The sequence below is a fragment of the Lynx canadensis genome, chromosome D4, assembly GCF_007474595.2.
Source record: "Lynx canadensis isolate LIC74 chromosome D4, mLynCan4.pri.v2, whole genome shotgun sequence".
Taxonomy (NCBI): Eukaryota; Metazoa; Chordata; class Mammalia; order Carnivora; family Felidae; genus Lynx; species Lynx canadensis.
Window position 1 is genome coordinate 72,633,551 of NC_044315.2, and position 144,179 is coordinate 72,777,729.

General features: G+C 38.5%; 2 protein-coding genes and 1 pseudogene across 2 annotated transcripts; 1 reads left to right on the plus strand and 2 right to left on the minus strand.

Moving 5' to 3' along the window:
• Window positions 1-17,177: 17,177 nt before the first annotated feature.
• KIAA1958 (KIAA1958 ortholog) lies at window positions 17,178-97,970 on the plus strand. Its single transcript, XM_032595624.1, has 4 exons — window positions 17,178-18,368; window positions 58,582-58,665; window positions 85,096-85,268; window positions 96,820-97,970. Exons 1-4 carry the CDS (start codon window positions 17,198-17,200, stop codon window positions 97,624-97,626), a joined length of 2,235 nt encoding a protein of 744 aa, XP_032451515.1. The 5' UTR covers window positions 17,178-17,197; the 3' UTR covers window positions 97,627-97,970.
• On the minus strand, window positions 36,387-37,153 carry LOC115499656 (annotated as a pseudogene).
• Window positions 97,971-120,530: 22,560 nt separating the features above from the next.
• On the minus strand, window positions 120,531-140,154 carry LOC115499458 (INTS3 and NABP interacting protein). The gene is made up of 5 exons (XM_030293368.1): window positions 140,017-140,154; window positions 138,793-138,875; window positions 124,756-124,858; window positions 122,283-122,373; window positions 120,531-121,168 (listed from the first exon to the last, which is right to left on the minus strand). Exons 2-5 carry the CDS (start codon window positions 138,815-138,817, stop codon window positions 121,073-121,075), a joined length of 315 nt encoding a protein of 104 aa, XP_030149228.1. The 5' UTR covers window positions 138,818-138,875; window positions 140,017-140,154; the 3' UTR covers window positions 120,531-121,072.
• Between the last annotated feature and the right edge of the window lie 4,025 nt (window positions 140,155-144,179).

The window sequence follows — 144,179 nt, forward strand, 5'->3', positions numbered from 1 at the left end:
TAAGAACCATATGATCCTGTCAATCGATGCAGAAAAGGCATTTGACAAAATACAGCATTCTTTCTTAATAAAAACCTTCGGGAAAGTCGGGATAGAAGGAACATACTTAAACATCATAAAAGCCATTTATGAAAAGCCCTCAATGGGGAAAAACTGAGAGCTTTCCTCCTGAGATCAGGAACAACAGGGATGTCCACTCTCACTGCTGTTGTTTAACATAGTGTTGGAAGTTCTAGGATCAGCAGTCAGACAACAAAAGGCAATCAAAGGCATCAAAATTGGCAAAGATGAAGTCAAGCTTTCACTTTTTGCAGATGACATGATCTTATACATGGAAAACCTGATAGACTCCACCAAAAGTCTGCTAGAACTGATACATGAATTCAGCAAAGTCGCAGGATACAAAATTAATGTACAGAAATCAGTTGCATTCTTATACACTAATAATGAAGCAGCAGAAAGACAAATAAAGAAACTGATCCCTTTCACAATTGCACCAAGAATCATAAAATAACTAGGAATAAACCTAACCAAAGATGTAAAAGATCTGTATGCTGAAAACTATAGAAAGCTTATGAAGGAAATTGAAGACACAAAGAAATGGAAAAACATTCCATGCTCATGGATTGGAAGAATAAATATTGTTAAAATGTCAATACTACTCAAAGCAGTCTACAAACACATTCTATGCAATCCCAATCAAAATTGCACCAGCATTCTTCTCGAAGCTAGAACAAGCAATCCTAAAATTTGTATGGAACCACAAAAGACCCCGAATAGCCAAAGTGGTAGTGAAGAAGACCAAAGCGGGAGGCATCACAATCCCAGACTTTAGCCTCTACTACAAAGCTGTAATCATCAAGACAGCATGGTATTGGCACAAAAACAGACACATAGACCAATGGAATAGAATAGAGACTCCAGAATTGGACCCACAAAAGTATGACCAACTAATCTTTGACAAAGCAGGAAAGAATATCCAATGGAAAAAAGACAGTCTCTTTAACAAATGGTGCTGAGAGAACTGGATAACTATATTAATTTTTTAATTCCTTTGCACTTTTAGGGAAATAGTCTCATTCCCTCCTTCTTGTATGTTTTCTAAAACAAATGTTCTGGCTCCAAATTAGAGAGTTTAGTCCTATTACCAGTACTCTGAAATTTAAGCCATTTTGATATCTATTAAGGATTTCTAAAATATTTTATTTTATGAGCAAAACTAGATTATTAACATTCCTAACCCATGTCACTGACTCATCATCTCATCTGGAACAGTTATACCACTTGCAGTACTCACCATGCTTATTCCTAAAAATGAGAGTCAGAGTGGAGGACTAGTAGTATGATATATACTTGGTAGCTTCAAAATTTTATTCCCAGGAGCAGATGTTTCACAATAATAAGAAAGACCTGTCTTCCCTTTTACTGAGAATCAGTAAAGATAAAAAAATTAATTTATATATTCTATAATTATGTCCATATATAAGAATTATATAATTGTCATCCATGTTTATAAAGTTACTAATACGTTTAAAATGTTAACTTAAGGTTTATCCACTATGCATAAAGTACATCTCTGTCTGAATGTTTCATTTTTTTCTGCAAGCTTTAGAAGTGTAGCAATAGTATAAACAAGATGCTTTGTAAAACCTAGTTATTTTGGAAACCAGTGGCCAGAGATGAATTTTTAGAATTGAACCTGCCCTGTAGATTCCTGTGCATAGAAATGTGAGGACGTATTGGAGTCAAGGTGACTTGCAGGATTTGGACTTCAGCAGCTGAGGAGGTGGTCATGCCATTTGTTAGGATATTAATTTGGATATTAATTGTCAGGATATGTACCTGATAACCAAATTCATAGGGATGGCTGAAAACATCATCTAGCGAGACAGTCATATGAGCAGACTGCCAGGACCACTGATAAACTCTAGTTTTAAAGGTCAAAAAGATGAGCCCCAGCAAAGGACACTGAAAAATGGCAGAGTATGTTAGAAGCTAAGCAAAGAGACAATTTCAAGTGAGACAGAGAACAGCTGTTTAAACTGCTGAGAAGCCAACAGAAGAACTTGAGTATCAGTTGGAAGTTCTTGATGTGGTTATTGGTGATGTTGGTTAGAGCAGTTCCAGTGGAGAATGGAGTGGCATGCTTATTTCCTGCACGGTTTTCTGAAATCTGGGATCACCCTGTCTTAAGTTTATTTACTGAGGTGGGGCTGTATTTCCAGCAGCATCTAGGATACAGTCTTCATTATAAGACACTGCTACTCAAGTCTTGGAAAATTCTATCAGGAAAACGAAGGTATGTAATTGTAAGGTAGCTAAGAATGTTAACATCACTCACTTTGAGATAGAATTTTCAGTTTTTCTATTGACTATACTTCTTTGAGTGGACTGTAAATTATGAACCAACCTGTCAAATCATGTTCATTGATGGGAAAACCACTTTAAAATGTGATTGAGGGGCACCTGAGTGGCTCAGTCACTTAAACGTCCCACTTTGGCTCAGGTTGTGATCTCGCGAGGTCATGAGTTCAAGCCCCGTGTCGGGCTCTTTGCTGATGGCTCAGAGCCTGGAGCCTGCTTCAGATTCTGTCTCCCCTCTCTCTCTGCCCCTCACCCACTCACACTCTGCCTCTGTCTCTCTCAAAAATAAAGATTAAAAAAAAATTAAAAAAAAAAAGAAAAGAATGTGATTGATTAATACTACTAGGCAACACATATGGAACAGTTTGTATGAATGGAATGCCACTAATTTTAATCCTTTTCTAATAGTATATACTACAAACTTCTGCACAGTATAAACTATAGAAATTTAAAACATGAATAATTGGGAATTAAGAATTCTTAGGTATTTATGGGTATTTTGTTGCATCAATATTTTGAAAGCATTTTTGATATAATATCAGTATCGAATTATTCACTAAAATTAAGGTGTTTGTTTTCCATGACAGTAGAAATTTTGTTAAAAATTATTTTTTTAATGAAATTTTTTCTGGCAAATGCATAATTAGCTTGCATGACATAAACGTGATTTCTACTGGATCAGTCTCTCAAAGAGATGGTGAGCAGCATTTGTTAGGAGAGTGTAGGTGAACTATGGTGGGATGGATAAGGCAAGTAGTACTTTGGAAAGTTTCGTCTTTTATCCTGACCTCTGTCTGGAGTGCTAGAATGTTTCATAATAGTTGCTCAGGGTGAGTATATAATGGAATTTCAGAACCTTTCTGAGGCCCTTTGCTTGTACTTTTTCTTCTACTTGGAAGTTTCTTCTCTCCTTCTGCCCTTTCCTCCTTCCATCTGTGAATTCTTACTAATTTTTCAGCTCTTAGCTTAGTATATGTGCTGCCGAAGCGAGCACTTCAGCTCTTAGCTTAAATACTACTTTCTCAGAGGCTTTCTCTGATCCCCCAGAATAGAACAAGTCTCTCTAGTTTTATGCTCTCTTAGCATTCAGTGGATTGTTTTTTGCAGAATTTTTGTCAAAATTTCAACAGAATGATTTCTTGTGTAATTAGCTGTTTCTCCCATCCCACCTGCCTCCTTCAGTTCCACATAGGCACAGATCATGGCTATCTTGTTCATGACAGTATTCTAGTGCTTAGTGGCCTTAATGTCATTCAGTATTTGTTGAAAGAAAGGATGCCACTGAAAATACCATATGATTTCTCTTAAAAGAAATTCTGGGACCAAAGTTTTAAGGTGGCTGCACAATAGGTCCTATGGCTGCTCTAAGGCCTATTTGCATGATTCCTAGGGATGTCTGGGTAGCTAGGCCTTGTTCTGTTATGCTGCTCTAAATTTAGTGGGTACTTTGATGAATCTTTGTTATTCTAAGGTGTCTGAGAAAGTTAAATGAAGACCTTATTCTTGACTGAGTATACCACTGTGTGCTCTCTGGGTCTCATGCCTTCACAAGGGTACCATGCCAAATTGTGTGTTATATTGTAGACCATCGAAATGGGGAAAAGAGTCTGATTTTAGGTGAACAATTATCAGGTGATTATTCTAGGCATTTTACGGTACGAATTAATTTAATCCTTACAGTAACACTATGATGTTGGGATTATTCTTAGCATAATTTTACAGATTAGCAAACTAAGGTACAGAGAGGTAAAGTAACTTGCCCAAGGTCACAGCAAACGGCAGAGTTAGGATTTAAGTTTTGTCTGTCTGGCAGCAGAGTCCCATGTACTGTCCCATCTTACATGGAAGTGGTCCCTCATACACATCCAGGATAGTCTGTATACAGAACTTCTTCAGTTTTACGCATATTAAGATAGGGCTTGGGGGAAAGCAGTTGAGTTTGTAGAAAGTTTCATGTGACCCTCATCTTATCACACTTATCTGTAATTCTACCAGTGAGGCCCTTTTGGGAGACTCAAAAGCTTTTAACTCTATCAGTCATGGAGAATGTTGCTGATACTCTGTTTTCTGCCTGATTGACCTGATTTCCTTCTGTAGCCATCCTCCCATAAATCTTGTTTTGATTTACCAAGTCTCATCTCTCAGGTAACCTGAACATTGACACTTGCCAAATGGTGTCTGTGCAATCACAGTTTAAGTTCATAACCTTTCATTCCCTTTCATCTTAATTTCTTATATAAATGTTCAAAGAAATAAAAACATAGGGAGAAAATTGTCACTGCTGAGATACAGGAAGGTTAGCCATGAATTGGCTAGGTAATATGCCTCTTTCTTCCCCCCAGTAACCCCCATCCAGCTTTGAGTAAATCCCTAAATAATCTCAAACTCTTTGAGCTCAGAGTTCATGGAGCTATTGTTAGTGTTATTTTGTATATTCAGTTTTTATTTTCTATGATTGTGCAGAAATGTTCATAGCTGTTTTGTATTTGCAGTTTTCTTTCTTTCTTTCTTTCTTTCTTTCTTTCTTTCTTTCTTTCTTTCTTTCTTATTTTTAAAATTTATATTCAAGTTAGTTAGCATATAGTGCAATAATGATTTCAGGAATAGAATCCAGTGATTCATCCCCTACATATAAAACCCAGTGCTTATCCCAACAAGTGTCCTCCTTAATGCCCTTTGCCCATTTAGCTCATCCCTCCACCCACAACCCCTCCAGCAACCCTCAGTTTGTTCTCTGTATTTCAGAGTCTCTTATGTTTTGTCCTCCTCCCTTTTTTTATATTATTTTTGTTTCCCTTCCCTTCTGTTCACTTGTTCTGTATCTTAAATTCCACATATGAATGAAATCATATGATATTTCTCTTCCTCTGACTAATTTTGCTTAGTGTAATACACTCTAGTTCCATCCACGTTGTTGCAGATGGCAAGATTTCATTCTTTTTGATTGCTTGGTGATACTCTATCATATATATATATCACATCTTCTTTATCCATTCATCTGTCGATGGACATTTGGGCTCTTTCCATACTTTGACTATTGTCGATAGCACTGCTATAACCATTGGGGTGCATGTGCCCCTTTGAAACAGCACATCTGCATCCTTTGGATAAATAACCTAGCAGTGCAATTGTTGGATTTTAGGGTGGCTCTATTTTTTGAGGAACCTCAGTACTGTTTTCCAGAGTGGCTGCACCAGTTTGCATTCCCACCAGCAGTGCAGAAGGGTTCCTCTTTTTCCACATCCTCGCTAGCATCTGTCATTGCCTGAGTTGTTAATTTTCGCCATTCTGACTGGTTTGAGGTTGTATCTCATTGTGGTTTTGATTTGTATTTCTCTGATGATGAGTGATGTTGAGCATTTTTTCATGTGCCTGTTAGCCATCTGGATGTCTTCTTTGGAAAAGTGTCTATTCATGTCTTTTGCCCATTTCTTCACTGGATTATTTGTTTTTCAGGTGTTGAGTTTGAGAAGTTCTTTATAGTTTTTGGATACTAGCCCTTTATCTGACATGTCATTTGCAAATATCTTCTCCCATTCCATTGGCTGCCTTTTAGTTTTGCTGATTGTTTCCTTAAATCATTTCTTTTATCAGTCTCTTTATGCTCATCTATATATCCAACTATTTGATACCTCCTTTTGGGTGTTTTATTTTATTTTATTTTTTTTTTTTAAATTTTTTTCAACGTTTATTTATTTATTTTGGGACAGAGAGAGACAGAGCATGAATGGGGTAGGGGCAGAGAGAGAGAGGGAGACACAGAATCGGAAACAGGCTCCAGGCTCTGAGCCATCAGCCCAGAGCCTGACGCGGGGCTCGAACTCACGGACCGCGAGATCGTGACCTGGCTGAAGTCGGACGCCCAACCGACTGCGCCACCCAGGCGCCCCTCCTTTTGGGTGTTTTAAAAGCACCTCAAAGTAACATAACAAAAATCAAACCTTTTCTCAGTGGCCAAGTCAGAATCTATAACTTCTTTCTTCCTCTCACTACCCTTATCCAATCTTTCATCTTCTACCTCTTACTCAATTTTCAAGTATGTCCCCTTCTTTCCATCCTTCTGCTACTATCCAAGGCAGGTTACCACTATATCTTACCTGAATTGCTGCATTATCTTTCCTGACGGGATTCCTGCCTTGCAGTCTTGATCTCTTCAACTATAATCAGAATTATGATTCTAAAGTCACTTCATTACTTACAACCATGTAATACTTTTTAAATTATCTCTATAATAAAGTCAAGTCTTGTACATGATCTAGAAGACCATCATGATCTAGCCCTTCCCTACTTTTTCAGACATACTCCCCACCCCAGAGTAGAATTAGCCATTATCCCCATATATGGAACTTCTGTTGTACCACATTCAATTACTTGACTTACGTACTAGTCAACTCTCAGTTTCTTGGAGTCAAGAACTCTGGTCTTATTTCTCTTTATTTTTGGAATGCCTTACACAGTGTGTATTAGGTTTCCTAGGACTGCCCAACAAGTACCACAAGTGAATGGCTTAAAACAACAAAAATGAGGGGTGTCTGGGTGACTCATTTGGTTAAGCATCTGACTCAATATTGGCTCAGGTCGTGATCTTGCCATGGTGAGATCGAGCCCATGTCAGGCTGAGCTCGCACTCTCTCACTTTCTCAAAATAAATAAACTTTAAAACAACAACAACAACAAAAATGTATTGTTTCATAGTTCAGTCTAGAAGTCCTAAATCAAGGTGTTGGCAAAATCATGTTCCTTTTGAAACCTATAGGGTAATCTTTCCTTCCTCTTCCTAGCTTCTAGTAGTTTGCTGTCAACCTTTGGTGTTCCTTGGCTTGCAGCTGCATAACTCTAATCTGTGCTGTCACATGGCTTTCTCCCTGTGCCTGTCTTCATGTGGCTGTCTCCTTATAAGGACACCAGTCATAATGGATTAGGGACCCCGTTTACATCTGTATGACTTCATGAAAACTTAACCAATTACATCTGCAATTATAGGTTATTTTTTTTTTAATATTTATTTTATTTTGGGAGAGAGAGAGAGAGATGGGGAGGGGCACAGAGAGAGGGAGAGAGAATCCCAAGCAGGCTCCATGCTGTCAGTGCAGAGCACGATGCGGGGCTTGAACTCATGAACAGTGAAATTATGACTTGAACCAAAATCAAGAGTCATATACTTAACCAACTGGGCAACCTAGGCGCCCCTGTAAGTTATCTTATGGTCACATTCTGAGGTACTGGGATTTAGGACTAAAACATATCTTTACGGCGGGTGGGGTGGCACAAATCAGTCTATAACACAGTGTTTAGCATGTAATATGTACTTAATAGATGTTTACTGAATTGAAATATAAATGAAATACATGTTATATATTCATGGTATAGAATTAAAACTTTTTTATATTATGATTTTTTAATTTACTAGGTGCGAAGTATCTTTTAGATTTGTCTGTTTCCAAAAATTACATCATGGATTGCATGGTACTTATAACATTTGAAAATTAATAACTGTATTAAAGTAAAAGCAAATATCATATAATCTGAATTATTTATTTGGTTTCTTGTTTATTTTTATTTTTATTTTTTAATGTTTATTTTTGAGATAGAGACAGACAATGCGATTGGAGCAGGGGTAGAGAGAGAGGGAGACACAGAATCCAAAGCAGGCTCCAGGCTCTGAGCTGTCAGCACGGAGCTCGACGCGGGGCTCGAACCCACAAACCACAAGATCATGACCTGAGCCGAAGTCGGACACTTAGCCCACTGAGCCACCCAGGTGCCCCTGAAATCTTTATTTGTAAGCTCACTTTTTTAAAAATGCTTCTTTATTTTTGAGAGAGAGAGCATAAGCAGGGGAGGGGCAGAGAGAGAGAGAAAGACAGAGAATCTGAAGCATGCTTTGCGCTGTCAGTGAAAAGCCTGACGTGGGGCTCGAACCCACAAACTGTGAGATCATGACCAGAGCCAAAGTTGGATGCCCAACGCACTGAGCCACCCAGGTGCCCCTGTAAGCTCACTTTTAATGTTTGTGCTAATTTATGTAACTTACGTATACATTTTTTAAAATAATAGATGGGTCTTACATTTTGGAAAGCACATTTCAGGCCTCAGTAGGAATAAATATCCTTTCCCTGTCCTTTCACTGTGGTTTTAAAAGTAGTATCTTCTGGGGCGCCTGGGTGGCTCAGTCGGTTAAGCATCCGACTTCAGCTCAGGTCACGATCTCGTTGTCCGCGAGTTCGAGCCCCGCGTCGGTCTCTGGGCTGATGGCTCGGAGCCTGGAGTCTGCTTCCGATTCTGTGTCTCCCTCTCTCTCTGCCCCTCCCCCGTTCATGCTGTGTCTCTCTCTGTCTCAAAAATAAATAAACGTTAAGAAAAGTTTTTTTTTAAAAAGTAGTATCTTCTTTCTGTACATTATTATGCATTAATGTTGAAACTTTTTTCTTCAGACTTTTTTTGGTAAAATTCCAGTTGTTTGAATATTTTCTATATGTAGCATATGTAATAAATTGCATCCTTTAATGAAAATATGGGAAAATTAGGATTGTATGATCTACTTTTTAGATTCTAAGAGTTGTAGTTAATGGAATAATAAAGTAGGAAGTATATGTCATTCTCAGTAAGTAAGAAAAACATAGAAACCTTGTCTCTGGCTTTTTAAAGGAGCTATACTTCCCATGTTTTGTTTTTTCTTTTGTTTCTAGCTTTGTTCATCACTGGTCTGTTAGTTGAGACATCATCAGTGCTTTTTAGACCATACCCACATTTCCTTAGATAGCAATGAAAATTACATAGGGGATCTCCTGAAAGAAGGTAGCAATGTTGAGTGTGTTTAATTTTGATGGATACCTTCTTCATCTCTGGATTATTTATATTCCATTAGCAATTGATGGAGTCCAGTTTATCAAATTTTTTATGGCTCTTGCTTTTTGCAACCTAACAAACCTGTGCCTACCCCAAGGTCACAGATACTAAAAAAATTCTTCTGGAATTTTTTTAGTTGTAGGTTTCAGATTAGGTTTAAGGTCCATTTTGAGTTAACTTTTTAGATTTATTTTTGAGAGAGAGAGAGCCAGAGTGTGAATGGGGGAGGGGCAGAGAGAGAGGGAGACACAGAATCTGAAGCAGGCTTCAGGCTCTGAGCCGTCAGCACAGAGCCAGATGTGGGGCATGAACCCACAAACCGCAAGATCATGACCTGAGCTGAAGTCTGATGCTTAATCAACTTAGCCACGTGGGGGCTCCCATTTTGAGTTAACTTTTATGTGTGTTTTAACTGAAGGTTTTGTTTTGTTTTTGTTTTTAATGGCTGTCTAATTGATTTAGCATCGTATTTTGAAAATTTTTTCCTCTCCTATTGAATTGCCTTTGCCTTTGTTGAAAGTCAATTAACCAAATATGTGTGGGTCAGTTTCTGAGCACCCATTCTGTTCCATTGATGTATGTGTCTATTCTTTTGTCAGGATCCCATGATCTTGATTACTATAGCTTGAAATTATTCTAAGCCTCAAAACCAGGTATAGTGAGTCCTCCAACTTTATTCTTATTTAAAGATTTTGCTTTGGTTATTCGAGATCCTTTGCATTTTTATATAAATTTTAGAATCACCTTGTCTGTTTCTTCTAAAAAAGCCAACTGGAATGTTGATTGGAATTGCATTGAATAGATATATCAGTTGATAATAATACCAACCTAACAATATTGAATCTTTCAATCCACAAATATAGTATTTATCTGTATTTATGTCACATTTAATTTCTCTAATCAGTGTTTTGTTGTTTTTAGTTATAGAAGTCTTGGACATCTTTTGTTAGATTTATTCCTAGGTATTTAATACTTTTGGCACTACCATAAATAGAATTTTTAAAAATTTAATTTTCTAATATTTTGTTGTTAGTATGTAGAAAATAATTGATTTTTAAAACTATTAATCTTCTATCTTACTACTTTGCTAATAAATTCATTTATGAGTTCTAGCAGTTTCATGAATTCTCTGGAATTTTCTACGTAAACAGTATCATCTACATGTAAAACAGTTTTATTTCTGTTCTAATTTTTCTACCTTTTATTTCCTTTTATTGCATTATTTCAGTGGCACTGACCTCTAGTATGATGTTGAATAAGTGATGAAAGTGAGCATTCAGAATACTGATCTAGGGAGAAGATGATTCAGCCTTTTACATTAAGTTTAATATTAGCTGTAGATTTTTTACAGCTATCCTTTATGAGTTTGAGGAAATTCCTACTAATATTAGCTTACTAAGAGATGTTTCAGGGTTTTTTTGTTTTGTTTTTGGTGGGGTTTTTTTTTGTTTTTGTTTTTTTTGTTTTTTTTTTTGGGAGAGAGAGAGAGTGAGTGGGGGAGAGGGGCAGAGGAAGAGAGAGAGAATCTTAAGCAGGCTCTATGCTCAGCGCAGAGCTTAACATGGGGCTTGAATCCAGAACCCTGGGATCATGACCTGAGCTGAAATCAAGACACTCAACTGGCTGAGCCACCCAGGTGTCCCTAAGCATTTTTAATTGTAAATGAATATTTAATTTTGTCATGTGCTTTGCATCTTTTGAGATGATCATGTGGATTTTTTTCTTCTGTGGACTGTTAATATGTTGAATTATATTGGTGGAGTTTTGAATGTTCAGCCAACCTTGCATTCCTAGGATAAGTCTTACTTGGTCATGATGTATTATTACCCATTTTATATATTGTTAGATTCATTTCGGTAATGTTTTGTAAGCTTTTTTTTTTTTTGTATAAAATAAGGATGTTTGTCTGTAATTTTCTTTATTGTAGTACCTTTCTCAGGTTTTTGTTATTAGGGTTATGTTGTTTTCCTCAGACAAGTTGGGTAGTGCTCCCTTCTCCTATTTTTTGAAAATATTTGCGTCATTTTCGTATTATTTCTTCCTTGAATGTGTGATAGAATTTATCAGTGAAATATTTTTTTTGGAGAGGATTTTTTTTTTAGCATTCAACTTCTTTTATAGTTATATGACTACCAAGATTTTCTGTTTTTTCTTGTGTCAATTTTATCATCTATCAGCAATTGACATTTAGTGGCATTCCAACAACACCACACTAAATCCTTTGAAAGGTTCAGAATCTTATAAAAAAAATTTTTTTTTTAATGTTTATTTTTGAGACAGAGAGAGACGGAGCATGAACAGGGGAGAGTCAGAGAGAGAGGGAGACACAGAATCCAAGGCAGGCTCCAGGCTCTGAGCTGTCAGCACAGAGCCTGATGCGGGGCTTGAACTCACGGATGGTGAGATCATGACCTGAGCCGAAGTCGGATACTTAACTGACTGAGCCACCCAGGCGCCCCAGGTTCACAATCTTATAAAGAGAGAGACTATAATGGCTGTGGGCAGATTGTTGGAACTGAAGTGAGGTGAAAGCCAACTAGACATTCACTGGTATTTGGCTGGTATTTGTTGGTACTTTGTCAGGTTTTCTAAGAATGACATAATCTTTTCATACCCCCCCCCCTTTTTTTTTCCTGTAAGAAGTTTTTCTCAAACTTTTGAAAGAAAAACATTTTCATGGACTGTCCTTAGCCCAGTGCTGCCTTAAGTCATTTTTGTCATAATGTTATTTAAATATGTATAAACATAAAATTTATGCTTATAGTTCTGAGACAGCTGTAAACCAAAATAATCACACAAATTCAACCAAAGGTAAACTATAAAACCAACATAAACTCAAATTAACATTAATGTGATAGGAAACCAGATTGGAGACAATATCTTTCTACTTTTATATCAGAAGCAGTGTAGTATGTTAATTTTAAGAGCATAGGTTCTGGAGAAAGACTAAGGTTCAAACTTTGGCTCTACCACTACTTTGTTCAAGTGACTTAGTTTACTTATTCATAAAATGAGGGTAATAATTTAGTTAATTTATTAGGAGTATTACTATAGTTAGGATATTGGTATGTCAAGTCTTAGAATAGTGCCTGGAAATTAATAATGTCCAATAAGTATTAGCTGTAATAATAATTAGTTTCATATTACTGAAACCTTAATGATTGGTGTTGGATTTAATAGTAGAATGTCTGACTCTATATTTAATGGGTTTCTGATTTGGCTTTAATAGTATGAATCCTAATACATAGAATGTTTGCTTCCCTAAGTTAACATATAAAGTGTTGATAATAACTTTATAGCTTTGTTTGCAAATTTAGGGTAACCAGATCTCATACTTAACCTAAACTCGGCTAGTCAGGGCTCTTTGAGTTTGTTTTTAATCAAGTGTCACGTGATAACTCCTAATCCGTGTGCCTAATCCAATCATAGCCCATATGAATATGGGAAAATACTGTCTGAAGTTATTTTTAATTCTTGAAAATGTAGAAAAAGCATCGTTTTTCAGCATAGAGCTTATCATCAGACTGTTGAAGGAAATCAGTAGGTTCTTGAAAGGATTTATTTTTAGCACCTTGGAAATACCCTAATTGTCTTATTGATTCTATTTTTATTAAATTTAGAATATATTGCAGCATATTGATAGTTATTCCTTGGCAGCTTGGACTCAATCCATTTAATTACCCTAAATATCAGCTAATTATGCTCTCTTATAACTGTATTGGTTAACATTGGTTGCCTGGCTGAAATATATTAATAGTGATACTGGAAAAATATTTTCACTTTATCATACTCAAGAAAAGTTTAAGAGCCTCTTCATAAGATTGCTAGTGAATTTCAGAATGTAATAAAAGTGACTTCTGATTACTGTCTATTGATTCTTAAAGGTTGGTTATTATTATAGAATTAAGTGGATAAGCTTTTAACAAAATTTGAAATTTTATCTACTTTGTCTTTTATTATAATTTTTTTTCCGGCTTGTGGGACCTTCAGTAAAGGTACTTATTTTACTACTGTAGCTTTTACTTATACAATAAGTTCTTTGGAGTTCTACATGCTTATACAATTTTATGTTTGGATTCTGTCACATTTTTATCTGTTTGAACTGTTACAACGTCCTTAGTCAAATATTGTGCCATAATGTATGTTATTTTCTTTCTATGAACATATATATTTATTTCAACTCCTTTTTATTTTCTCATTACCCTGTGACACTTAAAGTGGTATGTTGCTTCACCATCACATATGCCATTTTCATGACGTCAAATCATGATTGCCTTTCATCTGAAAATTAATGCAAAAGAGAAGTTTTGTATTTATATCTGCTAAAAAGGAAACAGCATGAATGGGTTTCCCAACAAATTGGAAGTTGAGTCATGTCACTTTAGGTGATTATGGACAATAATGTGAGTATAGATGCAAAGGCAATACTCGGATGTAATGTGATTATTTAGATGACTCATGATATGCTTAAAATAATCATATTTTTATAGAATCAAAATAAAACATTTTGGAATAGAATTATAGACTTCCCAAGAATTTATTTGTGGAGTCCAGTCTGAGAAACAATTGTACTGGGGCATGGTGCAGAGAAATTGAAGGATTCTGCTCTGAGGTTCCAAAAACCAGAGATGAATGTTATTTTTTGTGTGTCAGGTAGTAGTTGAGTTCAGCTGTATGTAATTAAATACTCCAACAACAGTGGCTTAAGCAAGGTAAGGTGCTCATCTTTCCTTATGTAATAAAGAGTCCTAGATAGTCCAGAGTTGATGTCATGGCTTTATGATGTCAACAGGGACCCAACCTCCTTCTGGCTATTCTCTCCCATCTTTAAGTTCTTATTTCACGCTCCCATTATGGCCTCTATTGCCATATGGAGCTCCAACCATCATGTCCTTGTTCTAGTTGGGAAGAAAGAGAAGGACAAAGGGCAAAAGAAAAAAAGGCAAAAACTGGACAAGTCTGTTTTTCAGAAGGCTTTCCCAAACCCCACTCAGTGGCTTTTTTTTTTTTTTTTACATATTATTGCCCAGAACTGTGTTATATGACAATTCCTATTTCAAGGGAAGCTGGGAAATATGTTTTAGGTAAGCATATTGCTGCCCCTACAAATTGGGACTTTCTGTAAGGAAAATGAGAGAATGGATACTGGGTAGGCAAATAGGCTCTGTCATACCAATTAAATATAGACATTAAGAAACTTAAAAAACAAAAATAAAAAACCTCAGGCCTTCTTGCTTTATATGTGTATGTGTGTGTGTGTGTGTGTGTGTGTGTGTGTGTGTGTGTTTATTTTTGAGAGAGAGAGCGCGTGAGCAGGGGAGGGGCAGAGAGAGAGGGGGACAGAGGATCCAAAGTGGGCTCCATGCTGATAGCAGCAAGCCCAGTGCGGGACTTGAACTCAAGAACCATGAGATCATGACCTGAGCCAAAATCAGATGCTCAGCCAACTGAGCCACCCAGGCGCCCCTTTCTTTTTTTTTAATTTTGTAATTTTAAGTTCAATATAGTTAATGCAGTTTTATATTAGTGTTAGATGTACAATATAGTGATTCAGCAATTTTGTACATTACTCAGTGCCCATTGTGTTAATTGTAGCAGTCTTTCTCTTTTCTCTGCATTTTTACTTTAAAGTTATATGAAACAAAAATAAGTCCCTAAATTCCTAAAGTATGAAGGGAACATAAAGATCATATAGTCCTGACATTTTAGCTTAGAGGTAATCTATGATTTGTTTGAGGCCACAGACTCAGGTTCCAGGACTAGAATTGAAGTTCCCAACTCCTATGCCAATAACTGTTCTTTCCATTTACTGTGCTGCTTCTTAAAATCTGGTTGCTCATGTATTAGTCTTCTGTACACAAGACAGCCGTGGTTTGGTTATACCACTGGCAAGAAAATCCTCTGTTCCCTTCAGTGATTACAATAAAGTGATAGGAGATTTCTTGTTTCTTATTTGAGGGTCTTTGAAAAAAGATTTTTTTTTAATGTTTATTTATTTAGAGAGAGAAAGAACTTGAGGAAGGGAGAGGCAGAGAAATAGGTAGTGAGAAGCCTGATACGGGACTTGAACTCACAAACTGTGAGATCATGACCTGAGCCAAAATCAAGAGTCATATGCTTAACTGACTGAGCCACCCAGGCACCCCTTTATTTGAGGGTCTTATGTGTTCACTTTGTTAGTGTTGATGGCACTGCCAGCATTTATACATTTATTCATTCATTCTTCATTCATTCACTCATCATTAACAGTAGATTATAAATTCTTAAGAGCAGGACCATATCGTATTAATCCCCAAGTAGGCCCTCATTGATGAATGCAAAATTATAGTTCCTGTCCTCAAGTAATTCTCAGTCATGTTTGGGAAACAGACAAGAATGTCAATGATAACAGTACAGAGATAACTCAGGAGATGATAGATGCACAAGTGAAAAGAATTTGAATACATTTTTGAGGCTGAAAGAAGTTCTGGAAAGACTTCAACAGGAGGTGGTCTCAAGTTCAGTTTTGAAAGGATTTTCCAGATGAATAAAGAAGAGGGCTGCATATCAAGACAAAGAACAAATTTTTAGAGGCCTAGTGGAGGGTGAGAAACTTTAGCGAAGAGGAGACCATAAAAAAATGTGGGGAAATCCCATACTAGTAGGAAATGAGGTTTGAGAGGTTGGCTGTGGTCCTGACCACATCACAGAGGCCTTATAACATGTGAAAGGTTTCACTTTACCTAACTCTACTGATGAGGTGCCATGGAGATTCAAATGTGCCCTTTTCTATGACCACCTGACATTATAGTTAGACCTTGGTACCTCAGTGCAGAGCCCACCTACACTGAGGCACCACTTGTTACTCACAGCTACAGATGAACAGGACCGACTAACCACACATCAAGATCCTTGTTCCTCCTTCTCCACGCCCCTCATCCCAGTTCTCCCCAGGATCTCCCTTTTACTTGACCTTTCTAATCACATGCAGACTCCACGTGCCCCATTTTACTTTTCTTGCCCATCATCTTGTCCTCACTCTTACCCAGCCAAGGACTCATAACAAGTGATTCTTTCTGAAGTCTGTCCAATAAAGAATAGTTTATTCCTATTTGGTAGTTGGTTATCCTAGGGTGCCCAGGAGGCTCAGATGGTGGAACACACCAGACCCATCTTTTACCTCTAAATTGTGACATGAAAGGCAGTATTTCAGGAATTTCAGACAGCAAGGAGGCAGAAAGCCTGTTCCTAAGATTTGGTTAGAGTCCCGGCACCTGGCCCACCCATCCTTGCTTCTGATCTACAGACTGCCTGGAACCCAGATCCCAGCAGGTGCACTCTAGTGGCTCTCCTCCCAGTCCATTCTCCTTTCTCTATTAGACTTTTCTTCTGCACTTCAGCGCTTGATTCTTTCCTTGGACTCTTAGTTGCATCATTGCTTTCTGGTGCCCAGCAGAGGATTGACTTCCCTTCTGTAACTCATCCTAGAATGGATCTCAGCCTTTGTTGGTTCTGCCTTCAGTAATGAAGTTTCTGATGGCAGAGTGTAAAGTTGGAAGTGCATTTTCTTGGTTAATACAAGTAATGCATACATTTTACTCTTAAGGGGCTGACTAAGCCTCTTTTTGTGACTTTGGAAGTAAAATGTACCATGACAAACCTCACCTCTTTTTTATTGCTTGTTTTTTTTTCTTTCCCACATTTTTTCTTATGCAGATATTACTTTTTATGTAGATATTATAACATTGAAGGAAACGGACAAAAATCTTCTTGTTTCACAGCCATAAGGCATCAACTGTTTTTTACTTTTCCCTGTATTCTCTTCCAGTCCCTGCCCATGTGCAGCAATATTAACTAGATAAAGTTTTGAAGTGCATTTCTTTTTTATGCCACATGATCATAGTTCAAGGATATTGAAATGATGGAGATACGGGAATATCTTGGGTAATAATGGCTTCTTATTTTGATTATTTCCCTTTAGGAAAGACACTGCTGATCCTGTAACATGGAGGATTGCCTTCATACCTCATCTGAGAATCTGTCCAAATTGGTCAGCTGGGCCCACAGCCATGGGACCATTTGCAGCCTCATTCCAAACCTGAAACACTTGCTTTCAGAAGGTTCCCATGGGAACCTCACAGCAATGTGGGGCTGTAGTGCTGGCCATGCTTATCACTGGCCATTGACAGCTACTTGCAGAGCTGGGTCCCAAGAAAGGGTCTGTTTCCAGGATAACAGAAGTTTTAACTCTGATAGTCCCAGTATAATCGGAGTGCCCTCCGAGACACAAACTAGCCCTGTTGAAAGGTACCCTGGGAGACCAGTGAAAGCGAAGCTAGACTGTAATCGGACCAGAGACTCTTGTGACTTCTCTTATTGCAGTGAGCCCTCTGAACTGGATGAAGCTGTTGAAGAATATGAAGATGAAAACACCCTGTTTGACATGGTTTGTGAGTCTTCTGTTACAGATGAGGATAGTGACTTTGAACCCCAAACCCAAAGGCCTCAAACCATTGCTCGAAAAAGGCCTGGAATAGTTCCATCTTCTCTCCATTCCAGCTCCCAAGCTCAAATGGTTGATGAATGCAGCAATGATGTCATCATTAAGAAAATCAAACAAGAGATTCCCGAGGATTATTACATTGTGGCGAATGCAGAGCTGACTGGAGGGGTAGACGGACCAGCCCTGTCATTGACACAGATGGCAAAACCCAAGCCTCAGAGTCATGCTGGTCCCTCTTGTATAGGGTCTGCTAAGCTGATTCCCCATGTAACATCTGCCATCAGCACAGAGCTGGACCCACATGGTGTGTCTGCATCCCCCTCTGTGATGTCCAGACCGATCGTCCAGAAGACTGCCAGGGTATCTCTGGCTTCACCAAACAGAGGACCTCCCAGTGCCCATGGCACAAACCAGCAGGTGGCCATGCAGATGCCTGTGAGCACTTCCCATCCTAATAAACAGATCAGCATCCCTTTGTCTGCCCTGCAACTGCCTGGACAAGATGACCAAATTGCTTCTGAAGAGTTCCTGCCCCATCTGCCCAGCCAGGTCTCCTCTTGTGAGGTAGCTCTTTCTCCCTCAGTTAACACAGAGCCAGAAGTGAGCTCCAGTCAGCAGCAGCCCCCAGTTGCTCCAACCATAACCACTGAGGCCACAGCACAGTGCATACCAGGTATGGCACATGAGGTGACAGAGAGTCCCTCATCCATGTACGTCAGAGAATTCTGCGCCGTCAACACTTATGAAACCATTGGCTCAGTTTGCTAGAATTCAGGCCTTTATTATTCTCAGAAAGATAGAAATAATGAAATACATGACATCCAGGTGTTACTCTAAAGGAAATTCATCTGAATTAAGGCCATCCATCCAGTCAGTGTACCTCAGGGCTGAGAGGACAGCTGTAGGATTGTGCTGTTGCTATTGCATGGCTAGATTTAAGGTTTGTATCTGATCTTAAGCTGAACTTTATATAGCAGAGTTATCTTTGAAAAAAAATTTGTCTCCTATCAGTATCAAAGTATTTGATTGCTGTTTGAAGCCAAAAATGATGTTGGGTTAGACAAATAATGACAATAGAACTGGCGCTTTTCCTTTATTATTTGTCTGAACCATCTTGGCATTTCTATTCATTTTAGTTGGTGTGGCAGTTTAGAACAAGGTTTTTAAAAAGCAATAAATAATTCTAGAAGAAATATTTTATCTTTTATCTCATAATTTAAAATAACTTGCATTCCTGGAATACATGGGCCTAACTCAGCGGATGAGAGGGGAGGGAAATAATCATATGAGGTCTCTATCTGTTATTCTGATATTCTGATATTCTGTAATTCTCACGTTCAGTTCTTATTTAATCTGGGATATTATTATATAAAGGGGGCTTGGGTGTCGCGTGTTTGGATCCATTATTCAAATCTAATAGGCCAGAAATAGAAACATGGATAAGGATGACAAATATGTAGAACAGAGAGTAGAGAAAGCAGAAATTTGTGGCACATTTGGTTTCATTTTAATTCCTCTCAAGGAAGTCCTGTATTTTGGGAAAAGTCTCCTAGAATCCTGTGGTACCTGTGCCTTTACCCAATTTATGATTTTCCTGCGATAGCCTTGGTGTTATTAATAAAATACACAATGAAAATATTCATATCCTAAGAATTAGGCTTTTCAGTTTATTCATTTTTCCTTCTTTTTAAAGTAACAGCTTTATCAAGATATAATTCACATACCATAAAATATACTCTTTTAAAGTATACAGTCCAGTGGCTTCAGGTATATTTACAGAGTTGTGCAGCCATTACCACTATATAATTCAAAACCCTGTCATCACCCTAGAAAGGAGCCCATACTTATCAGCAGTCTCTCTTTCCCTCCTCCCAACCCATCAACCACTAATCTACTTTATGTCTCTATGGATTTGTCTTTTGTGCTCATTTCATGTAAATGGAATCATATCGTGTGGCCTTTTGTGACTGCCTTCTTGTAAATGGAATCATATCGTGTGGCCTTTTGTGACTGCCTTCTTGCAATTAGCTACTTTTTTAAATGTTAATTTATGTTGTAGCATGTATCAGGATTTCTTTTTATTACCAAATAGTACTTCATTATATGGATATACCTTAATTTTGTTTTCCTATTCATCAGCTGGTGGGCATTTAGGTTGTTTTTATTTTGGGGCTGTCATGAGTAATACTGTTAATAACATTCATATACAAGTTTTTGTGTGGACATATAATTTCATTTCACTTGGGCAACTACCTAGAAGTGTAATTGCTGGGTGTATGATAACTCTATGCTTAATTTTTTGAGGAACTGCCAAAGTGTTTTCCAAAGTACCTCCGCCATTTTACAATCACCAACAATGTTAAAAGGTTGCTGTTCCTTAATGTGCTCACCAGTACTTGTTATTTTTCATTAAAAAAAAAATTCATCCTATTAGATGCATGAAATAGTATCTCATTATGGTTTTGATTTCCATTATCTTAATGACTAATGGTGTTAATTGAACTTTTAAAAGTTTTACTTCAATCATTTAATAACAATATGGTCTTTGGCTAATCCTGGCATAATTTAGACACGTTATTTTTATTAGGCTGGTGAAGTATTTGTACTAGGTAGGAAATCTGACTCTTGATACATATAGGATGTAAGTAGTAGTACTTTTTCACTTAAATAAATAGTTGTATCTAGTTTATTTGTGTCCCCTCCCCCCCCCTTTTTTAATATAAATTAGGAGACTTGGCCTGACAGAGTTTTCTGCATTCCCACTTAATTTATATTTGAGGGTAGAATTCAGAAATGTATTTTGCACAGTGGTCCAGTATACCAAAACAGCTTAGTAAGACTGTTGTATTACATATCCTTCCATGAACTTACCCAGCATCCTTCCGCTAATGTACCACAGCTTAGTAATTGTATTATCCCCTCCACTAACTTACCCCAGATTTTCTTGTATCTGCCTAGTGGATAAGGAATGAGACATCAAGGCTCTTTACTAAATAAAATATGAATATCTTATTATATAATTGTTTTTGAAAAGAAATTCAGCCTATTTGAAAAAAATATTTTAATCTATTTATTTTTATATAGATTACATTCTCTTAGGCTTTTTTCTTTTCTTAATGAAATTGTATTTTTTTATAATAGCTATAAAAGCAGGTATGGCCAAGTACAGCACATAATGAATACAATTGTAAACTGTGATTTAGCTTTACTCTAGCAAGGAGAATTGGTTTGGCTTGGAATTGAACCTTTAAGAAAAACAGTATAAAGAACTGGTAATGGGAATTTCCTAAGGAATCATTTTGATGTTTTTTTGATCCGTTGTTCTTTGGAAGGATATTATATTGCTAAGATATCATTAGGTAAAGAAACACTATTTGTACTGGAAACATCACTGGAACAAATAATCTGATTGACATTTTTCTTTTGTGAACGTTACGTAGACTTAAATTTACCATTGTTCTATAGAGCCCAATTAGGCTCTGTGCTCTAACGCTTTTATTTACTTGTTTTGCATATTTATTGCAGTGGGTAGTCTTTATTCTAAACATAGATTTTTTTTAAATTTAGAATTCAGCACATCCAAATGTATGCGAATGATTATGTACAGATGGACCTTACTCAGTTAATATATAAAGTGTACTTGGGACTAAGCAAAGAAGAAAGCTTTTGAAAAGAACTTGCTGTAAGCAAAATCAGGTACTCTTCTTAAGAAAACAGATGTTGTATAAGCTGGAGTTCTTATCAGATCATTGTAGAAATACTGCATATCTTTGAATAATATTTTTAAAATAAATAATCTGACAAATGACTATTGAGTCAACCAAAAACAAAGAGAAATTGTCTCATTTTACTTAGTTTTACTGATGCTATTTAAATTGTATTCTCCTAGTGTAAAGTCATCCTTATTTATGTTCAAAATCAAACAACCAAAGTGATAAAATGTTAATCAAGGTATGGATAAAATTATTTTCATACCAACCCTGTTATACTGTTCAACCCAAATCTTAGCAAACAGTAATGAGGAAAGAGGACATATATTATTAAAAGAATTATTAACTATCTCCCAGTGGCTTAGATTCCATTACATTTTGAGGTTTTTAAATGTAAATTTGGGGCATTTGTTATAAATTTAAATCTCTATTGCATTGTGAGTTGGGTTTTTATGTGCATATTTCTCAAATACACACACATACACACGACTTACTTTATGATTTTGTACAAGGACCCCTTTTATTAATCAGCTTTTTCCCCAGAAGTTTTATAGTAGCAAGCAATCAACTTTTTCTTATCGGATTTATAATATATGTGTGTTTTTCTCTTGAAAATACACATCTTGGAGCACATGGTGGCTCAGTTGGTTAGGCTTCTGGCTCTTGATTTCAGCTCAGGTCATGATATCACATTTCCTGAGTTTGGGCCCTGCGTTGGGCTCTGTGCTGACAGTTTGGAGCCTGCTTGGGATTCTCTGTCCCTCTCTCTGTCCCTCTCTCTGTCTCTGTCTCTGTCTCTCTCTCTCTCTCTCTCTCTCTCTGCCCCTCCCCTGCTCACTCCTTCTCTCAAAAATAAAGAAATAAACATTAAAAGAAAGAAAATACACATCTTTAGTTTTTTCTAATAAATCGTATGTTCTGTATATATATTGGAAATATTAACTCAGTCTATTTTTTTTTAAGTTTTTATTTATTTATTTTGAGAGAGAGCACACAAGTGGGGGGTGGGCGCAGAGAGAGAGAAAGAGAGAGAGAATCCCAAGCAGGCTCCACACTATTAGCATAGAGCCTGATGCGGGGCTTGAACTCACGAACTGTGAGATCGTGACCTGAGCCAGAACTAAGAGTTGGAGGCTTAACTGACTGAGTCACCTAGGCACCTCTCTCATAGTCTGTTTTGTACATTGGAAATACATTTCTCTCTTTACTGTTAAAGTAATTTTGGCATAATTAAAGTAAGTTTGTTGATGGCATTTTTTAAGATGGATTTTCTTAATTTTTATGAAGGTTAATCTTTTTAGCCTTTATTTAGCTATCATCTTTTCTGCCTTTGGTTATTTTGCTAAGGATGTCCTTTCCCTCCCTTGAGTCAGATAACTACCTGTATTTTACTCTGGTTCTTTTTTGGTCCCCCGCAACCCCATCCTGTCTCCTTTGTTTTTTTTACCTTTAACTCTGCAGTTAGAATATATTTTGGATTGGAACCTCACTTCATTATTTTTGCAGTTAGATGTTTCAGCATCATTCATTAAATAATTCCTGTTTATATATCACATTTTTGTTTATAATTGGGTCTGTTTGTAGATTTTCAATTCTGTTGTTGATCTCTTTTTCTTCTAATTTTTTATTATTTGAGTATTTTTTTTTTTTAAGATTTTTTTTTAAAAGTAATCTCTGCACCCAACACAGGGCTTGGACTTAAAACCCTGAGATCAGTAGTCACTCACTCCACCAACTGAACTAGCTAGGTTCTCCACTATTTCATTATATCTTATACAAAACAAAATGCATTCATAGAAAAAGAAGAGTGTAATTTAAAGTATTGAATAAAATAGAATAGTATAATTTAAAGTATTTAATAGAATTTAGTAAGTTTTTTGTTTCTTAGATTTTTTTTTTGGGTGGGGAGAGAGATCATGAGTGGGGGAGAGGGACAGAGGGAGAAAGAGAACCCCAAGCAGACTCCACGCTCAGCGTGGAACCCAGCTCGGGCCCTGATCCCATGACCCTGGGATCATGACCTGAGCCAAAACCAAGAGTCCAACGCTTAACTGAGTGAGCCACCTAGTGCCCCAAGTTTAATAAGCTTTTAAAATGATTAAGTCATATATTCTAGTTATTTGGTCTGTGTTTACATGCATAAACAGTGATTTTTCTTGTCAAAAACAAAAAACCTGAGTTAAAATAAGTTAAAAGAGAATAAATTGCTTTATAGTCCAAGGACATATCTTGAAACAAGCTTTTATGCAATAGTCAAATGATGTCTAGTTTCTTTCTTGCTATTTCTCACCCTTAGCTTCCTTGGTATTAGCTCTACCTGTAGATATTTGATTCCTGCATTGTCCCTAAGGTGATTGCCAAGTGCTGCTAAGATTGATGTCTTGCAGTAGACTGTGCCTTTGTCACAGCATTCCCCTTAACCCCTGAATCAGTCTTTGGAGCATCACGCCCCCAACAGGAAATGGTATTGAGGCCAGTTCTACACAAACCACATAGCTAGGTGTAGAGGTTGGATGGGGGTATTCTTCCAAGGACATTCATTCTAGGTTCTAATCTTGAAAGGGGCAGCAAACCATTAGGTAAGTAAGTAGGTACTTACTACTATTTGTGTGTATTTTTGTTTTTGTTTTGAGCACTTAAAGTTTTTTAATTTTGTTTGTTTATTTATTTATTTTTAATGTTTATTTTTGAGAGAGAGCTGAGCTGTCAGCACGGAGCCTGATGTGGGGCTTAAACTCTCACAAACTGCAAGATCGTGACCTGAGCCAAAGTAGGATGCTTAACTGACTGAGCCACCCAGGTGCCCTTGAGCACTTAAGTTTTTTTTAATGTGGGCAGTTAGGAGGAGATGTTTATATATGTCATTCAAGGACAGGATATACTAGAACAGTGTTCTAACATAAGGGGTAGAAACATATATGAATATGTATGCTTGTGTGTGTCTGTATATGCATATGTATACATACATATCCATGATATTATATATATTTTCTTATTCCACAAGAAATATATGCCTCTTCTTGCAAGATAGGACAAGACTAAATATGTTTTCTTAGCCACACCCTTTTCTGTGCCTTCCTGCAGGAAAACCTGAGACATAAATTCTGAAAGATAAGGGAGGGAGAGTAAAAATTCAGGCTCAGTTTTATGCCATCATTTCCCTCCTTATCACAGGATGCTTATCTGAGGATTGATAAGTCAGGCAGTACTGGGCATTGAGATAGTAGAGCCTGGCCATTCAGAGTTTGGAATCAGACATGCCTAGCTCGATTCTCACCCCTACCTCCTGCTGGCCTTGTGAAATTAGCTGTCATTTCATTTTCCTGAGACTGTTTTCTCATTTGTAAAGTAATAATAGTGCCTGTCTTATAGGATTGTTTGAGGACCAAATGCAAAAATATAGGTTAAAGAGAATACCTGACATATAATAAACACTCAGCAAATAAGTTTCTACTATTACTAATATTTTTATTTTCATTATCACCACCATTGTTGCCATTATTAGGCTGTGCTCAATACTCTTTAAGTAATGAGGTAGATTCCGATGTTATGCAATTACATCCATTCATCTTCTAAAAAATGTTCCATGGACCAGTATTACCAGCATCAGCTGGAAGCTTAGAAGAAGTGCAGAATCTCTGGTCCTACCCCAGACCTAAATAATCAAAATTTGCATTTTAATAAGATCTCCACATAACCTGTATGCACATTGAAGCTTAAGAAGCAGTGATATAGGGAATGCAGGACCCATATTATGGGGCACATTGTTATTCCATCCAGCCGCCCAGTAACTGAACACTCTTGCTGTGTGAGAGAATTCCCTCTGTGCATCTGCATTTCCCCATTGGAGAGGCCAAAAACTTGGTTCCAAGTTTGTATTTCAATGAGGGCACAGTCTTGTGACCTTAGGCTTTGTCAGTCAAATGCACTCACACCAGACTCCAATTAGAAGTACCTAGACAGATACCATATGTTTTCACTCTTAGGTGGATCCTGAGAAACTTAACAGAAACCCATGGGGGAGGGGAAGAAAAAAAAAAAAAAAGAGGTTAGAGTGGGAGAGAGCCAAAGCATAAGAGACTCTTAAAAACTGAGAACAAACTGAGGGTTGATGGGGGGTGGGAGGGAGGGGAGGGTAGGTGAGGGGTATTGAGGAGGACACCTTTTGGGATGAGCACTGGGTGTTGTATGGAAACCAATTTGACAATAAACTTCATATATTGAAAAAAAAAGTACCTAGAAGAATCTATTTTGCAAATGCAAATCTTGCCATTTCTAGAGGTAGCAGAAGCAGCATCCCTGCAGTGGTTTCAGCCTTAGAGGCCCGTTGTTGGAGTTTGGTGGCTTCATGACATCTACCAGAGCAAATCTGTGTTGCGTCAGAGAGTTTTTTGTGGATTCCTGCAAACCTGATTTACTGGTATTCTAGGAAACCCTGTGGCCCTTACTAAATTCTTTTCTGCCGAACCTCACTAGATTGGGCTTTCATTGTTCTAAACAAAGAATCTGGAGGCATATAACCTCTAAACCTAGGAAATGTTGCATGAAAAATAAAATAATTTTCTTTTTGTCACTAGGTTTGTATTTTCAGCTAAAATTAATGGCATCCCTTTGGTAAGTAACCACTGATACCAGGATGGCCTGTATCGTATGATATCTTGTTGTACAAATTGTACAAACAATCAATAGGATGGTGAGGGTAGAGATAGCTTCTCCTCACACTAAATCTTCCCTTCCTTCCAGTGGGAGTTTTTGCTGGAATGTGTCCCTTGTTGGGAAGTGGTTGGAAGCACAGGTTAACATATTCCCTGAACCTAGAATGGGGGAAGGAGGTACTTAGTACTTTTGATTTCAGCTACGGACTTTATTTAAAGGGCAGTTCTGGGAAATGAGAGAAATCCCAGTTGGAACTTCTTACCATTATGTTAAATATTGGTTGAAAGTTAATTTTGAGTTATTAGTTTTTTCTTAGGTGTACCTTTTTCCACACTAATTCACATGATACTATTTTCTGAAATGATCTATTTTATTTCTTAAGTTGGTACCTCTGACAAAGGGATTGAATAGCAAAATCACCTGGAGGTAGCCCAAATAAGGAGGATTAAGAAAATCTGGACATTGACTTTTTTAATTGCCTCATATATTTCATTTATTCCTTCTTCCATTTCTTTCTCTCCTTGTATAATTTTGCCCTTGAGTTGCCATTGGTAGTAGTGGTAATGTCAAAAGTTTTGTAAGATCTGGTGAAGAGGAGTAAGCTTTATTTCATTAGGTCTTTGAGAAGAAAGTTAATGAACTAGATACGTATCTAATTTATTGTGTTCTCCACACAGTACCCTTCTCTCCAGTCCCAGTGCCTCACAAATAGCATGAGTGTGGTCATTATATTAGTAATTTCTTGACCTCAAGTATATAACTTAGGGAAAAATTACGTACCTGGGTACAGGAGTTTCAGGGGCTCACTGCTTGATGCTAGCAACATCATCTAAGAAGCAAGAGCCTTGTTTCATTCCTCTCTTCACCTAATTGGACAGTGGATTGCATGTCCACAGGAAGAGAGGGCAAGTCAAAACATTGATGAAATTATAGGCCTCTAATGTGTTACTGAATACTGTGAACCTTTTCAGATCTGTACCATCAGCCGACATTCCCTTAGCCTGTTAGATGCCACCTTCCACCCCTCTCCTGAGTATCACAGTCTGATTGTTTCTCCACTTGAAGATCACCAGCTCTTGATTTTCCTACTTGAGTGTCATAGGATCACTTCTCCTCTACCTAGGTGTTGGAAAGCCCTTCCTCCCCAACTGATGAAAGGGCAGTTCTCAGTGGAGTGGTGGGGGTTGTCTTAGGTTTTATCACGCATAGTAGAAAGCTTATAATAATGAGTTTTAAGGATCTGGGGTTGGTGGTCTTTAGCTCCTGGCTGGTAAGCACTCCCCTCCTTCCTTCCTGCAGTGTAGTTCTTCGAAAAGAGAAAAGACTTGGTTTTAAATTAGTAATTTCTAGTTTTATTTTCTACACTGGCAATAGGGGAGGTGTGTGTGGGGATCATTCTGTTAAAAAAAATGACAGTATTTTCATGTCTTTTCAAAGCATTTAGGTTTTTACAAAGACAGTTTTACTAAGGCAGAAAACTCATTATAACTTACAGTATATAACTTACATACATCTTATTATAAAGCTATAATAATTAAAATGGAATGATCTGACATAAAGATAGACAAGTAGAGCAGTAGAACAGGATAGAGAGCCTAGAAACCCACCTACACATAAATAGGAACTGTATGTGAAAGAGATGGCATCTCAGATTAGTGGGAAAAGGGTGGACCAGTCAGTGAATAGTATTGGACATTTGGTCACATATGTGGAACAAAATAAAATTGGGTCCTCACCTTACATCAGACATGAAAATAAATTTCATTTAAAGATCTAAATGTGGAATTATAAACTTAAAACTATCTAAAGGAAATCCTGCAAAATAGCCTTGATGTTAGGAAGAATTTTTAAAACATGGCACAAAAAAGACACAAACCATAAAGGAAAAGATTGGAAATGCTAACAGCTTTAAGGTAAAAGTCTTAAAGTAAAAGTCTTAGCTGACACAAGGGATATCATAAACAAAGTTAAAAGATAAGCAACCATCTGTGAGACGAGTTTAATGTGCATAACCAAAAATATTCATACAGATAATATATATAAAGAACTGCCACAAATCAGTAGGAAAAAGGTCAAATAATCCAGTAGGGAAATGAAAAAAGGAACTGAAGAAGCACTTCTAATAAGAGGAAACCCATTTAGTTAGTAAACATGAAAAATTTTCAACCTCACTGGTAATCAAAGGGACACAAGACAACAACGAGGTACAGAAAGGCAAAAATTATTAACTATCCAAAGTGTTGTTGAAAGTATGGAAAAATGGGAACATGGTTGTGGGAATATAAATTAGTACAACCATTTTGGAGAACAGTTTGTAATATTTAATAAAATTAAAGATATGCAGAGCATCCAACCTAGGAATTCAATATCTAGGTATTTGCCCTAGAGAAATATCCATAGATAGACAAAGAGAAAGAGGGAGGGATGGATGTACAGGAGTGTACATTGCAACTTTGTGATAACAAGTTAAAAAAAATGTTTGACAATGTCAGTGTCTATCAAGAGAGAAATTGTATATATAATTTTTAATTTTTTTTGACTATTTATTTTTGAGAGAGACACAGAATGCGAGTGGGTTGGGACAGAGAGAGAGGGAGGCACAGAATCTGAAGCAGGCTGCAGGTTCCGAGCTGTCAGCACAGAGCCCAATGAGGGGCTCAAACTCACGAGCTGTGAGATAATGACCTGAGCCGAAGTTGGATGCTCAACCGATGAGTCACCCAGGCGCCCCTAAATTATATTTTTCAATGGAATATGTGCATCAGTCAGATCTACATTTACTAATGTAAATAAATCTTGAAGATACAGTTGCAGAATAATAGAGTACCATACCTTTTTTAAAAAACCCAAATACCAAAATATATTGTTCTTATGCACAGCCCCTCACATACAGTTAATTATGAAACATGAAAGGAGATACCACAAATGATAATGGTTGCCTTTGAGGAGGAAGGGGGATGGGAAATGAACTATATCTGTAACATTTTCTTTTAAAAACATGTAAAAAATATGACAAAATAATAACATGTATTAAATCTGAATGACAGGAACATGAATTGTGTTACATAAGAGGCAACACAAGTGCAGTGCTTAATTATGGATATCCAGACACACAACTGCCTGGATTCATATTCCAGCTCTGCCACTCCTTTTCTGGGTGAGTTTGGCAAGTTAGTTAACTTCTCTGTGGTTTCATTTTTTCATCTGTAAAATGAAGAAAATAACATATTTATTCTATAGGGTTGATACAAGGATTACATTAATCCATACAAAGCCCTCTGATTCAAGGTCAGCATACTTTAGCATTATTCTGTATACTTTTCTGTATATTTCAAACGTGGTTACTTTTTTTAAAACATGGTTACTTTTTAAAAAAAAATATTTATTTTGAGAGAGAGAGCATGAGTAGGGAAGGGACAGAAAGTGAGGGAGAGAGAGAATCCCAAGCGGCTCCACGCCATTAGCGCGGAGCCCAACACGGAGCTCCGTCTCCTGAACTAAGAGATCATGACCTGAGTCAAAATCAAGAGTTGGACACTTAACCAGTTGAGCCAACAGGCGCCTCTAAAACAGGATTACTTTTTGTTGATTTATTTTTATTTTTATTATTATTTTTTTTAATGTTTATTTTTGAGAGAGACAGAGCATCAGTCGGGGAGGGGCAGCAAAGCAGGCTCCAGGCTCTGAGCTGTCAGCACAGAGCCTGATGCGGGGCTTGAACCACAAGATCACGACCTGAGCTGAAGTTGGCCACTAAACCAACTGAGCCACCCAGGTGCCCCAAACATGATTACTTTTTAATACAGAGAAAGACGGATACCATGTTTTCACTCCTATGTGGATCCTGAGAAACTTAACAGAAACCCATGGGGGAGGGGAAGAAGAAAAAAAAAAGTTAGAGATGGAGGGAGGCAAACCATAAGAGACTTAAAAACTGAGAATAAACTGAGGGTTGATGGGGGGTGGGAGGGAGGGGAGGGTGGGTGATGGGTATTGAGGAGGGCACCTGTTGGGATGAGCACTGGATGTTGTATGGAAACCAACTTGACAATAAATTTCATATTAAAAACATTTTCTAATAAATATAGATTATGAAAATAAGTAAAATTGTGGAATATTTATGAGATGAGGGCATTACGACATTGTTATTACTGAATATAGAAGGGTTTTTTTGTGTGTGTAAGAAAGCAAATTTTACTTAACATTATCTTCTGGTGTACTTGTTTATAGACAAAGAATTTGGGGATTATTCTTACAAATTTCAACACTGTGGCTTCCCTCCTATGATTATAATGGGACACTGTCATGGGGAATTTTTTTAACTTCCTCTGCTATAATATGTAAAAAACAACCAAAAAATACCCCCAAATGTTCTCTATTATCTATTAGCACTTTTATTTCCAAAATAATACTGCCTGAGTTCCATGAAGAAAGAGGTTGTTTCCATTATTTTACTGATGAGAAATGAGGCACAAAGAAACTAGGTGATTTGCTTAGTTACAGTGGGAGACACTTGGTCTCGTGCTTGTTAACTTCTTAGTTAACATTGAGTCACTGCTATGTACCTACCTCTGCTTGTCTTGGTATAGGTATAGCCTAAACCTCCAAATGCTCCTTCTTCTCCTTTTTTCATTTTCAGGTCATGCCTATCACTTACCCAAAGTTTAGACTGCCAGAGTACATCTTAAAGATATGATTTATTTTCTCTGAGAATCATTTCTGAAAGGACCCAGGGTTTAAATAGAAGGGTTCAGGGAGACAGGAGACATGTGTTTTAGTCTCTTTTTCTGCTAAGCATCTGGCCAAGTCACTTGCACTTGAATTTATCAAACATTTTTTTAAGATCAACTATATGACAGAAATGATGAAAATACAAAGATGAATGTCAGATTCCCAAGCCCCACAATAGCATTGTTTAGAGAAGGAGGCCAGTAAAGCAACAACTTCAATTCCAAGTGTATAGAAAGAGGTATATGAAATGTAGTGGAACACACATGAGGAGCAGTTTACTCAGCCTTACGGTACACAGGAAAGAGTATTTCATGTAAACAGAACAAATGAGCAGACATTCGGGCATAAACATTTTGCAGATTACTTAGGGAAGCATGGATTTGAGTGTGGCTGAGAAGTAATTTCCAAGGGGTCAGGAGAGTTGCTGCTGGAGGTTGGAGCCTCCCATGAAGGGCTGTACCTGTGATGTCACGAATGTCCTACATGCAGAGCAGAGGGGCATAATTCATTGTCTTAGAAGATCATACTGATAGCAGTGGGAAAGTAGAGACTGGGACACAAGAGCTGTTTTATAGGGTGTTATGGTGATTCCAATGGGAGATGGCAGTAAAGTGCTCATGAGACAACAATACAGACATTGGAGAGAAGGAGAGAGACAGAGGTTGGTGCTTCAGGAGTTAAAAAGTACAGACCTTGATTACTCTGAGTATTTGGCCTCTTGAGATCTCTGTTGCTACCCTCATATTCTCTCTCTGAAGGCACAGCAGTATTTTGGGTAACACCAAAAGGTTTTCAGAACCCAAATATCTATAGTGAAGGCATAATTCTCTGAGAGTAGGGTAAAACAGTGTTTGGAGTTCTGAAGCATGCCATGACATTCATTTCATTCATTCATTTGACAAATATCCATTGGAAGGCTACAAATTGCCAAGTTCAATTTGGGTACCACTAGTACACCAACATTCAGGACAAAAACACGGTTCCCTTTGTCATACTGCCTACAGTCTAATGGGAGAGAGACATATACTTGCCCTCTCAAAACATCCTCAATTAAGAGAAAAAAGTTGAAAATATTTTCTGAACCAAGATGCTATTCAAGTTTAAATGACTTTGTAAGATTAAATCAGTTGCCTTTAGATAATACATTTATGAAGGCTGTTTCTAGGATATGTGGTTAAATGAACAATTAAGCCACTATGGTAAGTGAAAGGTGAGTTTTAGCTGGAAATTAAAAGTGCAGAGGCTACAGACAACCCATTCCACATCACTTATTTGAAATACTTTATACTTAGCTAAACATAACATGAGCCTAGTTATATTAAAATTGTAATATTGCTTATTTTTGCAATCAACTAGTGACCTATCTTTAAGAATTAAAAGTATAATTATTTACTAGTTTCTCAAAAGGCAAAATAAAAAATCAACCTAATTGCTTTCTATTGTGCAAATGCATAATGTTCTGAGAAATACTTTTATCAGCTTTTCTCTAGTGCTTACACATACTTCTAAAATGTCATTTGTCTTAATATTTCACAAGAAAATCTTCCCAATTGGCTTTTTATTTCTCTAAACTAAAGGCACTTTTTATTATACCAATGAAATAAGAGCTCTATTATTTATTTAATGTTCATCCAGATACAACTGAGACTTCCAAATATGCAAAATGTACCCAAATACAGCAGACTAGCAAATAACTATAAACCTCAGCATGTAATTTCCTTTCAGTGAATTTAGATTTGACTAAGGCTGCTAGGAAGTTCAGAATCAAAGAGGCATAGATCTTGTTTTTCTAGTCTTGGTATCCATTCCTTGTAGTCTAAAGAGATGAAATAATGTATGACTTCTCAGCAGAGAGGTCAGTGTCAGAACACTGAAGTCTTTGCTTCAGTGTCCCGGGATTAAAACATCTTCCTTATTTGTTTTCCTCAGGGAAGCAGCAGCCTTCGATCTCTCCTTACAGATTTTGCTGCCTGACCATCTTGGGTCTCAACAGGTATGGGCAGAGTGCAGGTGATCCCCTGCATCGTAGGCCCAGCAATAACTTCTCTTTCAGTCTAGATCTCATTTATGTAACTGATGGCTTGTGTTCCCAAGAGTGTATTAGAACCACAAGAAGTACATATATATAATGTAATAAAAGCAATAAATTATGCTTACATGGCTACAAGGTGATTTTAAGCTTTATTTTAGTTGAGAAGAGTGATCAAATTTATCATCAAGTAAATCTGATTTAATGATTGATATGCCTTAGTTAGCTTATTTGTCTTCAGTTATGATACACATAGCTGAATCTTCAGTACTGCCCTAATAGCTGCAGGATTGCTTTTTCAGGCAAAACAATTTTCTTACCTTTTTCAATTTTCTGCATTCTTATCAAGGTAATACATGTACATGGCAATCAGTAAGATAATATTGTTTAACATTAACAGTCTCTCACCTCAAAGCTCATCACCTCATAAATCCCACTCTTCAAGAAACTTCATTTGAGTCAATTCTATTTTCAGTTCTTTCCAAATTCTAAACAAATTGTTTATACTTCTGTCTCTTGATTATCAGCTTGAGAAAATCTCTACAGACTCCTTATTACAGATGATGAGAATTTAACTCATTTCCATTAACCTTTCAGTCTTTTATTTTTAGGCAATTAAAATACGCAAATACCCAATAGAAGAATAAAAATAATGAAAAAGGAAATAAATAGGCTTACTCAACCTAAGACTGAAGATACTAGTGTCTCTGTCCTTCCTTCAACTGTTCTCATCTCCCTTCTAACCATCTTCTTAACCTGACAAAGTTGTCAATATTTTTTCATCGTCTTTGGTGGCCATGACGGAGTCTTTTCCTGCTTTATCCTTAAGTTGACTCTTCAACATTAAAAACCAATAGTACCATTTATGTTATTTTGACAGTGTAAAAACTATTCAGTTATTAGTGTTCTAAACTTGAATCTCTTTTCATCCTGATGAATTTCACCACCTCTGGGACACTGAAAAGAGGATGTTCCTAAGGGTTCTTGTATGGATAAATGACCTAACCAATGAAAAGGGCTTAAGTATGTCCCCATATTATTATTATTACTGTATTTGTTGCATCTGAAATGTCATTGGTTGTAAAAATGTACCATTATTTTATATTCCACAATGAAAGAAAAAGCATGCTACGAATTAAACTATAGTTCCCAGGAATTGTGAGACAAATTTCAGAGATATTAAAATGTAGAAGTGCATCTTACAATCAATGAAATACATTATTCTAGTTTTGGGGGGTTTGTGTGTTTTCCTAAAAGTTTTGGTATCATTTCTTGACAGAAGAACAGTGTGCTGTTATCGTATCTGTATGGTCCTCCCAAGATTTCCATTTTCCATTCCGTCTTCCTGCTGCAGTTTGGACTAACCGATTTAACAAGCCTGAGATAACCCTCCCACCCTGAGGATTCTCTAGGTTTCATACTCTGTTTCCTAGCTTTCACGTGTCCCTTTTTTCCCCTCATTTTACTAGAGTCCATCAAATAATTTCCCAAGAATGGATAGGTGGGAAGTAAACTTTTGAGTTTTTAAATTGCTGAAAATTCCTTTCCTCTAGTAAGAATTTGAAAATTTTTTCTTTAGTAATTGTTCCTTTCACAGGGATTGTAATTATAGTAATCTCTCAAATCTCTCAGAATTTTGATTAAAAGTTTTTAAAAAATTATCTTCTATCCTTAAATTATTTCTGTTCTTTTTTTTTTTTTTTTTCCATCCTTTATTGCTGCCAGTTTTCTTCTGATGCCTAGTCAAATAGTTCACATTTAAGAACACAGGACAGGAATCTGGTGTTGGTTTCTTCTGTGGTTGTATAAATAGATTTGCTTACTTTGGGCCTTTTCCGGAGTGAAAAGTATGTGAGATGTATTGATTGGCAGGACTCGGTTATAGAGAGTGGATAGAGAGCTGGTGCTTGGTCCGCAGGCCTCCAAAGATGAGTCTCAGGCACCAGCACCCATGCTACAGGCCATGCCTTCCCACATGATTGGGTTCAATTTCCTTAGCAAAGTTTTGTCTGTTTTGTTTTGTTTTGTTTTGTTTTTGTTTTGGAAAAGGATGAGGGTGGAGCAGTGAGAGGTTAGGGAGCCCAGTTTTCAACTCTACTGCTCACTGTCACATTCCCTTGTCAGTTGTCCCTAAGCCTAGAGCCTCAGAGGGTTTCAACAGAGTGATTGGCCTCCACCTTGAATGCAGCCCTTGTGTGTTCTAGGCCCTCATGACTCCATGTGTGGTCACCTGGGAACTATTAAAAATAGTTTGTCTCGGGGCACCTGGGTGGCGCAGTCGGTTAAGCGTCCGACTTCAGCCAGGTCACGATCTCGCGGTCCGTGAGTTTGAGCCCCGCGTCAGGCTCTGGGCTGATGGCTTGGAGCCTGGAGCCTGTTTCCGATTCTGTGTCTCCCTCTCTCTCTGCCCCTCCCCCGTTCATGCTCTGTCTCTCTCTGTCCCCCCAAAAAAATAAATAAACGTTGAAAAAAAAATTAAAAAAAAAAAAGTTTGTCTCGTTGCTTTAAAAATTCTTTGACTTTTATCATTTTGATTATAATAGATCTTGGAATAGTCTTTGGGTTGATCTTACTTAGAGTCCTTTGAGCTTTCTGTATCTGGATGACCATATAACTCCCAAGATGGAAATTTTCAACTAATATTTCTTTAAATATCTTTTTTTTAATGTTTACTTATTTTTGAGGTGGGGGAGGGGAGCAGAGAGAAGGAGAGACACCGAATCTGAAGCAGGCTCCAGGCTCTGAACTGTCAGCAGAGAGCCTGACACGGGTCTTAAACCCACAGACTGTGAGATCATAACCTGAGCCAAAGTCGGATGTTCAACTGACTGAGCCACCCAACTGCCCCATCAACTAATATTTCTTTAAGTAAGCTTTCTGCCCCATTCTCTCTCTCTTCCTTCTGGAACTCCCACAATGCAAATGTTCGTTCACTTGATGGCATCCCATAATTCACATAGGATTTATTTTTTTTTCATTGTTTTCTTTTTATTCTTCTAATTGACTAATATCAAATAATCTGTCAAGGTCACTGATTCTTCTGCATGATCAAGTATGTTGGATGCTCTGTATTGAACTTTTCACTTTTGTTACTGCATTCTTCATCTCCTGGATTTCTGATTGGTTCTTTTTCATGGTTTCTGTTTCTTTATTAAACTTTTCCTTTTATTCATGCTTTGTTTCCCCGGTTTTGTTTAGTCGTTTGTGTTCTCTTACATTTTGTTGAGTTTTGTTTTTAAAAATTTTTTAATGTTTATTTTTGAGAGAGAGAGAGAGAGACAGAGCATGAGTGAGGGAGAAGCAGAGAGAGACGGAGACACTGAAACCTAAGCAGGCTCCAGGCTCTGAGCTGTCAGCACTGTGAGCCCGAACTCACAGACTGTGAGATCGTGACCTGAGCTGAAGTTGGATTCTTAATTGACTGAGCCCCCCAGGCACCCCTTGTTGAGTTTCTTTAAGATGATTATCTTGAATGTTTTGTCCTGCAGATTATAGATTTCCGTTTATGTTTTTGTTTTTGTTTTTGTTTTTATGTCTGATCTTAGTTGTTACTCTTAGAAAAATCTCATTTTTGATTGGACTCAGACATAGAGGTAGAAGTTCTCGGAGAAGACACCCTCCGTCTCTTGGCAATCTGTTCCTGGTGTTTTCTTTGGCCTCCTTCAATCTCTTCACCAAAAGTTTAACATATTCTGAAGCCTCTTCCTTATTTTTCTTAGTACACTGTTTCTTCAAAGCAGTATGCTGACCTTTGTGTTGGAGGACACATAGAGTAACAAGACACTGAGTCTTGGGTGCTTTGATTCTACGTTTCTTACCTTCTTTGTTTAGGGTCTTTCTCACAACATGCTAGTGGACATCATCTTCTTTAGAGAGATTGAAAAGTTTGTGGATTCTGCTAGCTCTTTTGGGCCCCAGGTAATGAGGCACAGTAGTGTCACTGAGTCCAGGAATATCCTTCTCCCCCCTTTTTTACAGTGATCAAGTGGAGAACACTGAGATTGGCATCCACAATGTAACCCCAAACAGATTCACACTTTTTTCCTCCAGTTCTCCTTGGTCTGTAGCAGGAATACCCTTGACTCAGTAGCAGGCAGACATGGCCATGGATCAGGACACTGCTTCATGGGGAAACCTTGTTTGTCATTGCCACCACTGATTCGGACCACATAACCCTTCCATTCCTCACCCAGAGCATCAATGCCAACTTCTGTAGCCATATACTTCTCATAAAAGGTATGAAGTTTGCATTCATCGTCCACTTCAATGAGTTCCTGGCAGCCAGTAGCTGGGCAAGAGGTGTTCAGCTTCATCCTGAAGCAGCCTACTGCTTCCGAGGCACCACACAAAAAAGAGCTAGATCTCCATTTTTTTGAGATCAGTTATGGGAGCTTGATTAGTTTCCTTTGGTTCCTTTATTAATTTCTTTGTCATGTTTGCCTGGTTCTTCCTGATCCTGTAGCCTTGCATTGTTGTCTATACATTTGAAGTAACACCTCTTCCAGTTTTTACAGACTGGTTTTAGCGGGTAAAGGTCTTTTCCTGTTCACTGGGCTGATAGGATTACCTCTGGAATCACAGTCATGCTGGGCTGGACAGTTAGGAGGCTGTTCCTGGGTTACAGTTGGGTTGCAGTTGGTATTCTTGTTACCAGTGGCTCAGGTGGGTGTGGATCTTACCCGGTCCCTGGGTGGACAGGACTGTCTCCAGTACCTTGCTTGGTAGGGTAGTGCTGGGACAAAGGTCCATTTTAGGATCCACGGTTAGGTCTTCAGACAGTGACCCTATTAACTGGGTGTACAGACGGTTGTGGCTCCCACCAGGCCCCTGAAAATGATCCTAAGTGGTCACTGGAAGAGTCCTTGGATTGGTAGGACTGGCCCTGGACCATGGCCTAGAAAAGGCTGTAACTGATTGGCAGCACTGTTTCTGGTTCCACAGCCAAGATTGAGGTCTGCAGACCTGGCTCTGGAGGCACACATGGGTGTGTCTCTTGCCAGGTCCCTAGGTAGGCTGCATCATTCTCTGTGTGGCTAAAGGAGCTAGACCTGATTATAGGTTCCTTTCAGGATCTGTGGGGGTGCCGACAGGGGTATTTCCCATAGATTCCCTTGGCCAGTGGTACTAGTCATGGACTGGCTGAGAAGCTGGAGCTGAGTATTGGGCCCTTTCTGAATCTCTGGGTTTGCAGATGGGATTATGTCCTGCTGGGGTCCTGGACTCTCAGGACCGCTGGCAGACTGTGGCTGTGAGAGGGTTAGAGCCATATACTAGGCCCTTTCAGGATCTTCAGGGTTGCCAACATTGGTATCTCCTACTAGGTACTAGGTCCTTGGACCTGTAGGACTGCTGGCAAACTCCAAGTATAGGACCCTTTTGGAATTTCTGGCCACACAGATGGGAGTGTCTCCTGCCAGGTCCCTGTGTCAGCAGGACTGTTTTCAGGCTACAGCTAGAAGCAGCATGGCCCTGGTTACAGGGCCCTTTCAGAATCTACAGCCTGAAAGAATTTGGAGGGCTTACCTCCAGGGGCTCCAGACCACAGCCAAGAAGAGAATGGACATGCTTTATAGGCCACTTAGGGTCCACATCCTGAACCGAGGTCTGTATGCCTATTACCCAGTGCATGTGGGCATGACTCCTCCTGGGTCCCTTGGCATATGGTGCTGGTGACAGAACTGAAGCCACATGGGGCTATAGTTCTCAGGGGTATGGAGCTGTTCAAGGATCTGAAGTCTGGACCATGATTGGTGAGTCAGCCACCTGGGTGTGAGCTTGCCTTCTCAAAACAGTTAGGGTAGGGTTTCACAATCTCCCACCCAGTTCCAAAACTCCCAGAAAGCCACTTTTGTCCTTGAGTGGATATCAAATTATTGTTGACAGGGGTGATATGAGTAACGGATGTCTTCAGACATCTTACTGAAACCACTCCCACCCCTAGAAACTTAAAAAAAAAAAAAAAATCAGTGTTACTTAATTTTCTACCTGTTAACTTCATTTAGCAGAAAAAAAGAATCCTTATAATCCAAGAATGTGCTGTTGCTGTGAATTTGACTTTAGTGTTTGGTACATATTCCTTAAAAATAATGCCTGAAATTGTATTTTACATAATATTTTTAGTCTCTGGAGTATGTTAAGATTTATGTTACAGATCACTAATGTTTTATACCTTTATACTGTTGCATAACTGCTGCTAAATTATTATTCTGTGTAATGAAAAGCAGCTATCTCATCAGTAAGAAAAAACTTTGCCTGTTTTGCCCATACTTATAAATGGGTAATAGAAAGCTAATCCATGTAGAAAAAATAATTTAGTTTTTATTTTATAATGAAGTTTTCAAAACTAGGTTTTGTTTTTACCCACTGACCCACTTAGAGAAATTAGCATTCTCCTATCCATTAAATTATTATTTCTTGGGTGGAATTTAATGAATATTAATAGACTAACTCAGAAAAAAAAAAGATAATTTATTAGGGTTTTCTGCATTTCTATTTTTATGTGTTATCTGTTTTCCTATGCATTATGTGCCATACATCTTTTGTTTCAAGTTGGTTAATAATATCTTTGTGTTTTTTACTTTATTATTCATTTTCAGTAAAAGATGCCTTCACATTTTGAGCCTTACTAATTAAGATATGCAGTCCTGTAAATTGAATGTAAATGTAAAGAAAGACCTGGTTTCCAATCAAAATTTTTTATAACTGTTTCTATTGTGTATAGTATTTCATTTCTTAAATTCATCTGATGTTACCTAAGGTAACATGCTTGTTTGTTTTGGGGTCACTGAAGCCATAGAATTTTCACAAACTCATGAAAAGTGCTTTTCAGACACTCACTTCTGACTGAGGTACTGATAAGCTATTAACAAATGGTGATTATTTTTCTTCATAGGCAGGGTCATATGTTGTTAGCTCTTTGATTACTACATGCAGAATAGCAATAAAAATAGCCAATACTTATAGGGTGCTTATTATCTCACTAATTGCTTGTGGTAACTCTGTTCTCACAGCTCTGTGAAGTCAGGACTATAATTAACTCTATTTTACAGATGAAGAAACTAAGGCAAGAAAAGTTGAACTTGCTGGAGGTCACACAGTAAGAGGCTAGGAGAGCCGGGATTCTGACCTAGTTAGTCTGGTTCACGCTGTTAACCACCAGAGTCACTGGCCATGGTGATGCTTCTCTTGCATGTTTCAGCAGCCCTCTGTCTTAGCACTTAGATGTCCTTTTAGGATGTACACCAACTTTCCTTCAGTTTTATTTCTCCAAAAACTTCATTGCCAAAACTTCTACTTTTACTCTTCCTTTTCTAGTCCCAATCTCCCATCTGCTTTTATTGTCTAATTGTCTCCATAAGAAGGGGATAATAAAGTTTAACAGTTGAGGAGACATATACAGACATGCCTAAAACAATGCCTACCGTGTTGAGGTGCTGAATGTATTTTTTGTTGAGTGTTAAAAAGTAAATAATGCAAATACTAAAATTTCTAGAAAGAAAAAAGAGGTAACTTTCCGCTTTCTTTTGGGAAAACTCATGCTGCTGTGTGGAGTTTGAATAGAGGCAAGAATAGACACAGGGAATTTGTATATCATCAATGGGTAATAAATCCAATATCAAATTCTTTTTCAAGTCTTAAAACCTCTAATTTCAAATGATCAAAGGGAATATGTCAGAAATAGTAACTTAACCAGGCATTACTGTATTAATAGTAGTTTCCCTCGAACATAAGACACAGCAGTATTTCCAGAGAAAAATAAAAATACATCACAAAAGGACACTGAAGTCTATAGTTAAAGTGGAATGGACTAAACTCTTGGTAATTGAAGAGTAATAGTTGTAATTAAAATTTTAAGTCAGAAGGATATACACCAAAATATATACGGTGGCCACCTTTGGATGATGGATTTATGGGCAGTTTTTCTGTCTTCTCTATACATTTATTTATATTAAACATGTACTGCTGGGGCATCTGGGTGGCTGAGTCAGTTAAGCATGCAGCTTCGGCTCAGGTCATGATCTCATGGTTCATGGGTTCGAGCCTTGTGTCAGGCTCCGTGCTGACAGCTCAGAGCCTGGAGCCTGCTTCAGATTCTGTGTCTCCCTCTCTCTCTGCCCCTCCCCGCCCCCACCCCCCGGCTCGCATTCTGTCTGTCTGTCTGTCTCTCTGTCTCAAAAATAAACATTAAAAATTTTTTTAAAGTACTACTTTCATAATAAAACTAATAAAATTATTTTTATTAGGGGAAATATACATAAAATAACCTTTTCCACATGTGAATACTCTTTAAGTCATCTGTTTTTTAAACTTCGATATTTCTGGATTTAAGCAAAGCATATTTAAGGATATTTGAACTCACCAAGGTTAAATGCAGTCATGGCTGAATTTCTGAACTGCGCAAGGAGTAATTTTTACTTTTGAAAATGATTTAATATCCAATAAAATTTTACTTAAAAATCATGAAAGAACATACATAGGCTGATTAAATAATGCCTGTTAAACAGTATTATGTGTTGTGTACTAATGGAGTCATCACAGACTAACCTGAAAAGGAAAGCCACATGTGTAAAGCTGTGACTTCATGATCGAAACTAGAAAATGGGGGGCACCAGGGTGGCTCAGTTGGTTAGGGCTCCGACTTCAGCTCAGGTCATAATCTCACAGTTTGTGGGTTCAAGCCCCACACTGGAGTCTGCTGACAGGGCGGAGCCTGATTTGGATTCTCTGTCTCCGTCTCTACCCCTCCCCCACTTGCTCTTTCTCTCAAAAGTAAACAAACATTAAAAAAAAAAAAAAAAGAAACTAGAAAATGTAAATGTCACATCAGTAATGAATCCCTGTCTCTCCTACAACTGCCTTAAGTCCAGGAAAGTAAGAACTCAAAAATAAGGTTCTTTTGGGAAATTGTATATGATGTTTTGTATATGAAAGTCTGAAGGCAGCAGCTCACTATATATTTTATGTATTACACCAGTTGCAGGTATTTCAGACCCATCAGAAGGTCCTCTTGATTCAGTGTCTCTGGCAGTGTAATAAAAAAAAAGTGGAGGAGAAATCCCTGCAGTCTCTAATAAACAATATATCAGTGAGTACTGTCAGATTCTGTAGAAAATTCCACAACATGATTTATTACGTTAATTACAGTCATGTGGGTTTCATGCTGCTAAGCCTGAAAATGCAGCCACATTCTACAGTTGATTTAAGAATATATTTTGGCCAAGACAAAAGGGGTCCTTATTGGGGCGCCTGGGTGGCGCAGTCGGTTAAGCGTCCGACTTCAGCCAGGTCACGATCTCGCGGTCCGTGAGTTCGAGCCCCGCGTCAGGCTCTGGGCTGATGGCTCGGAGCCTGGAGCCTGTTTCCGATTCTGTGTCTCCCTCTCTCTCTGCCCCTCCCCCGTTCATGCTCTGTCTCTCTCTGTCCCCAAAATAAATAAAAAACATTGAAAAAAAAATTAAAAAAAAAAAAGGGGTCCTTATTGTGATTAATATAGTACAATATTTATTCTCTTGTTTTACTCTTTTTTTGCCTTTGAAATGCTTAATTTCTTTTCTGTGACTTGAAATTAAGTTCGAGATTTGAAAAGTTTCGTCTAGTTTTTTTTCACTTGTGTCATCTGGTCTCCTTTTTGTCTTTTTGTGTTGTCTTAGTTGTCACTGAGTGTTGCTTGTCCTCTATATGTGAAGCCTGTTTGAATTAACTCCCTTTTGAGCACATGTGGCTAGTCTACAGCTGTCCCTAGCTAGCAGTGCTGACCCTAAGACTTCTTAGGTCACACCTGCAATACTACAGCTCTTTTTGAGGTGAAGGAGCAATTGAGGAGAAATCTTAATTTTCTTAATGCAAGGAAGCAGAATTTTTAGAGAATTCTATGGTTTTACCCTTGTTTAGTGCTGTACTGAAGTCATAGTCACAGAATGTCTCTTCTTCAGTGAGATAGGAAGCTTGTCACATCACAGGATTCTAAGTGATGTGGAATGGAAGGTGTCCTAAGAGCTGTTGTAGATACAGATATTAATTCTGATTGCTTACATATGTCTGTGACAGAATATGTTCACTTATACACAAATGCCTAACACTGGTGATATAACTTGGGAGAATTAAATATTAGCTACAAATTAAAGCATCAATAGAGGAGAAACTAGTGAAATAAGATTTACTAGGTTGGAATACATTTCTTCTTCTTTTGTTTTCTTTTCTTTTTTTTTTTTTTTTTTTTGTTACATTTATTCATTTTTGAGAGACAGAGACAAAGTGCAAGCAGGGCTGGGGCAGAGAGAGAGGGAGACACAGAATCTGAAGCAGGCTCCAGGTTCTGAGCTGTCATCACAGAGCCGAACGCGAGGCTTGAACTCAAGAGCTATGAAATCATGACCTGAGCCAAAGTCGGACGCTTAGCTAATTGAGCCACCCCGGCCCGGGTGGAACACATTTCTAAGCAGTGATGTTTTTAAAGAGTTGAACTAGATGATTTATGTACCCAATGCTGAGCTAAGTGGTTTGTTTTTCTCTTAGTCAAATAATTTTAATACAACTCTTAAGAGATAGGTACAGTTATTACACCCATTTTACAGTTGTCGAAACTGAAACTCAAGTTAAAAGACTTACTAACACGAGTTCACGTAGCTGGTTAGCAGTAGAGCTGGGACTCAAACCCAGCCATTCTTACGGGCAGTGCTGCAGCCATAAATGAGTTGCTACGCTGCCCATATCAAGTGCCTTGAAAGGGACCAAATAAGATTAGATTTGAAACATTATTTTTGGCAATTAGGGAAACAGTGTTGAATTTAATAATTTCATAAAAGTTACAAAAGACGAAGTTTGAATCCAGTGGATTTCAGAGGGAAATAATTCTTTAACTCCTTCATTATTTTGTCAAGTAATAATACTAGTTATCTATAATGATTTTTGGTAGTATTTTTCACAGAAGCAGAAATCACTTAAGCATTTATTATTTATTTAAGAAGCCACTGTTTTGCCAGGGAAATAAAAATTTTCAGATCAGAAAATCTGCTGTCTCAACAGGGAGGCAAGTGCTGCAATTGAAGCCAGGCTTAGGCTGAGGTTCACTTGAAGGAAGATACTCTAGGCCTTTTAGGGGAAGATGGAGAGGAGGCGCTGTTTATCAAAGCATGGCCTGTTGGACCACACCTATACTAAATCATCTGAGAACTTGTTAAAAATGTAGACTCCTGCATGCTATGAGCCATTCATTTAATTCCTTGTTGGGAGGATTTGCAAGGTCAGTGCCTGGTCTCCTTTACGTGTACAATATCTTACTCCATCATCCAATGCACACATTTCCTTAGCCTGATTTAATTCGTAAAGAGAGAGACAACAGTGAATATGCATGAAAAAAGGTGGGGTTTTTTCCCCCTTCTTTCTTTCTTTTTTTGCCTGTACTTGCTTAATAAGTGCTGGTATTTTTGTAATGTATTTTATTTCTAAGTTTTTTTAAGGAGAAAATTTTCCAGAATCTCTAGAGTCACATAACATACAACTGAGAGAAATGAACAGATGACCAATGTTTAAGTGATTTCTGCTTCAGTGAAAAATACTATCAAAATCATACCAAACTGACTCATACTGTTATTCTAAATTATCAAGCTTTTGAATATGTATGTAAGAAATGTGTTTTACTCTCACTATTGGAAAAGATTAACTGAGCTTTAAAATAGTTTGTTGGTCAGATAGCTATAATAACATACAAGTCTGGCTTCAACTAGTGATGTTAACAATCCTACAAAATAGCCTGTGTTTGAAGGTTCTAGGAGCAAGCATAAAAATCAAAGGAGAAAGAAGACAGTAACTTTTAATACATTTTATGGTAGTTATTAGGTTATCTCAATTTATTTTCCACCTTTTTTTTTTTTTAAACGCTTATTTATTTTTGAGACAGAGAGAGACAGAGCATGAACGGGGGAGGGGCAGAGAGAGAGGGAGACACAGAATCGGAAACAGGCTCCAGGCTCCGAGCCATCAGCCCAGAGCCCGACGCGGGGCTCGAACTCACGGACCGTGAGATCGTGACCTGAGCTGAAGTCGGAGGCTTAACTGACTGAGCCACCCAGGCGCCCCAACCTTTTTTTTTTTTTTTGAAGATTTTATTTTTAAGTAATCTCTACAACCAGTGTGGGGCTCAAACTCACACCCATGTGTTCCACTGGCTGAGCCAGCCAGGTACCCCTTTTTTCCACTTTTAAAGTAAATATAGCTCACTATTCCTTTTTTTATTTTTATGTTTTTAATGTTTATTTATTTTTAGAGAGAGAGAGAGAGAGAGAGAGAGCATGAGCAGAGGAAGGCAGAGAGAGAGGGAGACAAAGAATCCGAAGTAGGCTCCAGGCCCTGAGCTGTCAGCACAGAGCCCAATGCGAGGCTCAAACTCACGAACCATGAGATCATGACCTGAGCCAAAGTTGGCTGTTTAACCGACTGAGCCATCCAGGTACCCCACAGTATTCTTTTTTTAAATAAATTACAGGAGTTAGGAGCTATTGCTGTTTTCAAAAATGAAATATGAATGTTGGCAAATATGATTTTTGTAACCCTTTGACAAATAAAGTTGGCCTATTTCCTAATTACCAACTAGGGCACTTTTACATTTTAATACCAAGATTATTTTCCTTGAGCATATGAAAGAATTCTAAGAAAATTTAATTTCTTTCAAAGGAATACATATGTAGAAGTAAGTACCTAAAGCAAACATCATCATGTCAGTATAATCTCTTTTAAAGTGAGGGTCAGGACTAGGGGGAGGGAGTTATCTTGATTTTATGGACATGTTAATTCTCATATGGACTTCTGTTAAAGTATTATTTTTTTTCTTATCCTGATGGTAATATAAAGATATTGTCTTGTAGCAATTTGTGTGATAGGTCTTGTTTGTTTGTTTGTTTGTTTGTTTGTTTGTTTGTTTGTTTTTTAGTGAGCTCTATGCCCAAAGTGGGCTTGACCCTGAGACCCTGAGATCAAGAGTGAGATGCTTTACCGACTGAGCCAGCCAGTCCCTCCTTATGTGATAGGTCCTTTTATCCAAAGGGACTAGCCCTGGGAAAAGCTTCCAGTGTCCTTGTAATGAGCCATTTCGTATTGTAGATGATCATACCACCTGCCTTGACCACAACAGACTCTCTGAAGAGGCTTAATGAAGGATAAGGTGACTATGAGATTCTGATTGTGAGCCCCCAAATTTAATTTTATACCATTGACTTTTGTTCTTAAATGCAGTCAGTAGTGTTGGTCTAAAGTAGATTGTATAACTACACATACTGTTATCTCAGTAACTTTCCTTTTAGCTTTGGTGTTAATTCAGTCAAAAAATGTTTATTGAATGCTACTACTTCTCAAGTGCTTTTCCAGATCCTGTGAGTAAAGTAGCAAAGTCCTAGCTCTTACAGAGCTCACAGCCCACTGGAGACAGACAGATGCTAAGCAAGGTATCAAGTAAATATGTGGTATGTCAGATGGTGACAGGTGTACAGAAGAAAATAAGAGCACAAGGGGAATAAAGAATGTCAGAAGTAGAGAAATGCGTTGTTGATTTATTTTTAAAAGGCAGTTTCTTCAAATGTTTGGCATTTGGAGGTTCTTTGCACTTAGCATATTGTTTCCTCTCCTGGTGTATATATTTATAATTACTATATAAAGCACTTCATGTGGCTCTCCCACTGTTTAAGCTTCATATTCCCCACTCTAACCCTTCTCCCACCTTCAGACCAGGATCAGTGTTTTACTGTCCTTATGATCAGAAGCCAGACTCCCTCTCATATCATTCCCTTTGCATATGCAGTTTCTTCCTGCAGTGCTCTACCCTCCTGTTCTTCTTAACCAAATGGTACCCTTTCCCCCATGGAACAGAGCTACAACATATCTTAAGCTCTATTTGACTTCTCTTTTGTTTCTGAATTCCTATAGGACCGGGAGGCCATGCCATAAACACAGTGCCTAATCGCACTGTGCCCTGTATGGTCATTTTAATTAATTTTACGTGTGTTAGTCATCTCTTCTAGCTATGACATAATCTACATAACCATCAGGGACTTGCCTTTGACTCTACCACCTCAGGACTTCTTGAAATGCTAGGGAGGGGGGAGGGGGGTACTCACAAATGTAGATTTATATTAATCCCAACTGTAGTCTCATAAATATGAATCTACTTGCCAGATTTCTTTTTACTTTTTTATTTTTCAAACTTAAAAATACATTCTTATTTAATAAGCTTGTAAAAAAAAATAAGCTTGTAGACTTATCATTCACTGGTTTATAAAAAGAATTTGAACATCATTTCTCTATCAAATGAAAAGATAAAATATTCAAATGAAAATAATAAGTTAAATATCAAGAAATGTTTCTTATTGCTTCAGATGTATCGCTTTAATAAAATCACAAAAAGAATGTGATAGCTAAGCTTCTTTTTTGTTAAATTGAATGCTACAGCAATAGAAGGAAATGGATCTGAATTTAAATTGAACATAAATCTCCTCAAATTAAATGAGAACACAAGATACTGCACTAATTATGTGTTTTTCCATGCCATCTCCTAACAAGGGAGGAAATAATTGGATTAATGGGGCATGAAGACTATGTAAATAAGTACAGAAAGGCTGTGTATATAAAAACTTTACTCAGGTTCTTTGTAGGAGTTCCTGTGCCACTGCTGAGGCTCTCTCTCGGGCCCCGTTCCAGGTGACAGATCTCTTGGAAGACAGTAACCTAAAACTTTTCCATCTCTTGGCTACATTTATAGAGGGCCCATTTCACTGTACTAGGTTTTATAGTACGGCTTCTCCTTTTGAAAAGCTTAGAGTGAGTTTAAGTGATAAGTGTTAGATGGCTGTTGTGTATGGTACAGGCAAGAAGTAAGGGACCACATTCATTCAAAGAACGAAGGTCACCCATACCTTCTACCTGAAGAGTTTATTCACTCTCCCTACTTAAAACCAAAGCCTACTTAAAAACAAAAACTACTTGCATACTAGTGACAGCAAAGATCCCTAATACAGTACCCAGCAGGGTACAGTATGGGTAGAAGGGAACTTATATAAATTAAAGGTATGGAGGAAAAGCAGACATTTTAAAAATGCATTTCTGAAAGCCACCCATGTCCAGAAGTTCTCCCTTTCCTACCATCCTCCAGTCAAAGCTTGAAACATTCAGTCATTAGAAATATATGTGTAGGGGGCTCCTGGGTGTCTCAGCCGTTAAGCATCTGACTTCCGCTCAGGTCATGATCTCATGGTTCATGAGCTCAAGACCCACATCGGATGAGCTCAAGCCCCACTTCTGAGTGAGCACAAGCCCCGCTTCTCTCTCTCTCCCTGTCCCTCGCTCACTTGTGCCCTGTCTCTCTCTCAAAAAGATAAAAGAAAAGAAAAATGTATGTGTAGGATACGTAGGTTTAAAATTCTTTTGGGCACCTGGCTGGCTCAGTCAATGGAGCATGTGACTCTTAATCTTGGGGTTGTGAGTTCGAGCCCCATGATGCGTGTGGAGATTACTTAAAAATAAGATCTTTAAAATAAATTTAAAAATTTTGATAGTTCTTATATTTATTCATTCAGTCTTCATACTTTGGGTAGCTCTGGAGTGCTGGAACATATGCTGGGTATTCAGGATTCAGAGATGATAAACACATGAAAAATAATGTAATTAATGGGGCATAAAGACTATATAAATAAGTATAGAAAAACCATTGCTTAAAAATTTTACTAAGACTCGGGTGCCTTGCTGACTCAGTCAGTGGAGCATGCAACACTTGACCTTGGGTTTGTAGGTTCGAACCCCACGTTGGGTGTAGAGATTACTTAAAATCTTTAAAGAAAAAAATTTTTTTTTCTGTGCTAAGCATTCCTTTCTCCTCAAGGAGGTCACAGCCTAACAGAGAGGTGTGAGTAAGATGGAATAAAATAATAGGGCAGGATAATGGAAGCATAATCCATTTGTCACCTGGTGTCTCTTGGTCCTTTAAGATCTCAGTAAGATTAGCTCAAATCTCTGTCCCACAGTTTTTACAAACTCTTAATACCTTTCTTTCTTTTTGAGGGGTAGAGTGAGGGGGAAAGGTGAGGTGTTGACTTGGATATTCCTCTTGTTTTTTCTGGCTCTGACCTTCCACAGAGGTAGTTTAGGCATCATTTCACTGTCTGGGAGTGTTTTGCACCAGGTCATTCAAATGTGAACTCAGCCCTAGTTATACAAGGTAGAGTTCTTTGCATGAGAAGAGATAGGTCTGCAAACCTATAGATAGTTTTGTATCATAAGAGGGCAGTGCAAACCTGACCATGTAGTTTTCTGACCAACTAGTTTTCTTAAGACAGAATACAAAGTCATTAATAAGACCTACAAGGCCTGGTGTGATCTGACCCCCATGGGCTTTCAGACCTCTACTAGTATCACTCTCCCTTTTTATTGCTCCAGGCACACTGAGAGTCTTTCAGTTTCTCAAACTTAATTTCCATTGCAGGAACTTCTCAAGTGCTGTTCCCTCTGCTCTTCCTCCTTCTATAGTTTATGTAACTGGCTTCTCATTTTTAGGTCTCAACTAAAAAGTCTTCTTAGAGAGTCCTTCCTGGAACATCCATCCTTAAGTTGGTCATTTATTCTTTCTCACAATACTGTTATTTTTCTTCATAGTATTTGTGTTGGTTTGTCTAAGGTTACCTTATTTGTGTTATTATCTGTTTTCACTCACTCTGTGGTAAATTCCACAAAAGTAGGGACTGTTACCATTATACTCATCCCTGTAGAATGAGCCTACTTAATTCCTAACATGTTTCAGTCACTCATTAAGTGTGCTTGAATGAGTGAGGTGGTTCAGCAGGGATTGATGGATTAGCTGTAGAAGAAAGGGAGAGCAGTGTCAAGACTGGTGCTCAGATTTCAAGCTTGGGCAAATGGTAAGTGAGTGGTGGAGGCACTGATTAGATAGAAGAGCAGGTTTGTGGGAACAGAGCCAAAGCTACGTTTTAGGTCTGGGCACATATAATGATTCGTGGCTTTTAGGTACATTAGGTTCATGGGAGTCGTAGGGAACATGATTCTGATGCCTACTCATTCACCGTCTGCAAAACTGTATCTCTAATTGTTAAATACCTGATCTGTTTAGAAAACAATAATTTGTACTTCTATGTTTTTGGCTGCTACCTTGTCTTCATTCCTTTTTCTAGGCCTTTGGGGTTTTTAAATTTTTAAATAATGATTTTTAAAGTTTGCTATTTAATCACAACTTCCTGTATATAATAAGACCATTTTGCTCATCTCAATGCATGCTTTTTTTTCCATCAGTAACAATGACTCATTCAGCTTGCCTGCTGAATGATATGAACACTTATGAAAATTGGAAGTGATCTTTACAGAATCTTCGTTTGTGTTGAAAACAATTTTGTTTATCATTAGTATTAGATAAAAAATAGAACTATTTAGAATCCAAGTTCTATTTTTTACCACACACAAACAAAATTTAATAAAATTTGGCTACTGAGTTTTTGATGAATGACAAAATCTTCAGCAATGTAACTCTTCTTCACGGAGTAGATTTCATGTGATGAGAATGCATTCAGTGAACATTTATGGGATCCCTGTTAAGTGCTAGGCACCAGGTTAGGGACTAAAAGTTGCAGCAATCTCATTCATATGTAAAGAACTGGATCTGAATTCCAGCTTCTTTTTAAAATAACTTCAAAATAAGAAACAGAAACAAACATTCTCTTAAATTAAACTATAAGTCTTCTGCTAGAACCACAGTATACAAAGAAAGACTGCCAGATGCAGTGATCAGTTGGGGATTTGAACATGACACCACGAGACACGTGACTGTAGATCTCAGATGGAGGTGTGAGAACTGTTTTCCACCTAGGATGATACATGCTGAGCAGTAAAATTAACAGTCACTTTTGAAGAACTGGCATGGGGGTGTTTGGGTTGGTCTTGAGAGCTTCCCTGGGCCCTGTTTGACACCAGAGAATAGCAGAGGAGGCAGGACTGAGTCAAGAAACACAAATACACTTGCCATCTTTGTGGGAGGTGGTCTGCCAGTGTGATAAGGCAGTGGAGATATACTAGAATTTGTGGCTTGAAAGGGCACACTGTGTACCAGAAAAAAGATGGGTGTACAATGATCAGCACTGAGATATAGCCTAGTAACCTTACCGCCCTTCACAGATAAAGAAATCATTTAGATATTATTTGGGCAGACCCCTGCCCAAAAAAGCAATCAAGAGACCTATAAGGGAGAAAGACTATGCTGACCATTGACTTTTCTATGCTAGCAATGAATTCTACACAATACTTGAGCAATGCTGCTATTGTCCAGGGTGTGTGGGAGGGCAGGGAGTATGAGTGGAGAGTCTTGTACCTAGTCAAACTGTTGTTCATGTTGTTCAGTTATAAAGACAATAAAAGCTTAAAGACATACTAAAAAATTCAAGACCTCAGGAAAATATCGTTTTCATAAATACTTTCTGATTAAGCTGTTAGAGGACAAACTTTAACTAACTGAAGGAGACTGGCAAAACACTGGTGGTAAGCATTGATTCTGTATATTTAATTGCAAAATTGAGAACAAAATGTAGAAATTATTATTAAAAACAATTGTATCAATTATTTTATAAATACTTATAGTAAGTATCATAAGCCACAACAATGTAGAAGTGTATAATTTTTCAAAAGTTGGGAGGGCACAGGAGAGAGGATGTGGGAAATAGTATAAACGAAGATTCAAAAGATATTACTTAAAGCTACCAATTCAGGTAGTAGGGTATTCAGATTGAAGGTATAAAGGTAACACTAGAAGAACTAAACTAAACGGTAGAATAAAAGCTAACAATTATAAGGACCAAGAAAAATAATAAAATTGAAAATGATTAGTTGGAGGAAGAAATGTAAGTATATGGCATATTAATTTTGACATTGCTTGTAGTGGGGTATCAATATATGTTGTATAAAAATAGAGGATTTGTGATATGCAGAGTTATCAAAATAATGATAACCCCTAGAAAAATTAACAAGAGAACATAAACTGGAAGAGGTTTTCTTTACTCCTAAAAGGAGATGACTGGAATAGACGGTCACTTTTCCACCTCTGGCTGTTGTTATCCTGCTTGTGGATGAAGCCAACACAAGGAAGACGGTTCAGCCAAGAAAAAGAGGAGCTGAGCAAGAGCCCTGATACAATAATCAAAACAGATCCTGGCATATATTATGATCACAAAAACTAAGATTAAATGAAACAAATAGAAATGAGAAAATTAAGAGAGTAGATCCTAAAAGTTCTCACCATGAGGAGAAATTTCTTTTCTTTTTATTGTATCCATATGAGGTGATGGATTTTAACTAAACCTATTGTGATAATCATTTCACAATATATGTAATTCAAAACATTATGCTGTAATGTATAAACTTACACAGTGATATGTCAATTATTTCTCAATAAAACTGGGAAAAAGTCTATACATTAATGTGTAGTATGCAAAATAAATACAATTAATATTAAAACAAAGAAATGAGATAAACTCAGTGTTGACTCTAAAAGTGGATCACAAACCAAAACCCAACGATATCTTATGCAGGTGTTATTGTCATCAAAGAATATATGCATTTCTAAAAATCATTTTGCAAATGGCACACTAAAAAATGACAGAGCTTGGGGCTCCTGGGTGGCTCAGTGGGTTGAGCATCTGACTTCGGCTCTGGTCATGATCTCACAGTTTGTGGGTTCAACCTCCACTTCGGGCTCTGTGTTGTTGACAGCTCAGCTTCGGATTCTGTGTCTCCCGCTCTCTCTGCTCTTCCCCCACTCGTGCTCTGCCTATCTCTCCTTCAAAAATAAATAAACATAAAAAATTGTTTTTTTAAATGACCACTTTTGGGAGAGACTATTCAAAGCCTATGCAACTTTGTAATCAAGTCACTAACCAACCAAACTAATTCTAATAAAAATACTTCAATAGTTTAAAAGACATGATAGACTTCTAATAAATAGTGATGTCCTACAACAAATACAGGAATTTGCTGCAAAAAAAAAAAAAAAAAGTTTTAAAGGTCCAGTTATGTGAATAATGAGCCACTGTCACCGCTATTATTAACAGTAGGATGACTATCTAGAAAAATACCAAGTTGGCGCCTACTTTTTACACCAAAATAAATTCAGGCAATTAAATATTTAAAGAGTAAAAATGAAATTTTAATGAAATAAAATGAAAATGGAAAATGAAATAAAAATGTTTTAGAAGAAAACATAAGAGAACTGTTTTATGGCTTCATAGTGGGGAAAACATCTCTAAGTATACCACAAAATATAAAAAACATTTAACAGAGGTAAGTTCAATACCATAAGTGTGTAATAGTCACAAATACAAAGGTGAACTAAAAAAAAGTATATATTTATCCACATACACATCATTATATGTAACACAAAGAGCTAAATATAATAATGATAACGTTAAGTAAATAATATAATAAATATTAAGACTAAATATAAAAAAAGACTGAATATAAATGAAAAGTCCTAAATGTATCTGTAGCTCCTATAAGTCAGTATAAAAAAAGAAAATGGGCAGAAGCCAAAAAAAATCCACAGAAAGAAAATGAAAAAATATAAGGGGCTAATAAGTATTTGAAAGAAATATTCAATCTTATTTATCATAAAAGAAATGCAAAATAAAACCTTAATATATTTTACCAATTAAATAAGCAAAGATTAAGAAGTTTGATAATACATTATATCTAGGAAGGTGTGATTAAACCATCATTCTTATACCTTATGGAAGTATAAATTGATACAACATATATACATATAGGGCAATAGCAATATAGCATTTCCACTTTGGAAATTAATTCTGTGTATATACTCACTCATATATGGGGAATGTCATGTATACAAGGATACCCATTGTAGCATTGTTTGTAATAGCAAAAGGATAGAAATAATTCAAATGTCCATCAATAGAGAATTAGGAGATTAGATAAATGTATTATGGTGTATCCATAGAAGAACTTTACAGCTATTAGATTGGGGCAAATATGTATGCAGTGGTATGGAGCTATCTTTAATACACCATAATGGTAAAAAGCAGAGTGTAGAATAGGATGTAGAGTATATTCCACCCCCCTACTTGAAAGACAAAAAATAAGTGTTTGTGCATAGAAAAAATCTCAAAAATTATACCCAATTGATTGGTAATACTGGTTGCCATGCAGAGGGAAACAAGGAGATGGGATGGAAGGGTGACTTACTTTCACTCTATACCCATATGTAACTTTTAGGTACTGTACCTACTGTATTGCCTGGTCAAAATTTATTAATTTACTAAAATCAAATGAATCATGGTCCATATTGAAAAAAATTAATCTTAATTTTTATCTAGAACGTACAGGTGGCTGTTTAGTGGATGGCAGATCCAAATGTGAAAAATAAAACTAAAGTCCTCGGAAGAAATAGATCTTCCATTACTTTGGAATAAGCACGATTTTTTTAAATAAGATGCAAAAAGCATGTACCATAAAAGAAAAAATTGATAACTGGGCTATATTAGGATTCGAAATCTTACTCATTAAAAACACCATTAGGAAAGTGAAAAGGCAAGCCACAGATTGGGAAGAAGATATTTGCGTTATGTGTATCTGATAAAGACTCAAAATTTGTTAAAACCTCTTGCAAACAGTAAGAAAAGGGCAGACAAAAGGGCAACAGAAAAATGACTTGAACAGGCATTCCACAAAGAGAATATTCAAATGACCAATAAACCTATAAAGAGGTGTTCGACTTTATTAGTCATCAGGGAAATGAAAATTAAGACTACAGTGCAGTACCACCCACACCCAGCAGAATGGCTTAAATAAAGAAAGACTACTTAGTTGTTGCTGAAGATACGGAGCAACCTGAACTCTCACATACTCAAGTTTGTGAAAGTAAATTGGTACAACCACTCTGGAAAATTGTCTGTCAGTATCTATTAAAGCTGAACCTATGATTTCCTTTGGCCCAGTAATTCCACTTCTAAGTAAACACCTGACATGATCATTTCATACAATGTTCGTAAAAATTTCATTGGAAATAGCCCCAAACTGAAAACTACCCAAATGCCTGATAGAGTGGAAACAAAAATTGTGATATAGTCACACAATGGAATGTGTGTAATGTACCCACAGCAATGAGGGTAAATTATCTACAACTACAAAACAATATGGATGAAACTCACAACGCTGAACAAAAGAAGCCAGATACAAAAGAGTTCATCCTCTTAAGATTCCGTTCATATTAGTTACAATAATAGACCAGACAGTTGTATTCTGTTTCATCAGAATAGCTGTTATTTTTGATGAGAGGGAGTAACTGGAAGAAGGGGACATGAGAAAGACCTCTGGGATGCTGGTGGTGTTCTTTTTCTTGATCCGGATACTGGATTCAATTTGTGAAAATTAATTGCATGCACTTAATGACTAGTATACTTTATTGTATGTATGTTATAACTAATAAAAAGTTTTTAAAAAGAATTGGATCAGAAGTTTTTCTAAAACTAGAGATAAAAGCAAGATAAATGTAGCAGTTTTATATTTTATTATCAATCTTTTCTGGTCTTTTTTGTATAATTAGCTGAAAAACTATTACTTGACTTTAAGGCCATTTACTTCCCCCTATTAGTGCAAAATGAATAAGGGTTTCTCTACTCTTCCCCCTCCTTTTGTGGTGCATTTCAGGCTATTAAGAAAGGAGTTTTTAGTTTCTTTTTTTTTTTTTTTCCTGTAGATGTGTAATGGCTCTCAACTAAAGATTGAGGCCAAGTAGAAAGAGGAGGAAGGCTTACTTTAACTCTTTTACTCACATACCCCTCAAAAGAACTTTGAAAAAACTATCCATTTAAATGGACACCCAAAGGTTTTCAACAGTTTATTTTTATAAAAAAGAGGGAGAAAATGTTGAATATTTTATGAAATGAAGATGAGGATTGACTGTAACTACAAATAATATTTCATGTGTATGAAATAGTTATTGAGCATCTTATGAACAAAAGCATGCTGAATCTGAAAGAACTGAATAGAGTTTTAAGCTTCTATCTTGAACATCCTGGTAGTCCTGCAGAATAGTCCATTTCCAGTGAAAAGAACCAACCTTACTAACCTATAACCCCTTCAGAAGTCCTAAATTCACCCCAGTTCAGGCCCAAATACCCTCTTTCCGATGGCAAATTTCACCTATATAAGAATATGTATAAGAACAAAGGACAAGACATGCTATGGGTTTAATCATCAATGTATAAGTTTTGTTTGCCTCCTCAAAGTCTTTTGCACCCCAGAATATGTACCATATGAGATTGGGGATGGCAACATTTGCAAACTCAGTCTTCATCTCAGACAAGTAAGTTTTATAAAACATTCTGTGTGAAACTTGAGAAACTAGAAATTTTTTCCCTAAAGTTGTCCATGACTGTTTATTTCTTTTTTTTTTTTTTTATAATTTTTTTTTTTCAACGTTTATTTATTTTTGGGACAGAGAGAGAGACAGAGCATGAACGGGGGAGGGCCAGAGAGAGAGGGAGACACAGAATGGGAAACAGGCTCCAGGCTCTGAGCCATCAGCCCAGAGCCTGACGCGGGGCTCGAACTCACGGACCGCAAGATCGTGACCTGGCTGAAGTCGGACGCTTAACCGACTGCGCCACCCAGGCGCCCCAATGACTGTTTATTTCTTAGAAAGTCTCTGAGGTTTGAAGACCACTGTGATGGATATTTAAACAATTAGCCAGAATGAACAGCTGTGCTGGCCCCTTTGGCTTTACATGTAAACAGCCAGGGAAGCCAGCCAGCATGGTAAAAGGTTACATGCAAAGTGTGCCTTCCATCTTTTTGAGGGAAAGATACACATCTTTATTGGTGATATATAAACAGTTTTAACTGCAAGAAAATAGCATAATCAAAAGTCAAGTCTAACGAAGTATAAAATACACTTTTGTATATTGAATTTTAGAAATATGATCCTTCAAAAACATGCCTATAAAAATATCTAATTAGGTAGTCTAGTGAATTTTAGTTCATTTTGTTTTATAAAGTTATGAGGATTTTGGTAATTACACATTAGAATGTCATTTTAAAATAACATACTTATTCATAAATGTGTATAGTAATACAAAAAGTGTATTTTCTGAATAAAATTCAGTTTATTAGAATTCTTATTATTGTATGTGGTTATTTACAAAGACTTCCAATGAGCAACCTTACAAACTAAAATTTTCCTAAATAAGATAAACAGGATAAACAAAATATTTTACCTTTCTGTAAAATCAGAAATTACATTTTTATGTTGTTTTAAACTAAGCTTGATGCTTGCCTCTCAACAATCAATAGGATAGCCAAGTTTTCTATTGTGTGGTTTCATTTTTAGAATTTCTCTTTTTGAGTTACACCCATGTCTGACATAGTGATTTTTGACAAAACATTTTTATTGTTACTATTGAGTCCAAATTTAAATTACATACTACTGAAAGGAAACCATTTAGATGATATCACTGAACTTAATAAAAAAAATTGAGTGAAAAATAGAATAGGGTTTCCATCATAACACATAAACACTAGAACTTTGTTTCTCAAGGGAGTTTCTCTCAAACCTCCTCCTGGGCATGGATTCCTGCCAGCTGGGAATCTGCTATTGATCAAGCATCCTGAGCAATCCTGAAGCACACTCAAGTGTGAGAACTGGTACTCTAGAGCAACATCACTTAACCGTGGATGATCCATAATGAGAAGAAGCAATTCTAGTTCTTGGTGGAAGAGTATAAATAATAAATAAAATGATTTGTCCAAGAGATACATCCCTTTCCTTACATCTGGATTGTAGTAACCTAATTCAAAATTCGTTATCCTGTTTGTTACGCTTCAGAAGTTTTATCCTCGTTACTTTTGTACTTATTAAAAAAATTTTTTTTGATGTTTATTTTTGAGAGGAAGAGAACAAACACGAGCAGGGGAGGGGCAGAGAGAGAGAGGGAGACACCGAATCTGAAGCAGGCTCCAGGCTCTGAGTCATTAGCACAGAGCCCCGATGCAGGATTCAAACCCATGAGCCGTGAGATCATGACCTGAGCCAAAGTCAGACACTTAACCAACTGAATCACTCAGGCGCCCCTATCCTCATTACTTTACAAAATACCGAATATGTTACCACTTCTTACAAATAGCCCTGCAATTACACACAGAATATTTATAAATTGTGTTAACCTAAATTGCCATAAAGTGTTGAATTAACTACTGCAAATCATCTGTTTGGTAACTTTTAAATATAGATCTCTAGTGATGTGCTAAATAACAAATTTGAATATTTAGTTAATTCAATAAAATGGAACCAGTACAACCTCTGGTTTCACAAATGAAGTGATTCAAAATGAGTGTGTCAGCTTTAATGGGACCCTTGCACACTGCAGTAGGATGAATAGCACATTTTTTTCCCTTGCATTCTTCCTAAAACAAAGGCTGTTTCTAAACTCACTCCTCCCACAAACTTTCATGCACAAAGCTTATGTGCCAGTGACACAAGAAGCTCATTTTGATTGTAATGGGCCATACCCTTGTCTAGTACATCATTTGTGAAACTGAAGTTGGCTATTATAATGCAGCAGGTATGTAAATAACATTTGTAAGTGATCTCTATAAAATGGATTCCTTCTTTCCCTTTTCATTATAAGAGGAAACTTTATTTCAGAGTAGAAAGTGCATTGTCTGAACTCATCAACACCCTCTCTATCCCTCCCCTCCCCAATTTGTTGCAGACCAGGATGAAAGAGCAGCTGAGCTCAGCAGGGAGCAGAATGAGAAAACCATCCGGAGCACGCAGACTGCGCTCCGCAATTTCCGTGAGTTCCTCATCTCCAAGTATCCTTCTGAAACAAGAGAGATTTATGTCATCCCTTGCAAGGAGTTGGATGCCTACCTGGCCTCTTTCTTTGTGGATGCCAGGCAGAAGGATGGGTCCGAGTATGAACCCAACAGCTTGGCCAATTACCAGTGTGGACTTGAACGGTACCTAAAAGAACACAGGTATGGTTACAGTATTACAAGGGATAAGGAATTCAAGCGTTCCCAAGAGGCCCTGAAACAGAAGCAGATTGAACTCCGCTGCAAAGGAAAAGGAAATAAGCCACACAAGTCCATGAAGCTCACCTTTGCTGATGAGCTCATTCTGCGGAAAAGAGGACTGCTGAGCCGCTATAATCCTGAGGGGCTTCTCAACCTTGTGTGGCTCAACAACACAAAAGCTTTTGGGCACTGCACAGGATTCCATGGATCTACCTTGAAGTGGGGTGATATCCGGCTCCGGGTAACAGAAACGGGGCTGGAGTACTTAGAGTGGATGGGTCAAGACACTGGTGACCTGAATGCCAAAACCAAGAGAGGGGGGACGGACTCTCGTGTGTATGCCACCCAGCATGCCCCACAGACCTGCCCCGTACAGGACTATAAAGAGTATGCCCAGCGGCGACCTCCTGCCATGCGCTACGAGGATGCTCCTTTCTACCTGTCCATCAAGCCAGTGGTGAACTTGGCAGCTCTGCATTGGTATAACTGCCAAGCCCTCGGCAAGAACAAGCTGGCCAAGATGGTGAAGACCATGTGTGAGAAGGGCAACATCCCCGGCAGGAAGACCAATTTCAGCGTGTATCAGAGCTGCAGCACCTTGTCTGAGGCCCAGAGCAACCAGCTGGTGCTTATCTGTAACAATCTGAGCCAGCAGGCCGCACAGTCAGTGGCCGGGCACTCCAACAGTGGCAATTTCATCGTCTCTGCCTCTTATGACTCTTCCTCAGACACTGCTTGACCAGGTGTCCTGAGCAAGACCCCAGCTTGGTTACTGTGTCCAGAGAAACTGTGGTTATACACTGCTTCTCGTTTCCTTTCCTCGGCCCTCAGTGTTAACTTTATAAAAATATAAATATATAATATATTTTTCTTTTTACAAATAAGCCAATGGAGATAGTTTAGTATTGCTAACATAGTATTTATAGGCTTAACACAAATGTACTTGTGGGTGATTAAATGTAATTACTGTTATAGCCGTTACAAAACCATAGTGGTTCTCAGGCAATACAAAGTAGAGAAGGAATTCCGTTTTTTAAAAAACTGTCAGAAAAGTAACTGAAAGTCGTCCTAGACACGTGTGTCCTCAACGCCTGCTTTTCCTTCCCACCCCACCTCTCATTTTGAGTCTAGTTAATAAATGGCTTTATTTTTTTAAGTTTTAAAATTTTATATTAATCAGGAGGAAACAATACTAGCTCTGCTGCTTACACAGAATTATATTCAGTCAGATCCAGAATATGAGAGTGTTGACATAAGCTCTACAAATTATTTACATATTTTTTTTTAGCTGAATTAGAATTTTAGCTCCTGTGCCTCTTTTTTGTAATGTCTGAAAATCTAGATGTTTAGGTAACATCTTTTCTTTTGAGGGCAATAAAGGTGCCATTCTTTTTGAAAGATATATAATTTTTAAATAATATGCAAAGTCCAATATTGTGGCAAAAAAGACTGTTAACAGCTCTTTACTGTTGTGCTTGAACCTGGATAGATTTTTTTTTGTTCCCTAAGAAATCAGTTTAAATGAAGTGTGATTTTCAGATTTACAAAACTACCAAAGCTTTCAAAATGTTCCCAAGCATTAGACTGTATATCAAACATAAAGAGAAGGTAGAGAATGGGAGAGTCTTATTAAAAATCTGGAAGCGCTAGTCAGGACAACAAAAGAGGACTACTCTTCAAAGCCCAAACCCCCTGAATTATTTATTTATAAGCATTAAACTTCAGTCTCTTTTCCCTAGGAGATTACTTAACTCTGTAGTTGAGATCAAAAGAATATTGACACTCATTTTGGGTAACAACATTTTGTTATTGGATTTAGCTGAATTCAAAGCATTCTTGAAAATGTGCAGTTTCTAGTAAATATAAATTTATCTGTGATACCCTGCAATTATAATAATAATAATTTTGGTTAAACAACTCTTTGTGGTGGTTTTCCCAAGGTCTTTATTTTCAAGTCTTAAAGCCTGTGGTGTATTTTTAGTTAAGATCCTTCAATAACAACATAAATTTAGACATTAGGGCGACAATGAAGTTGAGCTTGGTTCCTGTCCTGTATAATCATTAACACATAGAAAATCTGAATCTTAATTGCTTTGTTGGATTCTGTTGGGAAGTATTTGTTCTTTAAGGCAACCTCTTAATTCACATTAGCTAGAAGGGTAGGTGGTATTTTATGTGTTAACTTATTGTACAACGAGTTCAGGTTTCATTTTTATATGCCTTCCTAAATCATCACAAAAGCTGAGGTTTCCCTTGGCTTGGTAGCTTTTTTCAACACCAAGTCATAAACACATAAAGACTCATTCCTCTATATGGTGACCTTTCCTTTGGTTCACGAGTAGAAAGTCTTCTGTGGACTTTTTGTGGTGGAATCAACTTCATTTCGTGACTTTTCCTCCATAGAGAGGCATCCAGAAATAAGAAAGGGTGGAAGATGTCTTGCTTTATTTTTTTTTTTGTATTAATGATGGCAGCCACCATTTTTTAACTAGTGTGTATGCCAGCTCTGTGTCAAGTGACTTACATGCATCATTTATATAATAGTTACTAACTGTGTGAAAATTAGAAAATTTAGGTAAGCATAAAGAGCACAAACACTCATAAATCTGCTGGCCCAAATAACCACTGTTAATATTTTAGTAAATATTTCTTTAGATATTTCAATACATACATATTTATTTCTGTACACATCTTTCATCCTTTCAATCCTTGAAAAGCTTAGTTATCTTCATTTTATGTTGAGATCAAGACAAATCAGTTATTGTTAAGGAAATAGTACTGTCTTCTGACTTGAGTTTTTTCTGTTTATCTTCCTTAGTTCCAGCTCAGAGTCAGTTTCCAGTGATTTGAGCCAGAAATGGGGACACAGTGTTTTCCCATCTCTCAAGGCTATCTGATTAGAAGGAATGCTGAGTGACCTTTCATGATGGCACACTGTGTCCCCTGGTGCCCCCTCTTCTGTTCATTTTGAGTCACAGGGCCTCTTTCTCCCAGTTCCCTTTACAAAACTTTCCTTATTCTATAACCTTGTTTGTAAGTGCACAGGACAGCCTACTATAAAAGAACTCTTAAAAAAAATTTTTTTTAATGTTTGTTTATTTTTGAGAGAGAAAGAGTATGAGCGGGGGAGGGGCAGAGTGAGAGGGAGACAAAGAATCTGAAACAGGCTCCAGGCTCTAAGCTGTCAGCACAGAGCCTGACCTGGGGCTTGAACTCAAGAACTGCAAGATCATGACCTGAGCCAAAGTCAGAAGCTTAACCAACTAAGCCACCTAGGTGCCAATAAGGCTGTTCTTAATGGGTTACCTCTCGTTTAAAAAAAAAAAAAAAAAAAAAAAAAAAGGTTTTTGTGAAACACTTAAAATGTGTGCATTTTATTTTTGCATTGACATACTTTTAAAAATTCTTAATATGTTTTTGACAGCAAAGTAAGTTTGTCATGAGGAAGAAGGGCAGCGAGGATGTACTGAGAAAGCAGAATTAGGGAATTTTGCATTCCTATTTGTGTTGATTAAGGCACTACAATGAAAATCTCTCCTATTTCATTCTATTGCATTTTCATTCAGAAGAACACAAATTGAGAATGTAAATTACTTTTTTATTTATTTTTATTTTGCTTTGATAACTCAAACCAAATAGGAACATTGTGACATTTAGATTTAGAAAGCTTTTCTGAAGAATGGCTTGGTAGAAGTTTAGCTGAATTACATTATCTCTTTGCATTAATGAAATTATGAAAAATTATCTGCAACTACCTCTAAATTTTGTGTTTTTATATAAACAATACTGAAGACATGCTATTGCCAGATGCCATTTTCATTGTTACTTTAACTTAAAAGAAGCTATGTTCATACTGTGGCACTGGTACATGCCAAAATATCATTCATGTGCTTTCGTGAAAATTCAGCAGTCCAGCACGTGTTCACTACAACTGAATGTGCTGCCTTTCCAGTCAATCCTGTGATTCATACAAAAACCATAAAACCATATTTGCAAGGTTTACATTTTTAAGTCAGTGTAATGTCACGTAAGGAATTCTCCAGTGCTCCTCACATGACTCTGAAAGTTTTGCACTGTCTACAACAAAAGTGTCAAGCCCATCTGTCAGCATTTGAGGGGAGATAGCTGCAAAATTCAGTCTTTCTTCTATATTCATGTGAGTGACTGTTGAAAACCTTGGATGGTAGCAATTGTTTTTAAAACCATAATATCTGAAAAGGTTAGAGAAATTCAGGATGTTAATCCAACAGAGCTTATTCTTAAAATTCCATTTATTCTCCTAGTCAGTAGGGGTAGTCTGAATATGGTTTGTAATATGCCAGCTACTTAAAATATTTTTCTAGATCTTTTCCCTGTGTTAAATTTTCCCTATGTCAGTTCACTTTCCCCTGTGTTAAATCACTTCCCAGAGCAGTAAACAATAGTCTGAAAATTTTCTAGAGTAGATCAGGTCTCTTTGGTTTTTCATTTAGATCATTGTTAGCTGAAACTTTCATCACATTAATTGGTCTCAGTCATATGGCTTAGCTTTTAAGATGTCATGACATCAAATAACTTTCACTGAGAGAGAATTTACAGCCATATCAACAGATATTTGAACACCTATTGTCCAGACACTGGGAGGGGTACAAAGATGTGTAAAACAGTCCCTACCCTCAAAGAATTTATAAAAGATACTGTAATAAAAGTTTCATTTCATTTTTGAGAGCTCACCAAAAAAGTCTCTGCCGATACTCTTTTTGCATCATTTCCCGAATTTGTACTCATACAGTTTGTCTATTATTCAGCCACTGAATATGTTGGTTTGCTGTGGAATACATAACACTGCTTTGAGTATTTTGACGAGAATCTTCCTTAGAGCCTGTTTTAAAACCAATATGAAGGCAGCCACTCCTGCATCATCTATTGGGTTCACATAGGTGCACACATGTACAAGAATGTGCAGATTACCATCACTATCGTTTACTGAGTACTTAACAGTATGCCAGAGTAGTAAGTGCTTCTGTAAGCTGTTTCACTTAACTCTCACAATAGTCCTGAGGGTAAGTGTGATTATTTCTCCATAAATGAGGAAATCACGGAAGTCAAATGGGTTGCCCATATCACAGCTACTACATAAGAGCATCGGGATCTGAAACCAGATCCAGATCCTATTAAGTTCTGTCCTTTTCAGCTGAGGCAGCTTGTTCACAAAGTGATTTGCTGTGCATCTGTGGACTCTGAAGTGATAAATTATACATGAAATCCCTAGTGCAATAAAATCATCAATATTCATTCAATTCCAAATTGAGAGCAGTGCCATCACCTGGCATGTTTGTTGGTACAACATTGTTTAGGCCTCATTATTTTAATTATTTTGATATAGGACATTTGGCAGTTTGTTTCTCCCCTGGCCATGAGTAGAGAGCATAAGTCTGTGTCACTTTTTAAAGGACACTTAACTTTTTCATGGAGGTGAGTGTGTGTACAAGTAATTATATTTTTAAAAGTGATTTCCATTTGTTTTTACCCCCAAATAAACCAAAAACTCAATTTTAAGAGAGTTCCTCATAAATCAGACAGGGAAAGGGAAGGTTGGGCTCTTAGGCCCAAAAGGCAGTATTGCCAGCCACCAGTTACTGAGCATTGATTGCCGGTCTGCCAGGGAGTTTGATCTTGCCTGCAAATTTGGTGCCAGCAAATTAACAATATTTATTTTTTTTAATGTTTATTTATTTTAGACAGAGACAGAGACAGAGCACAAGAGGGGAAGAGAGGGAGACACAGAATCTGAAGCACACTCCAGGCTCTGAGTTGTCAGCACAGAGCCCGACCTGGGGCTTGAGCCCATGAGCTGTGAGATCATGACCTGAGTTGAAGCTTGATGCTCAACCAACTGAGCCACCCAACCCCCACCCCCGACAATATTTGATAGAAGAATTTGTTGTTAATATTTTGGTTTTTTATCTATCGAGATTGTTTTTGGGGTGCCTGGCTGGTTCAAGTCAGTTAAGCCTGTGACTCTCGATCTCAGGCTTGTGAGTTCAAGCCCCACGTTGGTTGTGGAGCCTACTTAACAAACAAACAAACAAACAAACAAACAAATAAATAAATAAATAAATAAATAAATAAAGATTGTTTTTAACAAAATTTTTGAAGAAAAATACTATCCTTACGAGTCTCAGAATTAGAGATAGACCAAAACCATTCAGATTTTCTCTAGTTGGCTATCTCATAGTTCAACATATTAGAGGCAAACACTTCTGATTTTAATCAGGCTTCTTGTGACTGGTTTTCTCTATCTATAGGAAAGGAATATTTTGATCTGTATTTCTCTAACCAAAATAGAGCTATAATACTTAGCATCTATAAATAAAGACTTTACTATGTGATAAAGGAAATAGATTTCCAAGCCTAGCGGAGAAGTCAAGAGGAGTGTATGATAATTTATTGCAATAAGCTAATTTTTAAAATGTTCATTTATGAAAAAAATGTTATAAACACTAAGGAATTAACAAGTTCTCTACCAATTAGTTTTAGTAGATTTTTTTCAAATAGAATTCCTTTATATCAGATCTTGGCATATTACCATATGATAAGGTACAGATAGAGAGTTGCTTATTAAGAAACATACCATTGGCAACGGGATCCTCAGTTGTTTTTTGTTTTTCCCTTAATGCATGGAATTCAACATTGCTTCTCTTCCCTGCTCAGATCTGGCTGAGATGAAATGAATGCATTTTCACAAGGCAAAGTGATGAAGACAGGATGATTTTAAGAGATCCTTGCCATAGAATATAACTGGGACATAAATATACTCCATATATCATCTTTGGTTAATGTATTTCTAATGATATAAAACAGAAAAGGGGATGATATTGGCAAACTGCCAACAACTCTGATTTCACTTCTAATCAGAGAAAAGGAAGTTAATAAAAATTTATCATGCTTCATCCTATTTGTAAATTAATCAGATGGAGGGAAACACCTAGGTTGGTATGAAAGATTGCATTATTTTTAAAAGATAACATTTTAATACAATTGAGTTGGTTTCTAAACCATGACTTTGTTGAATTACACTCAGTATTAATGAAGTCAGTATTAATTTGTTCAGAATATTAATTAGGTCAGAATATTAATGTGAACCATCATCTTTGCTGAATTATAATCCTAGAGGCTGACCAAGAGAACCTCGAGTCCAGTGCTTTTCAGTGCTATGAAGAATAGGAGTCACCATGTCCTCTTGGGAGTAGAGGACAAGGAGGTCAAGGAGTAGAGATTGCAAAGGGAGTCCTCACGCTGATTCCCCAGGAATTCTCATGTTCCCTATGCCCCTACCTTCCTATTTTGAGACTCACTAGACTGAATGAGCTACTACCTCTATGACACATCCTTCACATGGGGAGTCTGGAAAATAAGATTGGAAACATCTAACCTAATCTACCTCTCTTTTTTATAGAAGAGAGGAACAGTCCTAGAGACATTAGATGAATGCCCAGGTGTACACACCTTGTCGGAACCAGAACTAGAACCTAGGCGCCCTGACTTCTAATCCATAGATCAGAGTTTAGGGAGGGAAAACAACCCTGCGTTTCCACTGAGAAAGAGTATCCTTTTCTTGTTTTCAAAATTGTAATTGGTTTTTAAGCCCTCAAGTCAAGTTTCTATTAGAAGTAGATTCAAGCTGCTAGTTTCCAAATAGGCTATTTTTACATGTGAATTGTCACTTTTCATTGTATAGTGTTATATCTTGATTTTAGCAACTTCTTTTTGAAATTTGATGTAATAATCTCTAAATGTAATCATTTTTTAACAAGCATCTCTCCCCATTCATACTTAGTTTTCATTTACAGAGGGAAAACAAACTATAGTTTTCAAGTATATGAATTCCAATTATAGATCATGAACTAAAAAGTAACTTTTTGTTTATTGTGACACTCATTTGCATATCCAGCTTCATAGTATCTATATTATTAGTTTCGAATGCAGTCTATAATATCCTTTTTTATTCTATGGAAAGGTTAAAATATCATCTTGAAGGTTTGAGACGTATCTTCAATCCAAAGGATCAAAGTTCTATCAACATAATTAGGATGTTTCTGAAGTGAATTTAGTTAAAGATAGGGAAGAAAGAGAAAATGGGAACTAATGGAAGACCTATAGCAGGAAGATGTAGAAATACAAAGTATTTGTAAATTCTCTGATTATCCTGCTTGTTCTTCTAAAAAAGAATTCAAGCATAAATGAAAAATTTTCACAAATTTTTATTTTACAAATTATATTTACCAGATTATAGTTGAAGAAAAAAGGTGAAATTCTAGAATTTTTTTTTTTAAGTACAGTGGAAGTGTCTTTTGAATGCAGTGTTGAATTTTGCTAGACTTCTAATGTTCTCCTTTGTATTACACTGGAATTAGAGAGTATTTTTACCATGGTACATCCATTTCAAAGAGCTTTGAAAATGCTTTGGTATAATTTATTTATTTGTGGTAAGTAGAATTAGGAAGACATCAGCAATATAGAACCTTAACAGTAATTGCGCATACTGTATTTAAGTGATTTTTATGTCTGTTTACTTTCTGTAATTCTTACATTTTATAAATCAAATAACTTAGTATACTTCCACTAGAAATTAATTTATAATGGATTATTTATACTGGATGAAGTAGCAGGTCCATTTTAGTATTAATCCACCCAGATTAACTTTATCTAACAGAATTTTTATATCTACAGTTCATTATATTACAACTTTTTAAATAGCATTTATAACAAAAGAACTTTTGTTTTATAAAGTATTTGTTACAAAAAAAAACCCATCTTGCCAAAAACCATTACAATTTCTATGCATTGTGTAATATTCAGTGATGTCACTGTTGAGATTTGCATGTTGTTATGGGTGCCCTTTCCTATCTGTGTTTGTGATGTTTATGTGGAATTGTTAACCATTGCTGCTATCACTTATTGTAGCTAAACTGAAGAACTGTGCTAAGAGGCTGTGCCAGTCAACAGTTGTATGTGTGACTTGTGAAAATGTGTACTTAGTTGTTTAATATTTTGAGCCAGCACTTAGTGGCCTCTATGGAAGGAAATATTGTAGTTGTCAAGTGGTGCCAACTTCAGCATCTTGTTTCACATGTGTAAATTCCACGTCAAATTTTCTTCCATACTTTCCCCCAACTCTTTGAAAGGAAATGTTTGCAAAAAGAGAAAGCAAGAATTTTTAGCTTTTTCGGTACTCCTCCCACCTCAAATCTATTTTGTTCTTCTGATACTTGAACACCTTACAGAAAAATCCTATGGAATGACAGTGTAGCAGCTTAATTTACTTTTATCTGGTTATTTCTATCCAGGTAAATGATGTAATAACAGAACTATGAGGTGCCTACATCATTTTTGTTGGTTATCCTGGCTTATTGTTTGAATTGGTTTTAATAAGAATTTTTAGCTTTTCAAATTTATTTATTAGGGACTGTGGAAGTCTCAGAGTTCCCAAATAATTAACTTTTATATTCAGCATTCACATGGGCTTTATAACCTATTTGGCTGCCTTGTGACCATCAGAATTTTTTCATACCCACCTGTCATTAGTTTTTCCTAGTATTTACATCTTGTGTCAGTATTTCCAAACAAACCCTGCAATTCGAGAGAAAAGTGGATGAATTCTATGTTTTGTTAAAATTCAACATGGGGGAAATATTATACATTTATACTCAAACTGGAAGGGAAACAGTCATAAAATGTTAAAGAAAAGTAGGCTATGTTCTTAAGAGCATTTTAATACCAACATGTCAAAATTCCTTGCTTAGTGCAGGGTTTCATTCTGTCTGCTCAATGGGTTTATAATTATGAGATTTCTTTAATCTCCTGAGTTATGTAGAGGCTTTTTGTGTGACTGTCAGATACATGGTGACAGCCAATGCTGTATTTGGAAACACTGCTGCTGAAATTGCTGATTTAATTTTAAGAATATTAAAACTAATTCATCAAGGCCCCTGCCACTCCTTTGCTTAAAGGAAAAGAAAGGCAGATTTTAATTGTGAGCCTTTTCTCCAGAATATGCTTTAAACATTTACCCCTCAATGGAGGTGATAAAGCAATAAAAGGAAACTCAATTATGTATGTTCTAAAGAAGTTCTGCCCTTGTCCAGTGGCCTCCAGAACAACACTAAAGTATTTCTTGATTCCTGCATTGGGGGTTTTCAGGTGAGGTGTTTATACATAGAATTTCTTTTATATTTTGGACACCAAAGATTATGGCATGATAGATCATGATGATTAATGGTTTCTATTAGATAGCTGTGGGCACGTTTATTTGAATCCTGCTCTTGGATTTTTTTTTTCCCCATTTTGGATCTTCTTTACATTTTGTCTGTCTGTCCTAAGGCCCTTATGCCCAGGGCAACTTTTAAGTAATACATATGTATTTATTAGGTTTCTAATTTATATAGTATATTTCCATCATGACTTTAAAACTTTTTTTCACTGCTAAAATTAGACCTAGATTTGCCAGATAGCCCCCTTTTTCGTTGTAATCTGAAAATGTAAATGTAACCCCATAGGCCTGAAACCTGGTAAGAGAATGACTGGAAGCATTTTGGATTCAACAGAATCACTTAAATCACTCATTTATCTGTTCAAATGAAGAACTTTGGTTGCTTATTAGAATGAATGCTGTATTCAACTTAAATAAGATCTTCCTTATGAAGATTTCTTTCATTCTACCACTTAGAGGTTAATTGGGAATAAAAAGGTAGATTTATCAATTTATTCAGTATAATTTAACTCCAGTCACTTGTTTAAAACAGAAATATAGCCACCACAGTGAATACTTAGAAAAATGTTATGAAAATGGTACTGTTCTTTGAAGATACATTTATTACTCCCCCCACCCATTTGGTAGAGTGTCATTTTTGATATATTTTCCGGCCACTTGACTCTTAACTGACTTACGTGAAAAAAAGCACATGTGTGCCTGATGTTCATTCTAATCATATTTTAAAATTCTCTTTTAAACTGCTGCAGTTATAATTTGTGAAAGAGGAGAAAGGTGAATTGAAATGGAGGGAAATTTCTCTTAATATGTTAAAATGTGTGACTTTGATGCTCTTGGTTAATCCTCTGCCAGTTGATATTTGTATTAATATGATAGACCTTTTTTTGTTAATAAGAATATACTGTTGGCTTCATCTTTATTTTGCTGCTCACTGCGTTTCACACTACAATGTTTTCATCTTTTTCAGCTCACTGTTTTTGCTTCATATTTGTCTGTGTACTTGTGCTCTAAATAAAATTCTAGTTTTATGTCCCAGTGGCTTATTCCATTGTGTGTATATTGGCCTCTAACGTCGTGTAATTTTCTTTTGCTTTCAGTATTTGTTGATAACAGCCTAAAACCTATGGAAGTAAGAAAAAAAATCCAATAAAGTCAGCTAATGAGCATCCGTGATGTCTCCATAATGAGAGCATGCTTTAGTCACAGTATTTTGTCTGTATTTGGATATGACCAGTCTTCCTTCACTTAATAAATGGTTTTCTGCAAAGCTGGCTGGCTGCTCTTTGTAGCTAAAACAAACGTTTTTAAAAACATAGCCTCATTTTGAAAAAAAAAAAAATTGTCCTGGTCACTGTGCCTTAGGCCCCAGGATATAGTCAATGAATATCAGGTGTTGTTTCTAACCGCTGAGGAGGGGAAATCTTGGAAGAGAGTCATTTCTACATGTGTGCGTTCATATGCAGCCCATAGGGTAGGGAAGACACTTTAGAACAGCTGAATTAATCCTATGCTTCCTGGAGCCCCAGGTCCAAAAGTCCTACTTATGAAACAGAAAGCTCCACTGCAAACTCCTTGTCTGCGAGCTCTGTCGGCCAGTTGTATGAAAGTTACACCCAGCAAAGTAGATGTCAGGTTCCGGACTTCCTCGTTTTTAAGAAAGTCTTTTTGGTCATAATTCTCCATGTGCCATTTTTTGCATTTAGCTTATTTGATGACATTCTTTGAGCAGAATAGGAATGGTTATTCAAAATGATTATCACTTCAGACGTCTTTGTTATGTCACTAAAATTAATAAGAGAAAAATGTTAAAATAAAAAACCAGAAAAACCAGAAAATATAATGTTCCTTATCCCAGTCATTGGTTTTGCCAACATGCAAATGTATTTCTTTCATGTCTATGAATAATCCACCAGTCTTTACTCATAGAAAGCTGAATATTGCAGGCACACCTGGGTGGCTTAGTCGGTTGAGCGTCCAACTTCGGCTCCAGTCACAATCTCACAGTTTGTGGGTTTGAGCCCTGTGTTGGGCTCCCGGCTGACAGCTCAAAGCCTGGAGCCTGCTTCAGATTCTGTGTCTCCTTCTCTCTCTGCCCCTCCCCAACTTACGCTCTGTCTCTCTCTCTCTGTTTCTCTCTCTCTCTCAAAAATATGGAAACATTAAAATTTTTTTATTTTTTTTTTTTTAATTTTTTTTTCAACGTTTATTTATTTTTGGGACAGAGAGAGACAGAGCATGAACGGGGGAGGGGCAGAGAGAGAGGGAGACACAGAATCGGAAACAGGCTCCAGGCTCTGAGCCATCAGCCCAGAGCCTGACGCGGGGCTCGAACTCACGGACCGCGAGATCGTGACCTGGCTGAAGTCGGACGCTTAACCGACTGCGCCACCCAGGCGCCCCTAAAATTTTTTTAAATAAAAAAAAAAAAAGCTGAATATTGCAAATAGAAGCAACAGCTTTATTTTTGTGTGATAGTATTTTAAATTGTATTAAAGTTACTTTATCAGTAGTTGTAACTTAGTTTATGTGTTCTTGGTACTTCAAGAAACAAGAAACTCACCTTTAAATTTGTTTACAAGTTACACATTTAAAATGGGACAAATTAGGGGCGCCTAGGGGCACCAGTCGATTAAGGGTCCAACTTTGACTCAGGTCATGATCTCACAGTCTGTGGATTTGAGCCCCGTGTCAGGCTCTGTGCTAACAGCTTGGAGCCTGGAGCCTGCTTCAGATTCTGTGTCTCCCATCTTTTTCTGCCCTTCCCCTGCTTGCACTCTTGTCTCTCTCTCTCTCTCAAAAATAAACATTAAAAAAAATTTTTTTAATGAAATAAAATCAGACAAATTTTATTTCCCCAATAGAGGAAGAATATTAGAATTCAAACTGAGTAATATTTAGCCTACAAGTCAGAAAATATTTTTTTAATTTTATTTAATTTATTCATAATTATCTTTTCTGAAAAGATATCAAGTAACTAAAATGGCTCATATGTACAAAATACTTAATGTTGGTGATATATCATCTGAAAAGATTATGTTGAAAGCAAACATTTAGTTTGGTGGCAAGCATCCTCAGACCAAACTATTGTTTTTTAAAAGAGCATATTTTCTTTATTACAGTTAATAATGCTTTTAAAATGTGAAGGCAATAAATAAATACTAATTGTGAACAATTTGACAAATACTGATAAGTAGAATAGGAAATAAAAATCACAGGAATTTTACTACCCATAAAAAACAACTTTTAACATTTTGGTGTTTTATTTTATAATTCTTATGCTTAGATGCCCTTCAAAAGTTGTAGTGAAAAAACATTGTAGTCGAACTGTATTTACTGTTTTGTACATTTGGAAAAGATCTTTAGCCTTTGATTTTTTTGTCTTATTTTATTTTATTTTGAGAGAGACAGAGACAGAGCACAAGCAGGGGATGGGCTGAGAGAGAGGGAGACACACAATATGAAGCAGGTTCTGAGCTGTCAGCCTGGACCCACAGACCATGGATGGGATCATGACCTGAGCCAAAGTCAGACGCTCAACTCATTGAGCCGCCCAGGCGCCCTGGATCGTTAGCCTTTGAAAGTGTGATTATCATATAGTTACATAGCTTTCCATTGCATAGTAGTACCAAAATCTAGCTTACAATGCTTTTGTTGGCTTGGATTTGTATCCAGTTTTCTCCTGTTACACATTTGCCTTCAAGAACATCCTTGAGCATACATTTTTGTGCATATCTATGATTAAGTGTCCAGCATAAATTTCTACAAGAGGAATTCCTGGGTCAAATAAAAAACATTTATTTTTCCTGCATATACATTTCCAAAATCCTAGTCATTTTTATGACTGGCAAAAATAATTATTCATATTATAAAGCTTAAAAGTCGCACAGAGCTAAATACTTACCAGGGTGATATGTATCCTTACCCTTCCAAATTTTTTTCTAAACTCTAGTGCAATTTCCCCCTATCTGAGCCAATACTTAGATATAGACCTTTTTATATTTTTGCCAGTCTGATAAATGAAATACATCCTCTTTTGATTATAAGGTCTTATTATTATTAATGCTTTTGTTTGTATTTCTTCTATGAATAATTGCCTGTCACATCCTGGGCCCATTTTCTAGTGAGTTATCTTTTTCCAATTGATTTAAGGAAGATTTTCATATGTACTTTGTCACTTTATGTGTTATAAGTATTTCTCCAGGTCTGTTTATTGTCTTTTAAAATTTATTCAATGCAGAACTTTTGAATTTTTATGTCATCTGATTTGTTAATCTATTTTTTATAGCTCTGGGCTGTATCATGCTGAGAAAGGCTTTTCTTACTCCCAAAATCATGGAAATTGTCTTCTTTATGGAAAGAGCCTTTTGAAAAAAGATCCATTTGGAAATGCGTTGTGTGTGGTATGAAATAGGAATCTAAATTTGCTTTTGTTTTTGTTTTTCCAACTCAATAGCTTATTATCTCAATGCATTTATTGAAGAGTCCATCCTTTCCCCAGCAATTCGAATTGGAGCCTTTTTTATCGACTCAATTTGCATATTTACACAGACATCTTTTGGACTTTCTTCTATAGCACTGATCTATTTGTCTTTTTCTTTACCAGAACTTAAACTATAAATTATTGCAGTGTTACAGTACATGTTTATTTCTTTCAGGGCAAAGCCTCCCAGTTATTTTCAAAATTGCCTTCCTTTTCTTATGCATTTACTCTCCTAGAGAAACTTTAGAATCAACCTGACCAGTAATAACAAAAGAGAGGGATTTTAATTGGAATTACACCACATCAAAGATTACTTGAAGAAATTAAACATCTTTATAATGTTGAACCTTCCCATCCAGGTACATGTTATGGCTCTTCATTTATTAGGTTTATATATTTTTAATTTTAAGGATTTTTGAAAGTTTTCTTACTGAATTTTATAAACATAAAAGTACACAAATAGTTAATGTACACGTTTGATTAATTTTTTATGAAGCAAGCTTATTGCTGTAACATAGAACATTACTGAACCCCATAAAATTCCCTCACGTGCCCTGCCTTAGTTACCTCCCTAAGATAACCGCTATGTTAAGAGTCACTTTATCTGTTTTCAGATTATATAAGGGGACCATTTCAATATACTGTGTTGTGTCTGGACTCTTTTGTTTAACCTCGTATTTGTTGGCTCATCCATATTTTTCATGTTAGTTGATTCCAGTACTCATTCCTTGTCATTATTATAAATAATGACATTATTATACAATAAATTATTGTATAAATATTTTACAATTTAAAATGCATTTTATTATGGACTTAGGGATATTTCCAGTTCAGGGCTTTCTCTTATTGTGCTTTTATGAACACTCATATGCCTTTCAGTAAACATGTACATATTTCTGTTGGGTGTATACTCAGGTGTAGGATTGCTGGATCATAGAATATTTGTGTGTTCTGGGGCACCTGAGTGCTTAATCGGTTAAGCATCTGACTCTTGCTTTCAGCTCAAGTCATGATCTAATGGTTTATGAGATTGAGCCCTGTGACAGGCTCTGTGCTGACAGCATGAAACCTGCTTGGATTCTCTCTCCCTCTCTCTGCTCCTCACCCGCTCACACATGCACGCTTTCTCAAAAATAAACATTAAAAAAAAAAAAAGAATATTTGTGTGTTCAACTTTAGTAGATACTACCAATTAGTTTCCAAAGTGCTTGTGCAAGTGACACTCCTACCAGCTGAGTGGGAGTATTCTTGTCACTCCACCTCCTCACCAATGGTTGATATTTGCAGATTTTTTTTCATTTTAGACATTTTGGTGAACACATTTTAACTTACATTTCCTGAAATATTAATGGTATTTCTTATTTTATGCAGTGTCCATTCAATTTGTCCATTTTTAATGGGACTAGCTCTCTTCTAATTGGTTTGTTATAGATACACCCTTCAGATATATCTTCTCCCACCATGTGGCTTGCCTTTGCACCCTCCAAATGGTGCATTTTAATAAATGTCTTTTTAATTTTAATGATTCAATTTGTCAATCGTTTAGTTTTGGGGTAATATTACTGATATTCTATTAAAAATATGTCGCGGGGGGCGCCTGGGTGGCGCAGTCGGTTAAGCATCCGACTTCAGCCAGGTCACGATCTCGCGGTCCGTGAGTTCGAGCCCCGCGTCGGGCTCTGGGCTGATGGCTCAGAGCCTGGAGCCTGTTTCAGATTCTGTGTCTCCCTCTCTCTCTGCCCCTCCCCCGTTCATGCTCTGTCTCTCTCTGTCCCAAAAATAAATAAACGTTGAAAAAAAAAAATTAAAAAAAAAAAAAAATATGTCGCGGGGCACCTGGGTGGCTCAGTTGGTTAAGTGTCCAACTTCAAGGTTTACGGGTTTTGTCAGGCTCTGTGCTGACAGCTCAGAGCCTGGAGCCTGCTTCAGATTCTGTGTCTCCCTTTCTCTGCACCTTCCCCACTTGCACTCTGTCTCTTTATCCCTCTCAAAAATAAAAAAAAAAACATGGGGCACCTGGGTGGCTCAGTCATTTGTGCATCTGACTTCGGCTCAGGTCATGATATCGCTGTTTGTGAGTTTGAGCCCTGCATTGGGCTCTGTGCTGATAGCTGGGAGCCTGGAGCCTGCTTCAGATTCTGTGTCTCCCTCTCTCTCTGCCCCTCCCCTGCTTGTGCTCTGTCTCTCTCTGTCTCTCAAAGTGAATAAATGTAAAAAAAAAAAAAATTTTTTTAATAAATAAAAAAAAACATTAAAAACAATTTTTTAAAATATGTAGCTACCCCAAAGTCATAACAATGGTCTCCTATGTTTTTTTTCTAGAAGCTTTATTGTTTAACCATTCATATTTAGGTCATAATCCATTTGGAATTGTTGTTTGTTTGTGGTGTGAAGTAGGCATCCAGTTGGCTCATATTATGTAAGGATTTTTGTGTGTTTATGGGCTGTGTTGCCTTGTAATTTTCTTTTATTGTATTGTTCTTGTCATACTTTTAATAGAAAAGTTATGCTGCCGTATAAAAGAAAATGAGTATTATTCTCTCATTTTCTGTCACTAGCAGAGTTTTTAGGTTTAGCATTATGTATTCCTTAAACATTAAAAGAATTTGCTAGTGAAATCCGTCTGAACCTGAAGGGTTTTTTGTGTTATTTTAATTTTTAAAAATGTTTTATTTATTTTTGAGAGTGAGAGAGACACAGTACTAGCAGGGGAGGGGCAGAGACAGAGGGAGACAGAATCTGAAGCAGGCTCCAGGCTCTGAGCTGTCAGCACAGAGCCCAACACAGGACTTGAACCTGTGAACAGCGACATCATGACCTGAAGTCAGATGCCTAACTGACTGAGCCACCCAGGCACCCCTTTTTTGTGATATTTTAAATTATAGAGTCAATTTCTTTAATGGGTGTAGTACTATTTAAATTTTACATTTCTTGTTCAGTTTTAGTAAGTTGTGGCTTTTCTAGATATTTGTGCATTTTGTCCAAATTTTCAAATTTATTGGCATCAAATTGTTCATAATATCTTTTCACTGTCTTTTTAATATCTGTAGGATCTGTAGTGATAACACCTGTTTCATTCTTGCTATAGCAATTTGTGCCTTCTCTCATTTTTCATACCAGTTTATTAATTTTGTTAGTCTTTTCCAATCTTTTTGGCATTACTTTTTTTTAATTGTAAATTTCCTATTTCATTGATTTCTAATATGTGTATTATTACCTTCTTTCTACTTCTTTGAGTGTATATGTTATTCTTTTTATAATTTCCTAGTACAGTTGATATTCAACCTTTCTTCCTAATCTCTGCATTCAATGCTATCATTTTCTCTATAGGTACTGCAAAAAGTGCATCTCACAACTTTGACATGTATATTATTGTTATCATTCAGTTTGAAATATTTTCTAATTCCCATTGAGTTTTTTTCCATTCATCAGGGGTTATTTAAAAGCATAATATTGCTTAATTGTCAAAAGTTATCTTCTTGTAATTGATTTATATTTTAGTTTTGCTGATATTCTGCATGATTTAATCCTTTGGAATGTTGAAATTGGCTTTAGGTCCTAGCATTTCTATTTTGGTAAAAGTGCCATGTATCTTTGAAAAGAATGTGTTTTCTGAAGTTGTTAGATATGTTGCTCTTTGTGTATCAATTAAGTAAGGTTTGATACTTGCATTGTTTAAGTCTTCTATATCTTTACTGTTTTCTGTGTGTGCTTGTTTTGTTGATTATGGAAAAGGATATATTAAAATGTTAGTTGTAGATTTGCCTATATCTTTTTAAAATTCTTACAACTTTAGCTTTTTATATTTTTCAGCTATGTGATTAGATCTATAGAAATTTAGGATTGTTATATCTTTCTGTTGAATTTTATAACATTTCTCTTTAGGGGCGCCTGGGTGGCTCAGTCAGTTAAGTGTCTGATTCTTGATTTAGGCTCAGGTCATGATCTCACAGTTTGTGAGTATGAGTCCTGCATCAGGCTTGCACTGACAGTGTGGAGCTGGCTTGGATTCTCTCTCTCCTTCTCTCTCTGCCTCTCCCCTGCAGGTGTGCATTCTCCCACTCTCAAATAAATAAACCTAAAAAAAGGTCTCTTTATTTTTAGTAATACTTCTTGCCTTAAAGTCTGTTTTGTCTGATAGATAGCTATACCAGCCTTCTTTTCTTTGTTGTTTATATGGTATATCTTTTTTTCATCCTTTTGCTTTCAACCTTTCTACCCTGTTTATTCCTATGTGTAAGGGACACGTAGCTGAGTTTTGTTTATCCAGACTGACATCACTTATCTTTTAATTGAAATATTGATCCTGTAATAATTGATACTTTTAGGTGTAAATATATCCTAGGAGCACCTGGGTCACTTGGTTGGTTAAGCATCCAACTCTTGATATGAGCTCAAGTCATAATCTCACAGTTTGTGAGTTTGAGCCCTGCATCAGGTTCTGCACTGACAGTGCAGAGCCTGCTTGGGATTCTCTCTCCCCCTCTCTGCCTCTCCTGTGCACACGCTCTCTCAATCTCTCTCTCTGTCTCTCAAAATAAATAAATAAATAGATAAATAGATAAAAATAAAAAATAAATATATCCTACATTTTTTTGCTTTGTCTTATCTATTCTTTGTGCCTTGTTTTTGATTAAGCAAGTTTTTTTTTTATTCCCATCTTCCTCCCCTATCAACTTATACATTCTTTCAATATTCTTGTAGTGGTTACCATGGAGATTAAAATATGCATCTTTGCACTGTTAAGGTCTACTTTAAATTAGTGTTTTCATCATTTTCTGGATAATACAAAGACCTTTCAACACTAGCTCCAGTTACTGTCTTCTGTGCTGTTGTAATGAATATTAATTCTACATGCATTTAAAGCCCAAGACACCATTAGTATTGTTTTAAACAGCTGCATTCATTTAGCTTCACCTACATATTCAATCTTTCCAGTATTCTTTATTTTTTGCTATATCAATGTGCTTATATCCTGGATCACTTCCTTTGCCTGAAAAACTCCCTTTATTGTCACTTAATGCTTGACTGCTGATAACGAAGACCTTCATTATTTTGTATGACTTCCTCTGTATTTCACCTTTATTTTTGAAGCATGCTTTGCTTAGTATGAATTCTACACTTGTAGCAGTTTTCTTTCAGCATGTTAAAGATGATCATCTGTCTCCTGGCTTCCATCATACCAGTTGAAAAACCAATCAATCTGTTTTTGCTCCATTGAAGGTAATTTGTACTTTTCCTCCAGTTTCTTTTAAGATTTTCTTCTTGTCTTTTATCTCCTCAACTTACAACACCCTGCACTGGGCCATCCTCCCAACCACAGATCCCTTTCTCACTGCACTCAAATCCTAACATCCTATGCTGGTAAGCCCTCCTGCATGGAAAGCTCTCATCACACTTCTTGGGCTGTGATAACTGGCACCAGGCCACTCCCATGCAGGGAAGCCCTACTCACTCCAGCAAGACTCTAACTTTTCACATAGGGCTTTTTCCCATATCTCCTGCTGCTGTGCGGGTGTCCTTAGTCTGCTCAGACAGTCACACCACATACCTGGATACCCCTGCATGAGATGTTTTTTTCCTCTGAGTTCAGGATCTATTGTCTCCCCACTAAAACATATTTCTTGCCCCAGCTTCCTACACCCCTCACTGGGCAGTTCTATGCAGGTGTCCTCTTTACCCTTTCAGGCTTCATGCCTCACTGTAAGCCACCACAGTCCCTTCAACATACACATACTCCAGTACAGGTGTCTACTTTGCTCTGCCCCACCAACAGTTTTGAAACTGAGTAGTTCAGGAAGAAAAGGGAAACAGATGAAGGAAAGAGGACGAAGAGAAAGAAGGCAGAGGATTTTGTAAGTTCCATTTTGCTAATAGATTTTAATGCTCTAGTAAAATTCTCTACCTTTTCCTTATTTTCTTGAACATATTAAACTTACTTGAAAGTCCGTGTCTGACAACTCCAGTAATCTGGATAATCATGTCTGATTTTTCTCTTGTTTTTCATTCATTTGGCCTTATTTTATACTATGTCTGTTAACTTGTTATGAATGATGGCCATTTTGTATGAAAGCTTGCTGAAGATGTTATCCTTCCTCCAGAGAGGATTTAAATTTCTGCTAGCTAGCAAATAAGGTAGGCAGATCACCTTAACCCAGGTGAGACTGTTCTACAGGTCTTCCTTGACTTACAGTGAGGTTGTATCTTGATAAACCCATCATAAGTTAAAAATGTTTTCGGTAGAAAATGCATTTAATACGCCTAACCTAGTGAACATCTCTGCCTAGCATAACCCTCCATGTGCTCAGAACACTGACATTAGCCTACAGTTGGGCAAAATCACCTAACACAAGGCCTGTTTTATAGTAAAATGTTGAATATCTCATGTAATTTACTGAATACTGTACTGAAAGTGAAAGACAGAATGGTCGTATGGGTACAGAATGGTTATGAGAGTATCGGTTGTTTACCCTTATCATGTGGCTGACTGGGAGCTGCAGCTGGCCACCCTTGCCCTGCATTGTGAGAGAGCATCTTACCACATATTGCTTAGCCCAGGAAAAGATCAAAATTCAAATTCTGAAGTACAGTTTCTACTGAATGCCTATTACTTTTGCATCATTATAAAGTCGAACCATAGTAAGTCAGGGGCCATCTGTATTTCGTTTCTCTTATTCTTACAGTTAAGCCCTTCCTGGGTCTCAAATGAAAGTCTGTATTGTTACCAAGTTTTTTATGCCTTGGAAGGCCCTGGATTACTATTCTTGACCCTCAGTGCCATGAGGTTTCCTCTTAGTGATTTCTCCTTTCTACTTGTTTTTTTTGCATCTTACCCCTGTGTGTTTAGCTTAGGAATCAGCAATTCCTAGAAGGAAAATTGCATGCAGAATGTTGGCTTACTTTTCCATGGTTCCCTTCCTCCAGGTTCTCCGACTCTCAAGTACTGGCTGCTTGTTAGCCCTGTACTTGAATATTTGTGTACTTGTTTCCCTAGGATTGCTGTAGACTGCAGGCTGCTTGTTTGTTTGGGTTCTATGACCTGCACTGCAACCCTTCAGATGACTGAAGAGGAAAACATGGCAATCAATGCAGGACTCCCCTCTGTGCATTTCCCTTCTCACCAGGATGTTTGCTCCTTGAGTTCCAGTTACTGTGGTTGTTTTCCAGGGCATTGTATCTAGCTTTATTTTCAGCAGGAAAGATAGTGTAATACCAGCTGCTTCATGATAGCCCTAAGCGGAAGTCCTCCTGCCATCATTTTTGAGTTTTCTTTTCTTCTGTTAACTTGTTCTTGATGCTTTGTCTTTCACGATTGAAAATGTCTTTATTTTGCCCTAGCACTTGAATGATACCTTAGGTAGGTAATAGAATTATTCATTTCTTAGCCTTTTCCTCTTACAACTCTGAGAAGACAGAGTCATTATATTGTAGCATGGGGTGTCACAGATGAGAGATCTGATTCATGTTACTGTTAATGGCTCCCCGCTACCCCTCTTACTAGAAGGATCACAGAATTTTCTTTTTTGTTCATAGACCTTGGAAATTTCACTAAGATATGTTTATATATGTGTCTTCTTCAGTATGTCTGTTTGATAGTTCATGAGCTTTAACATCCTAAAGATTAAAATCTCTTTGATTAATGGAACTTTTCATATATTATTTCTTTGACTATTTATTGTATTCTATCTTCTCAATTTTTTCTTTTGAACTCTTATCAGATGGATTTTGAATCTCCTATATCAGTCTCCCACCCCTCTTAACCCACCCTCATAATTTAAAAACTGTTATGATTTTGCTTGCCCTCAGGGGAAATTCCTTCCATATCACTAATTTGTCTTTTAGCAGTGTTCATTCAAATACACAGTTCTTCTATCAAATATTTTTAAAATATTATTTTGTCAATCATTTTCAATTTCTACGGTCTTTCTTGTTCTCCTATTTTTTCTTTTCCAATGAAAGCTGTCATTGTTTTAAGGATGCATTATGCTCTCAGGTTTATGTAATGATACATTTGTGATCTTTTAAACTTTTTCTTTGGTTTTCTGAATTAACACTGCGGGAGAGTGGGAATGTGGATCCCGTTGATCTGCTTGTGAAACTTGGTAAGTTTCATGCTACTGGTTTTCCCCAGTTGCCAAGTAACGCTTGTGTGCTCACATTTTAAAATGAAAGTCTAGATGTATCATTGCTGCCAGCTCACAGGGATTTCCTTAGACATTGTTAAGTGTTCCTGTTTGATATATCTGGATAGAGCTCACTTTTGCGGCTAATAGTTGAACACAGGGTTTTGCAAGTGGACTTCACCCAGCTATAATGAATGGACAAAGAAGTCCCATGAATAGGCATCCCTTCAGGGTGTATAAGCTGAAAGCAAGCTGGGAAGCCAGGAACTTGCAAATGTAGACACAGGGATGGTGCTACCTAAGACAGGGCATGCATGCATTCAGGGATTTTTTGCTTTTTTGCAGTTGCTTTTTGTTTTTCCTTCCCTGTGTCCAGTGGGGCTGTCTCAGGTTTCCTGAGGCAAGGCCCCTTCTCTCTCTGACTCTGAGGATAGTCTTTCACAGTGATTTCCCTCACATTACACACTGTGCTTGCCAACACCTATGCTGTACATGATGTATGTGGTAGCCATGCGTAGAGAGCCAGCGCGGTTGTTCAGATCTGGCCGTCCTTAGAGTGAGTACCTGACCCCATGGCCCACTCCCCCTCCAATGGCCAGCTCTTCCTAGCTTTGAGCTCAGAGTTTGCCTATTCTCCAATGGAAGGAGAATTCAAATCCTTCTTTAGTGGTCCCCTCTTTGTTCCATATTCAGTTATAAGTTCTTACTTTTGTTTGTTTCTCCATCATACGGTCTCCTAAAAATGCCCTCGACGCCATAGCTCTGCCACTTCTACTCAGAATTTTCAAAGAGCAGCTTATTATGTAAGTTTAATTTAATCCTTAAATACACTTATGAAAGAAACATATATGTCACTTAATCATTTTCACACAATTTATTTCCCTTTATGTAAGCATACAAGCATTCTTTACTATTTCTGTATGTACTAGGATTTTGTTTTCCATTTTCAGTATACAGTCTCTATCCTATGATAAAAATGAAATTATTTAAAGCCATGTAATTTTTTCATGTAATAATTAAACCTCCAATCTTGCAGTGTGACTTTTTTCTGCTCCTGTACTGTACTGAAATGATGGGGACTGGGCTGTGTTGCAAATACATCCTGTGTTCTGGTTACTAACAATAAATAAATAAATAGGGGCACCAGGGTGGCTCAGTCAGTTAAGCATCCAACTTTGGCTCAGGTCATGATCTTGCGGTTCATGGGTTCGAGCCCTGCATCAGGCTCTCGGCTGTCAGCTTAGAGCCTGGAGCCTGCTTCTGATTCTGTGTCTTCCTCTCCCTCTCTGCCCCTCCCCTGCTCACGCTCTGTATCTCTCTGTCTCTCAAAAATAAATAAACACTAAAAAAATAATAATAAACATAGTGAAACTGTAGTGGTTGTGCAAATAAATCGGACTTAGTTCTCCTCACTGAAGGCTAATACGAGTATATGTTGGGGGCCAGGATATACTTTTCATAAGTGGCTAATATCTAAATTGTATTCTGTACTGAGAACTTTATCTGTGTAGTACATGCTGCCTTTGCTGTGGCAGCCAGAGCACAGAGTCAGTGGGATCCAGGTCCATACCCTAGCTCTGGCACTTGCTAACTCCATGAATTGGGACAGCCCAGGGTCTGGCACAGAGAGGGCACCTTGGTAAATATTGGATGAGTGATGTATGAAGTTACTAAATGTATGAGGTGACTTAGTTTCCTTATCTGTAAAATAAGTATAACAACACAATTGCTTAGTGATTACATATCATTTATATAACTCTTGGCATATAGTAGGCATTCAATTAATACTAGATGTAATAATAATAAATTTTGTGCTAGAATCCTTTCATTAATACCAATCAAGGCCCAGAAATAATATGAATGATCTCAGTTTATGAGGGTGGTGAAAAGAATATGCTTACATGATTCAGTCACTTTGGATAACATTTCTAGCACTGTTTCTTCCTCTCTTGCTAAAAGCATCTATTAAAGTAGATTATGTGTTCAGCAGTTCAACAGCAAACTCAAAGGGTGAAGAACACAGTCTTAAGGAGCAATACAAACCAACTGGAGATCTTCTGGACACAATTACATCACAGTTCTAAGGAATAATAAAGCAAATGTGAGACACATACTGGAGAGAATAAGGAGTTGGGTTCATGTGAAGAAGGTTATATAGAAGTGAGCTTGGAATTAGAAATGGGAGAAAAGACACTATTTGGCATGAAGACCATGGGGAGATTTCTCGGCTTCGGGTAGGGAAGGTTGGTATGGTGTCCTGGGCCCAAGTGGATACTGGGGATAGCAGGAGCTGGTGGTTGGGAGTTCCTCAGTGGGAGCAGTGAAAGGTGAGGTGAGTTAGGCAAAATGGAACCAATCTGCAGATCACCTTGGTAATTGCACTAACTTTCCATTTTGCTGTTTCTCAGCCTCTTAGCACCTTGTTTGAACATAGAAACATTCCAAAGAAGATCAGAACCATTAGATAAACTACAGGTTGGCATTGCTTTCATTTTAAGGTGGTCTACCTTGATTTTTTTTTCTATTCAAAGACAACAGTTTAAACAATTTAAGCTTGGTTTTAGTAGATCACAGAGTATAAAGAAAGGTCTAATGGTTATGGACTTGATTATCTCTTTGGTAGCCAACAATTAAAGTGGACACCTTGAGGAAGACCAGTTTTCATCTGACATAGTTTGACAATTGCAATTTAAAATCTGTTCCTTCTCCTCTGAGATGCTGTGAGGCCCTCTGGTAGTTCTCTCTTCTTTCCCCTAAAGTTATTCTCACTTTACCTTCTTTTCTGATTCTAAGGTAGCTGATGGATTGTGGAGTCAGGATTTAAATATCTCTTTGTTCATTTGTGAAAAAAATTAAAGAACTATGCCAACACCATTTAATTCAAGGTTGTCCAGGATGGCACATAAGACACTATATTACAGAGAAATAACGGCTCTACATGCACTGAGGGTCAAGAGAAAGGATGTGTAACTTGCCTTCCGTTACTTCCTTCTATTTTTTTGTTGTTGTTCATATGAATGCCTTTTTTTCTTTCCAGTGAAAGTTTTAGCTAGAACATTCTTTGTTTTTCTGCATTCATTTTTTTCTTTCTGTTACTGGAATGCCTGCATTGGTGTATCAGTTGATATATATGGCAAAAATACTAGGGCCAAAGGCAAGTTTACTGCCTTAATTCTATGCTAGAAATATTGTTCCCTACTTTATTTATTCTAATACATGTCTACTTCATAGAAATTTCATTTTTAAAGTGTTACCTCTTAGATTTCTGTTATTGAACGTGATCCCAAGATGTAATTCTCTAAAGAAAGGAATGGCAAATTATTTTAATGCCTTTTGTTGTTTTTGTTTCTAGCCTATTCTACTAAGCTCAACAAATTTCCTGTATTTAATATTAATGATGACTTGAATGATCTGTGTACCAGTGCCGTGAGCCCAAATACTACCAAAGCCACGCGGTATGCCCTGAATGTGTGGCGATATTGGTGCATGACCAACGGGCTCAAAGATCACACAGACATCACCAAGGTAAGAAACTCTTGAGTGTACTTCTTCTTTCAGCCAGCTTCACAGCTTCCGAGTGCCAGGCATTGTGTTAAGCATTGTGGGGAACACCAAACACTTGCTTTTTGCTTAAGGAAACTTGGGAAGGACATGAAATCGAAAGAAAAAAAGGCACAGTACAAAGCAGAATTTAGTAAGTGTTCTGTGAATTTACAGGTCAGAAATGCCAAAAAAAAAAAAATTCAGGCGGATAAATTAATTTCAGTCTGATGAGACTAGTGAAGGAATTGATAGTTAAAGCTGTGTGTTGAAGGCGAGTTGGAATTTCACTAGAATTAGATGAAGAAGAGTCTTCTAGGCTGAGTGACATGAGAAAGAAAGAAAAAGATTTGGAAGATAGACTTCACGTATGGGGATAGTGGACTCTAAAACAAGATTTTGATAAACCTTTAAATGCCAAACTAAAACCTTATGAATATTGGGATGCCCTTGAAGTTTTGTTTTGTTTTTGTTTGTAAGGAGTGAGTTTATCTGAAGGATTATTGCAGTGGCAACTGGGAAGAGACTGTCACAAGAGGGAAATGCTGTGACTGTAAGATCTAAAGGGTTAGGCTAAAGGGAAATCACTGAAGTTTCCTTAACAGGGAATAACATAATGAAAGAGATATTTGGGAAAAATTAATTGGAAGTGATAAGCAAAAATTTATTTAGTATCCTTGGTCCTCAATTTCCCTAGTTGCAAAATGAGCTCTTAAAATTTACTCTTCCAACTTGAAATGTTTGAGATTTGTGAATGTGAAGGAAACATTTTTGGACATATAGAGACAGAACAGAAAGGCGTGTTTTGATTTGGATATACTGAGTCTAAATCAGACAGCTATCCAGATGGACATGTCCAATAAACAGTTGGGAATGTGGGAATTAAAACATGGGAGAAAAGGGGGCACCTGGCTGGCTCAGTCAGTAGAGTATATGACTCTTGATCTCAGGGTCATGAGTTCAATCTCCACATTGGGCCTAGAGCTTACTTAAAAAATTAAATTAAAAAAAATACACACACACATACACACACACACACACACACACACATGCACGCACACAAACAAACATGGAAGAGATGTTAAAGCTGGAAGTATAGATTTAAAGGTCTTGCACACAGAGGTCATAACTGAAGCCCAAGGCCGGTGACATCTCCAAGTTCAGGTATTGTGTTTAGGGCACCAACAATAGATGAAATAAGAAATCCAGGTTTCTACTTCTTTATTTTTTAATGTTTATTTATTTATTTTGAGAGAGAGAAAGAGAGCAAGATTGTGTGTGCACAGGGGAGGGGCAGAGAGAATCCCAAGCGGGCTCTATGTTGTCAGTGCAGAGCCCAGCGTGAGGCTCCATCTCACAAACCATGAGATCGTGACCTGAGCTGAGATGAATAGTCGGTTGATTAACTGCCTGAGCCACCCAGGCACCCCTCCAGGTTTCTACTCCTGACAGCATGGTGCTATAGATACTGTGAGGGGCCTTTCTTCTCTACTTGCAAAAAGGAGAGGAAACATCCACAGTGTACATGTGCACGTGCACACACTCGGACACACACACACACACACACACACACACAAGACAGCTGGAACTGGAGCAGTGAGCAGTAGCACATATGAAAGGCAGGGTTCTCCTGAGGGTTTAGATGTATAACATCATTAAGGAAGGGAAGAGACAGATACATCACTGAAGAATCCTGGATTTAGGAGAGGACACTGAAAGGAGCCTTAAGAGGTTCTAGGCCCTACATTTGTCTCCTCACAGAGTCATATGCTAATAATCTTTGAAGTGAAACACCCAAAAGGTAGGGGTTTAGTTTTTTTGCAGATTAAAGTCAGTTAAATATGTGTTCATTAATAAAGGTTAGGGGGAGGAGGGGTGCCTGGGTGGCTCAGTCAGTTAAGCAACCAATTTCTTCTCAGGGCATGATCTCACGGTTCATGGGTTTGAGCTCCACAGTGGGCTCTATGCTGACAGCAGAGAGCCTGCTTTAGATTCTCTGTCTCCCTCTCTTTTTGCCACTCCCTGTCTCACACTCCCTCTGTCAAAAATAAGCAGTTAAAAAAAAAAAAACAAAAAAAACCAGCCACTCAAGGAAATAGATCACTATGAATGAGGTTGCATAGACACAGCAAGCAATAGATTTAGACACCAAGGACTTTAGGCAGTAGATTATAGACTAATATATATGAAATATTTACAGAAATGATAAGAATTATAAAAATGAGCAAGCAACAACATACTAATCAAAATAATCCAGCAGATTTGAAAATAACGAAAAATTTCCGCTTGTGGCCATAAGAGGAAAAGGGCCCAAAATTACCCTTCTGCTATAACAACCAGAACACTGAGCACAATATGTGCAACAAAGTGTTTTCAACAGAACAGATAGCAACAAATCCTTTAGAGAAAGGTAACAAATGAGAGTACTGAGAAAGGTCTTGTATCAGATGTAGAGAATAGTTAGCTCTAGACCAAGCTCTGTTCTAATCCCACCCAACAAATCTTAAAAGCTAGACCCAGGTGCATGAAAAGGTGCTAGCATCACTAATCATCAGGGAAATGCAAATCAAAACCACAATGAGATACCACCTCATACCTGTCAGAATGGCTAATATCAAAAAGACAGGAAATAACAGGTGTTAGTGAGAATGTGGAAAGGGAACCCTTGTGCTTTATTGTTGGAATGTAAATTAGTGTAGCCACTATGGGAAACAGAACAGAGGTTCCTCAAAACATTAAAAATGGAATTACCATATGATCCATCAATTCCACTTCCAGGTATCTGAAGGAACCAAAAACAAAAAGATTTAGGCACCCTCATGTTCATTGCACCATTATTTACAATAGCCGAGACATGGAAGCAACCTAAGTGTCCATCAATGGATGAATGGATAAAAAAAAAAAATGTGGTGCATATATACACAAAGGGATATTACTCATCTATAAAAAAGAAGGAAATCCTGTCATTTGCAACAACATGAATGGACCTAGAGGGCATTATGCTAGGTGAAGTAAGTCAGAGAAAGACAAATGCCTTAAGATCTCACTTATATGTGGAATCTAAAAGCAAAACAAAATAACAACAACAACAACAACAAAACACCCAAACTCATAGACAAATAGAAAAGATTGTGTTTGCTGGAGGTAGTGGGGAGGGGCATTGGGAAGGAGAGTAAAATGGGGAAGGTGGTCAAAAGGTTTAAACTTCCAGTTATAAAATAAATAAGTCGTGGGAATATGATGTACAGTTTGGTGACAATAGTTGACAATACTGTATTGTATATTTGAAAGTTGCTAAGAGAGTAGATCTTAAAAGTTCCCATTAACAATACAAAAAAGTTAACTGTATGTGATGATGGATGTTAGCTAGACTATGGTAATCGTTTTTCAGTATATACAAATATTGAATCATTGTGTTGTACATCTGAAACTAATATAGTGTTATGTGTCATTTATATCACAATTTTTTAAGTAAAAAAAAAAAAGGCAAGACATAGAAGGATTGAATGATTTTCAAGTAACTTAACTGTGTCCCAGAACAAAGCTTAAGAATATTTATAGGAACATAAATATATACAGAACCAAAGAAATAAAATTCACAATGTCTGTCAAAAATTATTGGACATGCAAAGAAGCAAGAACATATCCCTTAAAAGAATGAATCAATCAAAACCAACCCAGATCTAACAGATTTTAGAATTAGACAAGACATTAAACAGTTATCATAAAGAAGATAAGCAAAAAAAAAAAAAAAGAAGAAGAAGATAAACAAATGGCCAATGAGCACATGAAAAAACACTCAACTTCATTAGACATCAAGGAAATGCAAATCAAAACCACATGAGATTCCATTTCACATCCAATAGAAAGACTATAATAATAACATTTTGTAAAAAGATAATAACAAGTGTTGGTGCAGATGTAGAGAAATTGGAAGCCTCTTACACTTCTGGTGGGAATATAAAATGGTATAGCTGCTTTGGAAACAATCTGGCATTTCCCCACAAGTTTTTGAACATAGAGTTACTCTTTCACCCAGCAATTCCACTCCTATGCATATACCCAGAAAATTCTGGGTTCAAGTGTATTTTTTGTAGCCTCATTCACAATAGCCAAAACGTAGGAGTAACCCAAATGGCATGAGCAGATGAATAGATAAAATGTGGCATATCCATACGATGGAATATTATTTGGCAATAAAGAGAAGTGAAGTACTGACAGATGCTTATAGCGTGAATGAACCTAGAAAATGTTATACTAACTGAAAAAAGTCAGAAACAAAAGGACAAGTATGTATTATTCCATTTATGTAAGATATCTAGAAGAAGCAAGGTCATAAAGATAGAAGGTATGATAGAGGTTACCCGGGGCTGGGGGAGGAGGAAGTGTGGAGTTATTGTTGAATGAGTACAGTTTGGAATGATGAAGAAGTTCTGGAAATGAATAGTGGTAGTGGTTGTGCAATGTTACAAATGTACTTAATGCCACTGCATTGTATAATTATATATGGTTAAGATGGTAAATGTTGTATGTATTTTACCATAATAAAAAATCAGTAAAATATAACCACTTCACCTTTATTAATAATTTTAAAATTCACTGTTCTCACATACCCCATCACAATTTCTTCATCCCTACTAAACTTTCTAGGCTCGAGGGTCTTGTCTTCTAAACTTTGTGAAGTCACTATGAGACAGTTGTCTCTTACTGGGAACCTTTACATTCCCATGCAGGAATCCCTGAAAAGAACCTAATTTCTCCACAGTCTCTAAGGATTAAATAAGTTTTGCAACCCAGGTGAAGAAAATGTCCCATCTGTCTGGTAGAGTGTGCCTTATCACCCCTGCACTGGTATTTCTTAGTTTCCCCTGTGTTAGCTAGAGGAATAATGGGTGAGAAAGAAGATGTATTTCAGTCCTCTGTAATCTATTCACATGGGCCACTCAAAATAAACATTTTTTAATAACTTAAGAAAGAGGCCAGTATCTTAAAGGATTAGCCAATATTTAATAAAAAGAAGGAATTGTGGCATCCAAAATCCATATTCTTTAGTCTCACCTTCTTGGTCTCAATGTGTGTGTATATATATGTATATATATGCTTATTTTAAGCAAATTTGCTTATTTTAAGAGAGGGAGAGTGCACGCACATGCATGGGAGAGGGGGCAGAGAGACAGGCAGAAAGAATCCCAAGCAGCACAGAGCCCGACACGGTGATCAAACCCACAAATCGCAAGATCATGACCTGAGTTGGAATCAAGAGTCAGACACTCAGTCGATTGAGCCACCAAGGTACCCCAAGATATTTTTAATCTAGATGTGTCTTTAAAGATAGTTATAGCTGACAGCAGACAAGGTAGGTAACAGCTCTTGATCATGATTTGGTAGCTGGTGAGCCTCAAATTTAGTTGTTTGTTCAAGGGAGAAAGCAAGGAGTCAAGTCAGACTTCAAAATATCATCTAAATAAGTGGGGTGTACCCTCCAGTCTCACTCTGTTGCCTACTGTGTGAGTTTCACATAGTATTTTTCATACAAGTTATTTTCACAGGTGTGATCTGATCCTCCCTGACCCATCTCCCTCAAGGTTGCTATTTCAGTGACCTAGACTCACTCATTGGAAAATAGAGCATCTTGAGGTTCCACACTTATCTTTCTGAATAAATTAAAATTTGGTAACTGCAAGAATGAAGTAAATTTTTGTTGTCAGCAATGGTTACTTCAGGATTCATTTTATTTTCCTAGAAGAGTACTTGTAGTTCATAAACATTTCTCCACTTTTTTCATCCTCCTAGGTAAGATTATCCACAGAGGGATTTGAGACATTCCCCAAAAGTAACTCTTCATTGGCTTGTCTTATAACTCTTTCAAGTGTCAAAGATTACTGTGTAGTTTTGGAACTTGCCATGCAAGTCAGCCTTTTCTTACTCTGTTCTTTCTGGAGTCATCGACCCCATGACCATGCTCTTTCTTACTTCTCTTTGGTCATTTTGACATCCAAGAAACCAAGTTTATAATCCATGGTGAATTTTGACATGGTGATTCTATACAGAGTCATTAATGAAGAAAAATAGTTTCGTGTGATGTCTTTATAACAAATTTAAAGACCTTGGTAACCTGAACAAATAACCACCAACCAAAATTGAGAAAACTAAGGAGGCAGCCAACGTGGGCCAGAATGAATGGTTTCTTATGGACATACAATATAAGTTGTATGACTCGACATTTCTCCAGGAATTGCTTTTGCTGTGGTTTTACTTTGTAATCTGTGGTATTCTATGTAAATCAAGAAAAACATTCTGCATCTTAAGTCAGTTTGGCTGTCCTGACTGTGAGGTAAATTCATTGACTTAACTGTGTTTATCAGTTCATTGTGGATCACTGATGTATTGCAGACGTTCTGCTGTGTGTTGAAGACCTGGTCATGTATAAGATGTCATTCTTGCCTTCACAGAGCTCTCAGTCCATTTTGAGAAGCAGACATAAAAATAGATAAGAAGCTCTGCAATATGGAGAAGGCCATAATAAAAAATTAAATTAAGTGTTGTGGGATCCTAGGTGAGAGAGTAACTTTGCTTAGGGAAGCTGGAAAAGCCTTTATGTAGACAGCAGAATTTGAGCTAGATCTGAAATAAGAGAGATTTTCCAAATAGAGAAGGTTAGAAGAAAAAGGCATTCTGGACATAGGAAGTAGAGTGCAAAGACTTCGAGGCGTAAGAGTACCTGATGGTTCCTGTGAATGGCACAGAGTTCAGTGAGGCTGGAAAATAATATACAGAGAAAACAGCAGATTAGGCTAGAGAAATAGTGTGTGTACCAGTTAATGATAGCTGCATAACAAACCACTCAAAAGGTTAGTGGTTTAAAGCAACATACATTTTATTTGCTCATGATTCTATGGGTTGTTCTTAGCTGGGTACTTCTTCTACTGGTCACTTGGAGTATCTAACATGTGGGTGCAGGGTATTAGATGGGAGACAGCTTGTCTCTGCTTCACATGTTACATGGTCTAGTTGGGCTTCCTCACTTGGTAACATTATGTACTAAGCTGATGAAAGCACAACCTGTTGGAACCTATAAGACCAAAGCAGATGAAAGCAGCATCTCTTGAGGCCTAAGTTTGGAATTCACACACAGTTAACTTTTGCCATGTTCTTTAGTCAAGAGAAGTCATGGCCAGCCCAGATTCCAAGGATGGGAAAAATAGGTTCCACCCCTTGATGGGAGGAGCAGCATTGCAGAGAGGGGTGGGAATAGGGAGGGGAGCAGGTGTGGCTGTCTTTGCAACCAATGTACCAGAGGGTGAAAGCAAATTATGTAAAGACTTGCTTACAAGGTGAACAGTTTGAAATTTAGTCTAAGGGCAACAGGAAGCTATCAGAGGTTGGTTGGTTTCTTGTCGTATCTTGTGTTGTTTTTAAGTACTACAGGCAAAAGGCTTTTTTCTCCACATCCCTTATTAAGGAGCCATTCCTCTAGTCCCAATGTTACTGAAGAAGCCATCATGTTAGTACAACAGCCTACCTTTTGGTTCGATGTTTGGATCAGGAGTGGGACAATCAGAATCCTTTCTTTAGATTTTTTTTCTGTTGAAAATAAGAGTTGGAACATTGCCAGTACCTGAAGCTGTAAGATGCAAACCTTAGGGAGTGCTGGGGGATTATGTTATAAGCTATATAAAGAAAGCCACTCTACACAGAGAAGCGGAGATGGGAGAAGAGTCCTGATGGTCTTGGAGACCACTAATGCTGACATCCCTGCCAAGGCTTGTTCAAATTTGGCTTATCTCTTGCAACCAAAGGAATCCCAACTAATACAAAGAGAGGTTAACACCTGCAAGTAAGGAGTTGCAAGTGACAACATAAAAATCTGAAACCAGTTAAGTTTGGGAGTCATAGTTGTTTTAACTGGTTTTTACTGGTATGTAAGAAAGTTGTTGCATGTTTATATTTTGCATATAACTATCCCACTGATGGCTTTTCAGCTGAATCTCTTGGAAATTTCCTAGACCAACAATCAGATTATCAGCAAACAATTATATTTTTATCGTCTTCCTTTAGTATACACATATACATACATACGTGTGTGTGTGTGTGTGTGTGTGTCATTTTTTTTCTTGTCTTGCCTGGTTGGCTAGGACCTCCAGAACAGTGTGTTATATAACAGTAATTATATTCAGCAAGCTCATCCTATTCCTGACATTATAAAAAAAAATTTTTAACATTTCCATGGTAGGTATAATATTTATAGTTCTGGTCTGTAAAATACTCTTCATCATAGTAAGAGGATTGGATTTTTTTTCTTCCAATCTAAATTTAATTTGAATTCTTAAAAATTTCAAATGGAGGGACGCCTGGGTGGCTCAGTCGGTTGGGCGTCCGACTTCGGCTCAGGTCATGTTCTCATGGTTCGTGGTTCGAGCCCTGCGTGGGGCTCTGTGCTGACGGCTCAGAGCCTGGAGCCTGCTTCGGATTCTGTGTCTCCCTCTCTCTGGCCCTCCCCCGCTCACGCTCTGTCTCTCTCTCTCAAAAATAAATAAAAAAAAAAAAAGAAAGAAAGAAAATTTCAAATGGATATCATACTTTCAAGTCATTTTTCAGTACTCAGCAAGTCCATGTTACTTTCTCTATGAGTAAGTCAATGATATTAACATGTTTATTAAGACCGAATCATGTTTACACTCTGTAACAATCCCTACTTGTCTCGATGTAGTATTGCTTTCCTGCAGTTCTGAATCTGATTTGATAATAGAGGCAGCCCTTGTTTTCCATGGTACCATGTTAATTGCTGCTTGTGCATATCAGAGCCGTGTGTTGGAGCCTTGTTCTCGCTTTGCACGGTTCTAACATGCACACTTTAAACATGCCTTACTTTAACCTGGCACTGTGCAAAACAAACATTGTTTGTTTACCTTTGTATTCATACACTTTTTATTATATATCTGCCAGATTTGGAGTAGAAAAAAATGAAGAACCTTTTCTTTTTCCTATGCTCCAAAACTGTTTAAATGCAAAAGCTGAATAGACTCCATAAAGCCAACTCCTTGGAGTGATGTACATCCCTGACCATCATTCCCCATATTTTGGGGGCTCTTCAGATCTTTTACCTCTTATTGAACTAACTTTGGTAATTTGCATTTTGCTAGAAAATTATTCAGGTTACCTAGATTTTCAAGTTAATATGTACAAAGTATATAATGTTCTTTCATATTATTGATTCATTTTCTATAGTTTACTGTCTTTCTCATTTCTAATGTTATTTAAATATGTATTTCCTTTCTTCTTCTTTCTCTTTCTTGCTGTCACAACCACTAGAAGTTTGTCAAAGTAGGTCTCTCCAAAGATTACATATTTTCAATTTTTAAAATATGTTTATTTTTGAGAGGGAGAGAGAGAGTGAGCATGCAAGTGGGGGAGGGGCAGAGAAAGAGGGGAACAGAGGATCCAAAGTCTGCTTGATGCTGACAGCAGATAGCCCTTTGTGGGCTTGAACCCATGAACCATGAGATCATGACCTGAGCTCAGTGGCTTGACCGACTGAGCCACCCAGTTACCCCACATTTTCATTTTTTAAGCTTTTTAAAAAATTTATTTAAGTAGTCTCTACACCCAACATGGAGCTCAAACTCACAACCTGGAGATCAAGAGTTGAATGCTCTTCCAACTGAGCCAGCTAGGCACCCCTACATATTTTCACTTTTTAATCTATCCCAATTTATATCTTTTCTAGTTCATTAATTTATGTTTTATTTTTTTATTGATTCACGCTATTGTTTTTTTAAGTTTATTTTTGAGAGAGAGAGAGAGAGAGAGCAAGCAGGGAAGGGGCAGAGAGAGAGGGAAAGAGAGGGAATCCCAAGCAGGTTCCACACCATCAGCTCAGAGCCCAACATGGGGTTCAGTCCCATGAACCATGAGATCATGACTGGAGCCAAAATCAAGAGTCAGAGGCTTAACTGACTGAGCCACCCAGGCACCCCTCTATTTTTTTTAAAGTAGGCTTCATGTCCAGTGTGAGCCCAGTGCAGGGCTTGAACTCATAACCCTGAGATTAAGACTGGATCTGAGATCAAGAGTCGGATACTTAACCGACTAAGCCACCCAGGTACCCCATGATTCGCTCTATTATTTTTTCATTTGGTTTACTTTCTCTAGCTTTTTCAGCTAAATAATCAGTTTGCTTATTTTCAGGACAATTTTCTAACAAAGTCATTCAAGAGTATGATGTTATGAGAGTGTATTTAGCAAATCTCATGCATTTTGATATGGAATGTTTTCAGTTTGGTTCATTTTTAATCTCTAACTCACTTTTTATTTTCTCTTTGACCCAAGGGCTATTAGAAGAATGAGTGTTACCTGTACAGTTTCTACTTTTAAAAAGTTTTCTGTTGAGACTTTCTTTTGTCCTAGAATGTGTAGTCGGCCTGAAATGACTATGAGCAAAGTCTGGTTTTCTCTGTCTAGCTCCTTCTTGAAAATAAAGCTGTCTTACTGGCCAGGCTTCCTTCTTTCCCTACCACATCCAACTGAGAAGCTCTCTCTAATTGTCAGTGCAGTCATTAAGCTTTTCATATTTTTTGAAAAAGTATTGATATTGCAACCCTATGGGTCATTAAGCCAGTGATATTTCTGGACCTATTCAGATATGTTCAAGTGAAGAATCAAGGTCATTAACTTGCTGTGCAACCCAGACATGCCCATCGCCTTTCCCTAAAGGCCCAGTGTTTAGTGCCAGCAGGACCCAATCGTATGTGCAGATTTTGAGGAAATTAATGCTGGATGATTCGGTCTATAAATTTAGTTCACAAATTCTTCAGAAAGAATGGTTGAATTTTCCCAAAGGAGAGAGAAGGAAATGATTTGCTAGAAAAGAGAAAAAGGGGCTTCTGGAGAAAAAGGGGCTTCCAGAGAGGAACAGAATAGTGAAAGTTACAAAGGCCAATAACAGTAACTAGTATACATATGAATATTTATATAGATATACGTGTATATGTGTTCTTCACCGTTTACAAACCACTTCACATCCCCTACTTTATTTTTTTTTAATTTTTTAATGTTTACTTATTTTTGACAGAGAGAGAGAGAAAGAGAGAGAGAGCAAGCATGAGTGGGGGAGGGGCAGAGAGAGGGAGACACAGAATCCGAAGCAGGCTCCAGGCTCTGAGCTGTCATCACAGAGCCCGACATGGGGCTTGAACTCATGGACCGCGAGATCATGACCTGAGCCGAAGTCAGATGCTCAACCGACTGAGCCACCCAGGCACCCCCATCCCCTACTTTATTTAAGCATTACAGTAATTCTTTGAGTAGGTCTTGAGTATTATGTCCCATTTTGCTGCTTGAAACACTTAGCTTACAAGTGTGGAACCAAGATCTTCTGCTTGAAGTTCTTTCACTGTCTCATGCTGAGGAGTCAACCCTCTAGAGACCACAAAATGTCTTGTCCACAATACAGCCCCTAGTGAGGATCAGGAGAAGGAAGGGGTCTGGCCCTTTGGGTGTCCTCAAATATGTAACCTCAGTGTTTGTCTCATTTGAGATCCCCGCGACGAAGTTGAACGAGCTGCTCGAGAATTTTTACGTCACCGTTAAGAAGAGTGACGGCTCCGACTTCCTGGCCACCTCGCTGCACGCCATCCGCCGGGGCCTGGACCGCATCCTGAAGAATGCAGGTGTGGGCTTTTCCATCACCAGCAGCACCTTCAGCTCTTCCACCAAGAAACTCAAGGAGAAGCTGTGGGTGCTGAGCAAGGCAGGGATGTCAGGTGCTCGTTCTCGCAATATTGTCTACTTTTCTCTTTCTGATGAGGAGGAGATGTGGCAGGCAGGGTGTCTAGGGGATGACAGCCCCATTACTCTCTTGTCCACTGTGGTCAAGTACAACAGCCAGTACCTGAACATGCGGACACTGCAGGAGCATGCAGATCTGATGTATGGTGACATTGAGCTGCTCAAAGACCCACAGAACCAGCCCTATTTTGCCCGGACAGACAGTGTCAAGCGGGAGAGCCGGAGCGGTTCCACTAGAGTGTGTCATGGGAAAATCTACCATGAGCATTCCCGGGGACACAAACAGTGCCCTTACTGCCTCCTCTACAAGTATATGTACATCCACCGGCCGCCCACCCAAATGGAGGCCAAGTCCCCTTTCTACCTTACAGCCAGGAAGGAGGCCACAGACATGGGCAGCGTATGGTATGAGGAACAGAGGATGGGACTGCGCTCTCTTCGGGGAATTGTCCCAAACTTAGCCAAGAAGGTCAAGCTGGAAAACTGTGAGAACTTCACCTTTGTCTCATTTACTCAGGTCTCTAGGAGACTTGGCTCCCACAGTTGCTGTCAGTGAGTCTTCCCTGGGTCCAGGCCACTGCCCTGCTTACCCTGGTGGGAGGGAGCTCCCTCAGGCAGCCAGGGCCAGAGCTCCGAGGTGGCAGGGGACGACTGTGACATCAAGGTCAGGCTGGTCTCTGTCAGTGTGACCTGCTGTTTCTTTGACTTCGGGTTTGTTCTTTTTTTTAACTGAAAGTAGATGGGTCTGAGTAATTAGGGTATTTTATCCAAATGTGTGTCACCTTTGTTAAATAATAGAATCTAACACAATGTATAATTGTTCCATACACAAAAGTGGAGGAAGTTCATCTTATCTAGTGCCTTTTTAGCACAGATTTTTCTCAAAAAAAAAAAAAAAAAGAGGAAGAAAAAGGAGACTGTTTAAGTAGTCATTAAAAAACTCCCAGTAGCCTAGTAGCTTTAGAATGTTATGAAGACTGTATATACTTTGTTGAATTACACTCACAGTAAGGAACTGGAAGGAGAGAGGCAGACATGTTAACTGTTTCCAGGAGAAAAATTGCACTCGACACTCCTCTCTGTGTCTTGTTGATGGATGACTTGGTTCTGCAGAGCAAGCAGCTTTGGTTGCTAGAAGCTGGTGGGGCTGCACTCAGTAGTGCTGATAAGAGAGGCGGGGGGCTGCCCCCCACTGCTGTCAGCACAGGAGCAACTTGATTCCTGCATCAACAGAGGCAGTTTTAATTTTATGGAAAGAGATTAATGCACCAGAAGATGTTTATGAGAGCAAGGTTTCCAGTGAACTAGATGGTTTGTATCGTGAGGGAATTTCCAGTAGTGGAAAAAAAAAAAAAAAAGTGGCTTGGGAAAGCGATCTGTGATCAAAATAAGAAAACCTCCTGAAGCAGAAGTGCCTACGTTTTATTTCTCAGCACCACGTGAAAGCTGTTTTCATTCGGACGTTTTTTTGGAACTGTCTTTAATCTGTTCTTTGTGTCACACAGTTGTTCTGTCAGCATCTGGCACTGGATCTGTAAAACAACTAATGGTAATTTTTCAGCTTAACCAGGAAAATCCAACAAGGCAAGCTGCAAAGAAAACCCCAAAATGTGTTCATTAAAGAGCTTTGAAATGTGTTTGTCAAAGTATGACTCTTGCAGCCACAGTAGATGTCATCATTTGAGGTTGGCACCACTGCTTGGGACATGATGACGTAGGCAGCCTACCAGGTAAGCAGGCTCAGCATTTTGGACGTAGTTGTGAGAATCAGAGCATGATGACAAGCTGTTAATGCAGTTTGAAATCATTTCACTCAGGTAAAGTTCAACCTGAACACATGCTGCTGAAACATCAGCAGAATTTTCTAATAACTACTCTGAATGATAACTGAGAAAGGAGCCCAAAGAGTGGTAATTAATAATAATTTCCAGAAATCTGTGTTTTGTATTTGAGGAAAGACTGCTACAGCTTTATACCAGTATGCTCCTGCGTGTGCTTTCTAATCCAAAATTAAAATTCCAATATAAATTCATTTTATAACAGTCCTAATATCAGTCCTGTTTCTTTTTCAAAACATTATTTTAGTATTTATTTTAATTGATCGTTCTTAAATATCATTCACCAGTCATTGAAATATGTAATACTTCCCTTACCAGAAAAGACTCAGCCAATGCTGCCTTAAGGTTTAATGTTTTTCCCTTTTTAGTTAAACTGCACATTTATAATTTTGTTTACTAGTTGATCTTTCCTGAATATGGGTTAATTTTGGTATGTCTCCATGTGTATATAAATAACAGGCAATACTGAATAATCAGTGTTATGACTTGATATTGCGTACTGTTCTGTTGCGATTTCCTATAGTGATTTTAGGATTTTGCTTAAAAAGAGACACAAAACATTAGGTACAGTTTTCTTTAGTTTGCTAAACACCCAAAGGCTATTTTGTTCGTGGAAGGCAGACGGTCATATTTTCTGTCAGTTCTGCACTTAAACAGAAATAAAACCCATGTGAACTATTGGGCAGACAGAGCCTACAGCCTAATTGAATAAAACCTCCATCTTTATTTTAAATAGAATTGAGAAGAAGTCGCCATTAGGGATCTCCAGGATCTTTTCAGATTATAACATTTCTGTAAGTAGCAATAACTGACCCAGAGGTTGTCATCTTTCTGTTGAGAGTGGCTTTTCATCAGCTGAATAACCACCTCTGCCTCACATTTGTTGCTTATCACTATCTGATGTGTTATAAATCCCCAGCGTTCTGAAGTGAATGGTTATAATAAAAAATCAGGAGGTGGAATCTTCAGTGCTATCTGATGGAATGAAAGAATTGTATCTCAGCATCATAAATGCCATGCATTACATGCCTCCCTTGAGGAGCGCAAAAGTGAGAAAGAAAACACATATCAAGTGCTCCTCTGTGCCACACATTGTACTAGGTGCTTTGTTATGTATTTGTGTTAGATGTGTGCGTATGCAACACATACTTTAAATTTATATGTGGTAACACTTGGTAGACCTGCTAAAATGGCAAAGCACCTGTTCCTTTATACGGCCATGTCCATCCTCAGAGGATCTGAAGTGGGGCCAGAGTAGCTAGTTCTAGTTGGCATTCAGCCTTTCCAGCCAGCTCTAAATCATGCCCGCTGGGGATGCCATGATTTTCTACTCTTGCCTAAGCCAGGAGAAAGGAGAATCCCAAGAAAAAGAAGCGGGGAGATTAAGGGCATTTTCTCCACTTCCCTTTATTTACTTATTTTACTCAAAAGTGGGAATGAATATCAGGAATTCACAAGCTCATCTAAGCACAAGTTGCCTCTGGCTTTGCATCAGGAACTGTAGGGCTACAGATATTAGGAGAGTACCTGTGGAGTGAGTGCTTTGGGTGAACTCTTGCCCCCAGCACCTGCTGCATCTGCTCTTAAGTGAGCCCTGCTTGCTAGGTACCTCCTCTCCAGAATCTAGCAGGTCTCCCCTTGGAAGTTTATTCCAGCAGAGATGATAGGGAATCAGCTTGAAGGGTATGATCCCCCTAAACATAAAGGCTTTATTTAATACCGTACTAGGTGCATACTAGGTGCATAGGAAGCATGCAGTATGTTAGCTATTTTAGCTACAATTTTTGGTAAGAATAATAATAATATTCAACTAATCTGCATTACATCAATTATTTCTTCCATTGTGGAGATTCTCTCTCCTTTAAACCGTTAAACTTGAAGAGGAAACCAAACCTGATAATCTGGTCACATTTATGCCCATAAATTCTACCTCCAACACAGCCCAGCCCTGATACCTCAGCTGTAAGCAAAAACTAGTGAAGAATGGAGATGCCTTAAGAGGCTTTATGAGAAAGCTTTTGCATTGTTTAGTGTGTTTGCAAAGGGGAGTAATATGGAAGAACCTAACCAAAGTTGTGAACGAAATGGTCTCCTTGGTTGTGTGGCGTTTCCCAGCTCTCCTTGGATTATATGCTGTATTAATCTGCCATAACTGTTAAATGGTGTTTGAAGAAATGTGAAATTCTATTCCTTTGATTTTTGTTTAAATTCGACCTTATTAAAAGCATCAAGCACTATACCACTCTCTCAGCGTGTTCATAGACCATCATTGGGAGAATCTGGACAAAATAACCTTCATTTAGAAGCTGAAGCCCTTTTCTGTAGTAGGAAGAGGACTTGATTGGGAGCTCCTTCACCACTCACTTGGCAATTCTGGTCTCACTTCCATCAACTATAATAAAGCGGGATTGTTGCAATGGATCATCTCCAGCGTGAACAGTATCACAATTCCTCAAGCCCATATAGTTAGGAAGTGGCAAAACTTGGAAGCAAGATTCCTAATTCCTCAAGGTCATGTAGTGAAGCTCCTAAATTTTAAGAAGTTTCTTGCTGTACTGGAACACTTTCTTCTAGAATAACAGTTTTCTTCAATTTTCAGTTTTCACAACTTCTAAAATTATTTTTTGCTATTTCTAGGCAACAGAATATTTGATTGCTTTTCTCAGTCTAGGCTAATGCTGGCCACACTTTAATTACTTAAATAAAGGAAACAGGATGTTTAAATATTGTGCTTATCAACATGCATCACTTTTTTGCTTTTACTGACATCTGGATTGCTAAACCTTGTTGAGCTAGTAACCCATTACCTTTAGGCACCAATAAATGCAGACAACAAAGACCTCAAAGTTACCTCATCTTCTCTACATGAGCTCCAGTTTCATCTAAGTAAAGGCCCATGCACATTTAGAAACTGTTAACAATTCACAGATATTCAAATTCACATATATCTTTAAATGTTTTTGCTTTGGGATTGGATGTTTAATGCTCTGTATTAAGAGAAAAACATTCCATTGTATTTAGTCAGTGTTCTGAAAAATCTTTGTTTTCTTTCCCCCATATAGATTAATCACCTTAGCAAAACCATGAGTGGAGGGAGAGATTGGTGGTGACCTATGGCTGAGCTCCTTTTGTGAGAGAGGAGGACGCCATGTGGGCATGTGGGTGATTAACTTATCTCTGGGAATTCCTATGTATTCCATATCCCTGACTCCTGACATCACTGGATTTCCCAAAATTCCTTTATGGGAGGCTGCCCCTCCTTCTGGCAAAGTTTGTTATGATTTTGAGTGTTTCCAGTTCTTTATGATCCAAGGAAACCAGAGTTGCTTCTCATGTTTAGTTGTTGATCAGAATCAGACTTCTATGCTCAATTAAAGTGCTTTATTATTTATCTAATGCAGTTCATATGGAAGTTAATAATTTCAGGAAATATTTACTAAAACCAAAACAAAAAGATCACTGGGTTATATTGGATGCATATTGCTTACATTACTATTAAAAGCATTTAAATAGACCCCCATTGAGATGAGATTGGGCTCCTAAATATTTTATAGTCAATATAACTGATATGATTAATTTGCATTTAACTGTAGTTATTGTTACAGTTCAAAAAAGTTTCTAGAAGGTTCACATTTGACTAACATTATGGTAAGTGCTTCCTGACAGCTGCCTCATACTCTCATCTAACCTCACAACAGCTCTGCAAGGTAGGTCTAATTACTCCCATGTTACTTATTGAGAAACCAAGGCTCAGAGAAGTTAAGTAAATTTCCCAAAGTGTCACAGAGCTAATAAGGAGAAATTAAGTTTGGACCCAGGGTCTTCTGGCTTCAAATATAGTGCTCAGTCCATTAGAGAAAACTGTCTTCCTCAGGGCCACAGAGGTCCATTTATCACAGAACCTTTAAAAAAATTAAACACAGTTTCTGTTTGTTTGGGAATACTTCATTTCTCAAGACATACTGTGGCACACCTTGTATGTACTCTCTTACTAATCTGTTGGTCATTAGTATGATTCAGTAGTTCCTGGGAGGCCTGATGGTTTTCTGTGAACTTTCTGCATAGTGATAAGTTTCTGTCTTTATTCAATAAATAACTCGTATTACCTATTCTCTAATCCAAAGGGCAGATGATCATGCCAGTTTATTCTAGTAAGAGTCAAGTAGTTTACTTACTGCACCTGTTTTGACACTGTTATCACTGAATAAAATGTAAAGAACTACCTAACCTATGTCACAATTATATGCTCGTGTTTTTTACTTTTGCTTTTTAATTTTGGTGTCAAAGGATTTTCATAATCCTTAGGGTAAAGCACCCTCATAGCAAAATATACTTACCTTAGTCTTTTGTTTTGTATTCTTCTTTCCTTTATCAGGGCATTTTTATTTTCTGTTTTGAGACTTAAAAAACAATAGGCTATAAGTACCTCTGAGATCATGTAGTCAAATTCCCTCATTTTACCTATAAGGAAATTGAAGCCCAGAGATATTTCAGGGGCCATCGAAGATCAGCAAGACAGTAAGTAGATTCAGTACTAGAAAATTAATCCAGAACTCTTTCTTCCATACCATAGCTGGGAAGATTTGGGTTTTTAAAAATTAATAATTGAACTGCATCTGGAAGAATGACATCTGGCTGTCAGAAGCCCCCACTGAGCTCCTAACTTCCCAAAGAAATACTCATGGAGACCCCAAAGAAGGCCAAATCTCAGTTCTAGAATCTAGAAGGAATTGGTACAATTTATGAGGCATATGGTGGTGGATTGAGGGAAAATCTTCCAGGCTGTAGCTCACTTTTTTCTCTGGCTTCATGTCATGAAATGGACATACTGTGAATTTAAAAATTTGAAAGATATCTAGTAACTCATTTTCTTCACCAACCATGTCCTGCCTCCTTGCTCAGGATCAGGTCTCCCGAGCCAGAAAAATAACTGACTGATCCTTCCTCTTAACCAGGAAGCAGACCATGAAGGTTCTCCATCCCACCACCCTTCTCCCTGCCCCACCTCCTTCTCATTCAGTCCACGACTCCAAACCCTAGGCCCAAAATGTGAGCAGAAAGCAGAGAGATCTCTTAGAGGCCTGGTGCATTCTGTGAAAAATGTCCTTTAGGTGAGGACAGATACAACTAAGTAGCGGAACATGCAAATACTGTGATTTTTCACGTACAATATCGGTTCAGAGAACCAGGAAACCAGGCAATAGGATGGAAAAGAATGCCACTTCAACAGAAAAGCATTAAACTTGAAATTGGACTTGGAAGTAGGCACATCTCCTTACCCACCACCACATGTATCCACAAAAGAGTGTTGACAGAACACTCAGTGTGGACAGATAGCACAACCAAAGGCAAGTCCTGGATCTGGGAAGAGACGACCATATTTAAGGATGAGTATAGAGAAAAAAAAGCAACACGGGGTATATAAAAAAAAATGACTGAACCAGGTGAAATAAACAGCTTCCAAGAGCATTTGAAAATGAAAGTGGTCTCCTGCAAGAAACAAAAGTGTAGGGCTCTTCTTGTTGTAACTGAAAGAACAGAAGAATTGCTTCTGTGAAGCAAGCTATGTCAGAATGGGACTGGTTCAGAGAAAAAGGAGGTAGAATAAAATGAAAAAGAAGAATGCTTAGAAGAATTTCAAGGAAGCTAAAACACATCAGATTACAATCCGCGCTGGAAGCAGAAAAGAACACAACTGAGCTTAGAAACACAAATCAATAATGTGAAGGACAGACTTGAGATTTTCTTCCTAATGTTCTTTCAAAAGAAAGAAGAGATGAAAACAATGGGGAGAGATTAATGGATTTGGAAGACAGAACATTAGCTAACATTCCTGAGTTTTGCTTTCCTGATGGAAAAACTAGAAAGGACTCACTGCATTCCTGGTCAAAAAATAAAATAAAATAAAACCAAAGAGACCTGTACCTAAGCACGTCCTGGCAAAAAATGTCAAACTACCAAGGACAGAGAATGAAGAATCCTGCAGGCATATCCAGCCAGAAAGTCACCAGTTGCCTCTCAGAAAACAAAAGAGCTTTCTGGCTTCAACCTTCTATTCTATAGCACCAAATGCCAGGAAACTATAGGGAATTTTGAGGGGAAACGTTGTGGAATTTTGGAATTAGATACACGTTAAGATACAGAAAGGATTTTTAGTTATGACAAGCATTCAGGAAATAAACCATCTATGTACTACTATTCTAGCCTACAAAGTTTGGTTTATAAAGCAATTTTTGCTTAATATAATTTCAAGGGACTCTGGGGTATTAAATATCAGATCATTTACCCACCAGAAGAAGGAAATATATGCTTTTAAATAGGTAACATGGTTAGAAGCCACATATCTGAAAGTGCCCTAGGTCCTCGCATGAATGGGCTTCCCTAATGTAAGAAAATGTACCTGAAAATAATTGCTGTTTGACAGCATTGTGTTTTTTCATTTTTATTACTGAAGTAATGCAGTGTTCATTATAGTATAAATAGAAAATTCAGATACATTCCTTACAAATAAAATTTAAATGGCCCTCAATTTCCTCTGCTACCACCTAAAACACTATTCTGAGAGAGTCCTTTGCTTCTAAGTGAGAAAAGGCAAAGGGGTCCCCACTTCTGTTTTGGGGTCTGAAAGCCTGAACTAGACCTTTGTTGAGGCCATCCCATGTGCTTGTCCCTGCTCCTCTAATTCAGAACTAACAGGTGTCAAGGTAGAAAATTACAGAATCTATATCTGTGTTTTAAAATGAGACCAGGGAAAACAAATCTTGTTTTCGAATACAAGAGTGGTCCAGTTGGAACAGCAGGAAGCTGGCCTGGGGCAGTGAGAGTGATTTCTTTAGCTGTGCTCGAAGTTTTAAATTCAGGTATTAAGGGAATAGAAGCATTAAAAAAAAAAAAAAAGCTAATTAATTACTTCTGGAGTCTAATGTCAACGTTAGAACTGAAGCTGGGTTGTGTGGTTTGGTTTTTCATTCGCTTGCACTGGAAGGACTTGAAAAGACCCAGGAATGTTGAGTATCATTGGCCTTAATGCTCAGTTCCTTCCTGACAGTATAAAGGTTTATCTGTGCCCCAAGTTTCCTTGCAATTTAAACTCTAAATTAAATTTTCAACACGACAAGCATGTTTGCTTTAAATTTAGCAATAGAATAGTTAATAGGTTGTTTTGCGTTTGCTTAGTTTTCCATTCTGAAGCACAGCAAACCTCTTCCAGATGGAGAGAGGCTCTTTTGGATAGGTTCCAAGTGTAACCTTTTCCAAGGTCCCCTGTTGCTTGGCTGTGACTGACAAAAGTCTGTTCACTGTAACTGCTTAAATGAGAAACGCAGTGCTTTTATTTAACATTTTAAATATTTTCTATGTGGCTCTATGTTCCAAGTGATAACAACAAAGCTGTGTCCTAATGTTTTCGCTATTCTGGATGTGTTTTTCTTTTCTTAGCGTAGAGGAGGATACCCATCATTTCTTAACACTGGAAACATCATCCTGAATCACATAAGAAATGGTCAGTAACTTGAATGATTTTAATGTACCACTTTTCAACTTTTTATTACCCCCCCCATGCCTGCACATGTACACACACACACACACACACACACACACACACGTGCACGTGGGGGAAAGCACATGTGGCATCTGTCTTCTGTCATAGAACGTCAGAGGTGAGACAGACTTTCCTGTTCATCTAGTCCAGCCCTCTAGCTGATAGTCTATTAGTCTGTTAACAGTTTGCAAGGTTCTGGGTTTGGTTTTGTTTTGTTTTAAGTTGTTGTTGTTTGGTTTATGTATGTGCAGCTTGACTGTTTACCCCAGATTTTTGAAAATAAAAAATTTAATCTATATTTTATGTCTGTTTTATTAAAATAACTTAGTTATTTAAACTTAGCAGTATGTATGGCTTCTGAATGCTTTTTATTTTCATATCACGTTCCTAGAAGTAATGTTCTTTGTGGTTTGCAAAGTAAGGACATTTTGAGCAGTTCTTTGCCCATATGCTATGCTCCTGAGCTAATGCCCTGAGTGAAATTGTTCTGACTGACCTTCTCTCTGGTTCTCCAACTTGAATTTCTTCACTGGGCAGCTGGGAGCCCATTTGGAAAGGCCTTGTAGATGACAATATATCCACCATTGTGTATATGCCTCGGATTACTGTTTTTCTGCTTTCTAAATTATTATCTTTGGTTTTGGGAGAGTATATTTAATCCTGAATACCTTTAAAATAGACAATTTGTAGCTCTAAATCATTCCTGAGAAATGAGCGTCTGAGAAATCTTTCCATATGGGTGTCATGGTGATAAGGGTGAAAAGATAAGCTGTTTCACTGAAAATTATTGACCCTTAGGCACAATGGCTCTCTTGTCATTATCCTACTTAGAGCAATGATTTTTTTTTTAAGTTTTTATTTTGTTTATATTGAGATAGAGAGAGCAGGAAAGGGGCAGAGAGAGAGGGAGAGAGAGAATCCCAACCAGGATCCACACTGTCAGCATATAGAGCCAACGTGGGGCTCAATCTCCCAAACCATGAGATCATGACCTGAGCCTAGATCAAGAGTCAGATGCTTAACTGACTGAGCCACCCAGGCACCCCTAGAGCAATGATTTTTAAAATTTTACATTTTACATTTTACAAAATGTAATGGAAACTGGGGTGCCTGGGTGGCTCATTTGGTTGGGCAACTGACTTCCACTCAGGTCATGATCTCAGTTTGTGAGTTCTAGCCCCGTGTTGGCTCTGTGCTGACAGCTCAGAGCCTGAAGCCTACTTCAGATTCTGTGTCTCCCCCTCTCTCTCCCCCTCTCTCTACCCTTCCCCTGCTCACACTCTCTCTGTCTCTCAATAATAAATAAACATTAAAAAATTTTTTTAAATAAAAAATAAAAATGTAATGGAAGCTATAGACCATTTTCTCAGGAAAATGCATATATGCATGTAGCATTTTACACACATAAACCAAGGTTTAAATACTCCTGCATTCAATTTTTTTTTTAAGAGCTGTCTTTTTGAGATATAGTCTAAAAGATTTAAGGATTTGTTTCAACATAATCCAGAGGGGAAGAGTTGGTGGAAATGTAGACGATACACAAATTGGCTTAGAGTAGATCATGGTTAAAGCAAATCAAGGGGTGTGTGAGAGTTTGTTATACCAACGTTCTTTTGTATATGCTTGAAATTTTCTGTAAGGAAGAGTTTAAAACAGCAACAAGCTCCTGTACTGGAGATTCTACTACCCTCCTCACAGATCTCATGGAATCGCAGAAACTTCCAGCTGAGAGGAAGCCCCCGAGGAGAGAGGAGAGTAAGGATGCCAACACAGCCAGGTAAGACACCCCCCTGCCAGACCAACCTGAGGTTGATTTTCAGGTGAGAATGCTGGGCTGGAGCAGGAAGGACAAGAACCAGTGACATTTGAATCGTTAACTGTTAACATGACCTCATTTGCACCTACCAGATGGGAACACATTTTGTTCTCTCCCTTTAATGCAGAGAGTAGATCTGTGGAACCCTCGGGGGCTGATTCTGGCAGCCTTCAGAGAGCTGTAGTTGTGAGGTACAGATAGAGACGTGTTCCACTCCAGCCAAAGGGGCGTGAAGGTTCGCACGCTGAGCTGGGAAGTCCAAGGGCTGGGATAGCACATGACTTTCTGGCCTCGAGAACAGACCCTCCTCAGGGGTCACCATGGAAGCCAGGTTCTACGGAGACCTTGAAAGGACCAGAGAAGGTTCAGGTGAGCACCGGCAAGGAGTGCAATGTGTGGGTCAATGCAGCAGTGGCCTGGTACGCCCTTCCTCTCACTCAGGTGTCAAGACGTGATTTTCCCATTCCTGGAGGAGTCTCGTGACCCCACACATTTGACTCATTCAGTCTGTTCCATCTCCTTTTTCTTGGCTTCTCCCAGATTAGGACCCGGAGTCCCAGAAGGTGTGGGTTCTGTCTTCCTTCTCCAATATACTTCCTTTTCCTTTTCTTCCTTTCTGTTTCCCTGGTTTTCTCCCTCTGCTTAGGAGCACTTTCACTATCGTTTTTGCTGGTAAGACACCAGGGACAGACATGAAAGATATTAAACAAGATATATTTCAGCAATAAACAAGATTCTTGTATTTCTCATGGGATCCCAAAGAAATAATGATGAGAAATAAAAACTCCTGCTGGAGTATTTACAATGTACTCAGCTGCTGAAATGTTCAAAATGCAATCAAGGAAGTAATTTAGCACATTTCTAATACACTTAACTATGGTCATAATGTTTAAGAGTTTGGCCAAATTTTAAAAATCCAGTGAATCTTTTAAGACACTGCTAAGGAGTCTAACCCCCACAATCACAAATGCATTTTTTTTTCACAAATGCATTTTTGACAGGTAATAGTTAATACTGTATTTGTGGTTTGTTGTTGTTGTCTGTCCGTAGGATCATGGCCCAGAATTGAAAGGATGCAGTTTGACCTCCCCGTAGGCAGGGAACCAGTGTGATCCAGATGTTTCCTTTTGTGCTGTATTCTCAGGACATGTATGGCCTGTGTTAGGTCCACTGCCATGTATTTCTTTTGCTCTCTCATGATTTCTCAGTGTAACTCCCCAGCCAGGATACTGTTTCTCAAATGTCAGTCATTCCTCTACCTCTTTCACAATTTTTGTGATAGCTGAGTCCACTCGGTCTTTTATTTATTTGATACTTGCTTTAAATGGATTCATTTTTTGCTTGAATTTCTTTTAAAGCAAATAATAGTAATAACTTTCTTTTAAGCAGGGTTTCTCAAGTCAGACCACTCAGGTTCAAATTGTAGCCCTGCTTCTTACTAGTTCTGTGACCTTAGGCAAGGTGTGTGACCTCTCTGGGCTTCAATTTCTTCATTTCTAAAAGGGGGACAACAATATGTATCTTATAAGGATGTGGTGAGGATTGAGTAATAATATTAATACATATGATGAAACACTTAGAGCAATGCTTGATACAAAGTAACTGTCAAAACATAAGTAACCGTCAGCTATGCTTATTATTTATAACATAAATGCTGTATTCCTTGAAATAAACACATAACTATCGCAATTTAAAATGCTTGTCAGTATAAACTCCAAGAATCGTCTCTATCATCACCAGTGACACAATAATCACATTTTAGGAAATAGCTTGACCCCCCCCCACCCTCCTCCCGCCCCATCCTTTCTGAGATTATCTTCTTATTGATTTCCTTGAGAATTTACGGTGTCATGATCTCCTGGTTTTTCTGGTGTATCTTTAGAGTCTTTCTTTCTCAGCTCCTCATCCCTTGACCCTCTCATTTATTCTGATTCAATCTTATATACGTTCTCAGGGCAATTTCACTCACTCCTGTAGGCTTAGCATAAGGCGACCTACATTATCTAAACCTTTCTCAACTGGGGTCCTTCCTCTGAACCACAGAAGGCAGAAGATAACTTGAGTGCCTATCTTCTCAGTTGGAGAACTGAGGTACATAAAGTACTTTGCTCTATACATACAACAACTAAAATCATTCCTAAGAAACACGTTATAGATGCAGGGGAGAGACGAGAATTCATTCCAGACAATGGAGGCCTTAGGGCATTAGGGCTTATTACTTCCCTAGTGGAACTCTGGTTGAGAAGGGCACCTCAACCCCATGTTCCCACCCTATATTTCTTCCTGAGGAAATGCACCTGTATCCACCTTGTTGTCCAAGCCAGGAGCCTGACAGTTATTCTAGGACCTCACTTCTCCCTCTCCCCATTCCTCTGTCATCCTCCATAATCATTGGCTACTAGTGGATAATTCTATCTACCTTAATATCCTTCGAATCTCTTCCTTTCCCATTCTCCTCGCTGCCATCAGCTTGGCCAGTGCATACCATTTTTTCCTGTGATTATTGAAAAGCAACCTGAGTGGTTTCCTTGCTCCACCCAGTCTACCTTCCACTGGTTCCTGGGAAAATCTCACTAAATACAAATCGTATTCCATCTTTCCCCCTTTAATGGCGCTCCAAGGCCTTTCTGATAAGCTCCAACTCCTCCACATGGATTTCTGGCCGGCGCTGTGACACCATTCCATCCCCTCCCTCTGCCATTTTGCCTGCTGACTGCTCACCTTCCGCCTGAGTGCCCTCTCTCTTCTACCCGCTCCTCTGCTATCACTCTCTATTTTGTAAAATTCTTACGTATTCTTCAGTTCTCGTCTGGCTGCGCATGTGAGCTCCTCTGAGAAGCAGTGAGTCCCCTTGGCTTCTGCTGCCTCACAAGTTGGCAATGTTGAACGGAACCTACAAGCCGATCGGTGTCACTCTGCCCCATCTCCTGCTCCCAAGGAGCCAACTATACTCCAAGGGAGCAACTTTGCATCTGTGAGCATTTGACTCACAAAGTGGCTACACTGGAAGATGGGTTTTTGAATGAAGGTTTGTGCCTCTGGGGATGGAGGGCAGTGCCTCAGTTTGTGGCTGCACAGAGCCTATACTTTTACTGTTGGGTGTTTTACTAAGATAACATGAATTAATAGCTCAGTTATGAAAAATGACGGGCTGGCACACACTCCTGTTTTCTTAGCAGAACTATGGCTGCCAGCTTTGCTATATTTGCTACAATATTGCAAGGCTCCGAGTCTCCTGGGAGACTCCCAGTAGTAATCACATCTGTGGCACTGAGGTTTCCCAAAGGCTGCACTGGAGAGGCATTCAAAGAGGTATAGCAGCTAAATTACTTTGGATCAAAGGTTTTTAACTAGCACTTATGGCTGGGCTTCAGGGAGTCTAGGCATCCCCTAAAATTATAGGTGTAGCTTTTTGTACATTTCACTTGCAGAGGGTCCACTGCTGAAGACCGAGATGCCAGTGTTCCCTTTGGATGATCAGACTTCTTTTCTTTATTCATTAAAATATTTCATTGCTTGCCATGATGTATCAGGCACTGTCCTAAGCACTAGGAACAGTGGACAAAAAAACACATGTAAAAACATGTGCCCTCACAACACTTACATTCTAGTGGGAAAGACAGACAATAAACAAGAAAGTAAATTACATTCTATGTTAGAAGGTGCTAAGAGCCACAGAGAAAAATTAAGCAAGGTTGTACTGGGAAGGGAGATGACATTTTAAATAGAGTGGTCAAAGAAGGCTTCATTGAAAAGATGACATTTAAGTAAAGACTGGAGGCTGTTGAGGGACCAAGCTCCATGGGGATAAGGAAGAAGAGCACACCAGGTAGAGGGCACAGCAAGTGCAAAGGCCCCAACGTCCCAGAGGTATCCAGAGGACTCTCTTCAAAGTTGCTTTTGCTTGACATTAAGATAGACAGCAGGGGCCAAGCATCAACATCACTTTCCAGAAGAGTAGAAGGGCTAAGCATCTCAGGTCAAACCATTTTTCGTTGGATGGACCAGGCTGGTTTGCCTAACCAAAGACACACAGAACGGGGATATTGCTCTGGATCAGGAACTGACATTCATTATCATCCAGACCCGCTGGTTCTCCAGTGGGGTAGAACTACATATAATTTGACTCAAATTCCAATTGTCATTTTGATCACTGGCCATTTTCAGTAGATAGCCTCTCAGTAGAAGTACTTAATAACTCCAAGCGGGAGAGAGAGTACATTAGGATTCAAGGAGGAAGAAAACTTCACTTTGTTTTCAGCCAAATTCCTTTTGTTCCGACAACGAAACTCACTTGACAATATTTTGTGTATTTGTAATCCATTGTGAAGATTTTGACTTTTACTGTCAGTGAAATGGAAACTCATCAGAGAAGAAAAAGGACACAATCCTACTTATATTTTTAAAAATTTATTGTGGTAAAATATACGTAACAAAATTAACTATTTTAACCATTTTTAAGTGTTAAAGTTTGGTGACATTAAGTGCAGGCACACTGTTTGCAACTGTTACAACTGTCCACTTCCAGAACTCTTTCATTCTCTGTTCTGCAACCCTGTACCTACCAAACAATAACTCATCATTTCCCCCTCCCTCCCAGCCACTGGTAACCACTGTTTGGTTTTCTGTGTCTATGCATTTGACTACTCTAGGTACCTCATCTATGTGGAATCATACAATGTTTGTCCTTTTGTGTCTGGCTTATTTCACCTAGCATACTGGCTTCAAGGTTCATCTATGTTGTAGCATGTGCCAGAATTTCACTTTTTCCCCCCCCAATATATGAAGTTTATTGTCAAATTGGTTTCCATACAACACCCAGTGCTCATCCCAAAAGGTGCCCTCCTCAATACCCATCACCCACCCCCCTCTCCCTCCCACCCCCCATCAACCCTCAGTTTATTCTCAGTTTTTAAGAGTCCTTATGCTTTGGCTCTCTCCCACCCTAACCTTTTTTTTTTTTTTTCCTTCCCCTCCCCCATGGGTTCCTGTTAAGTTTCTCAGGATCCACATAAGAGTGAACACATATGGTATCTGTCTTTCTCTGTATGGCTTATTTCACTTAGCATCACACTCTCCAGTTCCATCCAATTTGCTACAAAAGGCCATATTTCATTCTTTGTCATTGCCATGTAGTACTCCATTGTGTATATAAACCACAATTTCTTTATCCATTCATCAGTTGATGGACATTTAGGTTCTTTCCATAATTTGGCTATTGTTGAGAGTGCTGCTATAAACTTTGGGGTACAAGTGCCCCTATGCATCAGTACTCCTGTATCCCTTGGGTAAATTCCTAGCAGTGCTATTGCTGGGTCATAGGGTAGGTCTATTTTTAATGTTTTGAGGAACCTCCACACTGTTTTCCAGAGCAGCTCTACCCGTTTGCATTTCCACCAATAGTACAAGAGGGTTCCCATTTCTCCACATCCTCTCCAGCATCTACAGTCTCCTGATTTGTTCATTTTAACCACTCTGACTGGCGTGAGGTGATATCTGAGTGTGGTTTTGATTTGTATTTCCCTAATGAGGAGCAACGTTGAGCATCTTTTCATGTGCCTGTTGGCCATCTGGATGTCTTCTTTAGAGAAGTGTCTATTCACGTTTTCTGCCCATTTCTTCACTGGATTATTTGTTTTTCAGGTGTGGAGTTTGGTGAGCTCTTTATAGATTTTGGATACTAGCCCTTTGTCTGATATGTCATTTGCAAATATCTTTTCCCATTCCGTTGGTTGCCTTTTAGTTTTGTTGGTTGTTTCCTTTTGCTGTGCAGAAGCTTTGTATCTTCATAAGGTCCCAGTAATTCATTTTTGCTTTTAATTCCCTTGCCTTTGGCGATGTGTCGAGTAAGAGATTGCTACGGCTGAGGTCAGAGAGGTCTTTTCCTGCTTTCTCCTCTAGGGTTTTGATGGTTTCCTGTCTCACATTCAGGTCCTTAATCCATTTTGAAATTTCACTCTTTTTAAAGGCTAAATAATATTCCATTGTATGGAAATACCACATTTTGTTTATCCATTTACCCATCGATGGACATTTGAGTAGTTTCCACCTTTTGGCTATTGTGAATAATGCTGCTGTTTACAAATATGTTTGTGTCCCTACTTCCAGTTCTTTTGGGTATATGCCCAGAGGAGGAACTGCTAGATCAAATGGTAATTCTGTATTTTATTTTTTGAAGAACCACCATACTGTTATCCACAACAGCTACACCATCGTATATTCCTGCCATGAGTGTCCATGCGTTCCAATTTCTCCGCATCCTGACCAACACTTGCTTTTGTTTTTAATGGTAGCCACCCTAATGGGTGTGGTGTGGTCTCATTGTGGGTTTTGATTTGCATTTTCCTAATGATTAGTGATGCCACTTTTCGTGTGCCACATTTACATTTTACAACTATCCCTTTGGCTGCTGTATTGAACGTTCTGAGCTACATGGTGAGAGGGAGGGCAGGGAGGGAACGCATAGACAACTGACTCTGGTGACGATGAAGACCAGCAAGCAGCAGAGGCAGCACTGTGTGGGCCTGAGGACAGATGTGGGTTTGAGTTCTGCTTCCCCACTGCCTCGCTTTGTGGCTAAGAGGTTAGCCAGCAAGTCAGTGCACCTCGGCCTAGTGTATGTAGGTGGCAAGTGACAGAAGACCTACTTTAAATTGGCTTAAACGAAAATAAGGATTACCTCCCACAACTGGAAATTCTAGAGGAAGGGTAGCATTTTTAGGGATTGTTTGACTTAGCAACCCGATGATGTTGTCAAGGACCCAGTTTCATTATATTTCTCTGCTGCCCCTTTTATGATAGTGGCTTCATTCTAAGACTGGTTCCATCTCACAGTCACTATATTAATTATATATATTAATTATATATATTATATATAATATATAATATATATAATTAAACACACACACACATATATTTCCTTTTACACATATAGAACGACTGCCTTTTGGTAGCATTCTCAAAGGTGAGAGAACATGTCTTTCCCATAAGCCCAGCAAATCTCTTCTGGAGTCTCGTTTGGGTAACATGTCCAATGCTGAACCAATTCCTGTGGTCTGTGAAATGCAGTGTGCTGTACACTGGATGTGGCAAAAAGGAATTGCCCGGATTGGCTTGAGTGTGTGGGGAAGGCCCACTCCTGCTGCTTGGGGCAGTCAGCTTTCCCTGAGGCATACTGGCTGTTGTAGAGAAGGGGCATACCCAATAAAAACTTGGGTATTGTTGGCAAGGGGGAAAGGAAGGATTAATGCTGCGATTACTAAGAATATCCACTTCATTACCTCGCTGAGCTGCTGTGAAGATTAAGTGAATATGGTGTGAGGTTGCCTTGCTTTTTCTTTCTTTTTTTAAAGTTTATTTATTTTGAGGTGGGTGGCAGAGAGGGAGAGAATGCCAAGCAGGCTCCATGCTGTAGGCACAGAGCCCGACACAGTGCTTGATCTCAGGAACCATGAGGTCATGACCTAAGCTGAAATCAAGAGTCAGACACTTAACGAACTGAGCCATCCAGGTGCCCTCGCTTTTTCTTTCTTAAGAGGTTCTTAGAGGGGCACCTGGGTGGCTCAGTTAGGTTAAGTGTCCAACTTTGGCTCAGGTCATGATCTCATGGCTCATGGGTTCAAGCCCCGCATCGGGCTCTGCGCTGACAGCATGGAGCCTGGAACCTGCTTCGAATTGTCTCTCTCTCTCTCTCTCTCTGCCCCTCCCACTCTGTCTCTCAAAAATAAATAAAAGTTAAAAAAACACTAACAAAAGGACATTCTTAGAAGTGGAGATCTAGGAATTGGTGAGAGAAGAATGGTAGATAATGGAAGGTGAGCAAAGAGAAATTTGGGAGGAGGGTCCAAGAACTAAATGGAAGAGAGAGCTGGCGTTAAGATGTGGTTGTCAACAGAAGACACCAGTCTGAAATCTCAGTAGAAATAAAGAGTAATATTCTTCTGGTGTTTATCACAAGGGCCCCTTTGCCATGAGCTGGCTGAGAAGGACCTAACCGGTTCATCTCCACACCTGCCTATGCTCAAAAACGTTCCACAGACTAGAGGTATTTGCCTCACCCTGGAATTCAAGACTCTCCAGAGGATGTGTCTGTCCAGCCCGTCTTTGGCCTTTTCTTTTTTTCTTTTTTTTTTTTTGAGTTCAGGTTTTTGGGGCACCTGGCTGGCTCAGTTGGAGGAGCATGTGACTCTTGATCTCAGGATTGTGAGTACAAGGCCCACCTCGGGTATAGAGATAACTTAAATGAATAAATAATTTAAAAATATTTAGACTCCTCTAATCCTTCTCTGCTCCATTTCCTTCTCCTCAGCTGGGGCAGCAGTGGTGGAGGGAGCAGGACCTCCTGCTGGTGCGGCACCCGCTACTGGGGCAGGTCCACCAGCCCCTACATTGCAGATGAGGCTGCCGATGTAGACGTCGGCCAGGGCCTTTGCAAGTAAGCCCAGCCAGAAAGCTTCAGCATTTACGCCTGCTGCTTTAATGAGGGCATTGATCTCATCCTCAGTGACTGTCACCTCACCGTTGTGCAGGATGAGGGCCCAGTAGATGATGCAGGTGCGCTGAGATGGAGGCCCCAGTGCTGGCGAGTGCTGGTGTCACAGTGCTAGTCGCTGGATGAAGTGAGGGCCTCACCCCAACACGGCCTTAGCTTCCTCGAAGGATGGAGCACCTTAGCGCCTTTGGCCTCATTTCTAATTACTGCAGGATACAAATTTATCCACATCTATCCATACAAGTCCAGCCAAATTGGACTTTTGGTGTTTCACAATGGCCCCTCCGCCTGTTCTGCCTCTGTGCAGGCTTTTCCTTTGCTTTCACTGTTGCTCTATCTTCCCTGGCTGAGACGCTCTTCTTTCAAAAGTCAAGTTCAAATGCTTATTCTTTTTTTTTTGTTTGGTTGTTTTAAAGATATATTTATTTAAGTAATCTCTACACCCAACATGGGACTTTAACTCACAATTTCAAGATCCAGAGTCACATGTTCCACCGATGGAGCCAAACAGAAGCCCGCCCCTCAGATGCTTATCCTGACATAGGCTTCACTGGCCCATCCAGGCTTATCCTCTCCTCACTAATAAGGTGCAACCAGAAAGTTATCTATTACCGTGTTTGTCTCACCCACTCTAGACTGTCAGGTTCTTGAGGGTAGTGAAGTTCTCCACTTCCTCCTATGTTCATTCTTATTGCTCATTAAAAAAACACAAAAAACAAAAAAACCCGTGTCCCCTGTGCGTAGAGGTAAAGAACAGCATTCAGTAAACACTGGCTGAGCTGATGCTGAAACGGGACTCGTGCTGGCTGCCGAATGCTGGTGGTGGGGCTGACCGGCACCGATGACCTGATGAGCCCTAGGTTGACCTTTTATTCTCAGTGTAAACATGTTTGCAAAGACCCTTGCCTCCGTGGGCCTTAAACTCCTAGAAAGGCTGAGTTTCTACTGCCAAAGCGAAACAAAGAACTGAGACCACTTAATGAGATGTTTTATAGATTGTTCAGAGGAAACAAAATCTGTTTGAAATCAGTGAGTCATTTTAGTTTTTATTACAGAATCATACAAAGCACTATTATCTGTATTTCTGAGCAGTGGCTTTCAAGACTTTTTCTTGGGGTGACTCACAGTGAAAAAAAAACAAAACAAATACCTTCTCCATCACGACCCAGGTCATATATATCCATTCATTCCCTCAATAAGCAGGTACTGGCCACCTACTATATGCCAAAAACTAAACAGAATACAGTAGTGAACAAAGAGGAGGGGAGGGAAGGAAACAAATCCTCACCTCAGAGATCTTACATACTAGTACAACAAACAAAACAAGCAAAACACACACATACATGGAAATAGAAGACTCGTGAAACAAAATCTCCTATTACCACATGCCATGCACTCTCATGCTATTTTTTTCAAAAAAAGAAAAAAATGCTGGTCACACCCCATTAAAGCCATTAAGTTGGCTTCTCAATTTAGTAACAGGTTGAGGCCTGCACTCGGAAAAATACTGGTCTAGACAATTTATGAAGTAGGCAGAGTGGGTGCTGTTCCTATTTTACAGGTGAGACAGAGTGACATGCCAAGAGAGGCTGAATGAGTTACCACCATTCACCCATACTCGGGGGTATGGGCCTCACCTAGGGCTTCTGACTGGCCCCCTGCCCTTCCCATTATCCTCCGCAGCCCTCCCAATGGTCTTACTTCCTACTTCTGATTATGAAATCCTGACCTTTGCCTGGAGCAGCTCTTCCTGCCCTTCCAGGTAAAATCGGACCAATACTTCCAGGCCTGTCTAGAATGCTTTGTGTTCTGAATGCCTCTTCTATGGTACACTGCCCTCTGGCTTCCTTATCATTTCTGCTATGCCACAACAGGCTCCTCTCCACTGTGACTTCCTTCAGAGCAGGCCTCCTGTTCCCCCCACCATGCTACAATGTTTTACAGGGTGTGTATTAACAAATACATACGGAATGGAACTGAATTTGTAAGTGACTCCCAGGAGAGGGGTGCAAGGAAGTGCTTACTAGCCAGGACTGCAGGATTTAGCAACATCTATTTAAAAGGCTAAGACTGGGGCACCTGGGTGGCTTAGTTGGTTAAGCATCTGACTTTGGCTCAGGTCATGATCTCACGGTTTGTGGGCTGAAGCTCCCGGTTCGTGGGTTCAAGCCCCTCATCAGGCTCACTGCTGTCAGCACTGAGCCTGCTTTAGACCCTCTGTACCCTCCTCTCTCTGCCCCTCCCCCACTCACGATCTCTCTCTCTCTCTCTCTCTCTCTCTCTCAAAAATAAAAAACAAATAAATAAAAGGCTAAGAGACTAGAAAAGATACCACTGTAAAAAAGATCTCTTTACCTAGGTTATATAAGCCACACATTAGGTAGAGGCTTCAACAGTATAAAAAGTATACAATCCAAATGTTTTATCTTCTTAGCATCAATAAATTTAGAACCATGCCAATCAGTCGTGGGTTGCACAGAACAGAAACTGTCAAAACAATTCAAGAAAATGAGGGCCACTGTAGAAGTCCCAAGGAAGAGTTGGATGGGCCTGAGGCAGGACAGGGGCCAGGGGTCCCTGGGAGCTCCTCAGCAGCAGGGAGTAAGGGCACCTTTGCTGTAATAATGACCATTACAGTGGAACAGCTGCCACCTCACCCAAATGCAGAAAATCAATTCAAATTCTCAAGAATCTAAATGGCACAGCCAAGTCTAGAATTGTCCACCCTTGCTTTAATTAGTTTGGGTTAACATAGAGCTAAGCGGTTGTTGCAAATATCTAGGGAAGGAGGGAAAGAAACCCTTTGAAAAGGGAGATGAACTTCGATTAAATATTGACCTAAACTGGAATTTTAAGTTTCAGTTCCTACCACCAGAGATGATGGGGACTCAAGGCTAATATGAGGTCAATTATAAGTAGCTATAGAATACTATATCTGTGATATAGTATAAAATATAATTTCAATCCTATTAAAGGTAAGAAAAAAATGTAGATTTTAGTTAAATGACCTCTAAGTTTCATGAACATAGAAATCTATGACTTTATATATACATACACACACATATATATACATATATATACACATATACATATATATATACACATATACATATATGTGTGTGTGTGTGTGTGTGTGTGTGTGTGTGGTGAAAATTGAATTCCCCTACCAATAGTTTTCAGACTTTGTTCTGAATTAGAGATTCTAATTCTGTAGGACTGGAGTAAGGTAGGAAGCACTGCCTATTTAAACAGGCACCCCAGATTCTGTTGAAGATGTGTCATATTGAGAAACTTGCTTAACCTAACTCCTTAAATTAAAAAGGGGCTTGACTTGCATACATTTTTAATTAGAACAAAAATGGACGATAAAACTCAGGGACACCATACATGTAGTAACACTAAATAATAAGAGCATGCACAAATTTTAAAACCACGTTTCTTATCACTGTTTTTTTGTTTTTCTTTTAATTTTTTTTTTAACGTTTATTTATTTTTGAGACAGAGAGAGACAGAGCATGAACGGGGGAGGGTCAGAGAGAGGGAGACACAGAATCTGAAACAGGCTCCAGGCTCTGAGCTGTCAGCACAGAGCCAGACTCGGGGCTCGAACTCACATGAGATCATGACCTGAGCCAAAATCAGAGGCTCAACCAGACTGAACCACCCAGGCACCCCTCTTATCACTGTTTTTAATAGCATTTAGTCACATAATTTATAGTGGCATAGGTTTATAAAAGATGTTTAAGATTTGTTGGTAACTTAATTGTATCTTAGATTTTCTTTGAAAATGAAAACAGGAGAGACAGTTATGAGTTAAAGATTTCAGGACGACATGTTGACTATAAACACAAAAGATACACTGATAGCAATTCTATAAACAGCAAATATAAATGTAACTTATTTAAGTCCATTGGTTCACATTTTTAAAAGCACCCTCATTTTTTTAAAGTTAAGTACTATATATAAATGGTTCATGAAAGTCTATTGTGGACAATGATATATCCAGGCCACCTAGTTGGGGGCGGGGGGTGAATGTATGGGACCATCCAATCCAGAGTCTGATTTGGAGCTTAAACCGAACTGTTCTGTGTGACAAAACAGTGACAAGTAGCATCATCAGTTCCTCAGCGAGTACACTTCCCAAAGCTCGCATCCTCCCGGTGACCCTCCTCTTCTGCTTTGACTTACACATACCTTTCTTTCAAAGAAGCAAAAAGTATAAAAGTTCACCAAAATTCTGTAAGTCACAGTTTGTATAGCACTAAATGATAGTAGCTTTGGCATCTGATATAGTTGCCTTTGCTACAAATATTTTCTTCACTCTGGGTCAAGGCGAGGTAAGACAGGAAGAATAAGATTCCCAAATGCGGAGTCTTGAGTTATGAAGTATCCAGATGAATGTGCATGTGCGTGCTGGGAGGAAGAGTTAAAAAAAAAAAAAAAAAGCAATTAAGCTGTTAAAAGTCACAGTTTTTCAACCAAGACATTAAAATTACTTATCCTTGAGACAAAATTTATTTTAAAAATCAGTTCTGCTGCTGCTAATTTTGTTTAAATACACGGGAGATGGACAGTAATAAAAAATTCATATTAACAAGCTGCACCAGGCACTCATTTATCAGACCCACTCTCTCCTCTGTGATTCTCTAAAGTCAATAATGAGTCAAAGACATGAATTACTTTGTTCCTTGGAGCAGGAAAAACTAGCAACGAAGATCCCAGAGATCTCCTCTTAATCAACAAAGCAGGAACTTGAGAAAGAAGGGCAGCAGTTGGGAAGGGAGCCGATTACTGGTGATTAAGACACCAACATTTTGTTGAGAATGTTGTAATGTAAGTAACAGAAAACCACCAGTGACCTCCCTCTATCGCTAGAGAAAGGAAGACTGTTTTTAGGTTGCCTGAAGTGAGATGATCTTTTATGTCTCTTCCAATTCTGAAATTCCAAGGTTTAAAAGCATAGGTAATGATGGCTTGTTCAAGGTCTCCGAGAATGTTAAACTATCCAAGATCACTGCAATACTAAAACTGTTTATTATTACTATGAAGAGCAAAATTTTAAAAACTGATGGATTATCACATTCCTATGGTCAGCGTGAATCTTTAAACATATACTGACCGTTAAAAAAAGAATCCAAACAACAAAGAACCAGTAAGACTATTAAGGGATGTAACGGCATGACAAATTCGAAAAAAGTATGTACATACCATTAAACTAGGCAGTTTAGCTTTTAACATCATTCTGTCCATCCAAATATCCTAAACTCTTTTGTACACAAGCAATCCCTTGCCAGGTACGGCACAGAATCAATCATGGCGGTGTCAAAACCATAAAAGATACTTTCATTACTGCTGTATTGGTCCTTCAAATCCTTTGAGCATGACTGAACATCAAAAAACCATTGCAATGATGTGCGCAACGCTTTTATTGATATCGTTCCACTGAAATACAAAATGGGAACTGCGCTGGATTCCAAGATCCAGGAAATCTCCAATGAGACAAGAATGTCAGTTACACTTGGCTCACCTGCAAAGCTGCCTTTTGTTGGGCTGCAATATGCTGCTGCTCGGCATGATCCCGGAAGTCCTTATTAAGAGAGGGTCTCGAGAGTGCAATGCTAAAATGGGAATCTTAGTTATTTGGCTGTTGAAAGTAGAGACTTCCTTACTTCTGAATCACATTTTTCATTTATAGATTCTTTATAGGGATAACAAAGGCTTCCAGAGTAAGTCTTTTTTTCCTTCTCCCACTGTCGACGTTAATTTATATGAAGAAAGCCTATGTTATTTACTGGGGCTTTGAATTACTCTTTTTTTTTTTTTTTTGATGATTTTTTGGGGATGATTTATGGTCCCTTACTTTCAAACAGATCTGAGGTTACTCCAGTCTATCATAAAATTACATTTATGATGAAAACAGAAGAACTGAATGTTTCAAGCAGAAGGTACAGCAAGTGTAAAAAAGCCCAGGGCAAAAGACCTTGATGTGTCTGAAGGAATTAAGAGTTCAATAGGATTGAAGGTCAGGATTGAAAAGGGGTGAAGTGGGTTAGCAAAAAATGATGCTGGGGAGGAAGGCAGGTGCCAGGATATGAAAAGCCTTGTGAAATACATTAAGAAATGTAGACCTTATCCTAACAGTAAAGGGAGACCCCCAAGAGTATTAGAAGCAGAGAAGTGACATGATCATCAGTACCATACGATGGCTCTGAAGGACCACCACTATGGCAGACAGTGCTGGTCACCTCAACAACTGCTGGTCTTCCTATTTCCTTGACAATGGAACACAAACTTAGTTCTATTATCGGTGTTTCCATGCTTCAGGGCCGGCCAGGCCCATCTCTCAGGGGGTGAACTCTGGTGGGTGTTAAGACAGTGCCATTCCCCTTGCTGGTTTCTGGCTTAGGCAAGAGAAAGATACACAATTCTGGGCAACTAGACTTGATGGGTAGTCTGCCAGAAGCCTTCTGAGAACATTTTCCATGCTCCTGCAAAAGGAACACAGGGGAGGAACCTTCTGGCTTTGGCCTCTATAGGTGGCTCAGTGTAGAGGTGAGGCTGAGGCTACTGCAGTCGTATTTTGACCATTAGGGAGCCGGTGACCCACAGAGAAAGGCACAGAGGGAAGCCAGAGCACTGCTGACACTGTTGGGCCACCGCATGACGCCACTCTGGACACCCCTGTTCTTCATACTCTTGGTTAACGTACATCCTAATGTACGTGCCCATTTTCTTGGTTTTCAGTTACTTTTAGATTAAAGCATCCTAACTGACACAACTGGTAAATGTATTCAGGAAGACTTAAGATGACAGGAAACTCAGTGAGGAAGTAGCTGTAGTAATTGAGGCAAGAAATGAGAGTGGCCAGGACCAGTAGCAATGAAGAAGAATAGATTTGAAACACATTTCAAAGTATAAACATAAAAGAATGGTAAATGCTTGGAGATAGAAATGAAAGGATAATAATAATAAATGAAGGTCACACTTATGTAGATCTGTACCATCCATTGAGACAAGAAACCCAAGAATATTAAGTAGTTAGTTAGAGGCACGAAGGTAAGAGGAGTTAAGCTCGGGACATACTAAGTTTGAAATGCCTCAACGACATCAGAGTGGAGGTATCCAGGAGGCGGTTTGGGACTTGGGAGAGAAAATTAGATAAAAGTTATCAGCATATAAATAACAGGCTGTGAAAGTGGATGCAGCTGTCCAATGGAAAAGATGTGAGAAGACTGGGAAACTGGATCTAGAACTGAACTCTGAGGAGCACTGACATTCACGAGACAGGCAGTGGAGAAATGTCTGCAAGAGAAATCAAGACAGTGTGACACTGAGTGAATGGAAGCCAAGGAAAAAGAGTATTTGCAGAAGGAGGGAGTGATCAGTGGTGTCAAATAATGTTAACATGTCTCGTAAGAAAAGGACTCTGACCTACTGGATTTATCTACAATGAGGGTGCAAGTGACTTAGGGGAGCACCTATTCTTGGGAAGCAGGGAGAGGGGGCCTCAAGACCAAGTGGAGTGCACTAAGGAGTAAAAGGGAGTCAGTTAAGATGAGGATAAACAGCGCTTTTAAGAGGTCTGGCTGAAAGAGAGAGGAAGGCTAGGGTGGCGGTTAAATGGGATAATCTGAAGGAAGAGATGTAAGAAGGCAGAAACTGAACACAAAGATCATCAAGATACCTAAATTTTACCTGCTTTACAGAACGCTTAAAGAGTGGGATGCTGACAATAATTTCAGTAACAAACAAAAACCACACAAATCCTTTTCTTTTTTAAAAAGCAGGCTGTAGGGAACATTGAATATTCTAGTTAGAATTAAAATATTTAAAATCCAACAAAATCTACTTGTCTAATTTTTTCAAATCTAACTAGGAAACAAAATATAACATGTAAATTCCAATATTAGAGAAATAAACCACTGCCAATCAACTTGAGGTATTTTGTCCAAAATATTTTTTATATCACTGAATATAAAACCCATATTATTCGTCAATACCTAGCTCCGGGATGATTTGTTGAAGATTGGTTCTGCATGAGTAATTTTCTTTTCTCTTTGTCCAGTTCTGCCAAGATCGCAACTCTGTTCTTGTTTTGAAAACCTAAGAAAGACAGTGGGTGGAGGGGAGAGAGAAATAAAAAAACATTTTAGAGATATTTTTATAAACCCAGGCCATCTAGAAACCCAGAAAGCAAATTCTATTCTCTAACAAGATAACAAACTCACTAGTAAGTAGTTTCCCTAGATGGTTGCTCTCTTCCCACTGCCTACTTCCCAGCGACTTTACCAGCACGGCCCACGGATACATGTAAAGCCTAATACTGACTGAGGATTCGAAAGACTTAGTTTTAAAGAACTGTAATGACCAAGGTTTTCAGGAGGAAAACAGCAACAGACATGCTCAGACCTAAACAATATTTCTTTTTCTCAACTGCTTTCTTTCAGAAATGACGCACAATCTTTCAAGGAACAAGTCAAAAACCGGTGACTGCCCACACAGCAATTCTGGGAAAGAAATGGAGCCTAATGGGGGGGGGGGGAGCAGAAAGATGTGTCTGTTAGCAAGTACGTAACATTAGGCTTTTGATTTTTAAATTACAAAAGATCTAGAGCAGAGGGGGCAAAGTGCTGGCCCAGGAGCAGCATCCAACTAGGTTTTTAAAATCTGAATTAAGGGGCGCCTGGGTGGCGCAGTCGGTTAAGCGTCCGACTTCAGCCAGGTCACGATCTCGCGGTCCGTGAGTTCGAGCCCCGCGTCGGGCTCTGGGCTGATGGCTCAGAGCCTGGAGCCTGTTTCCGATTCTGTGTCTCCCTCTCTCTCTGCCCCTCTCCCGTTCATGCTCTGTCTCTCTCTGTCCCAAAAATAAAATAAACGTTGAAAAAAAAAATAAAATAAAATCTGAATTAAATACCAACATGTAAACATTGAGATAATGTAAACAAAATTCTCAGACTTCTTGCTTCTCTAGAAACATGTTAAGAACTGGCAACAAGGGATCTGGATACCCCGTGGTAAAAATTAACTAGAATGAACAGTCCTCACCTTTAATGGGCACTCTCTAACTTATTGCAGTCCTTATTCAACTTGTTTATACGCCCTGTGGGCATTTGAGTTTCTGATCCCTAATTCAGAAGAAAACAAATGGAAAGATAAAAGACAGGCAAACGAACCTCAAAGTGAGGTCTCTGTAAACTGAAGAACACCTTCCAAGGGAAAGGAGCACTCTTCCATCCGTATACACGAAGTTACATACATGTAAAGCAAGTTACACCACTAGGTATATTTCCACCTATAGGACGAGACTTTTCTCCACTTCTCAAAAGAGGCTAATGCATTCTTAGAAGATAATTCTGTGGTTCCATTTTTGTAGGAATTTAGAGATACTATAAATAGAAAAGTCCTGAAAACTGGGGCACCTGGCTGGCTCAGTCGGTGGGGCCTGCAACTCGATCTCAGGTTTGTGAGTTTGAGCCCCACATTAGGTGTACAGATTACTTAAAAAAATAAAAATAAAAATAAAATAAAGTCCTGAAAAGCAAATTTAAAAATCTGACAGTGTCTAAATTATGTGATGAGCAAAATAAATAACCACACTGGAAAGTACTGATCTGCTGTTTACAGAAATATCAATTTCCCTCAAGATTAGTTTGTTCACGGGGCGCCTGGGTGGCGCAGTCGGTTAAGCGTCCGACTTCAGCCAGGTCACGATCTCGCGGTCCGTGAGTTCGAGCCCCGCGTCAGGCTCTGGGCTGATGGCTCGGAGCCTGGAGCCTGTTTCCGATTCTGTGTCTCCCTCTCTCTCTGCCCCTCCCCCGTTCATGCTCTGTCTCTCTCTGTCCCAAAAATAAATAAAAAAAAAAAAAAAAAAAAGATTAGTTTGTTCACAAAAAAATGTTTTAGGGTCACTATCAGTAAAGTAATTGTATGTACATAGAAACTGTATGCACAAAACATTAAAAAGACTACATGAAGATAATTTGATAAATAACGTTCAGATAAATACAAGCACAACCGAGTTTTTCAATGCTCTTTGTGTATAAATGCACATAAATTATTTTTATTTATTTATTTAAAATTTTAAATGTTTATTTATTTTTGAGACAGAGAGACAGAGCATGAGCGATGGAAGGACAGAGAGAGACGGAAACACAGAATCAGAAGCAGGCTCCCGGCTTTGAGCTGTCAGTACAGAGCCTGACGCGGGGCTCGAACCCATCAACCATGAGATAATGACCTGAGCCAAAGTCAGATGCTTAACCGACTGAGCCGCCTAGGCGCCCCAACGTAAACTATTTTTAAATGTGTTTCCTCCAGGAAAAGGAACCAGAGTTCTAGGTGCATGTCTTAGGGCAAGAAAAAAAATCAAGAAGGGCCTGGAACATCTAGTGGTCAGGAAGGAAGAAGTTTTTTAAACAATGTCCAGGGTAGTGCTGAAGACAAGGAAGCCAACTTAAGGTTAGCCAGGCTGTCACAATTGGAACATTAAAAAGAGAATAATAATTATAGCTAAATAGAACAAATTCAATCTATGATAAGCCATGACTTCATAGAAAGATACAAAAGGGAAAGTTAAAATACATAAAAATATAGTTGTAAAGAAGGGTGGAAATAACAGTTATTATAATTAATAATTAGTTATAATAATTATAGCTAATAATTAGGTCAGTGTTAATATTTAGGGATTTGTTTCTCCTATCAAATGTGCCTGTTTATAAAATATAGCTGAATACTTTTTTGTTAAGGTACAGAGAGGCAGGGGCAGGCACAGGGAACAGGGGCTAAGTCAAACAGTTCCAGAAAAAGCAGGTTAGGTACTAAGAACAGGAGAGGTAGATTCAGTGCAGGTCCTCACCCATATACCATTTAAAAGGGGACCCAGTGGCAATGAGCACCCATGTCACACAATGACCAAGTAGAAACTCTGAGTTCTAACTGGATGAATTAGTGAAATATCCTAAAGAAAACTAACTGTATAGACCTAATAATCCCGGACCTCTTCGGAGATGAAACGCATGAAATCCTGGCAGTAAAGCTACCAGAAAAGGGCAATTCATAATGAAAACAGAACACAGAAGTATTTCATTCAGGGACTAACTCCAGGTTGTAAGAAACCAAAAATCTATGGATCGGCATGAGCTTGCAAAAATCCCATTAACTAACTTAACAGGTAAAGTTTAATTATAGAAGGGACCCAGTGCACACCACCACAGCTTTTAAGCTTTTAATCTTTAAAAGCATTACCAAATCTTGTGTTTTGGCTGAGAATCAAACTTCTCAAAAACACTAAATCCTGACTTGTCTGAAATTTTGTTTTGTTTTTGGTAGTGGTAAGATTACTGTAACCCTAGGAAAGTATAGAAAAATTACTAGGATCCTGGGAAAGTACAGAGGTAAGAATCTGAGAAAATTATTATAGCCCCAGTAAGATACAAAAAACAAGTACAGAATGAGTAAATTAATTAATCATGGGTTAATATTTTAAAATCGATTTAAGTGTACTAAGTTTTGCAATAATTAGGGATGTGTTACACAGACATATTAATTATAATTCTAATTTAAACTATTAAAGAGAATTTAACTAAATAAGCTTATAATCAATTCTACAGGTTTAAAAAATGTTATTTTAGAACTTAGTTTATTAGATGAGTAGGTTTAATTTTTTTTTTTTTTTCAACATTTTTATTTATTTTTGGGACAGAGAGAGACAGAGCATGAACAGGGGAGGGGCAGAGGGAGAGGGAGACACAGAATCGGAAACAGGCTCCAGGCTCCGAGCCATCAGCCCAGAGCCCGACGCGGGGCTCGAACTCACGGACCGCGAGATCGTGACCTGGCTGAAGTCGGACGCTTAACCGACTGCGCCACCCAGGCACCCCTAGATGAGTAGGTTTAATACACCGTCAATTAAATTATGAGCAGTGATGAGTATTTTTCTCCATGCAAAAAATCCCCTCAGACTTCAAAGAATTCATTAAAATATTTAAACAAGGGGTCACTGGCCTGGGCTAGCTCCTAGCCTTTCCTCCCTGTAAAGAGGGGATAATGCTTATCTCTGTATCTCACTTGTGCCCCCATGCTCCCACCCAGAAGCTCAAGTTTTAAATTCCTCTCTTCCTACCCACATCTAACCAATCACTTAATCCAACTAATTTTATGTCCTAAACGTCACTAAAGGAACTTCCTCAATCAACTCCTTTTCCAGCCTAACCAAACAAAATGATCTCTTGCATAATATTCTAGATCTTAATGTGTAACTACAGGCAGCTGAGAGCCACAAAGGCTAAACTTTATAGGGAAAGGGTATGGTCAGATCTTTCAGCCTTTTATATTCTAATCTTGTCTAATGCCCCTGAAACCTATGCTTCCTTCTTGATTTTTAAAAAATAATATATAGTATTATTTTACATGTCTGTTTTGCACAAAACATTTACATTATAAAAGTATATAAAAGTCAACAGATAGCACTTAGGGAGTAATAATAACTTATTGCAAATTTGAAACTCAAGGCACAAACTAGGTAGTTTATCTGGTTGTATTGAATGATGTTCATGCTCTCTCTCAAAAAATGAATAAATGTTCAAAAAAAAGGGGGGGGGCGCCTAGGTGGTTCAGTTTGTGAAGCATCTGACTTCCACTCGGGTCATGATCTCGCAGTTTGTGAGTTTGAGCCCCGCATCAGGCTCTGTGCTGACAGCTCAGAGCCTGGAGCCTGCTTCGGATTCTGTGTCTCCCTCTCCCTCTGCTCCCTCCCTGCTCATGCTCTCTCTCTCTCTGCCTCTCTCTCAAAAAATGAATAAACGTTTAAATAAATAAATAAATAAAGTATAATGTTATGTAGTGAGAGTCTCCCACCTTTAGGGTTTATACAAACAAACTCTAGGACACCAATATAACATTTAACTGTTTTATTATACTCACTACATGAGTTTTTTTTTAAAAAACACACACCTATCTCGTGCCATAATTTAACATTGCTACATTCTTTTACACATTTCATAAAGTTACATCCAACTTTTATATTCTTAGAAGCATAAGGGTGGTAAAGATACATCTCACGTGCAGTACTTAATATTCCTTTATAATTAACCTGTTCCCTAACAATTATCTTAGAATAAAGCAGCAGTCTCTAAAATACTTCTACTTTTAGAACTTTAACCCTACCTCCATCCACAACCATATATATATTCTCATCTCCACATTCATTCATAGAAACATTTAACTCCTACACATTTTTTGGTCACTAAAAACACTCTTGAGGAACTAGCCTCACGTCAATTACATTTAAAACCTAACAGCTTGGGCACCTGGGTGGCTCAGTCGGTTGAGCGTCTGACTTCAGCTCAGGTCATGATCTCATAATTCGTGAGTTCAAGCCCTACACGTCAGGCTTGCTGCTGTCGGCCTGTCAATGCAGAACTTGCTTTGGATCCTCTGTCCCCTCTCTCTGCCCCTGCCCTGCTTGAGCTCTCCCAAAAACAAATAAATATTTTAAAAATAAAAAATAAAACCTAACAGCTGATATTCACTTTACATGAATAGCTCTATCACATGTAAACAAGCACTAACTGGAATTCTTTCTACTGAAAAAAAAAAAAAAACAAAACTCTAAAGCTAAAGAATGAAAATTATTTTCTTTGTTCAGTAGGGTTATGAATCATCCACTTTCCAATTACAGTTGATAAACTGCTTTCATAACACTTTTTAAAAGATATTTTAAAATGTTATTCAAATCCTTTGAGGTGGTTATCCTACAAGCTAGATATTCTTCACAACTATACTTTTTTTTTTTTATCTTGAGGGAAAGAGAGAGAGAGAGAAAATGTGAGCAGGGGGAGGGGCAGAGAGAGAGGAAGAGAAAGAATCCTAAGCAGGCTCTGTGCTGACAGCACGGAGCCCGACGTGGGGCTCAATCTCACGAACCATGAGATCATGACCTGAGCCGAAATCAAGAGTCAGACGCTTGACTGAGCCACCCAGGTGCCCCTTCACAGCTATACTTTAAATCAACGTATCATACTTAAGATACCTGTTTTGTATTAAAGGAAAGTCACTGTGGCACTATTTAACATGTTTTAAGTCATTTATTGAATCAACATATATTTATTGTGTATGCTTTATACACAGGCACTAGATAAAGTTCTAAGGATACAATGATAAGCCAGAACTTGGCATGATTCTAGCTCTCATGGCTGTCAGAGTCCAGTGAGGATAGAAATGATCAAATAATTACAGAAATGAATGTATACTTAGAATCTAAGATGAGTAGTCTGAAATAAAGAAAGAAAATTCTATAAACACTTAAAACAACCATTACCATGGGAATTAATGTTGAGTAAACTTGACCTAGACTGGGAGCAAGTGTACCAGTGAAGGCTTCCAGAGAAAGTAATGCCTGAACTGAAATCTAAAAGATAAATAAATAAGTTCATTAGGGGTGGGGGAAAAATGATACTTCTCCCTATGAAAAGAGCACTGTAGCTGCAATGCTGAGATTAGGCTACACAAGAGAAAACAGGAGACTATTACAGTAGAACAAGCGAGAAATGACAGGCCAGAGAAGTGGAAAGATAGGAACAGATCCAAGAGCTATTTAGGAAAGTGAATCAACAGGACACTGATAGAGTAAATATAAAGTAAGGAATGAGGAAGGCGTCATGGATGGTTCCTAGATTTCTGACATGGTGAATTATTTCTATTTTTCTATTGCTGCTGTAGCAAATTACTACAGACTCAGTGGCTTAAAACAACATGAAGCTATTATCTTACAGTTCTATAGTTCAGTGGTCTTACTGGGCTACAATCAGGGCTGCATTCCTTTCTGGAGTCTCTGGTGGAGAATCTGTTTCCTTGCCTTTTCCAGCATCTAGAAGCTTCCTGAGTTCCTTGGATCCTGGTACCCTTTCTCTGCCTTCAAATCCAGCAACGTTGCATCTCTCCGACCCTTCTTCTATTGTCATTTCTCTGACCACAGCCAGGAAAAAATTTGCTCCTTTTAAGGACTTGTGATTAAAATGGGTGCACCTGGATAATCCAGGATTATCTTCCCATCTCAAGGCCCTTATTAACCTTAATCACATGGCAAAGTTCTTTTTGCCACATAAGGTAACACAGTCACAGGTTCTGGGGATTATGATGTGGGCATCTTTGGTGGGGGAGGGACCATTCTGCCTAATGATATATGTCATGTACTCCGTGGTTACAGCTCAAACCTCATCCAGGGGAGACTGCTTGATGTCTAAGTCTTAGCAGAATAAAAGCATATCACATTAAGTCAACATGAGTTGATTATTACCAATAATTAGCTTCTAGGTATCTAGCGAATGGCAAACACTTCTTATATCCGGTGAGATCTAAAACTCTTAGCCACCTTTTGGACTTTACTGAAAATACCTATCAAAGGAATAAACACTACTGTCTGCTCAGATCTCCCTGTGTTCAAGTTCTCTCTCAGACCTCATGGACTTACTCCCTGTAAGCGACTGCCACTTTTTCTACCTATTTGAGGTTTCCCATCTTCAGCACTGGCTAAATAAGATGATGAGTGATCTGCTTGAACGGACCTTTCCTCATCACTCATTTTTTTTTTTTTTCCTCTTAAACTCACAGGGCCTTTTTTCATTCAGTACAAGGATTTTCTGCCTCATAATAGATGCAGAAGAGATACAAAGATTAAGAAGTCTCTGCCCCTATTCTAGAACTCCCAATTTTTTCTTAGATGCTATAATTAGAATGTTCTAATCCCTCAGCTAAAGTGCAGTATGGGAAAACATGGGACGTGGGCACAGAATCGATTTGATTTCTCATCTAAGCACTACCAGTTACTATTTAATATTGGGAAAATCATCTCACTTTGCAGGACAAATGGGGACAATGGTAACAACTTCAAAGGGTGGTTTTATGAAATATAGGAAATATAGCATACAGCCTGCCATGTGGTAACTGCTTAATAAATACTAGCTATTACTATCTAGCATTCTCTATTAGTTAACATCGCTAGATTCTCATCAGCCCCATTCTGCCAATCCACTTTCAGTGAATAGTTGTTATTACAAAGAGTAAAGCTGATTAGCATGCAGCTTTCTAGGTTAACTCACAGGACAGGGCTTCCAGGCCAGACTGAATGGATCTCAAGCTCTCTCCTAACTATACATACTCTATGAAGCTACTTTACAGCAAATTCTGCCTCAACTCAGTTTCATTCCTATTTGAACCTGGGGCCTACAGATCAATCCTAGCACATCAGAAAAATACTGTACTCTTTGCTTTGCAGTTAAAAATGACACAAAAATGGGGCGCCTGGGTGGCTCAGTCGGTTGAGCGTCCGACTTTGGCTCAGGTCATGATTTCACAGCTCATGGGTTCGAGCCCCAGTCAGGCTCTGTGCTGACAGCTCAGAGCCTGGAGCCTGCTTTGGATTCTGTGTCTCCCTCTCTCTCTGCCCCTAACCCACTCACATCCTGTCTTTGTCTCAAAAATAAATAAACATTTAAAGAAAAAAATTTTTTAATAAAAAAATAAGTGACACAAAAAGAAATCTAGCTTAAAAAAAAACCTACTGTAGGGGCGCCTGGGTGGCTTGGTTCAGCGTCCGACTTTCGCTCAGGTCATGATGTCACTATTCCTGAGTTGGAGCCCTGCACTGGGCTCTCGGTGGTCAGCACAGAACCCACTTCAGATCCTCTGTCTCCCTCTCTCTGCCCTTTCCCTGCTCTCCCTCTCTCTCAAAAATAATATATAAACAAAAAAACAATTAAAAAATAATAATAATCTTTAAAAATAAACAACCTACTGCAGGGGCGCCTAGGTGGTTCAGTTGGTTGAGCATCCAACTCTTGATTTCAGCTCAGGTCATGATCCCAGGGTCGTGAGATTAAGCCCTGTGTTGGGTTCTATGCTGACAGCACAGGGCCCGCTTAGGATTCTCTCTCCCTCTCTCTCTGTGTCCCTTGGGATTCTCTCTCCCTCTCTCTGTGTCCCTCTCCTGCTCTCGTGCATGTGCCCACAATCTCTCAAAATAAATGAATCTTAAAAAAAAAACAAACCCCAACTGCAAATTGCATTTTTGCATCCACACTCTCCATTTTAAAATATACAAATGCAAGAATTTAAATATGATTTTTATCCTTCAGTGAGACAAACTCTTAATTAAGATGTAGTATACCTTAGTACAAGGCTTAAGGGTACGTTTGCTTTTCTTCTGGGCTATACATGGTTTGGGGTAAGATAATATCTGGGCCTGAGGTCAAGCAAGACACCTCCCAAGAGTTATGCCACCCCACTCTTACATAGTACCCTGAAATCACAGCTAAGAACATCTAGTATGGTCCCAAATCAGTAGTTCCCACCACCTGATCTGCAGGGCTTATAATTATTACTATAAACATTTTGAGATAACTATAAAAGAGTCAAGGAAAATAATTCACATTTCTTACTATTTCACTAGGTTTCTCTGTGTCTGAAATCAGGTCGGTCCAATTGGTTGGACCAATCCACACGTACATAGGACATTGATATTTACCAATAATGAAAGATTCTTTACATAGTACCTTGGCCAAATAGCAGTTTGACAATCTGCCTCTACATGTTAAAATTCTCAAAATGTTACTCATCCATCAAGTAGTTATTAAGAACGAACCAAATGTTCCATACTACGACAGATGCTAAGAATAGGAGACTTCAGTGATGGTTTGCCAAGAGCTTATGAAATTAGCAGTCTTGACTGCTACCACAGTATGACAGACTGCTAGATCTGCTAGAGGGCTCAGTGAACACAATGGGATTCTGTCTTCTATACTAGAGACATTAACAAATTGCAGTGTACAGATCAGGATTTCTTTTTCAGTCATGGTTCTCTCAGTTATCATTATAAAATAATTATGGCACTTGGCATTCAATCTCTGTATTGAGTAGTTCCTATACACGTAAACAGTACAGAAATAATTTAATATAGAAAGTAAAATGCAATACATCCAAATAGGTAAGAATTTAAAAATTCACTTGGAATCTATGGTGCATGATATGGACTCCCTCTGCTGGTGCCTAATAGCAGCCCAGGACACCAACAAAATCATGGACAACAAAAGCCAAAAGGCTAATCTAAATTCGCTTCTATTTAGATTAGGGGATGTTTCACAGAAGATGATTATGGATAAATCAAGAACAACCCTAAAAATTATTGTGTTTTATTGCAAATGTGGAAAAAAAATACCCAGTAAACTGTAAATCTTGATTTTTTGTGGTATTAGAACAGATAACTTAAAATTTATTTTCATCTGGACTGGACTGTGTGATTTTTTTTAGCAGCATATTTCCTTTCAAAAATAGACAGATCTTTGATTTTATTTTGGTTCAAATTAAATTACTTTTAATCTGATAACTTGATGAAAAGAAGAGATCAAAGACCAGAAGGGAACGTTGACCTGTGATTAATCCACAGAGCACACAAATCACACATGGTTATTTGAGAGAACAGAACAGTTCTTAGCTAGTTACAACTGTCACCATAGCTAGCTTTTCACAACATTACACTTCTATAAAACTCAGGCAACCTTTAGTTTGCCCTAAATGCAACTAATATACTAAAAAAAGTTTACATATAATAAGACAGCAGACTTCCAACTTCCAGTACTGGCAAAGTAGTTTGGTTAGACCAACCCTGCCACTGTAGAAGTTTAAATTCTGGACAAAGCATTAAAAAATCATTATGTGAAGGCAGTAGAAACGAACCCAAATCAGGCAGAAACTACAATTAGGGAGATTTGGGAATGTGTGACTTTTTGTTCAATTCACAGTTTGGATCGCCTCACCTTACTGGCTTTTGAGGTATCAGAGGACAGAGTTCAGGGCTGGCAGAGTAGCCAGAAAATAAGGGGAGAAACCCAAGAGGGAAAGGCACAGGGAGTAAAGCCTGTAAAATCCACCCAAAGTGTTTGCTTCTTGCTAAAACTACACATGTATGGGGGAAACCCCAGGAGATTTAGCAATAAAGTAGCAGCTGGAAGCTTACAAGACTGAGCAGAGATTTCAGCTACTGCCCAACACAAGGAGACAAGAGTTTGGGGTCTGAGTTGAGTTGAAGGCTTGCATCTGCTAGAAATCACATTTCAGAGGAATACAAAAAGAATCCAGAGTCTCTACAATGTATTAATCATAATATCCAGTATCCAATAACAAATCACTAAGTATAGCAAGAAAAAGGAAAACATGACCCACACTCAAAAAAAAAAAAAAAATACAGTCAACAGAAACCAACTCCAAGATGATCCAGATGATGTAATTAGTGGTAACAAAGGGCTTATATCCAGACTCTTAAAAAAACAAAACACTTCATAATAAAAATAACCCAATTTTTAAAAAATGAACTAAACACTCAAACAAATCACATAAAAGGATTTACAATGGCCAGGAAGTACAAAAAAGAGCTCAACATTTGTCATCAGCAAAGTGCAAGTTAATACTATAATGAGATGTCACTTCCTGTCCTCTAAAATGACTAAAATTAAAGAGACCTATAACGGTGTATGTAGAGCACCCAGATTTCTCATACATTGCCAGAGGGAATGTAAAATGGTACAAGCAGTTTGGGAAAAGTTTTGGCAGTTTTTTATAAAATTAACAATATACTCAGTTGCTCCACTTGTATCTATTAATCCAAATATCTACAAAAAGACATATAAACGAGTATTTTCAAAGCAACTGTATTCACAATGCCCAAAACTGAGACAACCCCAAAACCCCTGAACAGGAGAATGAATAAAAAAATGGTGGTAAATACAGGTAGAAAACTACTCCAGAATAAACGTAATGAATGATTGATACATGGCATGACAGTGAGTGAAAGAAGCTGGACACAAATAAGTACACACACTGTGATTCCATTTATATGAAGTTTAAGACAAAACTAAGGTTAAAAAAATCAGAACAGAGAGGATAAAAACATATGGGTCAAAAAAAGTTCAGAGTTGATAGGGAAAGGAAATAGAGGTTTGCTTTCAAGTTGTGGAACAGGAAACAACTTACGAAGTGGGAAGTGGGATTTAATACTTTCTAGAGATTAAATTTTACTTTGTAAAACTTTTTTTTTTCAGAGAGAGAGTGAGTGTGAGCAGGGGAAAAGAGCAGTGACAGAGAAAGAGAGAATCTCAAGTAGGCTCTAGGCTCAGCACAGAGCCTGATGTGGAGCTCGATCCCACGACCCTGGAATCATTACCTGAGCTGAAATCAAGAGCTGGACGCTCAAACAACCAAGCCACCCATGCACCCCTAAGACTTATTTTTATTTTATTATTTTTTTTAAGTTTATTTATTTATTTTGAGAGAGAGAGCACACACGCACGTGAGCAGGGTGGGTAGAGGGAGAATCCCAACCAGGCTCCATTCTCAGCTTGGAGCCTGACTCACGGCTCTAGCCCATGACTGAGATCAACTGTGAGTTGAAATCAAGAGTCCAATGTTCAACTGACTGAGCCACCCAAAATTTATTTTTAAATAAAAACTCCTTCTCTAGGATGTGTCTGACTTGATTTGCTTTAGAGAGCTTCTAAACAGAGATGTATATGAAAGTTTCTAGAACAAATGAAGATAAAGGCATGGATATTGCCTGGTGATAATATAACGTCTTAAAAGTGGTTCTGGGGACGCATGACTGGCTCAGTTGGTTAAGCATCCGACTCTTGATTTCGGCTCAGGTCATGATCTCACAGTTCATGGGATGGAGTCCCATGTCAGGCTCTGTGCTGACATCGCAGAGCCTGCTTGGGATTCTGTCTCTCCCTCTCTGCCCCTCCCCCACTTGTGTGGGTTCTCTCTCTCTCAAATAAATAAACATTTAAATAAATGAATGAATGAATGAATGAATGTGGTTCTGACATGTGGATGCCTGGGTGGCTCAATCGTTAAACATCTGACTTTGGCTCAGGTCATGATCTCATGGTTCATGAGTTCAAGTCCCACATCGGGTGAGCTCAAGCCCCACTTAAGGTGAGCCCGGCTTCTCTTTCTCTCTCTCTCCCCCTCTTGTGGGATTCTCTTCCTCTCCCTTCCTCCCTCCCTCTCTGCCCCTTGCTCACTTGTGCCCTCTCTTTCAAAAAAAAAAAAGTGGTTCTGAGGGGTGCCTGGGGTGGCTTAGTCAGTTGAGTGTCCAACTCCTGATGTTGGCTTAGGTGCTCAGGTCATGATCTTGAGGTTCGTGGGTTCAAGCCTCCCATTGGGCTCTGTACTGACAGTACAGAGCCTGCTTGGGATTCTCTCCCTCTTCCTCTCTCTCTGCCCTTTCCCTGCTCGCTCTCTTATAATAAATAAATAAACTTAAAGTGGTTTTGATTGCAAGTAAAAGAGAACACAGGTTTACACTGTGAATAATCTTAACACAGGTTAAAATACAGGATTAATAGGGGCGCCTGGGTGGCTCAGTTGGTTAAGCATCCAGCTCTTGATTTTGGCTTGGGTCATGATCTCACAGTTTGTGAGATCAAGCGGGTTCTGTGCTGGCAATGTGGAGTCTGCTTGGGACTCTCTCTCTTCCTCTCTCTCTGCCCCTCCCCTGCTCTTTCACTCTCAAAAATAAACAAACATTTGAAAAAAACAAACATAGAATTAATAGCTATTAAGAATGTTATATATCTGATACAATCTTGGACTTACTTCAAATACAGGGTTTTTACTTTGCTATTCATTTTTTATTCTGACTACAGTTAACTGCTGTATACTAACTTTTCTATTAAAACATGTTCACGGGGCGCCTGGGTGGCGCAGTCGGTTAAGCGTCCGACTTCAGCCAGGTCACGATCTCGCGGTCCGTGAGTTCGAGCCCCGCGTCAGGCTCTGGGCTGATGGCTCGGAGCCTGGAGCCTGTTTCCGATTCTGTGTCTCCCTCTCTCTCTGCCCCTCCCCCGTTCATGCTCTGTCTCTCTCTGTCCCAAAAATAAATAAACGTTGAAAAAAAAAAAATTAAAAAAAAACAAAAAACAAAAAAAAAACATGTTCACTATTATGGGGAAAAGTTCCCATTAATAACAAGTTCCAGCATGCGTTACCTTGTCCTGATGAGTTTGCTGCCATATCTTCCTATTTTGCTTCAACTATGTTCAGTGGCAACTGGTCAGCAATTTCCAATCTCCTGTAAAAAAAAAAAAAAAAATACGTGTACAAACATATAAAATGCACCATACTTTAATAACAAACTAAAAGTTGTCAGGAACAGCTAGCTTTCCTACAATGAAACATTTGCAGTGTCTTCGTTTCATCAGAAACATACATCTGAAAAAGCACACAGACTTAAATCACAAATTTAAACTCTGCAAAGTCCTCAAGTATTTAATTAGAACGTTAAGTCTTTATTCTTGAAGATGTTGATACCAACATTTAGCATTACTCTCTTTAATATACACCATTACGTTGTATTTACCAAATACTACCACATATATCAACCGATTGACAGCATCAATATGAGTGCTAGAAAGAAAAAAAATCATTCCGCTATGGTGCTTTGGGATTCACTTAAAATATATCCAGCAACTACTGTGTATACTAAAAGCTAAAAAGGAAAACAAGCCTAGAATTTACCAAGTATATAGTCTGCACCATACACTAAGATGCTTGAAATTATTTTACTTATCAGCATTTTATAGATAGGGAGATCCGTGTCCAAGGTCACAAAGCTAGTAAGAATACTTTGGGGGCTGTTAGTTTCCAAACTTGGTGGTTTTTGTATTAGGCCTTGGGGAGATCGTAAATGAGCAGGACCCTACGCCAGCCTTCAAGGAACATACAATCCTATGGGAAAATATACTCTCATTCAAGCAACCATACGAATAAGTTTAACAAACGCGCTCTTTAAAAGGCGTAACCAGTGCTCCGGAAGCAGAGAGGAGCTGATTCTTTCGACGTGATGAAGGATGCCTTTAGGGGAACCCCGGAAAACTACAAGGGCTAGCAAACGGATTGCGGTTTTGAACAAAATATCGTTAGGCGCTTCCTCGGCAGAAGCACAGGGCGAGGCAAGCAGGTTGGGTCGGGAAGAAAGAGGGCCATCTAGTGAAGGGGAACGTTAACCGGGGATGTGACAAGGCGGCACCCGCGACTCAAAGGGCCCTTGCAGGAGGGCGGGCTGGGCGGGGGCTGCGGCCGACACCACCCAGAGGAGGGGGAGTGAAGAAGGTGGGGAACCCGCTACCCTGTGGCAACAAAGAACGCGGCAGCAGATCCGCGCTGGCGCCACACACTTCCATCCCCCGGCGCCATCAGGTGGTCCTACTTACCGGGGCCACGAAAGCGTCCAGGACCCTCCACGCGTCCAGATCGCTCTCTCAAAGGGGGGCGACCACTTAAACACCTGCAAACAGAGCCCAACTGGCAGCCCTACAACCTTCCCGCCCCCGCTACGCTTCCGCCTCCTGCCTGACGTACACTGGAGGGAGCGGAAGTCCCGCCTCCCGCCTCCAGACAGCAGCGGCTGCCCACTGTGATTCGTGCTTTAACTGCTCAGCGCAGGCGCCACTTCCCTTTTGAGGAGTGACAGCCGAAAAAGCTCATGGGAGATGCAGGCGGTGCTGTTGGGGGCGGGGCTCAGGGAGACGCTTGTTGCCGGCTGTGCCCGGCAGGGGCGGGGCCGAGACCGGCTGAGACCTTAGCACCACGAGTGGCCGTTTCGTCAAAGCCACTGTTCAGAGAAAAGTCACTATCCTGGCCAGGCCTGCAACGATAGGAATCCACTCCGGCTAGGATAAGAGGAGGGCCAGTCTTCACAGGCAGGGCTGGCTTTTATTATTCAACAACCATCTGGGGTTTTGCGTCTGCACTTTTCCACAAATCCCAGGGATTTTTTTTTTTTTTATAGTTTACATAATTATACATAAGAAAAGCACCAAACATGTAGAAGTGTTTGCTACTGTGCTATAATCTGTTTAAGAAATGGCTGTGGCACATCTCAGAACACAAAGCCCCTCCTAGTGTGATCACCTGGTGCCTGATCTACAGATCTACCTATTTACATTAAAAGGTAACCATGTATTGGTGTGTTTCACCTGTTCTGTGGTGGGTAACCCCTGTTATGAATATTTCTAGAATTTGAACATCGATTCTTAATGTTTGCTCAATGGTAAATGTTTATAAGGCACAACTTTGTTATGTATGGTCTCTGAAACAATAACACTACCAAGCATGTATTGAGTGCCTTCTGCATGCTAGGTTCTTCTTGTGCATCGGGCTCTGATCCTGCCATTTCCTGATTTATATATGATTTATATTTATATATTTGTGTATGAAACTCAGAAATGTTGAATTACTTTATGTCAAGTAACAACCTGAGTTTCAAAGGAGTAAATGTTTGCCAGATGCTAACGCCCACATTCTTAAGTCTCACACATTGTCTCTGCTCTGGAGGAAGGAATTCCTCAGAGTCCAGCCCTTGCTGACATCTTCAATGTAGATATAAAGTGTAATACGTGAGCATTCTGGTAGTCGGCCAGGACTGCTTTTCAATTAAGAGGCATTTTTTGAGGGGTGCCTGGCTGGCTCGGTTGCAAGAGCAGATGACTTCTGATCTCAGGGTTGTGAGTTGGGAGTTCTACGTGGGGTGTGGAGATTACTAAAAAAATAATAATAAACGTTAAAAAAAAAAAGAAAAAGGCCTTGGGGCGCCTGGGTGGCTCCATCCGTTAAGCTTCCGACTTTGGCTCAGGTCATGTCACGGTTTTTGAGTTCGAGCCCCGCGTTGGGCTCTGTGCTGACAGCTCAGAGCCTGGAGCCTGCTTTGGATTCTGTGTCTTCCTCCCTCTCTTTCTCTCTCCCCCTCCCCCACTTGTGCTCTGTCTCTGTCTCTCAAAAATAAATAAATAAATAAATGTAAAAAAAATTTTTTTATAAAGATCTTTTTGAGTCCTGGACTGACTAAAAAGATGACTGGGATGTATACAGCTTACAAAACCTTAGGAAATTTTTTTCGTTTTAGGTGGCCTGGTTAGATAATACAGAAACTAGGGCATAAGAAAGCTCCAGTCTAAGTCCTTTTTTGGTTTGTTTTCTTCAAGTTTTTATTTAAATTCTAGTTAGTTAACATACAGTGTAGTATTGGTTTCAGGAGTAGGATTTAGTGATTCATCACTTACTTATAACAGCCAGTGCTCATCCCAACACGTGCCCTCCTTAATACCCATCACCCATCTAGCCCATCCTCCACCCACCTCCCTCCATCAACCTTTAGTCTGTTCTCTTTAGTTAAGAGTCTTTTTGTGGTTTACGTCTCTCTCGCCCTCCCCACCATGTTCATCTGTTTTGTTTCTTAATTTCACGTATGAATGAAATTATATGGTATCTGTCTTTCTCGGACTTATTTAGCTTAGCATAATATACTCTATCTCCCTCCACGTGGTTGCAAATGGCAAGTTTTCATTTTTTTCTTTATGGCTGAGTAATATTCCACTATAAATATACCACATCTTCTTTATCCACTTATGAGTCAATGGACATTTGGGCTCTTTTCATAATTTGGCTATTGTTGATAACGCTGCTATAAACATCGGGGTGCATGCGTCCCTTTGAATCAGTATTTTTTTATCCTTTGGGTAAATACCTAATAGTGCAATTGCTGGATCATTGGGTCACTCTATTTTTAATTTTTTGAGGAACCTCCATATTGTTTTCTAGAGTAGCTGTACTAGTTTGCATTCCCACCAGCGGTGCATGAGGGTTCCCATTTCTCCACATCCTTGCCAACACCTGTTGTTTCTTGTGTTGTTAATTTTAGCCATTCTGACAGGTGTGAGGTGATGTCTTGTGGTTTTGATTTGCATTTGTATTTGATGGTGAGTGATGTGGAGCATCTTTTCATGTGTCTGTTAGCAGTCTAAGTGCTAATGGATGTTCTGAAACAAGCCCATTTATGGAGAAAAGAAAAAAAAAAAAAAAGAGTCCTACCTCCAGAAGAATATTTTGTAACTTCCCGGCAAGGTCAGCCTCCAGGCTTTGGGAGAACATTATCAGGAGAAAAATGAATTCAATTTGCTGCTATTTTTTTTTTTTTTTTTTTTTTTGCCCTTTACTTGGTAGATGTTAGCCTTTGAACTGCCCCTCAGTCTTCTCCTTGGAAGTTGTTGGAACTGCCACCTCACAAGAATTTTGGCATATTGGTTATTAGTGGGTGAGTTTACTTGGGTTCAAATCCTAGCTCTGACACTTAATGATTATGAGCCCTTGTTTTACCTTTCAATGCTTCAGTTCTGTCATCTATAAAAAGGAAATAAAAATATATATGAATGACCACTTCACACCCATTGGATGGCTACTATAAAAAAACAGAAGGGGTGCCTGGGTGGCTCAGTCAGTTAAGCGTCCAACTTCGACTCAGGTCATGATCTCACGGTTCGTGAGTTCGAGCTCTGCATTGGGCTCTGTGCTGACAGCTCAGAGCCTGGAGCCTACTTTGGATTCTGTGTCTCCCTCTCTGTCCATCTCTCTCTCTCTCTCTCTCTCTCTGTCTCTCAAAAATAAAAATAAAAACATTTAAAAAAAAACATGGAAGAAAAAAACCCAGAAAATAAAATAGTAAGTGTTGGGGCGCCTGGGTGGCGCAGTCGGTTAAGCGTCCGACTTCAGCCAGGTCACGATCTCGCGGTCTGTGAGTTCGAGCCCCGCGTCGGGCTCTGGGCTGATGGCTCAGAGCCTGGAGCCTGTTTCCGATTCTGTGTCTCCCTCTCTCTCTGCCCCTCCCCCGTTCATGCTCTGTCTCTCTCTGTCCCAAAATAAATAAACGTTGAAAAAAAAATTTTAAGAAAAAAAAAAAATAGTAAGTGTTGGCAGAGAAATTGGGACTCTTGTGCGCTGTTTGGTGGGAATACAAAATGGTACAACCATTGTGGAAGACAAGATGATGGTTACTCAAAACATTAAAAATAGAATTACCGTATGATTTAGTTATTCTACTGCTGGGCATATACACAAAATGATTGAAAGCAGGGTCTCTGTATACCCATATTCACAGCAGCACTGTTCATAATAGCCAAGAGGTAGAAGCAACCCAATTGTCCATCCACAAATGAAAGGATAAACAAAATGTGGCCCATACATACAATGTAATATTATTCAGCCTTAAAATAGAAGGGAATTGTGACACATGGAACAGCATGCATGAACCTTGAGGACATTATGCTAAATGAAATAAACAGAAAAGGACAAATTCTATATGATTCCACTTGTACGAGGTACTTGGTCAAAATCATAGAAACAGAAAGAAAATGATGGTTGTCAAGAGCTGGAGAGAATGGAGAGCCATTGTTTAATCGGTTATAGAGTTTCAGTTTTACAAGATGAAAAGAGTTCTGGAAATGGCTGGTGGCGATTGTGGCAACTCTGACAGACCTGCCTTTTACCGCATACGGTACTCGGTCATAGGTCAGCTAATAAACACACAGATTCTACACATCTA

What these genes read in the sequence shown, in the direction of transcription:
- KIAA1958 (XM_032595624.1), top strand. Translation starts at nt 17,198, where the DNA reads ATGGAGGATTGCCTTCATACCTCATCTGAGAATCTGTCCAAATTGGTC. An exon ending in CACAGCACAGTGCATACCAG is followed by an intron (nt 18,369 to 58,581) that starts GTATGGCACATG and finishes AATTTGTTGCAG; the next exon opens with ACCAGGATGAAAGAGCAGCT. An exon ending in ATCACACAGACATCACCAAG is followed by an intron (nt 85,269 to 96,819) that starts GTAAGAAACTCT and finishes GTCTCATTTGAG; the next exon opens with ATCCCCGCGACGAAGTTGAA.
- LOC115499458 (XM_030293368.1), bottom strand. Translation starts at nt 138,817, where the DNA reads ATGGCAGCAAACTCATCAGGACAAG. An exon ending in AGCAAACTCATCAGGACAAG is followed by an intron (nt 124,859 to 138,792) that starts GTAACGCATGCT and finishes TGTCTTTCTTAG; the next exon opens with GTTTTCAAAACAAGAACAGA. An exon ending in AACAAAAGGCAGCTTTGCAG is followed by an intron (nt 121,169 to 122,282) that starts GTGAGCCAAGTG and finishes TCTTCCTCCCAG; the next exon opens with CACGCACATGCACATTCATC.